The 101,394-nt window shown below is 47.3% G+C and overlaps 2 protein-coding genes across 5 annotated transcripts; both read right to left on the reverse strand.

The window, feature by feature from the left end:
• Window positions 1-269: 269 nt before the first annotated feature.
• On the reverse strand, window positions 270-78,801 carry SLC38A5 (solute carrier family 38 member 5). Of its 3 annotated transcripts, none has more exons than XM_035140341.2 (16): window positions 78,779-78,801; window positions 37,610-37,823; window positions 31,339-31,423; window positions 27,620-27,735; window positions 26,757-26,830; window positions 25,938-26,030; window positions 24,352-24,433; window positions 19,378-19,460; window positions 17,381-17,439; window positions 17,033-17,185; window positions 14,720-14,799; window positions 13,802-13,902; window positions 11,856-11,980; window positions 10,744-10,888; window positions 9,496-9,599; window positions 270-8,757 (listed from the first exon to the last, which is right to left on the reverse strand). In XM_035140341.2, the coding sequence occupies exons 2-16, from the start codon at window positions 37,699-37,701 to the stop codon at window positions 8,653-8,655; spliced, it is 1,497 nt and encodes a 498-aa protein (XP_034996232.1). In that variant the 5' UTR covers window positions 37,702-37,823; window positions 78,779-78,801; the 3' UTR covers window positions 270-8,652. The 3 variants fall into 3 exon arrangements, with proteins under 3 accessions (XP_034996232.1, XP_060124961.1, XP_034996231.1); XM_060268978.1 differs by lacking the exon at window positions 78,779-78,801 and adding an exon at window positions 55,803-56,012; XM_035140340.2 differs by lacking the exon at window positions 78,779-78,801 and adding an exon at window positions 55,544-55,697.
• A 3,955-nt stretch (window positions 78,802-82,756) lies between these two features.
• On the reverse strand, window positions 82,757-98,955 carry TBC1D25 (TBC1 domain family member 25). Of its 2 annotated transcripts, none has more exons than XM_035140337.2 (6): window positions 98,607-98,955; window positions 95,106-95,215; window positions 94,004-94,158; window positions 92,954-93,078; window positions 92,187-92,396; window positions 82,757-91,971 (listed from the first exon to the last, which is right to left on the reverse strand). In XM_035140337.2, exons 1-6 carry the CDS (start codon window positions 98,688-98,690, stop codon window positions 90,607-90,609), a joined length of 2,049 nt encoding a protein of 682 aa, XP_034996228.2. In that variant the 5' UTR covers window positions 98,691-98,955; the 3' UTR covers window positions 82,757-90,606. The 2 variants fall into 2 exon arrangements, with proteins under 2 accessions (XP_034996228.2, XP_034996229.2); XM_035140338.2 differs by having other exon boundaries at window positions 92,208-92,396; window positions 98,607-98,954.
• Between the last annotated feature and the right edge of the window lie 2,439 nt (window positions 98,956-101,394).

Below are 101,394 nucleotides of genomic sequence, written 5' to 3' on the forward strand. Positions count from 1 at the left end.
CACCACTGTAATACAATAATTCGTTAAGCGAGGCACCACTGTAATACAAATTCCGATATTAAAATATGAAAGATGGCAAAAAACAATGTACTCTTCCCCCCTGCCTCCTTTGTTGATTCACAATGGAAGTATGAGCGAATATGCTTGCGTGCAAGTATAAATTACATGTGCGCACATGTACAAAAGTTTGAAAAACTATTTTGGAAGGTATGTAAACTGTTTAAAAAACAACAACAAAAAACCACATACGTAAAAGCATTCAGACTGCCTCATTGGAAAGTCAGTCATTCTTTATTGCATTCCAAAATTATACAAATACTGTGTCCTTACATCCATTTCACATTTTGAATTTGTGTTCCCTCCTCCCTTGAATCCCAACCCCTCCCCTACCCCCCAAGCAGAAATAGAGCCCTTGAGTCTACGTTAAAAAGGTTCCAGAGATTTTCAGACATGGGGAGAAGGGAGAGAGGGAAGGACAGAAAGTTACAGGCCACCTGGACACGAGTGGGGAAGATGCGTTTGTAGCGAGATATACCTATGAAGCCGGGGAGAAAAATAAAGGTGGGGATCTGAACAGGTAGTGTGTGTGAGAGAGGGAGGCCTATCCCATCAATTGTAGGAATGGACCCTCCAGTCGGGTGATTGGCTCAGTAGAGGTGGGTGCTCTCAGCCAGGTGCCCTATCTAGCATTCTCCTTGCTTCTGGTCCCAGTCTAACTAGATCTGGAAGAAGGCAGCAGCTACTATCTAGGCCAGAGATTTTCAACCTTTTTGAGTCCATGGCTCCCTTGACCAACTCCATTCTTTCTGCGGCACCCCTGTGGGGCTCAGGAGCCCAGTTAGGTCACCCCTTCCCTGCAGAGCTGGCAGCCTCTCACCCTTTTTCGAATACCCTCCTTTGTGGAGGGTTCCCTCAGCCCCCTCTCCTCTCCCCGGGAGTCCTCTGGGCTGCCCCATCTGCCCAAAGAGAGGTGCCTCCTCACACTGCCCCACAGGGGCCTGGGAAGAGGTTGTCCCCAGCCTTAGAGGCTCAACAGAGACTAGCCAAAGGTGAACATGAGACCAGCACCTTACCTTGGGAAGCATCAATGGCAGCAGCAGCCTGCAAGGTGGAAAGGCTCCCCTCAGCACCAGGCATTCAGCTCCCATGCCGGCCTTTCGCACAGCAAGCACAAGGAAGGCCAGCGCAGCCACTGCCTGCCAGGCCTCCCATTTCTCTTGCCCATTCCCAACAGCAAGATCTGGTGGACTGAATGGCTGGGCTCCCTCGCCCGCTTGCTTGCATACTCCAAGGTTGCCTTAGCTCCTAGCAACCAGCACCCCCTGGCCAGCTCTAGAGGCACCATTCGCCTGGGGAGCTTGCAGCCAGAGCTGCTGCAACAAACAGCTGTGCAAGCCTTTGGGAGGCAGAGACATGAAAGGGCATCAGAAGAGGGAGGGAAGGAAAGAGCGACGGAGACTAGCGTTGCCCATGGCACCCCGACCACCATTCAAGGCACCCCAGAGTACCACGGCACACTGGTTGAAAACCACTGATCTAGACAACTGTAATATGCTTCTTATCTCCTCTGGTGTTTCAAAATGACCATCCGGTGGACTCAGCAATGGGATGGTGAGCACCTCAAGGGCAAAATATACAAGCACTCCTTGGGTGCAGAGAGACATGGGTTTCAGGAGGCCTCTAGGTCCACCACTGGGCACCTAGAAGTAGCAGTGGCATGGCTTTTGAAGCGATGCAGGATCTGTTCCGCAATATATGTCTGATGAAACCAGGTAGACTGTGTTGTGTGGACAAGTAGCTCCTCCTCGAGTGGTTTCAGGAGAGGACGCCACTTGTGTGGAAATCTTCGTTTCAAAGTGTGCATTTCCATAGCTCCCAAACGCTGTACAATTTCAGAATTCCAAAGCTCGGTATACATACTAGCAAACATGCATGTAGTAGATCAAATTTCTGTTAAACAGGTCCACATGTTGAGGTCATCTGATAGGAACATTACATACAACTTAGCCTGCCCGAAGGCATCCTTTTGATTGCACATTCATGATTATTTGTGGTCGTACAGAATCAATACTGTGTGTGCCTGAAAACGTTTTGGGGTGGTCACGCTGCTTCATTTCCAATCAGCGAGCATCCTGTAACTTCCTGCTGAAATCCCACAACTGTTTATACCACAACTGATGTGTTATAGGTTATTTGTAGCAAAAATGTGGTCGCACTGGGCAAGTGTCACGTAAGAAACAAAAGCAGGAAAAACCCACCATTAATCCATTACCGTGTCAAGAGCATGCAGCAGAACACACCTGCAATAAAACACCAATATGGAGGGGGGCTCTGGGTAGACAGAGGCAAGCTGTGCACAAAGGAAGCGACAACAGCACAAACCGGAAGGCAAACTCAGAAGAAAACCTCTCGACAGAACACCCATTTGCTAAAGACTGTCCCAAATAAAAGTATATTGTGGTGGAGGTAAAATGGAATATGACGGTAGGATGCCCACAGGAATGGACAATTCTTATTGCTGTATGAGAAGATCCGTGATAATTATACTTCTGCTTAGAAGCTCTGACCCCCAGGGACCCTTTGCAGGTGGATCACAGAGTTGTGGGCTGTTTCAGATCTGGAAAGCAGTTTATGTGCAATCTTATGCAACCATACTTAGTAGTATGCCCCTTAGAACTAAATGAAGCTTACTTCACATGCATAGGACTACACTGTTAACCTGGGAATGGCCAGTCCTTCACCATTAGGGTTCTTGTACAGTGGTACCTCTGGTTTAGAACTTAATTCGCTCCGGAGGTCCCTTCTTAACCTGAAACTGTTCTTAATCTGAGGTACCACTTTAGCTAATGGGGCCTCCTGCTGCCGCCGTGCGATTTCCGTTCTCATCCTGAGGTAAAGTTCTTAACCCGAGGTACTACTTCCAAGCTAGCGGAGTCCGTAACCTGAGGCGTTTGTAACCTGAAGCGTTTGTAACCTGAGGTACTACTGTACTTTTTAAAAAAGTTGTGTAGGTATTTTGGCAGATATAGCTGATAACATACTCAGATAACATCTGAGTATGCAATAAGCCTCTGATTTAAAACTCCTCCTTCCACAAGGCGTAGGAACCCTAATATTTCTAGCTTAACCATTTCCAATTTAATCTAAATTTTGTATTTGCAAGCTCTTTGTGGCAGGGACCTATTTTTATTATTATTCTTGCTTAAGTTACGCCAAGCACATTGATGGTGCCATGTGCGACTAGTAAGTAACAACTTGGGCATACACGCTATGCTCACAGGGATAGGACCATACCTGCCAAGTTCCTCTCTGAAAAATAAGGGACCGGACCGGAAGTAGCATACCGGAAGTAGCGCTGCCGCCATTTTGGAACTGGGCGGAGCATGCTCAGAAGTGACTTTCGATGCTGCTGTGCCCAGTTCCAAAATGGCCGTCGCACCAGAAGTCGTGCTGCAGCCATTTTGGAGCTGGGCAGAGCAGCATCAAAAGTCACTTCTGAGCATGCTCCGCCCAGTTCCAAAATGGCCACCGCGCCAGAATAAACCAGGAAAAAACAAAAAAATCCGTTTTTTTTCGGCTGGGGACAGCTGGAAAAATGGGGGTTTTCTGGGGAATACGGGAGACTTGGCAGCTATGGATAGGACAAAGACTGAAGTCCTAAAGAACAGGACTAGATACCAGGGGTTTAAGTTACAGGAGGGTAGATTTTGGATTAACATTAGGAAAAACCTTTTGGCAGCAAAATCACTTTGACAATGGAACCAATGGGGCAGGCTTCTCTGGCTGGAAGCCTTCAAGCAGAGACAGTCATCTGTTGAGAGTTGTTCTAGATCTCTGGATTTCCTACACTGAGCAGAGGATTGAATGAGAAAGCCTTCTGCAACTCTTGTGATTCTTAAAAAGCCCCCCCCTCCCCAAATTACCTAAACTATAGCAGCAGGAATTACACGTCATGGTATCTGCACAACTCCAATGAAATTGGAATAGTCAAGACTATTGAGAAATGATATATAATGAGATTAAAAAGATGTTCATGTTGATGGTTTCCCAAGAAACCCAAAGCTTTTCTTTTAGGAATTATAAATAACGATGTATCAAAAGAATTGGCTAACTTTATGTATATAACAACAGCAGCACGAATATTGTATGCCCAAAGACCAAAGATAGAAAGAAGGAAAGGTTCCAACAAAAGAAGATTGGCTTTTGAAAACACATGCAGAACTGGCAAGATTAACAGCAAAGATTAGAGACCAAAATGATGGAATATTCCTTGAGGACTGGAGACCTTTTATTGAGCATTTAAAGAACTATTATAGCGAGCATTAAAACGCGAGCAGGACTTGAAATATGAGCATCAGCGTAAATTATTGAGATAAATAGGTTAAAATGTATACACTGAATAGTATATGCGAAATAGGCAGCATCTAAAGGTAAATATTGAAACCATGGAAGAGGAGGACGGGAAATCAATGGATAACTAATGGTCTTTTTTTGTTTTTGTTTTTTCTTGGTTTTTGTGTGTGCAAAATCAATAAATAAGATTTACAAAAGAAAGAAAGAAAATGAGTCAAGACCATTAAACTAAGCCACCAAGGATCTCAGTTTCCCAATCTGTCCAAAGAAGAAAAGCTAGCAGGGAAAAGAAAATAGAAAATATTGAGCTCCCAAGATTGTCGTTAAGTTAATGGAGGCAGGTAAAAGAAGCAGATAAAGTTTAATGCATCTAAAACATTGGTTTTATATATATGTTATTAATGGCTTATTATTGATGATAGAGGAAACATGGTCAAGGGGAGATTTATCATCATGTACTATTTTCAAATCCTGCTTGGGAGCATGTGATGGTAGGCTTGGGGTGGGGATATCTGTCCCCAAGTCTTATCTGCTCCAGTCAGTAAGGGCAACTATCAGGAATGATGGGAGTTGCAGTCCAGCAATGTCTGGTTTGCCACCCCTGACGTATGGTGACCACCATCTCTGCAGTCCATAGAAGGTGATCTCCTACCTACCTTCAAGTATTTGGAAGGCATGAATTAGTTCCATCATCCATAGATCCAAACCAAATAGATTACAAAAACAAAAAGAGAATTTTTGACTAACCATAACTTCCTGACTGTAAAAGCCGTCCCCACGCTGCCTAGGAAGATAGTGGACACTCCTTTCTTAAGAGGTTTCAAAGGAGATGCAGGACGGTCACTTATCAGAGGTGCCACAGCATTGGATTTCCTGTATCACACTGAACTAGATTATCAGTAACTAGAGTACTGTGTCCAGTTCTGGACACCACAGTTCAAGAAGGATACTGACAATCTGAAACGTGTTGAGAAGAGGGCAACCAAAATGGTCAAAGGCCTGGAAACGATGCCTTATGAGGAACGGCTTAGGGAGCTGGGTATGTTTAGCCTGGAGAAGAGAAGGTTAAGGGGTGATATGATAGCCATTTTTCAAATATATAAAAGGATGTCATATAGAGGAGGGAGAAAGGTTGTTTTCTGCTGCTCCAGAGAAGCGAACACGGAGCAATGGATTCAAACTACAAGAAACAAGATTCCACCTAAACATTAGGAAGAACTTCCTGACAGTGAGAGCTGTTCGGCAGTGGAATTTGCTGCCAAGGAGTGTGGTGGAGTCTCCTTCTTTGGAGGTCTTTAAGCGGAGGCTTGGCAGCCATCTGTCAGGAATGCTTTGATGGTGTTTCCTGCTTGGCAGGGGGTTGGACTGGATGGCCCTTGTGGTCTCTTCCAACTCTGATTCTATGATCTTTTTAGATCCCTTTCAAGTCCATGATTCTAAGTGGTTACCAGTTGTGGCTGGTGACCAGCCTTCACAGATTGCCACCCACCAGCAATAGCAAGGCATGGCCACAACTAGTTCAACACTCGCACAACGCCACTCAAAGGAACATTAATATATGGAAAAGGAAGGAAGCGTTGTTGCCATGGTAACGGCAGCATCCTTGGGTACTGGCACGGAGGCCAGGATGATTTCTGATATCTGTGTTAAAAGGGGGTGGACAAATGAGGAGGAAAAGACAAAATAACTGGAGATGTAAGACGAGAGACAGGAGGACACTGAAATGGAGAAGGTTCCAGATCCAGAAAACTGCCCTGGAACAGTTCTTTGCCAGACGGGCAAAGGGAATTCGACAGAAGAGGATGGAACCCCAGTTTCCATTTCACTGCTTCATTTCACCTTGACGCTAAACGTCCAAAGTGTAATACAGTCCACTGCACTTTGGTGCTGGGGGGCAGAAAACCCAATGGGCGCGATCCCCTTTCGCTCTGGCACAGCGGCAGAAATGAAGGCTATAGTTGATAATTTGCTGCCTTTAAAACAGCCCTGCCTGAGAACGGCCATGCCACCCTGTAGGGACTGCTCTGACCCAACTGGCAAAATACATCGGGGCTCTAGCAGGCTGTAGTTCAGCTCTAGGCTGTTGTTTTTCAACAGGGTTCAAAGAGAAAATGAAGAAAGGATTGCAGGCTGGGGGAAGGGGTGCAGGAAAAGGAAGAAATGGCATTGAATGGGGAAGGATCATAAGGGACTTTCAGGCTGGTGGCTCCCAACACTGACCAAGCACTGCTCTTCTGCTTTAAGCTGCACAGCTGCAATAGGCTTCCTGTGCTTTGGAGGGGGGTGGAATTGCAATTTCTGCGCATGCACAGGCAACGATGTTCTTTTTACACCTAACACAACCATGCAGAAAAGGGAGCAACAATTCACCCGAGAATAGCATCTTATAGCAATTGCCTCCAATTGATTTTTGAATCATTTTTGTAAAAGTGCTTTGTAGAAATTCAGTGTCGTTGCAAGATCACTTCGGTGTTATAAAGTAAGAAAAAAAACTAAATTAAAAACACCAAAGAAATCGAATGGCACTGAATGCGAAAAGGAGAATGGCAGTGTGTGGAGTCTGGTTTTGTTTTTTAAAAAACCAACAACACTAAAGTACCTTTTTCATTTAAGTGCTTTTGCGTAACTATTTTAATTTTTTTAAAAACAACATAGGCAGAAGGAGCAAATTAGAAGATTGACAGCTGGCTAAAATGTTACCAACCAGAAAGGTCACAGTGACATCTTTATAGCAGATAGAAAATTGGGGTTAAGGTGATCTGCAAGTGTAAAGACTGCCCTTTGATCCTGTTAGTTAGTTAGTTAGTTTGTTTAAAAAAATCTGTAGTCTGAGAGAAGACAGAAGGAAGTTGCATAGGTAAAAATTGCAGGAGGAAGACAATTTGACGATGCCATCATGTATGAAAAGCTCGTAAACAAAGTGTAGCTGTTCCACACTAAATGCCTAATACGGAAGTACCCGTAGTGTAAACATTTCTCCTTGGTTTGCTTGAATGTCCTTCAGCTGGACCTATTTATGCTTGCTGTACATTAGTGTCAATTGTAATGCATTGTGCTGCGGAAAAAGCTGCCTCAGCCTACCTCAAGAGTAAGGCTGAAAAGGGCAAAAGAGAGAAGCCTCAGCCTAATGTTAGGAGAGTCAATAGTGAAGCTCAGGGAGTTTTCCAAAGAGAACCAACCTGGCAGCATTTCAGCATTAAGAAGAATGAATCTTTCCGGGGTGGCCTTAGGATCTGCAACAGGACAGCACAAGGACCTTCTCCTAAGCGACGAGATGAGGGGACTCCACCTCCACCTAGCCATTTCCCTCCTGCTACCTTCAACACCTTCTTTCAAAACCTCCTGCTGTTAACACCACATCCACCTAAGAGCTGGGAAGAGCCTGCCCACCCTCCCTCGCTTCAACACCCCAGACCTCGGCCCTATCAGGGGAAAAAACAGAAACCCTGACACGAACTATGACGACACCAGGGTGGTTATCTTTGTAATCTTTGGTCTGGTAGCCAGGTCCAAATTAAATATTAGCAAATAAATTAAGATTGTCCACTAGGGGCACAGTTGGCTTTTGGCACTCCGACTCGGGGCTACAACCCCCAGGCACAGCGGGCATAGTTGGTACCAAGCAGAGGAACAGAGAAGTGAGGGTGGAGGCTCTGCCTCTATGGCAGCGAAAAGAGCAGGAGCCTGTTTGCATGCTTGGCAACAAAACACAGGAGACAGCCGGGCGCCACTGCTGCAATGACAAAAGAGGGACACCCAGAGTTTCCTCCCGCAATGGCAACAATGACGAAATGCTGAGACAGACAGAGAGCATGCGAGAAGAGAGCGCTATTATCCTGGGCCCACCCCCGTCCCCCACAAAAAGTATAAACCCCAAACTCTGTGCAGTTTTGTTGTGACAAGCAATGGCTGGCCACAGCCTGACTGCCAAAGAAGGCCAGGAGCTCTGTGCTGCTACCATAGGAGCCAAAAGCATGTAACGGTCACGCGGGTTGTCATAGCACCAAAACCGACCGACGAGGAGAGCTCTGTGGCAACAGGTAGCCTCTTTCCAATCACCTGTTTCGTGGCCCCAGAGCCCAGAAGGGCCAAAGAGAAGCCCCCCCCCCCCCGGTGCCGTTCCAGGTTACTCTGTCGTGACGACGAAGGGTGCCTTCCGCCACTTCCCCACAGCAATGGACAGGAGGTGCCGTTCCAGGATGAGCGAGGATGAACAGGATGATGGCACGTCTCTTGTCAGTAAACGGTCCTCCATGGTAAGAACCACTGTGTCTTTGGGGGGGGGGGACACGGAGGGGGTTAGTGCCCCACTCCGCTGCTCTTCCCTGTCGTTACCCAGTCAAGAATGATGAAACTGAGGCTCATCACCATGAAAACGAAGCCGAGGGCAGCAAAGCAGGCGGCCTGTGAAGGACAAAGAGGAAGAAGGCATGATACCCGCCGTCCCAATTCCAAATACCGTGCAAGCTTCGGTGGGGAGAGAGGGAGGGGTTGCATGGTCTAAGTGGGGAGGGAAAGAGGGGGCTGCCCCCCTACTTGAAAACAGAGTATCCCACTTGCCATGCTAGTTCTTGGATTCAGCCCCATTCTACCTTTTATATGGGAAGCCCCCCCCCCCAATGCCTTACTACGGTGTGTCAGGAGTCTCAAGAGAGACCTGAAAACCAGCTGTGATTATGCTGACAATTGCTAAAATGATTTTTGATGGGCAGCTAGAAGGTGTGGCGGACCAACTGCATGTCTTCAACATACTAGGCTTGGAAGTTTCATGGGTGAACAGGTGTCTCTCACAGCCTAGAACCCCCAAGCCGTTCTCTTGCCACCTCAGCTCAATCTTAGCTTGAATCTATTCCCTCTCTTCCTATTCCCTTCCCTTGTATATCTTTGCAAACTCATCGACAGGGCTTCCCTCTCTCTCTCTCTTTTAATGGAGGTGAACTGTCTGAAAAGCAGGGTAAAAATAAATGCATTTTCAGCCAAGAAAAGCTTGGAACAGCTACACTTTCACCTGGCCTCCCATGGGCTCCTCTCATCCTTGACTGAGCTCCCGCCCCCATTTCCTTTGGCCTACCGCACTGAACCACTTTCCCTTCCCTCTAATGGGGCCTCTCACATTCCCACCCACCGGCCAGCATCTGGTACCTGTATTTTGGATCTGGATCTCAGGGGCTCTTTCTCGTTGGGGATAATGCGGATGTAGAAGATACTCGGAAGGATGAAGATGAGGCTGGGGGCCGACGTGGCTCCTGAAGGGGGAAAGAGTCAAAAAAGGGAACATATTCTTGGGTATGTGGCTATCCTAGGTTAACATCTAAAGCAGCATCACATCCTGACTCTGAGTCTGATGTTGGTGATCAAAGGATCCCTGAATCAGAGGCTGGCAGACAGAAGCCCCTTAAACCAGGTTCTGCAGCACCAAGGCTCTCAAAGGCACATTCCCCCCATGCCAAGGAACCAAAGGCTTCCCATGTCACCTTGCCAGTCAAACAGCTCAGGGAGCAGACCACAGCAAGGAGCAAAGAATGAGTTCCAGTCTCCAGGTCAGAGGGTTGATCTTTTAAGAGACTCTCCAAAACAGGACACTCTTCCCTCCCCGGCACAATCTCAAGAAAATCGCCCTCCCCACCCGCTCCAACAATCCACACACACAGCGGTTATCATTAGACACAATTAGGAATACACCAAGACAAAAACAAAAGCTAGAAGTCGAATGGAAATATGTGGAAGAGTATTTTAGAAGAGAAGGTATAGAAACAAAGTTAATGATTTGTTTGGATTAAGGGAATATATGGGAAGATGTATGTAGATATTAAGAGATTAAGAAGTAATTTAATTATTTAGTTTGGTAAATTAAATCATAAGAATCAAAGCAAGATACAATGATATAATAAGGGAAACGATACATTAGCAATTGGAAGTTGCTTTTAAGTTACGATGAGTAAATTGTTATGGTATATTTTACACTTATGTTTGGGGACTTATTTTGATATATTGGTATGTATATAGTTTAATTTGCCCAATAGTTAGAATTAATTCAGGTTATGCGTTATCTTGTGTTGGGTGGCTTAAATTTTGAATTTATGTTATTAATTTGAATTTATGCCAGTTACGTTATTTCTGTTATCTTTTTTGTATCCCCTTTTTCTTGTTATTGTTTGTATTTTTTTAATCAATAAAGATATTTTTATTATAAAAAAAATCATTAGACACAAATGTGAGGTTCCCCGTCCACAAACCCTGAAACTCACTGCCGCATGCTAAACCCTGCTCACCTCCAGGCACCCAATATCCAGTTTTTAAAAACTGCTTGTGAGGTTGCTGATCATGTGATGAATGTTAAGGTGAAGCCCAGCCCCTCTGCTACGCCTTCCTAGCACAGGTCATACATACCAATGACTCCGAAAATGTCCTTGATGTTTGGCACGAAGATGACAAGAAGGTTGACAATAACGAGGAGGCAGCAGGCAATGATGACATGGCGGACCCAGCTGAAATCCTTTTTGTGAAACAGCAACTGCTGGATGGCCCTGCGGATCTGTGGTGGGTGGTGGGAATGAGAGTGTGAGCTACACTGGGCAAAGAGGCACTAAGGGATACGCAAGAGATCTCTGCCACTCGCTGTTCAAATGCAAGTCTCCAAGGTGGGAGCTTTATCTCTCTGCCATGGCAAAAATAGCCTGTTACCGTGCCTTATCCCAGGATCAGTGTTAGGCTTTACAGAGCACTGGGTTGTCTTTGCTCAAAGGCGGGGGCTTTAATAGCTGCTCACATTTATTTTTATTTATTTGCATATAAATCTGTATACTGTCAGTGCCTAGATACACATCATGGTAGCAAACAACAATTCAACCGTTAAATTACATTGATAAAACAAATGCATCTATCGAGCAACAGATCGTATCAGCAGATTGACATAGCTGGATCACCTCTCAGGGAAAGCCTGGTTTCAGCCAGTGCCTAAATCAGATGTTTGAAATCTTTTGGTCCCCCGGATGTTGCTGAACGACAAGTCCCATCAGCGCTGACGTGGGTGGCGCTATGGCTTAAACCACAGAGCCTAGGGCTTGCCGATCAAAAAGTTGGCGGTTCGAATCCCCGCGATGGGGTGAGCTCCTGGACCCATAAGCTGTACGCCGGCTCCCTCAGCCAGTAAAGTGAGATGAGCGTCGCAACCCCAGAGTTGTCCGCAACTGGACCTAATGGTCAGGGGTCCCTTTACCTTTAAATCAGATGTTTGAAATCTTCTGGCCCCCTGTATGTTGCTGAACGACAAGTCCCCTCAGCGCTGACCAGCTGGAGTTGGTGGGACTTGTAGCTCAGCAACATCTGGAGGGCCAAAAGTTGCTTCATCCCTGACCACAGAATGCTAGTCCCGCTTCCGACACTGAGCAGGGATGGCGGCGAGAGAGGAAGGGAGCCAGATCAGAGAAACTAACTGCAGGTGCTTTGGGGAGGAAAGCCACTTGACGCTGCAACAGGGGATGAAAAAGGCAGTCTCTTACTGGGAACAGAACCACAGGCACCGTGAGGGTCACAGCCAGCAGCACAGCCAACCGCACAGAAAGGATGAGCTTGTCCATGGCGTCAACTTTGATATAAGTGTGCAGCATCTCTGCTTCAACACTCTCTGCCAGAAAGGAGAAGAGATATACTTATCAGTCCGAGAGGTGGAGGATGTGAAACGCTGGGGTCTGGGGCCAGAGGGGAGGGCTTTTGACTGGTACATCAGAAAGGTCCTTAAAAGGGTACTTTAGGGCGCCACGTCAGCATTAGTTCTCAAGCTGGCAAAAGATCTTGAGCTGGAGACAGGAGTGACATCGGGGTGTAGATTAGGGGCTTTGTGCCACCATCAATCTTTGGCCAGGAAAGGAAGAGATGTTAGCTCAGCGAGAGAGGGGGCATGTGCTTTTTATGCAGGAAGTCCCATGTTCAATCCACATCAACTTTATGTAGGGCTGGGAAAGACTTGTCTGAGACCCTGACAAACTGTTGCCTATAAGGGGAGACCAGAGATTTCCAACATGGTGCCCACGGTTGCCAATGTGACCACCAGCATCTCCTATGGAACCCACAACAGGTCTCCATAAATATCCCCTCAAAAATCCACTGTGAATGACAGTTCACTCTTCCTGCTCAGCCTCTCCAACACTGAAGCCTTTATGTCACACCCGTGGCAGCCATTTTGTGTCATGCACACCCCACAGCAGCCATTTTGTGATATATATACCGGTATATATACAGTGGAACCTCGGTTTATGAATTTTCAGTTTATGAACGCTGCAGACCCATCTGGAACGGATTAATTTATTTTCCATTACTTTCAATGGGAAAGTTCGCTTCAGTTTATGAACGCTTCAGTTTATGAACAGACTTCCAGAACCAATTACACCCATGCTTCAGTTTATGAACACTTCAGTTTAAGTACTCCGCGGACCCGTCTGGAATGGATTAATCCACATTCCATTACTTTCAATGGGAAAGTTTGCTTCAGTTTATGAACGCTTCAGTTTAAGTACTCCGCGGACTGTCTGGAACAGATTAATCCACTTTCCATTACTTTCAATGGGAAAGTTCGCTTCAGTTTATGAACAGACTTCCGGAATCAATTGTGTTCATAAACCGAGGTACCACTGTACTATGTTATCATGGTAGCCATTTTGTGACTGATTTTCATGACACTTTCTCAAAATTCTAAGTGTGTTCCCTAGCATAAAAAGGTTGGCCACCTCTGATGTAAACGATGCTGAACCAGACAGACCAATGGTCAGACTCAGTATGAGCCAGTCTGGCCAGGAAGCATCTTACCCCGGGGGGGGGGGGGGGGCAGAGCGCACCATGTGATACTCCTAGACCAATGTAAAGTTTTCATGTCAGGCTTGTTCTGAGTCAATAAAAGACTCTACTTTTTGTGCTACCCATCTCTCGCTTCCCATCTGCCTTGCCCCCAGCATGACAGGAGCTGAACCAAACAGGATATGCACACATTCCCTTAGGATTTATTTTTTTAAAAGACAGTTGCCTGCATGCTCAAAAAAAGAACGTGCACACTTTTTCTTTCAACTTGGTTGTGCAACTCATTTTTTTATTTTGTATCCAATATAACGTTCTTAAAGTGCATCCTATCATGACTGTACCGTTGAGTGGGGAAGTTATTCTGTGTACACTACACAGCAATAGAAAATTAAATACAGGCCCCACCCCCGTTCCGTACCCTTTCAGGTCCAAAAGGACCTGTGCACCAGCGATTGAGCATCAATTCAATGTGCCTAAAATGGTCACCACCTGCAACTAACAAAGTGTTGCTGTTTCATGACCCTTGAAAGTCTGATGCTACTGCATCATTCTACCTCATAGGAGGGACGGCTGTTTGCTTCTCTGTTCCTGTGCATGAAAGATAATTAAATGGTTTGTCCCCCATTATTACCTACTGAGGGAGGTTGTTCCTTACCGTAGAAAGTGAGGTAGCCAAAAATGGCGGTCAGCAGGTACATGACAAACATGGCGAGGATGGAGACATTTGCTACATTCTGCATCCGGCGCTTGGAGGCCCTAGGCAAAGCACAGAGAGTTCACATCTACGGTTTATAACCTATACTTAGCGCCAATCCCTTTTCAGAGTGGTGTCGGGAAACAGAACCTAGGATTTCTGGCTCCCAAGCCCTTGCCAGACAATGGAGACTTGAGGTCTATCCCATTCAAGGTGGAAACCCTCAGTCAGTGCTGGTCCCCAAGCACCAATCAAAATGCAGCACGCAAAGATAACAGGTTCCCCCTCCAAGGCCTGAGAGGGTATCCCAGAGGCCTCTGGGGCAACCTCTCATTTCCCAAAGAGAAGGGCACCTGCCACTCATGTGACCTGGAGATGATGACTGGCTGGATTCCAAGTGGGTGTGGTGATGTTTTATGATGGCTGGGTGGGAATCCAGCCCCCGGGGCAGCATCCCGGGTTCAATAAGGCTGTCCTTGCCCCCCTGTGATGTGCTCCTCCTATTCCAGCCCCCCGCTTTCCCCCTGTTAAGAGTTAGAAGGGCCCCCTGTAGTTTGGGGGAACTTATTGCAGGGGGAGGGTGCTGTTGGGCTCATGCCCTGCTTGTGGGCTTCTCCACAGTATTTGGCTGGCCACAGGATACTGGCCTATACTGGCATGATCCAGCAGCCAGATTCTTCTTACATTTAGAGAGTTTTTGTCCAATGTTTCTTTTTCTTTGAAAAAAAGAGAGGAATCTTTTGCACTTTCTCCTACCCTTCTTGGGGAGGGGTCAACCACAGCACTCCCCCCTCTCTTCTTCCTTACCCCCTTTTAAAGCGTTGGAAAAGAACAGGCTTCCCCTCTTTTAACCTTCAATCATGCCTGCAGTTTACGCACCTGCGCAGCTCAGTGTAAATGGGCAGAACCTCTGGATGGCAGACAAAGGCAAATGCCAGGATGGGGATGGCGTACGCCGTCTGTGAAAGGAGAGGGAGTAGAAATCGGTTATCTGCTCCACTTGCCGCCTCCGAAACCCAGGAATTCTTGCTTCAAGAGCAGTTTCAATGGACAGTGCTTGGTGCTACTGGAGCTGCAAAGACTCTTGCACTACACCCAACAACTAGCTGGCTCTCAAGCACTTTGTTAAGCTCTGTGCATTGGACTTTGGCTCACCCATTCACACTCACCCATTCACCTCCATACAATGCAGTGCAAACGGGGCTCCGTTTCTCACCTGCAGCTTGGAAATGGCAGCTGATTGATGGAACAGCAACACAAACCTCTACTATGCCTGCCCACCTGGCTGTCAGGTAAGCAACACAAAGCACCCTATCCTTGCTTTGCCAGTCTGATTGGCTTTTATATTGGTAAGGATGTGACTTGCAGAAGCCAATTGGACTGGAATCAGAGGCCTGAGATGAGCCGTATTTGGTCTGGGGGCTGGAGGTTCCTACCCCTGCTATTAAACAACACTAAAATGAATTGAATTATTTTTGGGGTCTATTACTTATATTATTATTATTATTATTAGTAGTAGTAGTAGTAGTAGTAGTGTTATTAATAATAAACATATTGGGGCAATGAAAACAGAAGCTACAAATTCAGAAGTAAGCTACTGGCAAAACTGAAAAGCGATGGCAAACATTGACAACAATGCCATGTTTAAATTTCCAAAACGGAAGGTGTATATTTACACATTTTTCTGTGCTCTTTCCCTTCCTGTGCCTTACCATTATAGTAAGGTTTTGACACTGGGGCATCATACTAGAGTTTGGCCATCCTTTGCTTCACAACTGGTATACCAGAATTCATGCCAATCACTGCAGATTGAATCTTTCTAAAAGTGAGAAGATAAATTACCATTCTAGCGCATCAAATGCTTCATCTGCATCCATGAACTTCACAGTAGCTTCTTCACTATTATAGCATTATGGGAATTAATTATTGCAAAGGCTGTTCTGATATTACCTGAGAAGTTCGTCCCTAAATATGAAACCTGCTCCTGAAGTTTATACTTACAGACTGTCTTTTTTTAAACTGCTCAGTCAATTATGCAGGGAAAATTCAGCAGGTCCCAGTTCAGTAGGTCCATACCAGGAATCATCAGCCTGTGACCTTAGGGCAGGCATCCCCAAACTTCGGCCCTCCAGATGTTTTGGACTACAATTCCCATCATCCCTGATCACTGGTCCTGTTAGCTAGGGATCATGGGAGTTGTAGGCCAAAACATCTGGAGGGCTGCAGTTTGGGGATGCCTGCCTTAGGGTCACATAACAAAGAGTGGTAAAAATGAGTGCAAGGGGAGTGGCAGAAAAGGAGGGGCTCCCCCCATTTCTTGCACCAATCCTGCCCACCACTAGTATGCCACCCCTGAGGAGAAGAGGCCCTTCATGGAAAAGGTTGCCCATTCCTGGTTTAAACTACCTTGATGTTTTATGAGTAAAAGTAATCCTAGCTTCATTCCAGAATTACAGTATCTGATGTATACATAAACATTTTGGAAAATGATTTGTCAGGGGTTGTCTTCATAATTTCTCAAACTTTTTGGAGTCCCCTGTCCATAGCAAGCCCAAGTGAGCCGCCAGTAGTTTTTACTCAAGTTTGCTTGGCATTCGTCTTCCTCACTTACTGGAAAATGAAATGTCTTCCTGGTATTTCTGAAGTAAAAGGTAAAAGGTAAAAGACCCCTGGACAGATTAAGTCCAGTCAATGGCGACTATGGGGTTGTGGCGCTCATCTTGCTTTCAGGCTGAGGGAGACGGCGTTTGCCCAAACCACTTCTGGCACAATGGTACACCGTAACAGAAACCAGAGTGCACAGAAACGCTGTTTACCTTCCTGGCACAGTGGTACCTATTTATCTGCTTGCACTGGCGTGCTTTCGAACTGCTAGGTTGGCAGGAGCTGGGACAGGGCAACAGGAGCCCACCCCGTCGCGGGGATTCGAACCGCCAACCTTCTGATCAGCAAGCCCAAGAGGCTCAGTGGTTTAGATCACAGCGCCACCCGGATCCCTACTTCAGACCCACATTTGAAGTATGCGCGCGCGCACACACACACACACACACACACACACGGGCTATGAGATCTCCCATAAAAATCTACAAGTTCACTTCTAAGCTCTTCATTTGATGCAGTTTCTCTATGCCTTGCAGCCACTTTTAAGCCACTACACGTCCCCCAGAAGTTTTCAGGATCCCTCCTACTAACCTGGGAGTTGACAGTGAAGACTTCAGCAGCACAGACATCATCATCGTCATCATCAGACCCCAAAGTGCCATTGTTCCCATTATAGTAGACGGGGGGCTTTTCAGAGTGCGTCCCATTGAGGGGGCAGGGAATCTCAAATTTCTTGTAGATCACCTTTATGGCGGGAATGAAAACTGATGTTGAATACCAAGCTTGGAAAAGGAGCAAGGAATGGAGGGAGAAGCTGCCCCAAAATTCATTTCTGCGTTAAGTACTAGTAGCCCTGGATACCCATTTCCTGTTAGACCTGGCAGCTTATAAAGAAAACACAATTCTCCAGGTGGGAGAAGAAAATTCCCGTCAACTCACCGAGATGAGGAAGAAACACATACAGGTGAGGGAGAGTCCACTGGTATAACCAAGATAACCTGTGAGGAGAAGGAGGGAAAGAGAGAGAGAAAGAAAGAGAGAGAGAGAGAGAGAGAGAGAGAGAGAGAGAGAGAGAGAGTTAGTTAGTTCACATCAAGCTTCCACATAGAGTAAATGATAAAAAGGATTAGAACAGGCCCCCTGTTCAGTTCTTTTCAACCTGCTTGTAAACAACATCATTTCGTGCTCACCATGTTATCTCTATGCCAGGGGTAGGCAACCTAAGGCCCGGGGGCCGGATCCGACCCAATCGCCTTCTCAATCCGGCCCACGGACGGTCCGGGAATCAGCATGTTTTTGCATGAGTAGAATGTGTCCTTTTATTTAAAATGCATCTCTGGGTTATTTGTGGGGCATAGGAAGTCGTTCATTCCCCCCCCCCCGAAAAAATATAGCCCGCCCCCCCCACAAGGTCTGAGGGATGGTGGACTGGCTCACGGCTGAAAAAGGTCGCTGACCCCTGCTCCATGCCAACAAAAACAGCACCTGTTGGACCTCTCCCTATCATTCTGCTAAAAGGCACAAGAGCCCTGATCACAAACATACATACATACATACATACATACATACATACATACATACATACAAGCAGGGTTAGGGCTGGGGGGAATACTTGAAATTAAAATTTCTGCAGTTTTGCTGTACTAGTAAGCATATTTAGGCTGCCATACAGAAGGGAAGTTGGGGGGATACGGTGAAGATATTTACTGGGTGCTTCCAGAACACCACTATTTTGTGATGGGGTTCAATGATGCACCAACAAATTCAAGTTGCACAACTGAAGATGAATAGGCATTGTTTAAAAGCAAACCTGCTTCCGCTAAAAGAATTGATACTTTTTTCGCAATAAGGAAAAGTGACAGAAAAATGCACTGGGTAGCGTGAGACAACGCTTGCCCGACACGCCCTCGTGTAACTTCCATGCAAACAAATCGGAACCAAGTGTTACATAAAAAGCTAGTGCTGTCTAACCTCTCTGCAAACTTTGTGCTAACACAGAATGAATGCTCCATAAATAGGTTGTCTGGAAGGGACTGCCGTGATTCACATGGGCAGAGGTCTGCTTGCAGTGGAGATACAGTGGCTTCCTTAAAAAATATTAATTACTTGACCAGGAAAGGGTGTGTGTGTGTGTTGTTTTACTTCCATCTGTGAAAGGACCCTCTTAATGGTGGCCACGGACCACCCTGTCTTCATTCCAGGAACATTCTGGGAGCACAGAAGAAAAGTGACAGCCTACTCTAGAAGCAAACTTTGACACCTATTTATTTACTTAAAATAATTTTCTGAAGACTGGCCCAATCCCCTGCAACAGGACATACAGATTCTTCTTCACCCGCAACATTTCCCATGGGCATGCAAGCATACAGGGAGCAGGAATTCCCCGGAGAAAGTAGAAGGTTTGGCGGGACAGTGTGAAAACAGGATGCTGCTCATATGACGCCAAAGCTGATTCCCTCCAGCAGAGGGCGGGAGAGACACAAACAGCACACAACATTGCCTTCAACTCTCAGGAAAGAAGGAAGGAAATGTTCATTGCAGTGACACAGGGCCGTCTTTAGCATATGCGCCGCCGGGGTGCAAAGATCCGCCCAGAGCCCCCAAATTAAACATTGTTTTGACTCACCCGCCGGAGCGCCGCTTGCAATCACGTGCACCGCCATTGCCGCCTATCGTCTGCCCAATCAGCGGAAGCAGCCACCTGTCACTCATGATTGACGCAGCGGCAGCCAATACATAGCGGACATTGCCACAGTCACCAATCGCCCGCCAGGTAGATAGTTAAGAGCTTAGGCGGCTTCAGCGGTGGGCGCCTGGTGCTCCCCAGAATTCGGCGCTCACCCCTTGCACCCCCTGGTAAAGACGGCCCTGCACACACACACACTGTGGCTGGGCCATTGCTTATCCACCATGGAGAGATGCTCTCCACCACTTACCCAAATGTTTCATCATAGCCAGGGGCAGGATGACACAAACGCTTACAATGATGATCAAGACATTCCCGTTCATGTACCACTCTCTGAAAACGAAACAATATCAAGGTCACAACAGGCAATGGATGCTACGTTTTCCCCCTTGGGTGAAGAGGCAAAAGAAAACAGGGCTCCTGCCCTTTAACAGTTGCATCCAAGAGGGAATTCGGGCAGCTTTCCTCGCCTTTGCGCAACAAGCTTGAATTCCCCCTTCTGCACAGCGGCTGCAAAGCAGCAGGCTCCGTGTTCTCCTTGGCATCTGCTCACTCAATCCTGTCCGAGCCTCCATTAAGTCTATATGGATATTAATGAGCAAGAACAACCAGCAGAATACTTCTGAAACAGGAAGCCATGTTACACGTGCTGTAACAAAAAGCAACAAATGCTCCTGCTACCCTCAAGGACTAGCAGCTTTTATAAAGTTTGGGGGAGCTGGTGTCCATGTCATCAGAAAGCTTGTCCACATGGCAAATGCCTTTTAAAGTGCCTCAAGGCTCTGGGTTATTTCTGCTGCAACAGACTCAGGTTTGCCATTCCCTGCTACTGCAATGTGCTCTGCGTGGGGCTTCCCTTGGGATGGATCTAGTAGCCGCAAATAATGCAGAATTTTGCAGCCGGGCGGCTGACAGGAGCCACTGGGCATGCACGCCTTACACCGGTACTGAGGATGTGCACTGGTTGTCAGTCAGCTACCAGGTCATGTTGAAGGTCTTGTTGACACACAAAGCTCTGAACAACTCAGGTCTAGGTTCCCTGAAAGATCACCTGTCTGGTAAGACTTTGTGGCATCATACCCTACAGAATATCATAGGGTGGTGGCCCAAAACAGCCTGCACTTTCTGCTTTTGCCCCTGTACTGTAGAATGTGCTTCCCTTTGGTGGCTTCATACATCTTGGGAAGAATTATCTTTTGCCCAGGCTTTCCCTGACCCGTAAGATCAGACCCTGTCCTCCATTCTCTGGATTTCTGCTTCATTGATTTTTGCATGTTTTATGTGTTTCTATATTGTGGTTATAATCGTTTTAAGTCGTATTTCTATTTTATTATTCTATTAGTCGTATTATTCTATTTTTCTACTTAACTAGGCAATTTATAAGGTATATTGGGTACCAAATGCTAGGAAAGGCCCTCTGCCAGAAGCCTGGGAGATCCAGCAGCTCTCAAGATGAGGTGGCACAGCGCTGGATGAACCAGACCGTATAAGGAAGCCTCAACAGAATATTGATAGCTTTAATTTTTAGTTTTCAAAAACGGACTTTCCTAACCCCAGTGACTCCAAGTGGAGGCATGAGAATAAAAACCACAAAACGTCTTCTAGACCAGGGGACTACCCTGAGACAGCATTTTGCGGGAAGTGAATTTAACTGTACACAGTGACAACCCCCACCCCCTTTTAGTCGCTCCACATAATCAGCCAAAAGATTGTTGTTGTTTAGTCGTGTCCAACTCTTCGTGACCCCATGGACCAGAGCACGCCTGGCACTCCTGTCTTCCACTGCCTCCCGCAGTTTGGTCAAACTCATGTTCGTAGCTTCGAGAACACTGTCCAACCATCTCATCCTCTGTTGTCCCCTTCTCCTAGTGCCCTCAATCTTTCCAAACATCAGGGTCTTTTCCAGGGAGTCTTCTCTTCTCATGAGGTGGCCAAAGTATTGGAGCCTCAGCTTCAGGATCTGTCCTTCCAGTGAGCACTCAGGGCTGATTTCCTTCAGAATGGAGAGGTTTGATCTTCTTGCAGCCCATGGGACTCTCAAGAGTCTCCTCCAGCACCATAATTCAAAAGCATCAATTCTTCGGCGATCAGCCTTCTTTATGGTCCAGCTCTCACTTCCAAACATCACTACTGGTGTAGCTTTTCTTTTCCTTATGAGTGAAATGGAAGGCAAGTTTTCTTCTACCATGCTCTTGATTAAAGTTCCGTGAAGCCCACCAAGGACCCTCCCAGCTTCCAGGGCTACCCCTTCAGCTGGAACAACCTACCTCACAGGGTTGTTGTTAGGATAAAATTGGAGGGGGGAGGGAGAAGAAAAAGGTGGTCTATAAATATAATAAGTGAATACAATTTATCCAACTCACAGGCACACTTTCTCCAACAGTAGCAGCCCTGGACCTCAAGGCTGACTGAGCAAGATTCTCCCTCACCCCAGAAACTTTGCATTTTGATTTACTGTTTTTAACAGCTGGGGGTGTGAGGTTCAAACAACATGTTACACAACACAGCTATGTGAAACATTAGCCCATAGGTTACTTTGCTATGAGGCAACCTTGGAGACGGGGGGGGGGGTGATTTTTGGTGCAGTAACGGCAGGGAATGGAGGGATGCTTAGCCTTCTTCTTTCTGGTCACTTTCCTCTGCAAAAACTCCTTCTTTTCCAGCCACTTTTTCTCCTTCCTTTTATCTAACTCTGGACTGGATAATGTTACAACACAGCTGTGTTTTGAAGTGGTAGTTTGGCCCCAGGTTCAGAGCGAACATCAAGTACAATTGTCAGGGGGCGGGTTGTAATTCACTTTGGGGGGGGGGGGAATGTGCCCTACACATTTCTGTTTGAGAGGGGTCGGGTCCTCCAATTCATGACACTGCTGAGGAATGGCTGGGGGCAGCCAGGCCCCAGAAACTCTCCTGCTCAAGGAAGGCATGTGAAGAGGGCAGCAAGCCCCACACTGGGAGCCATTTATAGAAGGGAAATGGAGCCAAAAATGGCCAGCTGCTTCCCTCCATAAAACGGCTCCAAAGGCCTCGCATCAGACCTAGCTTGAAGGGAAGGGCCAAGATGGCGGGGGGGGGGGGAGAGAGAGAGAGAAGGGGAAGAACCCTGATCCACTTTCATCGCAGGTCACAGTGGTCCTACGATGGCTCCAGAGGGAAGGTCAGTGTGGGTTCAGATCCTTAAAATAACCACGGATGTGATTGGGTGCTGCCCCCAAGTTGACTCTGATGTGAAACTACTGGGTGTTTTCACTGGCTCAAAAACAGATTTTAGTTTAAAAATCTGTTGGCCGTCGTTAAATGAAATAAAAACAACTGTTACGCCTAAACATAGACTAACCTTGTAAGAAGAAAAAATTATAAGCATAGATGTACAGAACAGTTTACTTGTTGGATATGTAAAAAATATGGAAAGACAGGAAATTTAATGAACATAATGTTAACTACTGTGTGGAAGGCGGTGGAGGTCTATGCAATGATTTGATCTTTATTTCGTGCTCGAAAGCAATGTGTTATACCTTTATATTTCTTATCAGCTTTCTTTTCAATACTTGACAAATGTATTCCAATGTGTTAAATTCTTTATTCTTTTTTTCTTTTTTCTTTTCATTTTAAATGTGTACATTTTAATAATTCTTTTCATTGTAATAAAACTCTTTAATAAAAAAACTGTTACAAAGTTGAAATCACACACAAAAAAAACTCCTGTGGAATAAGCTGAGGAATGCATCCAGGCAGGGCCAGGGAACCTGGGGTGAGCTTCCAGGACTCCAAATCCCATCATCCCCCACCAGCAGAGCCAGTGGGTCAGGGATGCTGGGAATTCTAGTCCAACTATATCTGTAGGGCTGCAGGTTCCCTATGTTCACACTAGGGGTTGAGGAAATAGGTGTTAATTGCTTTAGTAGTACTTAGGGGTCAAGTCTGGTTGTCCTCAACATGGTGCCTATAGGAGTAATGATGCCTAGGAAAAGAAGGAGGGAGGAAGAGAAGGAAGGAATTGAAGACCGTGTTTGTGTGTGTGCGTGCGCGTGTGTGTGTTTCCCTCTGGGAGCTTGAGCTATTGTTGTTGTTTATTCCCCTCTCTTTCTTGACAACAGCGGGGTGGGGGGGAGTGTCAGTGTTTGGTCCCCCTCCTTGCAAGGGTTCTTTTGTATATACCTGAAGAAGCGAGAAGCGAAGTTACAGGGAACCAAGCAGAGGGCCTTCTCGTTGGTGGCGCCCGCCCTGTGGAACACCCTCCCATCAGATGTCAAAGAAATAAACAGCTATCTGACTTTTAGAAGACATCTGAAGGGGAAGTTTTTAATGTTTAGGGAAGTTTTTAATGTTTGAAGTTTTATTCTGTTTTTAATGCTCTGTTGAAAGCTGCCCAGAGTGGTTGGGGAAACCCAGCCAGATGGGCAGGGTATAAATCAATCATCATCATCAGTGGTTGTTTTCCCCTCCACTCTGGAAGTTCGTGCAGGGGCAGACTCTGGCAACCTTTCACAAAATGGCGCCCTGAGCAAGGCCAAAATTTGGCACCCTCAAATGGATCTTCTCAATAGCACATCTCCCCAATTTGGTGTCCCCCAGCTTGGCACCCTGTGCGGGGCAACCACCCACACCACCCTAAACCCAGAGCTGGTTTGTGTTTGTTGTTGCCCTTCCTCAGCTCTGGGGTTCTGATGCTTCCTACCCAAATACCCAAGTTCTGTTCCTTGGTTTGCCATCCCATTTCCCCCTGCCAGCCATAGTTCTTTCTGGGGTCTGTTTGCTTGCTTTCCAACCTCCTTCTCTCTCGGTGACAGATGTTTGTGTCGTGTTCCCACCCCTCTCCACACACACACACACACACCGCCTTGGATAGATATGGACTCTGTGCATTTTCCCTTTTTCCTGCTCCCAGCCAGGCAGGAGGAGAGGGGACAGCAATCGTACCAAATTCCACAGGCCACCACAGGGATTTTGTGGCTGGCGTAGCCCGACGTGGCAACCATTTTGTTGCAGCGCTCACAATTCTTTTTGAAAATGCCAAAAGGGCTCAGAAAGGTTGCAGATGTTCTGGTTTAAGCAAGAGCAAGTGAGGCCCTACTAAGTCACCTTCTATTTATTTTTGGACTAAATGTGTACACTGAGTGCGGTTACCAGCCCTTCCTAATTTTTTAGAAGAGGAAAACAGAAACAACCGAGGGGGGAAGGTTAGTGCGGGGCTGAGAATTGAACTGGAGGTTGTTTTGCTTACCCGTTGTCCCCTGACAGCCCTAAGAAAGTTTGGATCACGAGTGGCAGCTCAGATTTAACGATAAACAAGTAACTGGACATTGCTGTGAAAAGAGAAAAAGCCATCAGGAGGATTCCCTTAATTTCCCTTCTTGACCTGGCAGGAGGAGAGCAATCAGCAGGGCCACAGGACAGAATTTTCCCACCATTTCCCAACTGAGCCAAATCGGGTAGCAGGCATGATGCGGAATTCATGAGAAAACCGTGAGAGTTTCAGCACCCTACACAATTCTTTGCCCACAACATTCTCTCCTGCTAGCAGTAATACAGGATAGATTTGGCACAGACAAATGGACTAAACAATCAGGGCAGTATCCAAGTAACATGCCCTGTAAGTGCAAGGATTTCCATTTGCACAAGAAGACTTTCTCCTCCTCTAATCACCCTGTGCAAGCCCCACACCCTCCCAAATCTTCTCTGAAGGGTTGGGGGAACCCCTGGAGCAGTTTGGTGCCTGGAGTGTGTGAGTGCCTGAAGGCGGTTGGAGGATGGATGGCGGCTAACAGATTGAGGTTGAATCCTGACAAGACAGAAGTACTGAAGGACCAGTACCTGAAGGACCAGGTGCGCAGCCTGGGAGTCATTTTGGACTTACAGCTGTCCATGGAGGCACAGGTCAATTCTGTGTCCAGGGCAGCTGTCTATCAGCTCCATCTGGTACGCAGGCTGAGACCCTACCTGCCTGCAAACTGTCTCGCCAGAGTGGTGCATGCTCTGGTTATCTCCCGCTTGGACTACTGCAATGCGCTCTACATGGGGCTACCTTTGAAGGTGACCCGGAAACTACAACTAATCCAGAATGCGGCAGCTAGACTGGTGACTGGGAGCGGCCGCCGAGACCACATAACACCGGTCTTGAAAGATCTACATTGGCTCCCAGTACGTTTCCGAGCACAGTTCAAAGTGTTGGTGCTGACCTTTAAAGCCCTAAATGGCCTCGGTCCAGTATACCTGAAGGAGCGTCTCCACCCCCATCGTTCTGCCCGGACACTGAGGTCCAGTACCGAGGGCCTTCTGACGGTTCCCTCGTTGCGAGAAGCCAAGTTGCAGGGAACTAGGCAGAGGGCCTTCTCGGTGGTGGCGCCTGCCCTGTGGAACGCCCTCCCATCAGATGTCAAGGCAATAAACAACTACTGATGAAAAACAGCTACCGGGTACCAGATTTTTAGAAGACATCTGAAGGCAGCCCTGTTTAGGGAGGCTTTTAATGTTTAATTATTTTATTTCATTTTTCTGTTGTAAGCCGCCCAGAGTGGCTGGGGAAACCCAGCCAGATGGGCAGGGTATAAATATATTATTATTATTATTATTATTATTATTATTATTTGGGGGGGTGCATGGAGGGGGGGAGCGGGAGGAAGTTCTACTGCACAAACGGAAATGCTTGAAAGGATGAGATGCTTCTTACCATTATGTTGGGAGACAATCAATAATACCTACAGGTTGTGGAGCCCCAGACTTGTGGAGGGGGTCGGGTGGGCTTTGTGTTACTGTGACCGATTGTTTCTTAGCCTCACAGAATATCTATGGGTCGGAACAAGCCCTTACCTCCTATGTTGTGTATCGAGATTATCACAGCTGCAACCACTTTGCCCCCGTGGCCAAAAGCCCGGAGCCCCAGCTGTTCGTAGGCTCTAATTCCTAGATGAAAGAGAGAGACAGATTCTTGTTGTTCTTGTTTTTACAAACAGCTAGGAATTCACCTTGTTACCCATGGCTCCCGGTTAGTGTCACCAGTTCCTCCCCCTCCCCTCTATTTACCAGTGAGACTTCTCCCACCATTAACATCGCCACTCCCCACTCCAGCTCTCACAAGACATTCCCTATCCTGCCTAGTCAGGAAAGTGTGCGATTCTACATAAAGATAGCGAATGGAGGCCCAAACATGCTCTTCAGGGATAGCTTGCCTGGTCACAGCTGACACAAAACACTACAGAGATCTAAATCAATTGCAAATGCCAATTCACCTCATCCCTCAATCATTCTAAAAACCAGGACTCTGGGCACTTTGGAAGTTGCAGGTGGCAGAAGTTGTGCAAGAGAGGCTGAGTAGAACTTTTAAAGCATGGGTTTATCTGCCATGGCTTGTCAGATTTGGCAAGTGTCGGCACTGTTCCAAAAGCCTTCAAAACCTCTTCAGCCAGAGGCAGCACTGAGGAAAAATAAAGATATGTGCGCTCACACATACAGCATGTCCGTGAAACCTTTCTCGAACCAATTACAATTCTCTTCTAAAGACACTGTCTGGCTCCAGGCAGAGGGATTAAGTTCCCCTCGACCAGAACACCTTTGATTTGTGCCTCCTGGGGCGAGTACAGATGGCATCCGAGGAGCAGCGAAGGGCTTCTGCCGCTGCCCACAACTTACCCACAACACCAGCGCATTTCAGCAGCAGGTGGATCGAGTAGGAGGACAGCAAAGCAATGCAGATCAGAAGCACCCTAGTGAAAAGATGGACAAAAGCGAGATCAGCCACACGCTCTTGTCCCAGGGGCAGGGCCTGCCAACTAACTCCCTCCCTCCCCCCCCCCACCGGCAGCCAGGCACCGAATCCCAGAGGCCACAGAGTCCTATCAAACTTCAGACCAGGGCAGTCCAACTTTTCATACCAAGCGGGCAGCAAGTGTACTTTGATGTGGGACCCATGGGCTGCACACTTCCTTGTTGGGCAGACGGGGAGCAAGGCCGACATTTGTCCTAGAGCCCTCCCACCTTTCCCCCAAAGCTGGCAAAGCGCTAAGTAGGCTTTAGGAAGGAGGCTCTAGGACCCTGGGAAAGCCTCATGCCTCCTTCCCAATGCCTCACTTACCCAGATGTGGGAAGCCAGGGCGAGGGCTGGGGAAGGGGGAGAATCAAATGTTGCCAAGGAAGGGCAGCCCAAAAAGGCATTGAGGGCCGGATGCAGCCCTCGGGCCACGTGCTGGACCTCTCTGTTCTAGGCAGCACATCTGCTTCGCATGCCGAAGGTCCCGGGCTCCATCGCTGGCATCTCAGGTCCCTGCAAATGCTACCGATCTAGATGGTCTGGCTCTGTGTTGGGCCGCTTCCTCTGCTCCCACGAGCCCCTGCTTGGGAGTTTGCTGCTCTGCTGTGCTCCCCAGAGGCAACTCTGTGCGTTCTGCCCTGCCAAAGGCCTGTGCCCTTGGGTGGGATGAGTGGGGCACATTCCCACCTTCTCCCCAGGGCTTTGAAGCCTCCCTGGCTGGTGTGTGCTAAGCAGGGGCACTCACACAAAAAGGACGATCCCCGTGTTCCTCATGGCGTAGGCCAGGCCCAGGATGCCGCTGCCCATGATGGCGTTGCTCAGGTTGAAGACCGACATGCCGAAGGACGTCTTCCCCTCAAACTGCAAGTCAGAGGGGAAGGAAAAGTCAAAAACCAGGTCAGAGAATAAATGGCGGGGCGCACGCAACGCATGCAAAGGGTTTCGCTTTTGTGGAGGGGGAGAGACCGTGTTGTGGGAAATGCATTGTTGACGACAAGAACAACAAAGCACAGCAGGGAAAGGGGGTCATACGACTTTCTGGACTACAGCTCCCATCATCCTTGACCGTTGGTTATGGTGGCTGGGGCTGATGGGAGTTGGGAGTCCAGCAATATCTGCAGGGGCACAGGTTCCTCACTCCTGACATAAAGGGACTGGCGCCAATGGCAGAATCCAGGAGCCAGGAAGAGAAAGGAACTTGGAGAACATGGTGTTCATGCTAGTAGTTGGGGGGGGGGCAGAGGGTCCTAGGTCTTGGCTGGCAGGAGGAATTTGGGAGGCAAGGCATAGTGCAAATGTTTAGACCAGCCTTCCTCAACCTGGTCCCTTCCCGCTGTTGAAGGACTACAGAGCCCATCATCCTTAACCACTGGCTAGAATAACGGGCTGATGGGGGTTGCTGACTGGGGAAGCGCCTCAGTCTGAACTGGGAGATGCTCCTCTGCTCAGGCCTCAGAGCATCTGGAGCAGATTGGGCTAGTGAAAGTCTCTTGAAAGGCAGAATAAGGAAGTGGGGTGGGGGTGGGGCTTTAAACTGGCAGGACAGTTTTGATGCGCAAGGTACGAGGAGGAGAGACAACAGTAGGACTGGCAGTCAGCTTCTAGGAGAAGAATGGCCAGAGTTCAGAACAGACAGGTCTCTAACTCTTTGACACGGAAGCTCAACTTTAGCATCCAACCGATATGGAACCAACCATTGTAGTCAGATTCAGTGGGACTGGCATTCTTCAGTGACAAATTATGGATGTGGGGTCTGGTTATCTGCTGGGTGGGTAGTCTGGCCCTCTAGCCTATTTTGGGTTTAATGTCTCTTCTCTTAAAGAATTAATAATTATAATTATACTCTAAAGAGACTTTTAAAAAGGGGACAAAATGGCAGACATCACTGGGGCCTGCCCACCCATGAGGCAAGGTGAGGTGACTGCCTCAGGCAGCAGGATCCATAGGAGCAGCATGTCTGACCTCCAAGAAAGACATTGCCTGTTGCTGCTGCCATGGTGAAATCAATGGCTGCGGTGCACACGTTGGAGAGCTGTATTAAGGATGTATTCTTAGTTTTAGATTTCGATTTATGTCGAAATTGTTTTCTATTCGGTTGTGTATTTTTTGATGTGGTTTATGTATTGTTTGTGACTTTTGTAATTGTACTATTGCTGTATTGTTTTGATATTCAACTGGAAGCCGCCCAGAGTGGCTGGGGAGACTCAGCCAGATGGGCGGGGTACAAATAAAAAATTATTATTATTATTATTATTATTATTATTATTATTATTATTATTATTATTATCCGCTACCTCCTTGGCAGCCCTCCCCCCAATGTGGACTCTTGGCAAATAGGAGGCACTGCTGGTCTCCTCCCATTCCTAGGGAGGAAAGTGGGGGGCTGCCCTCTGGGGTCTCCTGGGTTCTGTACCCACCCAATGTGATTCAGAGCAGGCCCCTTCCCACACACACCACCGCCACAACGGCCTTTGATTCCCACTTCAACAACCATCCAGGAAGGTTGGTTTGATTCCCCTTTTGTGTGTCCAGTGTAGATCTTCGCTCCCCCTTTGCTCCCTGGTTGGGGGTGTACCATTTTGTGGTTTGCCTCAGGTGTCAAACCGTCATGGGCCGGCCCTGTGCATTACAGCAGGGACAAGTGTGTGGCCATTTACATCACCGATGAAATTCAACAGGAGCCTCCCAACACTGCTGCCTGCCACCACCTACTATGCCAATAAGAGATGCTCTGTGCTGCTGGGAGGGGGGAGCGGGCACAGAGGCAAAATGGCATTTCCCCATGTGCAAAATAAAGCAGACTCCACATGGGGAAATGCTACAATCCTGCTTCAGATGCCCAAACTGCACGGTATTTGTCTGCTGCTTGAAAATGTATTTTGGGGGGTGAAAAAAAATTATGATATTGATATGTACAGGACTTGATGGACTGTTTGAGAGAAAGACTCTGTTCCGATATGTGAGACTGGATGACAGGCCAAGACCAAGCAGCCCCATGGAAGGAAGAAACCTCGGCCAAAGAAGATCAAGAAGAAGACTGGCAAAATAAATTACTGAACTATGCAGGACAAATTACTACAAAAAAGAGCAACTGTTCAATACATATTTTTAAAAGCTTTGTGTACAGATTTTTACATTAGTATAACTTTTAAAAGTCACTTGTAATAAGATGAAGGAGGTTTTAAAATTGGACTGTTAAGTATATATGGTTTTATGGATGTGCATAAACAAGTATATTATAATGGAACCAAGAGGGGGAGTGGAGGGTAGTTGAATAAAAAATTATGGTTTAATTTGGTTATGAATTTTTTCTTTTCTATTTTTTTGGAAAATCAATAAATTGTTATTTTTGAAGAGGTTCCTGTTGGTCGTGAGCCTGAAGCCTGGCATCCAATGGAATGGATATAAATATACATATGAGCTCACAGTAAGCATCATTAAATAGGAAATGGGCCACAGAGAACCAGCAGAAATTAAAAAGAAAAGAGGCAAGCAAGTGAATGAAGGGAGAAACTGTGGACAATGATAAAAATGGAATCTCAAAAGAGGAACTGGTTGCCTTGTTCGGGTGCAGCTCTTGCTACTGGAATGTGCCACTGGAGATTGACTGGAGGGGTGCAATCACAATGCTTGAATGCTTCCCTAACATAATAAAATCCTTCCACATATAACGCTAGCATGTTGGGGAGAACAGCTCTTGTGTCTAGCGTCATCTATCCCATGCTGGTTTTCTGTTAGCACGAACTGGTTTAAATGGGAGATCCTTCAATGCAGCCTCCCCACCTGCCGTCTGAACGGAATGGCACAATCCAGGAAAAGAGATGGCATGTGATACTCCTGGTGGCGTGCTTCAGCTCTAAAAAGGTAAAGGTAAAGGGACCCCTGACCATTAGGTCCAGTCGTGACCGACTCTGGGGTTGCGCGCTCATCTCGCATTATTGGCCGAGGGAGCCGGCGTATAGCTTCCAGGTCATGTGGCCAGCATGACAAAGCCGCTTCTGGCGAACCAGAGCAGCACACGGAAACGCCGTTTACCTTCCCGCTGTAGCTGTTCCTATTTATCTACTTGCATTTTGACGTGCTTTCGAACTGCTAGGTTGGCAGGAGCTGGGACCGAGCAATGGGAGCTCACCCCGTCACAGGGATTCGAACCGCCGACCTTCTGATCAGCAAGCCCTAGGCTCTGTGGTTTAACCACAGCGCCACCTGGGTCCCTCTAGAAGTGGCCAAAACTTCTGGCAGGGATGAGGAGGAAAGCAAAGGTTGCAATATCCATTGGCCATGCACAGATCCCCTTGCCAACCCCATAAATTCTGAGTATGGAGGACCATCCTATATATGGTTAGGGAGAGGGCATGTGGAACACTGGAGTTCAAAGAAAGCAGATATCCTAAGAATGGGTGTCAATAGTCTCAGTTTCTACCCAGGGTGAGATGAGAATATCTGGGCTCTACGGCCACCTACGTCAGTGAACTGGTTCAGTTTCTTGCTAGCAATGTGGGGCAGGAACTCTTCTTCCTCAGTCAAAGCACGCTCTTCTTCCTCATAGCTGGAAGGGAAAGAAACACAGAATCAGGGCAATGGACACAGCCCCAGAGTCAAAGCTATTCCCGTTTGGCATTTCAGCAAGAACCCCAGGCTCCAAGCCTGCGAAATGGCTCTGTCCAAAGCAAATCCTCTCACATTTTGTCTCCCCCCACCCCCACCCCCCGGGTGCTCTGTTCTGACAGCTCAGCAAGCCAGTCAATTCCCCCATCAAATATTGTCGCCATTTGATTGCCGGAAGTTTGGCTGCAGTGAAGGAGAACCTAACATCCCAGCGAGGAAGGGTCATAGCTCAGTGGTAGAGCAGCTGCTCCACAGGCAGAAGGGTCTGGATTCAATCCCAGGCATCGCCAGGTAGGGCTGAGAAAGAAACCCTTTGCCAGTCAGTGTAGAGTCTTCTCCAAACTAAGGTCTAGGGGCCAGATGCAGCCCGCTCGGCTCTTTTATGCGGCCCCCAGAGACCCCCGCCGCCCGCTGCCGCCGCCCACTCTTAATGGCGTGGCTGCCAGAGCGTTGGAAATAGCTTGTGCGCATGCGCAAGCGTAATTTCCAGTGCACTTCCGGGCCGGAGCAGGCCCATGCACACGCGCACAAGCTATTTCCTGTGTTTTGGCGACCCGGATGTGCGCCAGAAATCGTGTGTGCGCATGTGTATGGGTGCGTGCTCCCGCGCGCTCCGGCCTGCAGCGCGATCGGCACTGGCGGCACCGGCACTCGGCGACATAAGTTTGGGGACCCCTGGTGTAGACCATACTGGGTTATATGAGGCAATCTCATTCGCTGGATGAGTGGGCTTGCCCTGGTGAGTGGGCTTGCCCGTTCCTATGACCCTTGTGAGCGAAGCCATCAGGAGTCTTGTACTCCCAGCAGGGTCACCCAAGGCAAAAGGTCAAAGGGAAGGAGCTAGACAAAGAATGATCCTAGAAGTCCTCAACGGCAGAACAGGCAGGAAATAACAAATGGCATGTTACAATAGCTGTGAAGGCGGATGAAGGCTGCAGCAGAGAAGAATCTACTGGTCATCGTGATACTCATGCCATCGAAATAGAGCATGGGTAGGCAAACTAAGGCCCAATCACCTTCTAAATCCGGCCCGCGGATGGTCCGGGAATCAGCGTGTTTTTACATGAGTAGAATGTGTCCTTTTATTTAAAATGCATCTCTGGGTTATTTGTGGGGCCTGCCTGGTGTTTTTACATGAGCAGAATATGTGCTTTTATTTAAAATGCATCTCTGGGTTATTTGTGGGGCATAGGGATTTGTTCATCCCCCCCAAAAAAGAAAAATTTGATCCGGGGGACAGTGGACCGGCCCCCTGCTGAAAAAGTTTGCTGGCCTCTGAAATAGAGCCTTACTGTGAAGACTGTGTGTTAGTCAGCATACACTGATCTACACACATAAAACAAATTCACACACAGACGTCTTCCAAAAACCCATTTTAGGGAAGACAATCTTACTCAGCTACGAGTGATCGCCAAAGAAGAAGATATGAGGCAATGGTGTGGCTCAGAGTCAGGCCGCTTCCTGTGTTCCTATCCTGCTTGAAGAACCAACATGCTGCCTATGGAGCACACCTTGCCTTTAAAAACTGGCCTTTGTTTCTTAATAGTCTCCGTTTCTTTTCTTTAATTGTGTAACTGCAGACCAGCCCTGGTGCTCCAGGATAAAAGCTGAAGAGAAAAATTGCTGAGTGAATCATCCACGTTCACACAAACCTCACCTGGCGTAATTAAAATGTGTCCGTTTTTCTTTAATGTGATTAATTACTACAAAAGCTATTTTCATTCTTTCACAACAACAGTTAATTAACTGCACAGTGTGTCAACTCAGAAGCAAGAACCAACCATTTCGGTGGGGCTTACTCTCAGGTTAAGTAAAGGATGGCAGCTTAATTTATTATTGTCACCAGCCTAATTATCAAACCTGTTAATGATTAGGCTACCTTGCTTGTTATTGTTGCTCCAGCAGTGGAAAAGGCTTTAAAAATGTGTGACCATCATTTGACAGCCTTGACACACCTGCATAATTTTGACACATCAGTATGGAGGCTCTGAAAGAACTCACTAAGGACTAATGCATTATTTCCACAGCCCAAGTTTACCTGAAGGGCAAATAATAGCTGGGATCTGAAGTTGCTCTTCACATGGGTGTAGACAGGGGGGGCAGGAGGGGGCAGCTGCCCCCCCCCTAGAAGCAAAAAATTATTGTATTTTACAGACCATAACCAATACTTTGCCCCTCCAAAAACTGAAGTGGAAAGGGCTTTGCTTTAGCAAGAGCAGCTCTCCACTTGCTGGGGGCGGGAAGACAGCTGTAACAAAAACACATCAAATAAATAAAGCAAAGTGGCTACCAGTACTTAAGCAGTTAAGACAATGGAGCAGAATATCCCTTCAGGCAAGGTCCACCCTATTCACCCTATTGTTATTCAGTGGGAGTTGTTAATGGGCATTCAGGGATCGCGTTAACAGTTCTATTGGCGATTTAATGTGGGTGCAGAGGATTCAATTTGACTAAGGTGGCCCTGCAAGGCTAAAAGGAAGTGAATAAGAAGGGGGGGCTGTAGCTTTGATAGACACAGTGATGTTTATAAAAAGCATTGGTGTTCCAGTCTGCCCCTCCTCCTGCATCTGTATACTGTAAATCAGGGGTGGCCACCTCCCAAGAGACTCTGATCTACTCACAGAGTTAAAAACTGGGAGTGATCTACCCCCTTTTGGGGGGTTCAGGTCAAAGCTGTTGAGTTTTTTTTAAGGAAGGGAAGCCCTGTTTTGGGGGGTTTAGGTCAAACTTGTTGAGCTTCTTTTAGGAGGGAGGGAGGCCCATTTTTGTTTGAGGCTTCAGGTCATAGTTCAGCTTTTTTTAGGGAGGAGGAAAAATTTGGGTGAGCTTTTTTAGGGGTGCCAGTGATCTAGCAGTGATCTACCACAGACATCCAGTGATCTACTGGTAGATCACAATCTACCTGTTGGACGTGCCTGCTGTAAATCAAGCAGAGAGAAAGCTGCTTACAAGGCTCCTGTACAGGTGTACCGGTATCTTCCTCTTGCTGCAGAGTTCTAGCATCACAGCGTCACCCAGAGGCACCCACAAATGTGAGTTATCCCTCTCTCTATTTCTTCCTTCCTTTCCTCCCTCTTCCATCCTCAATAAAATACTGGGGGGGGGCAGATAAGCCCCACATAGAAAGCCCATCAACATGGGGGGGGATGACTCTTTAAAATACAGTATTTACCAGTAATTTCTTTTGGGGGGGGGGGAGGCACCTAGGCCTCTAGGAGTTGGCTGCTATGCCTAGGACAATTCAAGAAAGCAGAATCATGCATATGCTATGGTAATATATCAATAGAATCATGGAATTGTAGTCGGAAGGGACCACAAGGGTCATCTAGTCCAACCCCCTGCAATGCAGGAATTTTTCCCCAATGTGGGGCTTGAACCCACAACATGGTTGAAATATTATGCTGATATGCAGCAACGCCTCGGAGCCATCGAGACTGCAGCCCTGTCTTGCCTCGCCCTTGCCCGCCCTGCCACCCCCTCTCCCCTGCCCGACCCTCCCATCCTCTTGCTGCAGAGTTCCAGCTTCACAGCATCACCCAGAGGCACCCACAAATATGAGGTATCCCTCTCTCTATTATTCCTTCCTTCCCTCCCTCTTCCATCCTTAATAAAATACTGGGGGGGGGGCAGATAAGCCCCACATAGAAAGCCCATCAAAATGGGGGGGTGACTCTTTCAAATACGGTATTTACCAGTAATTGGGGGGGGGAGAGGCACCTAGGCCTCTAGGATTTGGCTGCTATGCCTAGGAGTAGGACAATTCAAGAAAGCAGAATGATGCATATGCTATGGTAATATATCAATGGAATCATAGAATTGTAGTCGGAAGGGACCACAAGGGTCATCTAGTCTAACCCCCTGCAATGCAGGAATTTTTTCCTAAGGTGGGGCTTGAACCCACAACATGGTTGAAATATTATGCTGATATGCAGCAACGCCTCGGAGCCGTCGTGACTGCGGCCGTGCCTTGCCTTGCCCTCGCCCACCCTGTCACCCCCTCTTGCCTGCCCGACCCTCCCGTCCTCTCCAGCCAAGCAGGGTAGCCGCCGCCGTTGCCAGCCCCAGAAGCACAAGGTGGCCGCTGCCGCCGCTGCCGCCACCACGATGTCGTCAGGCCAGCTGGCCCTGTAGCCCCGCCCACGTTCCCACTTTGTGGCCCCGCCCCTGAATGATCATGGCTTGCCCCCCCCCCCCCTAGTTTTGATCCTGGCTACGCCCTTGGCTCTTCATGAAAGAGGGGGAATTCTGTCACTTCCCTCCCCAATCTGCAGCACCCCCCCTCTTGGTGTTTTGTTGCTTACCGTAAATTAAAGGATAAGATGTATTTCCCCCTCACTCCATGCACAGAAATCAATGAGTTATATCTTACTTCAGAGGTGGTGATGGGACAGCATTTTCCACCACACCAGAGGGCTAACTGAGCTCAGGGGACATAGGGCAGGCCTTAAGGGACTCTCCAGAATCTGCCGCCTGAGGCAGACCCCTTTACTCGGTCTAGTGGTAGGGCTGGCCTTGCCCCCTGCCCCATCTCCCACAGGAAGGGCACTCCAACCCCCAGAATCACTTTTTTTCAGGAAGCAGGAGGAACGAAAGCACCATTCTGTGCAACACTGTTCCATCCACACAGGGCCAAGTCTTGGAAACTGCCACAATCCACACAAAATCAGGATATGATCCCAGTGCATCGATGGGACTTGAAACCTAAACAACCCGCTTCCCATTATCCAACTTAAGAGTGTAAGAACAGGTGAACGGTATGGGCAATCCAGTCCCCTACCAGTGCTCTCCAGGTATTTTGGACAGTTTTGGCTGGGGATGTTGAACTTGTAGTCCAAAACATCTTGAGGGCACCAGATTGGGGAAGGCTGTGGTGCTCTTTCTCCAACCAGCCAGATGCTTTTGGAAAGCTTAAGCAGGACAAGAAAGCAACATCTTGTCTTGAGACGTGTAACACCTCTCAGCACAGAAGCTCTCCCTACCCACCCCAATCCCCCCTCTTATTTACTCTGATGTATGTATTACAGTACACAGGGCTGCCTCCAGCTGTGCTGTCCTGCTCACCCAACAGATTCCTTCTTGTGCAACAGGTTTTCCCCCTCCACTCCTTGCCGCCGCAGCCAGAGTTCAAAATTTGCCAGGTGCATTTGGCACCTGACATCTCCACCATCTGGAGGTGCATACCTGGGCATCCTTGGGTCTGGACTGTTTTCACGCACAATACCCCACCCCGTAGAATTTCATCCGTTCTATTTTATCTGCACTGTCAGGGTTGTTACGACTACTCCAGAGTAACGACTTTCCACATGCTTGTCTTTTAAAAGTCTTTATTAGTGCACCTTATTTACAGTGTAACGAGTTGCTGGTTTCATGTCTCCTTACACCGAGTCAGAATCCGGCACTGCCCCTTTTCGTGACTTTGACCAACATAAAAGCCTCGGGACGGTGAATCTCCTCCCCTTTCTCCTCCTCCTCAATACCGGTGTCGGGGGGAAGGGTCTACGGCAGGCATCCCCAAACTGCGGCCCTCCAGAGGTTTTGGCCTACAACTCCCATGATCCCTAGCTAACAGGACCAGTGGTCAGGGATGATGGGAATTGTAGTCCAAAAAATCTGGAGGGCCGAAGTTTGGGGATGCCTGGTCTACGGTCTGCCTTCTGCCTGTCCCCCCTTCCCGCCTCTCTCTCTTCCTGCCTGTGGAGCAGGGGCTCTCCAATGCTGCCAGAGCCCTGGCACTCCTTCTCCTTCTCCTTCCTCACCCCTTCAGACCCCGCGCTTTCATGACTGCTTGGAGACGGGCTGCTTCTGATGAGAGGGGGGGGGGTTGTTCTCTGTAATCCCTCCCCCTTACATGCACAATCGGAACGAACTTCAGGAACCTAAAAGTTGTATTGGAAAATGTGACTTTCCAGCTGCCTGGCCCCAAAATGGCAAATAGACATTCCGTTTTGGCAACTGGAGACCTGGTTTAAGGAGCTGTTTGGCTCCTCGCTTATATATCTGAGTTTCTAACACTGCCTCCAGCCCTCCAGCACCCCCCCAAAAAAATCTGTTCTCCAAACGGTTGGAGGACCCTCTGGAGCCAATTTGAGGAGGCAAAGTGCATAACACACACCCCCTCAAGACTCACCCATCTTCCAGGACAGCAGCCTTGTCACTATCAGGCAAGGTCCCATTGAGCTTCTCGGTGCTTGCGTCCTCTCCCATATTCTGTAGCTCCATCTTGGTGATCCTCTGTCAGGTGTGTGTGTCTCTGTGTGGGAAACTATCTGGGGTAAATTGCCAAGTAGGGCGGCAGCGGCGGGAGCAGCAGCAGCAGCAGCGCACCTTGATCAGCAGCACACCTGGGGACATGGAGAAGAGAAGAATTCAGCAAGCAGTGCACTGTAAGGTTTACAAAGGGCCGCAGGGTTTGGAAGAGGGTGGCTCCTGGAATCGAGATACCTAAATTCTCTTATTCCCAGCTGCAAAGTAGGTGTGGAGGGAAGAGTTGTGAGGCGCTGCCAGGAAAGGCACTGCCACTGCCTTTTCATGGGGTTTGCTGAATGCCAAGGAACAGGCAGTGATTCCAACCCCTTGCCTAGAGGGGAGTCTGTCCCGACAGGAGGTGGGTGAGGAGGAAGGATGTAACCCAGTTCCCTCTCCCTCCCCTTCAGGCGCAAGCTGGCAGGCTGCCCTGTCTGGCATTTCCACACATCCTCTTGCCGCCCTGGGAAGGACAGCATGTGATAATACCCCAGGCATAAACCCCACAGAAGCACCCCTCTCCTAATATCACGCCGAGGGGAGGCAAATACTGCACTCAGAGGACACTGTGCAAAAATAAATCAAGTTCGCTTTTCGTACTCCATTCTGTTTCCAAAAAGCTATGGCTTTCCACTGGGGCTTTTTTTCAGCCGGAACTCACGGGAACTCTGTTCCGGCACCTCTCAGGTGGGCGCTATTGCTATTATAAGAGAACATGGAAGGCATTCAGGGTTAGTTCCAGCACTTCTTTTTCTAGAAAAAACAGCACAGGCTGTCACAAAAACTATTGTTGTCATTTACTCTTATTCAGGGGTCTGCAAAATTTCAGCAGGGGGCTGGTCCATTCTCTCTCAGACTTTGTGGGGGGGGGGCTATATTTTTTTGGGGTGGGGAGAATGAATGAATTCCTATGCCCCACAAATAACCCAGAGATGCATTTTAAATAAAAGCACACATTCTACTCATGTAAAAACACGCTGATTCCCAGACCGTCCGTGGGCCGGATTTAGAAGGCGATTGGGCCGCATCCAGCCCCCGGGCCTTAGTTTGGGGGACCCGCTCTTATAATTTCAATGCATCAGATATTAAATGCGTAACAACATTCTAGCTGCCTGTGAAATACATACATACAATAAATTTGTATTTCACTGGCTTTAAGAGGGTAGGTTTTGTAGCTGCTGATTTGTGCAAGGACCTGGATGACACAAGGGGCAAAAAGGGATGGGATAGAAAAGAAGGGCAGAGATTTTCCCTAATAGTGCAAAGCCAGATGTGTGCCTGTGTTGTGAACAAGCCAGGTGTCATGCCTGGGAAAAGCAAGTGGCCTTTTTATGGCACGGAAAGTGTTGAGTCCTAGGATTTGAGGGAGCTGCCGCCATCCTGCAGGCGCTCCCATCCCAAGTGCTGCTATTTTGGGGTGGGATTCAGTTCCACATTGGCAAATTCAGACTCCACGATTAAAATTTATTGGGAGGTCTTGTGCAACAAACCCACACGCCCCACAAAAAAGAGATGGGGCTTTTTGTGATAAGGAAAGTAAGGGGGAAACGCAGTGGAAAGTGTGCTCATTAAATAGCTAATGTCCTTTAATCTTCTTGCATTGTATATGGCTTCGGTCCTGTATACCTGAAGGAGCGTCTCCACCCCCACCATTCAGCCCGGACACTGAGATCCAGCACCGAGGGCTTTCTGGCAGTTCCCTCATTGCGAGAAGTGAGGTTACAGGGAACCAGACAGAGGGCCTTCTCGGTAGTGGCACCCGCCCTGTGGAACGCCCTCCCAGCAGATGTCAAGGCAATAAACAACTATTTTACATTTAGAAGACAACTGACGGCGGCCCTGTTTAGGGAAGTTTTTAAAGTTTGATGCTGTACTGTTTTTAATATTCGGTTGGAAGCTGCCCAGAGTGGCTGGGGAAACCCAGCCAGATGGGCGGGGTATAAATAAATTATTATTATTATTATTATTATTATTATTATTATTATTATTATTAGGGTGGTATGCTAATTTAATTAACAACAACAATCAGGATGAACGCTGAATATTAACAGGCCATTCGGAAGTGCCCTCATTCAGAAGTAGTGTAGGAAACAAAACAAAGACCCCACCCCACCCCTGTAAGACCCATTTAGTTGCAGTGAAGTAATACCTTTTCCCATTTAAGGAGCCCCCACCCATTAAGTCCATACTCTAAGTTACAATACTGCACCACCGAGTCTCATGTCCAGCTTGAGGGGGAAAGTTAACCCACAGCACAACATGGACCGTCATGCCTACTCAGAAGTCTTACTGAATCTGGTGTGGTTAGGACTGCAGCCACAGTCTGTTAGGGCAAAAAAAGAGGGAAAGGGAATTAGGAATTCTGTCCAGGGATAGAAGCATTAAGTTATCTGGGAGAAGGGAGCTGCCTCCCCCTTAAGCCTGGATCTCCTTGGTCTCTTCTGATTTATGGTGTTGCTTGCTTCTCTGATACGCTTTGGACGACTCAAGTGCAAAAAAGGCCTGGGCTTGGCAGCAACAGCGGCAAAGAGTGGCATTCTGTTTAACTCCTGGAATGAGATCTGCAGGCTCTGTCGAGGCTAGCAAACTTTCTAGACTCAGTATGACCTCATTCCTGGGGAGCTCAAGACATTTAACTCTGGTGGTGGGGATTGTGAACTGACATGGGGTAGGAGGGCAGGCTGCATATCTACATCAGTTTTTGCTGAAGGGCCCTGCCTGCCAGACTAGGGTTTTTGTTCGTTTGTTTGTTTCGATCTGCAACAGGCATTGATGCAGTAAGGTAAAGGTAAAGGGGCCCCTGACCATCAGGTCCAGTCGTGTCCGACTCTGGGGTTGCGGAGCTCATCTCGCTCTATAGGCCGAGAGAGCCGGCGTTTGTCTGCAGACAGCTTCCGGGTCATGTGGCCAGCATGACAAAGCTGCTTCTGGCGAACCAGAGCAGCGCACGGAAACGCCGTTTACCTTCCCGCTGTAGCAGTACCTATTCATCTACTTGCACTTTGATGTGCTTTCGAACTGCTAGGTGGGCAGGAGCTGGGACTGAGCAATGGGAGCTCACCCCGCTGCAGGGATTCGAACCGCCTACCTTCTGATCAGCAAGCCCTAGACTCTGTGGATTAACCCACAGCGCCACCTGGGTCCCAATATTGATGCAGTAATAGTGCATAAATGGTGAATTTATCCTGGGCTGTCCACACAGCCATTCTGCTTATTTCTTTCCCAACCTTCCTCCCCAAAGCAGCCTAGCAGTTCTGTGATGCTCAAAGCCATGATTCTTCAACATCAACTTTGTTGGACTGGTCATGTTGTGCGGATGCCTGACGATCGTCTTCCAAAGCAACTACTCTATTCCAAACTTAAAAATGGAAAGCGTAATGCTGGCGGTCAACAAAAGAGGTTTAAAGACTGTCTCAAGGCAAATCAAAAAAAAATGTAGTATAAACACTGACAACTGGGAAACACTGGCATGCGAGCGCTCCAATTGGAGAACAGCCTTTACCAAAGGTGTCATGGGCTTTGAAGACACTTGAACTCAGGACGCAAGGGAGAAACATGCTAGGAGGAAGGCACGCTTGGCAAATCCACACTGTGATCAACTCCCGCCCGGAAACCAATGTCCCCACTGTGGAAGGACGTGTGGATCCAGAATTGGCCTCCACAGTCACTTACAGACTCATTGTTAAAACTGTGTTTATGGAAGAAGAAGAAGAAGAAGAAGAAGAAGAAGAAGAAGAAGAAGAAGAAGAAGAAGAAGAAGAAGAAGAAGAAGAAGAAGAAAGCTTTCTCTACGTCACCATATTCATCGTTACCTGGAGGGGCACTGTTGCTCTATAGCACAACAAAAGTGAGATCGCACGCATGCGCGCACACAATCCAAAACATCTGTGGTGTGAAATGCTACAAGATTTCAGCAGGAAGCTATGGGACATGCAGAGATTGGGAATATACACCATTGTAAGCGCAGGTCATTGCGAATGCACAATACAAAAGAGCGTCTGGAAGGGCCCTGAGGCTGCCAACAGGGATGGGAGATGAATCAGTTGCATTCACATTTTAATGGAAGCAAGCCAAATTCACACATCCCAAACCAATATGGGAATTGATAAGCGGGTCTAAATTTGCACTTCTAATAATTTTGTGGTGCAGTTCCCTAACAAACAAACAAACAAAAACTGCACACAAGAATAAATGTATTAGGGAAAAGTGCATTCAAAAATGCATATGGTAGTGGAAATAACATACAAAAATGCATTATATTAGAGGATACATCTTTCAAATAAGTAAATGTACGGTGGGCAAAACTGCACACAAAACCTATTAAGGAATTAGAAAAGGACAGGTTCATCCATCCAGTATACCTGAAGGAGCGTTTCCACCCCCATCGTTCTGCCCGGACACTGAGGTCCAGCGCCGAGGGCCTTCTGGCCGTTCCCTCGCTGCGAGAAGCCAAGTTACAGGGAACCAGGCAGAGGGCCTTCTCGGTAGTGGCACCCACCCTGTGGAACGCCCTCCCACCAGATGTCAAAAAGAAAAATAACTACAGTACCAGACTTTTAGAGGACATCTGAAGGCAGCCCTGTTTAGGGAAGCTTTTAATCTTTAAGGAATTAGTGTATTTTAATATTTCTGTTGGAAGCCGCCCAGAGTGGCTGGGGAAACCCAGCCAGATGGGCAGGGTATGAATAAATTATTATTATTATTATTATTATTATTATTATTATTATTATTATTAGCTGCTGTGTCTTTAACAGCCTTTCCCAGGAAATAACAATCACCGCACACAATAACGGCTGCCATCCTAACCACTCTGCACCTGGGAGTAAGGCCCACTGGACTTGGCAGGACTTCCTTTTGAGTAGACACAGTGGAAAACGTTTTCCATTTGTTAATTCCTTTAGATCAGGCATCCTCAAACTTCGGCCCTCCAGATGTTTTGGACTACAATTCCCATCTGCCCTAACCACTGGTCCTGTTAGCTAGGGATCATGGGAGTTGTAGGCCAAAACATCTGGAGGGCTACAGTTTGGGGGTGCCTGCTTTAGATCAAGCTGCTATGAAAGGCACCAAAGCAGGTGGGGGGGTTGGTCTTTACCCTGGTCAGCTGGCAATGCCGTATCTGATTAGACAGGGATGAGGGAGCTCCAGCACCCTCATCTGTAATTGAGCCCACTGTCTCAGGCAGCGCAAAAGGGCAGGCGAGGTCAGGCTTGCTTCCCCACTCTTAGGCTTCCCCCCATTTCCCCCAAACCAACCACACCCTACAGAATATTGCATTAATGCTGACAAGTCACACCACTCCCTCATATTGGCAACGGTTCCCGATGCTGGTGGTATGGGGGCGAGACACAAGTTGGGTGCATGTTTCCCACTGGTGGGAATGTTGCCCTGGTGGGAATGTAGCCCCCCGGGCTGGAAAAAGCTCCTTGCCCCTGCGAGAAAATACAATCACATTTCTGCACAGCCTGAGTCTTCGGAACCAAGAAACGGAAGGGTTAAACATGTTGCCCGCACCTGGGAAAGTGCTCTGGAGGCTGGGTGGGGCAGAAGCAGCAATGGAGATGTCTGGCTGCTCCCTTGATCTCCAACCGCATCCTTAGCTCAATGCTATGTTCCCACAGAAACACCTGGCTTTTTACCCTGGCTCCAGTAAGCGAATGGGGCCCACTAGGCTAAGGGAAGGTGGCCGGGAGCCAAGTTAGGTGTTGAGCACCCACAGGCCTATAAATGCAGGGAAATTCGAAAGCCATAACTTCTGGAGTCCTGGGGGGGGAATGATTCAGTCCACATTTGAAGGTGAATCTTATCAAATCTGCACTTTTTGAAACCGTACGAGGACCAGAATGCAGCTACCCATGGAAATGACCTGAATTCTGCACTGCAGCTTTTTGGCCAAGTAATGCGCACAGAAATATATTGGGGTAGGTAAAGGTAAAGGGACCCCTGACCGTTAGGTCCAGTCGCAGACAACTCTGGGGTTGCGGCGCTCATCTCGCGTTATTGGCCGAGGGAGCCGGCGTACAGCTTCCAGGTCATGTAGCCAGCATGACTAAGCCGCTTCTGGCGAACCAGAGCAGCACACGGAAACGCCGTTTACCTTCCCACCGGAGTGGTACCTATTTATCTACTTGCACTTTGTGCTTTCAAACAGCGCCACCCGTGTATATTGGGGTAAAAGAGCTCATAAAAATAAATGTATTAGTGAAAACAATGCACAAAAGGCATTGTATTAGGAGAAATCATTTGGGAAAATATGCTTATTGGTCAAAGCTGCGCACAAACATGTTTACAGTAGTAAGAAAAATCTGCACTCAAATACTGAAGGATTTAGAAATGTGGAAAACTGGATTTATGGTTGGCAATACTGGATGAGAAACTGGGAGAACCCTAAGGCACAGATCCTTCGATTCTTAGTCCTGGGTTATTTCCCCTGCAAAACAAAGGGCATTTCATGTTGATGTTGATTTCATGCTCTAGTTATCTCCCGCTTGGACTACTGCAATGCGCTCTACGTGGGGCTACCTTTGAAGGTGACTCGGAAACTACAACTAATCCAGAATGCAGCAGCTAGACTGGTGACTGGGAGCGGCCACCGAGACAACATAACACCGGTCTTGAAAGATCTACATTGGCTCCCAGTACGTTTCCGAGCACAATTCAAAGTGTTGGTGCTAACCTTTAAAGCCCTAAATGGCCTCGGTCCAGTATACCTGAAGGAGCGTCTCCACCCCCATCGTTCTGCCCGGACACTGAGGTCCAGCACCGAGGGCCTTCTGGCGGTTCCCTCGTTGTGAGAAGCCAAGTTGCAGGGAACTAGGCAGAGGGCCTTCTCGGTGGTGGCACCTACCCTGTGGAACGCCCTCCCAACAGATGTCAAAAAGGAAAACAACTACCAGACTTTTAGAAGACATCTGAAGGCAGCCCTGTTCAGGGAGGCTTTTAATGTTTAATAGATTATTGTGTTTTATTCTTCTGTTGGAAGCCGCCCAGAGTGGTTGGGGAGACCCAGCTAGATGGGCGGGGTATATAAATAATAAATTATGTTGTTGTTGTTGTTGTTGTTGTTGTTGTTGTTGTTACCATTAGCATGCTCTTCCATTTTGGCTGCTCTTCCAGAAACACACCTGGATGGGTGTTATCCTCCCCAGGGTGTGTAGCCAGAAGCCACAGTCTGGGGGAAAGGTGAGCTGGCCTGCTGCTGTGGTCGGCCTGGGAGCTGAACCCAGCCCCCAGGAAGCCTGTTCCCAGGGCACTCCTCAAGTACAATGGCTGGAAAGAAACTTGAACTGCTAGCTCCCCTAACTTCCCCAGCAGTTATGCTTCTATACTGTACTGCAGCCCTGGCCAGGATCACACAGGCCTGGGAACTTCTGCAGTTGTCACGTTCCCGATGCCATAACCCCACGGCGTGGGATCCCCATGCAAAGCCCCGAAGGTCTGTGCTGGAACGCACGGCCACGTCACACTGCAGTGCCTGAATATTTGCTCTGTATGTTTGCACAACCTTGCTGCGCAGGTCTACCAACTTCACGCCTCTCTGGTCCAAGAAACCTGCACTGGGGATGGTGAACAGAGCCGGGGGGGGGGGAGAGAGTAGAGCACCCAGGGATGTCCAGACCACTTCCTGCACCAGTGCCACCAGTGCCCCCCGGAACTGGAAGTCACAAGGGCACGGCAAACAGGCTCGCAGTGATGTATGCTGTGGACATTGCGGTTTTACAAAGGCTTAGCACCTCACTAAACCCAAAAGTGCCCAACCTTTGTTCAGCTGGGTTCTTGGTGTCACAATTGCTTCTCTACCTGTCCCGGTCCTCTCCCTCTCCTCTTACCTTTGCAAAGAAAAACCCTGCAACTTTATTAATACAGTAAAGGGTAAAAGGTAAAGGGGCCCCTGACCATCAGGTCCAGTCGTGTCCGACTCTGGGGTTGCGGCGCTCATCTCGCTCTATAGGCCGAGGGAGCCGGCGTTTGTCCGCAGACAGCTTCCGGGTCATGTGGCCAGCATGACAAAGCTGCTTCTGGCAAACCAGAGCAGTGCACGGAAACACCGCTTACCTTCCCGCCAGAGCGGTCCCTATTTATCTACTTGCACTTTGACGTGCTTTCGAACTGCTAGGTGGGCAGGAGCTGGGACCGAGCAACGGGAGCTCACCCCATTGCAGGGATTCGAACCGCCGACCTTCTGATCAGCAAGCCCTAGACTCTGTGGTTTAACCCACAGCGCCACCTGGGTCCCTTATTAATACAGTACTCAGCACTAAAGTGTCTTGTCTTAGTTCAGTAGGGGGTCTCTGCTGTCACCATTTCTGGTGCGGCTTCATGTCACAGCGTGGAATAAAATGAAGAAATATAAAGTAGACTAGGGCCTGGGAGACGAGGGTTAAAATCACCACTCAGCCATGAAGCTCACCATGTGACTGTGGGCCTGTTACTATCCCTCAGCCTAGGGCAGGGGTAGGCAACCTAAGACCCTTGGGCCGGATGCGGCCCAATCACCTTCTCAATCCGGCCTGCAGACGGTCCGGAAATCAGCGTGTTTTTACATGAGAAGAATGTATGCTTTTATTTAAAATGCGTCTCTGGGTTATTTGTGGGGCATAGGAATTTGTTCATTAATTTTTTCAAAATATAGTCCGGCCCCCCACAAGGTCTGAGGGACGATGGACCGGCCCACGGCTGAAAAAGGTTGCTGACCCCTGGCCTAGGGACTCATGAATAACACCTTGAGTTCCTTGGAGGCAAAATGATGGGTGGAAGCAGAAAAAATAAATAATAGCAAAATAAAAAATCTCTCTCCAGTATGCCTGTGCCTGATTTTGAATTAGGGAAAGGGGGCAGGTTTGGAATCATGATTTTAAAAAACCTACCTAATAATAATTTTTAAAAAATAAATCCCCCCCAACTCAATAAATGATCAATTTGATAATTTGATAACTGGAATAGAGGGGATCTGCACCCCCTTCAGGGCACTAGGTTCCACCCCACCCCATCATGTATCTACTTTTAAAGAAATGGTTTTTGTCACCACTACCAAAATAGGTAGTGACGTGGGGAGTGAGAAAAAGTCTGCAAACTGCGGGGTTAGCCACCTCGAGGCAAGATGTAGTTTGTTGTTGCTGCTGATAGCATTGCAAGACACCACTGCACTCTTATAAACTATCTCCTATGTTTTGAATTGTCCCCTTCCCCACCAAAAAGCAAACATGAGGACTAGAAACTTGTGTTGTTATAAAGCGGAAGACAACACTGTCAAAATCCAGCTATGTTTCAAAAGCCCGATTTGAATTGACATGCTGCTGCATTCTTGTGAGTTTGCAAAGGCATTCGGCATCCAGGCATGATGTAGGTGAACTGTCAGGTGTGCTGAATGTGAGTCCACAGCAGGCATCCCCAAACTGCAGCCCTCCAGATGTTTTGGCCTACAACTCCCATGATCCCTAGCTAACAGGACCAGTGGTCGGGGAAGATGGGAATTGTAGTCCAAAACATCTGGAGGGCTGAAGTTTGGGGATGCCTGGTCCACAGCATCAAGAGGAGTAACAGAGCAGCTGTGTAGAAATGTACCCAGAGTCCCAGGAATAGAGGCAAAGGTATGAAGCAACCTCTGTGAACATGCAGGCACTTAAGCTTTTGGCAAAAAGATAGAAAAATAACACACTTCATTTTTAAGCATTTTACAGAACACTTAATTGATGCCAGGTTTATCTAAAGCAGGCATCCCCAAACTTCGGCCCTCCAGATGTTTTGGACTACAATTCCCATCTTCCCTGACCACTGGTCCTGTTAGCTAGGGATCATGGGAGTTGTAGGCCAAAACATCTGGAGGGCCGCAGTTTGGGGATGCCTGATCTAAAGCAAAACAAAACCAGAAAAGTCCTACTCTTTCCAATGCCAAAAATAGGATAATTTTGTATGCGTGCTGCACAAAAACTAATGCACAAAAACAAGCAAGGTGAGCCCTGTGTTTAAGCCACTCAACCTGACTCCCCCTTTCACTACGAGGAATGGTCCAGGCCTTTCAAAACAGGACAGCAAAGTATTTCCTAAGATCTTTCCATTTGGAGTTACTAACCGACATTTGCATTTTGCTAAAAACTACATAGGTGCTTTTGGGGTGACATTAAGGGAAGCGTTAAAATCACTTGCAGCTTAATGAGGAAAGGTTATTGACAGTCTTTGTCAGGAGGAAGGCACCGAGGGACCACCTTTAAAATGAAAAAGTATTGCTCAACTCACACCAGAACCAAAAGAAGCTAAAGAAAAAACAAAGAAAAAAGGAACACAGTTTAAGTTATGCAATCTTATGAACATTTGCTTCCTAGTAAGCCACATTGTGTTTGAGGGGGCTTACTTCCAGGAAAAGCGTGCAGAGATTTGCAGTCTTAAAGCTTTCATTTAGTAGGTTAATCTACCCAGGAATGTGTGCAGCCCAATTCCAAAACTGTGTCATATTGAAATCAATAACACAAACAGCATCTTAACTAGACAGCATCTTAAAAAGCAGAGACATCACCTTGCCTACAAAGGTCCGTATAGTTAAAGCTATGGTTTTCCCAGGAGTGATGTATGGAAGTGAGAGCTGGACCATAAAGAAGGCTGAAGAATGGATGCTTTTGAATTATGGTGCTGGAGGAGACTCTTGAGAGTCCCATGGACTGCAAGAAGATCAAACCTCTCCATTCTGAAGGAAATCAGCCCTGAGTGCTCACTGGAAGGACAGTTCCTGAAGCTGAGGCTCCAATACTTTGGCCACCTCATGAGAAGAGAAGAATCCTTGGGAAAGACCCTGATGTTGGGAAAGATGGTGGGCACAAGGAGAAGGGGCCGACAGAGGACAAGATGGTTGGACAGTGTTCTCGAAGCTACAAACATGAGTTTGACCAAACTGCGGGAGGCAGTGCAAGACAGGAGTGCCTGGCGTGCTCTGGTCCATGGGGTCACGAAGAGTCGGACACGACTAAACAACAACACAACACAAACCAAAAACCCAGACCAGAGAGGAAGGTGGGCATCAGCCTTAAGGGAACAGGAGCCAATTTACACCGTCACCCCAGGGGCCTGCTAGCATCCAAAGTCCTCTCTGGACGGACCCTCCCATGCTACGGGGTGGGTGGGTGGGTGCACCGGGGACATCAAGTCTGGGACAGGTACCCATGTGGCTGTGAAGGAATAACTGGGACCAGCCGCTCCTTTGCTGAAGCAAGGTCCCCTCCCACCCACCCCCCCATCCAATAGCATGAAGTGATTCTCATTTAAATTGCTGCTAAAAGGGAAGGAAGGAAGCTCTGTTTCAAGAGCAGTTTCAATTAAAGTTTTGGCAGGTGGGTGGGACAACCCACCTGCCAATCACCTGACATCATGACGGCATCAGTTACCGTAATTGATAGGAGGCTGTCCTGCCCTCCCTTATCAAAGTTGGCCCAGATAACGATCTGGCCCCTGGGACAAAAAGTTTCCTCACCCCGGGGAGTAACAAAAAACAAGACAGATTCCCAGAAACCTGAAGTCTGCCTGGCGGCTAATACAATGACCGCCACTGGAATTAAGTTGTTTTCTCTCCTCAGATATAGTTGTTTTACAGGTTTTGCATACTGTTATTTGTTTGTATTCGGCAGGGGCGTCCTACCCAGAGAGGCTAGTGGCGTGGGGTGCCAGGGCGCCATGTTCTGGAGGGCGCCAGGGAAGAGGCAGAGAGGCTGGACGAGGCACCTCCCGGCATCAGCGTGCTGCCCTCGCCATGCCGCGCCGAAGCAGTGCCGCGCCCGGAGCCTCCGTCCCCCCCGTGGCCACCGCAGCACAAAGCGTCCAGCCAAGCCAGGGAGGTGCCGCATCCAGCCTCCACCTCTCCCCCCCCCCCGGAAGAGCCGCCCTCTAGCCACTGCCCGCCTCCTCCACCAGCGCCATCCTTCCTAAAAAAAAACTCTGGGAAACGGGGGGGGGCACCAGAGGGAGCTTTGCACCACGACGCCGGATATGCTTAAGACGGACCTGGTATTCAGTGCTATTTTTTTTTTAAAAAAAATGTTCCAGTACTCACCATGAAGTTGATACAGTAAGTGCCACACTTTTTAACATTGGGGGGTGCACCAGTACTGTGAACCCTTGAGTAGCCCCAGGAAAAAAAAAGCACTGATAGTCTTGTATTGTTTTGAAACTGTTTTATTTGTTGGTCACCTCGGTAACTTAGACCAGCCTGCCCCCTACCTGCTGCCCTCGAAGGGCTGATGGGCACTGCGGTCAACTAGAGACAACTAATGAATATAATGAGCAAACAGGCAAGCAAAAAATATATATTTTCTATTGAAATGAGGCTACATTTTAATGTTGTATTTAATCTTGATTTTAATCAATTGTTTTATATCTGGTGTTAGCTGCCCTGAGCCCGGTCTTGGCTGGGGAGGGTGGGGTATAAATAAAATTTATTATTATTATTTAAAAATGCAAATTTGCACAACACCGTTCCGCATCTGAAACATGCATTTCCTTGGTGTGAAACTTAGGGTATGTTATTAGTATTATTATTGGTTAAACTTGTATACTGCCCTTAATCCAAAGATCACGAGGTGGTTCACAACATAAAAATACAAAAGTACATAATATTAACAAGAACAAGAGCAAAAACAAACCCCCAACACATCTGAAAGGCCATAGAATGTTTCATCAGCCAAAGGCCTGGCTGAAGAGGAACTTTTTTGCGGGGCTCCTATAGATATGTGAGGAAGGTGCCAGGCAAGCCTCCCTGGGGAAAGCATGCCACAAGTGGGGAGCCACCACAGAAAAGGCCCGTTCTCGTGTTGCTACTCTCCGGACCTCTCGTAAAGGAGGCATGTTTTGTGTATTAATGTGCATGATCCAATAGACACACACACACACACACACACACACACACACACACAGACATGACACATGCAGCCAAACTCTTCCCTCATCACCCCAGATCAACACATGGTAAAAACCCTTTCCACAATGGGGTGGGAGCGAGGGGTAATGGAGGAGGAGGAAGCCAAGAGCTGTCTGTGGCAACAGCAAAGTGAAGTTCAAGAGGGGAGGACATGTTTGAAAAGCACCACTGCCAAAGCAACCACAAGCCCCGAAACATGTGCAAATTTCACACCCACCCACACCTATATGCTATCTTATGCCTGCCTGCACTCGACAACAGGCAGCAGCTGTCTGGGGTCCAAGACCAGCATCTTTGCCAGCCCTGCTGCCAAGAGACCACTTCCCACATGCCTCGTTTCCCCAGCCAAGCCCTTCACAAAGGAAGCCGCAGCTATTCTGGGCACCATCCGGATGGGGGTGCTGGGAAACGCCGAAATTGCTTCCAGCTGCCTCCGCCCCCCTTCCTCCTTCCGTTTCCCCCCATGCAATTGTGGACACATGCGCTCGGCCAGAAGGACTCGCGCCACTCAGGGCCAAACCCGGGAGAAGACGACAGGCGCTCTCCTCCTCTGAAGCAGCAGGAAACAGGAGACATTGAGACCAGCTGTGTGGAAAAGCTCGCCTTCCCTTGGCACCTTCCCTAGTATTGACTGCAGCCCCAGTTCTCAGTCCCAGGAGAAAACACGCAAAGCCTTCGTGCCTAGAGATAAAAACGGGGTGATCTGTGTGGGCTCCAAGGCTGGGGAAAGACTGCAAATGGGAAAAGGGCATGGACACCTGGGCACTGATATATGATTTGGGGGTGGGGGAGATGGGACTGACTGCCAGGATTTGGGGGTGGGGGAGATGGGACTGACTGAGACACAGAGAGTTTTGTCCCTTTTCCAGGTGGTTCCAAAATGATACTGGCTGGCTCAGGAGGCAAGGAATGGTATCCATGGCCTCTAGGGGCCAACGGCTCTAATCCAAAGCCAGGCTGACAACGCTGCAAGGCCGTTTTCCACTGCCAGGACTGAGCCCAGGCTGCAACTTGCAGGAATAGGGAAAGAATGCTACTGTGAGGCACATCGCAGCTGTTCTACGCATTGCATGCTCTTCGTTTGATGACAGCACCAGCGCCGTGCATGCGAAAGATCCGACACCGCAGTTACAATGCCCACATCGCCTCACGCCCAACGCTTTTCTTCAGTGGAGTCTGTTCCGTCACAGCACTCAGATGCCAGCCAAGGGCTGGGTTCACACATGCACACTCAGGGCTGCACGATCTAGGGTTGTCTTGCACCGAGCGCATGAGCCATCACATTGGACACCACAGGCAGAGAACCCTTAGCTTCACCTCACATCATTTCAGACACAAGGATGTCTCTGGTGGGAGTCAGTTCACACATTCAGTAGCCAGTCACCAAGGGTGGAGATGTGTGCAGATCTATTACAAGTGCATGTGTGAACCAGCAGTTCCTCCAGGTAATACTTGAACTGCGGCGGTTCCCATTTCAGAATGAGGAAAGGGGTTGAGAAGCATCCAGGTTTAAAAATAAATATCATCCTGAATCAGAGACACAGGACGATCAGATGGAAGCAGAGCAGGAGAGAAAGAGAAGAAAGTCTGCAGCAGCCCAAAATACTTGGTACTTGCTGCAGAAAATACAAAAGGTAATTCAAAAACTGACATTTTGCTGCCTTTTCATCCTACCCAGAAGTCTGCCATTTTACCCTGCCTAAGAGACTGGAAATATGTCACCCTCCACCCATAATTATGCTCTGAAAAGCTGCAGAAACAACCCTTTTAATGATCATATGACAAAATGCTTGAAGGATGGATGTAAGGGTGACTCCCTACAGGGAGCCAGCCCCCATCATCCTAACGTCCACCTCGCCAAGCACAGGCAGCAGCAGTGGGTCTGAAGCAGCCAGGGGGGAGGGGAGAGACTCGGAGGGAGAGAGAAGCCAACTTGCCGAACGATGGGAAAGCGCCGGGGAGGAGAGTGGCTCAAGGATGCTGGAGAGCCCTTCCACTGCCTTGAGCAGGAGGAGGCTGAGAGAGCATCGCTCCTTCCGGCGCAAGAGTTAAGGAGAGCATCGAGACGCAGGTCAAGGGGGAGGCGTTTTGGGGTGCCCAGACTACTTTTCTGGCGTAGAAACAGACGTACGCCATTGCCGGATTCTGGTTCGGACTGAGAGGTCATGTTTTAAGCTATCTCTGCACTGTAAATACTTTGCACAAAATAAAAGTCTTTAAAGACAAACTGGACTCAAGCAGAGTTACTCTAGAGTAGCCACGGCGACTCTCTGACAATATTAAAGGTTAATTAATCCATGTCAAGTACATTAATCCTAATGTGTAAGAGGCCGAACACCTGCCCTTTCAATCTTCGCCCAATTTGGTAGTTTAGAGCTAGCCAAAAAAAAAGGAGGGGGTGGACTGGGTGGATCCAAGGAGTGATTTGATGTTTCATTGGAGTAATGGGAGGTACTTTCTTAAGCGGACCTCCCCCTGGACCCAGACGTGTTTCACGGCCATCACCCAGTGGCAAATATCCTCTTTTGGGGGCAAGGTATTCAAAGCAGCAGTTGCAGCCCAGCTTCAGGTATGCTCAGAACCATTTCAGGCTGGTTTCGCTGAAAATGCCTTGTTCATTCTGCTTGATGGCATTTGCAGAGAGAGATGGGTCTAGAACGTGGGTGCTGTGGGTGCTACACTGCAGTTCTACTCCTACCTTCAAAGCCATTTTCAGAAAACAATTATGGGGAAGGAGAGGAGGCAAGGTGTTGTGCACCTTGGGAACTGCCCTATGGCACCCCAAAGGGTTCCATCTTGTCGCCCATGCCTGAAGCCACTGGGGCCTGTCATCAGATTCAGGATGAGGTCCATCAGTAGGCCGTTGGCACCCAGCTCCATCCCTCTGTTGGAGGAGGTGACCAGATGGATTTGGGCCATGTGTTATGTGCTGCAAGTTCTTGCGTCCCCCCCCCCCCGGAAATAGGTGGTCCGTAGCTTGGAGGTACTCCTGGATCCAATGTTGTCCCTGGAGACATGGGTGTCCTCAGGAGTGCATATTGCCAGCTCCAGTTCATTCACCTGCTGCAGCCCCTTTTGGACAGAGATGACTTGGCCATGGTGCTCCATGCTTTGCTACCTTCCAGGCTGGATTACTGCAATGCGCTGTATGTGGGGCTGCCCTTGAAGATGCCTTGAAAGCATCAAGAATGCAGCAGCCAGATGAGTGGCCTGGGTCCGGTTTACTTGCATAACCCGTGTTGTGAAACAGCTGCACACAGCTTGCCAGCGCATTCCCAAGCCCAACTCCAAGTGTTTGACATTAGCGTCTTAAGCCCTCAGCAACACAGACCCCAAACCTCTTTTTTTTAGGTCCCAGCCTATTCTTCAGATGCAAATTGTTTCAAGTGTTTACTAATCTGTTGCAAATTGATTTTAATATCATATTATTACTGGTATATTGCTGCAACTCATTTCGAGACCTCATGGTGGAGGGCGGATAAGAAATCTGATCTGCAAATAAATAAGAGACCCACTGAACAGGTGAAAGGCTTCCCCAGATACTTTGGAATTGCTCTTCTCAGCTTCCACAACAAGATCCCACCCTCCATTGAGAGAGATTCCAAACAGCTCAGGGTCACTTCATGAGGACTAGCTACCCTTGCAGCACAATCCTAACAAAGCAGGACTACTCAGAAGCAAAAACAGCTCAAACTCCCTAAAAAGAGTGTTGGATTGCAGTTTACGATCACTGTACGGAAGTAATGATTACGGGGCATGATCCAGCAAAAAATTAGCCACTTTTACATTCCAATGGGACATTATTAATGTTGGTTGATTGTACCCCAATTTTTTACTCTTTCAGATCCATACATAAAGCGGGAATTCTAATCCATTTTGCAGGAGGATGTACAACCAGGAGTTTGCAACTGAGGACAATAGGTGCAATGCTGTGGTTTTAAAACCGCATTGACGTGCGGTTTTTTACGCTCAAGAGAAGAGACTAATAAACAGATATATGTGCTGCTGCCCAGGAACAGTCGTTCTTGCCCGCTGACCCACACACTACTCTTAGTCCCCTCGATGCCCCCTTTCCTCAAACTGAGCAGGATTTGAATCCAGGAGACATGGGTTTTTAACACACACAAATGGGTACTCCGCATTACTTTTTTTCTGCTGCTGCCGCCTCGTTTCTACATGAATTATGATCACCCCCCCCTTTTTTTTTAAACTCTGATGGGATCCGATCGCAGGCCCAGAGGCACCTCCCGAGGCCCCGTCCGCCTGCATCTCCTTTGGGAGCCCACGTGGCAACGGCAGCCCCTCTGGGCACCACACAAACGCCACGGAGCGCCCCCTTTCACACGGGTCTGGAGCGACACGCGAGCAGAGCCTGACAAGCTGATCTCCCCTCCTCCTTGCAAGCCGCCGCTTCCCTGCAGAGGCCTCCAAAAGGGGGGGGGTCCCCCTCTCGGTTTAACCCCTGCGCTGCCAGCCAAGCCCACCGACGAGGCCCCGGCCTGCCCACGATCCGCGCCGCCACCCACCACGATCCACCTCCTCCCAACCAACCCCTCTTCTGGACACATCTTGATCCTCGCCCGCCGACCCACCCAAAACTTGGGGAGTTTTGTTCCAAGGGCGATTTCCTTCCCTCCCGTTGCAACTCCTGCAATGCCCGACGGCTCGGGCTCTTAAGCCCACCAGGGCCTCTCCAAAGAGGCGCCACGGGATCAGGGGATCGGAGGGGGGAAACTGCGCGAGGGTCTCTCGGCCTGGCCCGCCTTCCTCGCAGCATGCTCGCGTCCCGCTCGGCGCGTCTGATGCAACAGTCTGCTGGAGTTGCAGAAGGGGGAGACGCGCGCCGGGCTCCTCGGCGGCCCTTTCCCGCTTGCCAGACCTAAGACTTCCCCGCCAACGCGCTGTTTCCGCACTCACCGCCGGTGGATCTCGGGCAAGAGCCCAAGTTGCGCGGGTTCCGCAGCCCGATCGGCGCAAAGTCGGCAGCAGAAGCGCGCAGTTCAGCAGCGGGGCTCTGTTCGCGGCGCGCTGCCCGCACAGGGAGGCGCACTCGCGCACGCCCTGGCGCGCGCCGCTCAGCCAATCACACCGCGCGCAAGTTCAGGCTCGCGGGGTGGGGGGCAAGTTTGTAAAAGTTTGCAAAGAAGACAGATCAACCCGCCAAGCCCGCGCGCACCGGATGGGAGCAGGTGGATCCCAGCCAGAACCAGGTTGCTGGGGTTTTTCCCTTCTTCTCCTTCTAGTCCACAGTGGCTTTGCGTTGCTCGCTCCCCAGCGACGCCAGCTCGGAAAATCCACGTGCGCGGTTCAGTCCGTTGTTTTCTTTTTTGCAAAGTGTAGTTCACACGTGGGCTCCTGCCTCTGCAGCTGGGCCAGGTTGGCGCCCGAATGGGGAAGCAGAAGGATGGTGCTTAAGAATGGTTCAGACGCGCGTGGCTGGAGTGGTGAACGACCTAGCTGCGAGGTTTGAGATGGGCAAGTCGCCACGTGACGTTGCACGGGTGGTGGGCATGCACGTGTGAACCAGCATGTGGTGTTTTCTCTTCCATTGTGTGCGAAGATCACGGGAGAAAGCTGCGTTCCGTGTGGTTTCAAATGGAAGGGAGTCCACGTGTTAAGATTCCTGCATTGCAGAGAGTTGGCCTAGATGCTCCTCAGAGATCCCTTCCAGCACTATAGTTCTGTGGTTTTATGATTCTGTTTGCTGCATATATGCAGCATGCGTTAGGAAGAGGTCGTTGGCAAAAGGTTTCACAGGCACATGGAGTAGCAGGCATGGTCAAATAATGTGTGCACACAACAGCATACTCACAAGTGATTAAAAATACAAAACAGGAAGTTGTTTCCCAAAGAACTGAAACCACAGAAGACAAGAAAAAGTACAAAGGTGCTGGTGGGATTGGTAAGTATTCAAATAAGATAGAAAAATATCTAAAATTTGTATAAGACAGTATACAAGGATCAGATAAAGATTGCAATGTAAGTAAGAATATTAAGGAATAAGAAATGACGTACACTGGTGGAGGGAAGTCACATAAGTACACGCTAGTATTGATTTTTGTATTATTTGTTTTTGTTTGTATTCAAGTTTTCTAAAATAAATATGTGTTTGTATATGCATATTAAATAATGAAAGTAAAAAAAACAGTATACAAGGACCTAATGCACAGGTTTGTTATGAATAGCGAGTGGGAACTGCAACAAAATGCTGCAGTTCAGAATTCAACGCAACCACTCCATTCTGTTCAGTCTTCCTAATTTTCCTCTTGCACAACACTCCGCCAGCACCCCATGGCCACTAAGCATGCTCAGTGTTCATGTGACTGTTTTGAGGGGCTTCTACCAGTTAGGGCCCACCTCACTGCATTTGCCTCCTTTTAATTTCTGCAAACCTTGAGTTTTCCCCAGCCTGCTGCTTCTTCTTTCTTCTGACACACAGGTGGTGGCATTTTGGCTACATAATCAACAGCATTTTCCACCTGAACATCAGATATAGAGGAAATGATTGTAGCACAATGTCACAAGATGTCCATATGGGGGGAAACCTTGTTACTTTGATCCCTACCAAATAACTGATCTGGAATTTAACTGCTGAATTCAGTGAAGCTGAATGATGGCTGGTGGGTAGCCCATCACTGAACCCATTTCCAGCTTCCCACAAAATCTCAGCCAAGTTATGAGTGAACCTCCACATTTTATGTTAGTCCACCATATATTGTTGTTTAGTCATTTAGTCGTGTCCGACTCTTCGTGACCCCATGGACCAGAGCACGCCAGGCACTTTTGTCTTCCACTGCCTCCCACCGTTTGGTCAGACTCATGTTGGTAGCATCAAGAGCACTGTCCAAACATCTCATCCTCTGTCGTCCCCTTCTCCTTGTGCCTTCAATCTTTCCCAGCATCAGGGTCTTTTCCAGGGAGTCTTCTCTTCTCATGAAGTGGCAAAAGTCTTGGAGCCTCAGCTTCAGGACCTGTCCTTCCAGTGAGCACTCAGGGCTGATTTCCTTCAGAATGGAGAGGTTTGGTTTTCTTGCAGACCATGGGACTCTCAAGAGTCTCCTCCAGCACCATAATTCAAAAGCATCAATTTTTCTGCGATCAGCCTTCTTTATGGTCGAGCTCTCACTTCCATACATCACTACATGATCACTGCAGATGGTGACAGCAGTCACGAAATTAAAAGACGCCTGCTTCTTGGGAGAAAAGCAATGACAAACCTAGACAGCATCTTAAAAAGCAGAGACATCACCTTGCCGACAAAGGTCCGTATAGTTAAAGCTATGGTTTTCCCCGTAGTGATGTATGGAAGTGAGAGCTGGACCGCCATATATTGCTTCATGATAAAAAAAAGCCCAAATTCATTAACAATTGTGCTAACAAGCCTCGTTTCTCAGAGCAGATAACGATATCTAGCTTATATTTCAAGGTAGCCAATATCTAACACTCAAGAACTATAAACAGCAGCCCAAAATATAAGGCTTCTGTGTGAAGTATTTGTTGTGGCAAAGTTTCTCACACAGCTGTGAATGCCAGTGGACAAAGTTATTCGAGATAGCGAGGTTTTTTTGTGCGTTACTGAAGGGACAGAACGGTTATCTTCAGATTGTGAAAAGTTTTTATACTACGGACTGTGGGTTCTTCTGAACTATTCGTGTCTTCTGATTTTATTTACAGTGGAACCTCGGTTTATGAACACCTCGGTTTACGAACGCCGCGGACCCATCTGGAACGGATTAATTCACTTTCCATTACTTTCAATGGGAAAGTTCGCTTCAGTTTATGAACGCTTCAGTTTATGAACAGACTTCCGGAACCAATTGTGTTCATAAACCGAGGTACCACTGTATTGAAATGGTTTTTCAATCCTGCTCCTCAGCAAAACAGCAACAGCAACAACTCACTACAGAGCAGCTTACAAATCACAAGAGAAAGAAAACAGACCCTGCCCTCAGACTTACGATCACAACGACATTACACAAAAGGAAAATGGATTGGCAAGGAGGAGGAAATAAGTAAACTCGGTTTCAAGCTTTTAGTTATGTGTTGTTCTAATGGCCAGCTGGGTGGAGATAAAGTTGCTGGTCTCCTTGTTGTGTCTTGTGAATTTACCCTTTTCTTCCCTCCTCCTCTGATGGAGCCTGATATAGTGGCTGTTGCCGGGTGACAGGTGATGGAGGGGGCATCCTATATATATTATTTGCATATCTCTGTCAATAAAACCTATAAATGGAACACAACAGGAATCTTATCTAGGAACATGCTTATGTTCCACCTCCCCCATACAACCCTGCCCAGCAACTGTACTCCTCAGAGGGGACACGGCTGAGCATACCATGTGCTCCAGAGGTACACTGTTTGTACCAGAAACTGGGCTTTTAGTGTTGCAGCTGCAGCCCTCTGAAATAGAGCATCAGAAGGCACCCAGTGTCATGATGCCTCCTGATTACATCTTTGTTTCATAAGGCTTCCTGTGTGGCATCGCCCAGTCATTTGTTAAATATTAATCATACATTTGTTGGAACAGTTTTAGTGCTTTTAGAGATTGTAGAAATGGTTTCGGTTTATTGTAGAATTTGCATTTTATTTTTATTGTGTTGTACAATCACTTGGGAGGCCCCAGGCTACAGAGCAGTTTATAAATTTGTAAAATAAATACAAGTAAAAATGGCTCTGTCTTGGGAGACGGCCAGCTTCCCCATATATTCTCTCACTGGGCCCTAATATAAGCAAACGTTCGAAATGACCCAGTCCAAAAATATTGCATCAGACTTGGATGAGTTCCCAAAGACATTCTTAATAGATAACTTTTCTGGAGCTAAATCTGGAAACAGGTCCTCTCTCTCTCCCTATAAACATTTCTGGAGAATCTCCACAGTTGTCCGGATTTGTGTGAGGCACAAATATAGAGAACAGCTGTATGATTGGAGGCATTCATATCGACTGCTGTGTTGCATTAATTGCTCCTTACATATGAGGCAGAGTGAGTCCATGTTGGTGGCTCCCAGCCTGCTAGAGCAAAAGACCTCTAAGCAGTGTACATGTCTAAAATATTCATTCAAAATACCAATTAAAAACAAATGTTAAAAACAAGTTACATAAAAATGTGTTTGGATGCACATACACACCAGTCATATTTATGTGATCTCTATCTAGCTAACTAAATTGGCAGTAGTGACACTTGGAAAAACAGGGCTGCTGTTTTTGCCCTATTGATTTCAGTGCCTACTAAACTCTTCTTTGTTCCACCAAGGCTATCCAGCCATGAAATTTTGTTAAGCGAGTTTGGCAGGCATAAGTGTTTTACCTACTAAAATCATGTGTCAAAATAAAACGCCTGGGTAGGCTTGTTGGAACAACAACAAAAAAAGTTTTAAAGGGGCACTGAAAATAATATGGCAAAAGCGCCTCCTCGATATCAATGGGCAGGGAGTTCCAATGTGTAAATGCTGCCAGTTTAGATGGAGCGAGAGAGAGAGAGAGAAAGAGAGTAAATGCACAGCGATTTACAGAGCATAAGGAAAGGATTGGGCCCTGTCCTGAGTTTACAATCTAAATTTAGACTGGAGTAGCAATGTGAGGCAAAGGGGGGGGTGTTGTGACGTGGAGTTTGTGATTTCAGCTCTCTTGACAAAACATGCTGGAGACAGTTCTCTAGTAACAGCTCTTTATTAAAGTGAACAAGACTGACTGTGAGGGCAGGAAGGCTACATTTATAGGGACAGGGGACTGGCTAGGAAGGGATACATTTTGGAGGGAACAATATCAGGCAATCACAGTGCTGCCTTTTGGAGGGAACCAATAAGACAGAGGATCCAAATACAGCAGCTTAAATGAACCAATAGTAGCTGTACCCTCTGGAACCAAAAGGCAGTTACTTTATCCTAATGCAAATACAGACAATAATAATACAGATATAAAATCCTTTGACTCAATACACAACACCCCTCCCCCCCCTAGTGAGCACAGCAGACGTAATCCCTCAGGTACTGTGGGGTCCTACAACTTCTACCTGATCTCCTGACAACAGGTGTTGCAGGTTCTGGATTGGGTGTTACCTGTGGTGGAGGGGCTGCTATAGGGGTTTCGTCAGGAACAGATGGAGTCCCAGACACCTCAGGGTCCCCTACCTGTACCTCGTCATCCTGAGGACTAGCAGACCCTGGTTCATTTGCTGAAGCCCCTGGTGACTGCACCTCTGGGCCATCTTCACTCTGGTCTTGCAGCTGTGCGTCATTAGCCAGGGATGAATTATCTGACTCCTCCCTGCTGAGCGCCCGGCGCCTCAGCTGATCTATATGTCTCCTCCAAACTTGCCCATTTTCCAAGGTCACATAATAGGACACAGGTCCACTAGCCCGGGTGATCACACCGGCCACCCACCGCGGACCTCGTGAATAGTTCCTCACCCAGACCAGATCTTCAGGGGCGAGATACCTTGTTGTGTCAGTCTCAGCCTGGGGGGTTGCTCTTGAATTACGGTTTGGCATTTTATCTGGGTGGACATAATCCAGCACCGTTACCAGTCTTCTACCTAAGAGCAGCTCGGCTGGCGACTTGCCCGTCGCAGTACACGGCGTCGCATGCTGCAAAAATAACATTCGTGCAATGCGAGCCGACCAGTTACCCTCCATTAAGCGCGCAATGGATTCTTTGGCTGTTCGTACCATGCGCTCAGCCTGCCCATTGGAGGATGGGTGAAAGGGCGCGGATGTGACCCCTCTTATGAAGTTATCAGCCAAGAATGCCCTGAATTCTTGGGATACAAAAGCTGCCCCATTATCTGATACAATGGTCTCAGGTAACCCGTGGGTAGCAAACAGCTGCCTCAACACCTTGATTACGGCAGCTGATGCCATGCTAGGGACCATCGCCACTTCTAACCATTTGGAATATGCATCAACGATAACCAAAAAGACCTTCCCTTGGAATGGCCCAGCAAAATCTATGTGCAGCCGGCTCCAGGGAGTCCTGGACTGCTCCCACCAGTGGACTGGTGCTCTGGCCACTTCTGGCCGCACCTCTTGGCATGCCTTGCATGTTCGTACCCATTGTTCTATGTTCTGGTCCATTCCAGGCCACCACACATAACATCGGGCTAGCGACTTCATCCTGACCATTCCTGGGTGTCCCATGTGAAGCGTCTCAAGAACCCTGTTTCTCAGTGGTGCTGGGATGATCACCCTATCTCCCCATAGGAGACAACCCTTATGCATGGACAATTCGTGCTGCCTTGTCGCATAAGGCCTGAATTTTTCTTCATGCGGACCACCTGGCCACCCCCTCCCCACCCAAGTGAGCACACGGGAGAGAACAGCATCTTTCCTCGTTTTCTCAGCTATATCAGTAGCTGTTACAGGAGCCCCCGGAAGTGTTTCTAGCATCATAATGTGCTCCGCCGGAGCAGGATCCTCATTGCTCCCGCCAGGAAGGGGCAATCGACTCAGCGCATCAGCGTGGCACAACTGTTTCCCCGGCACATGGGTCAAGGTGTACTGGAACCCATTCAGGAATATTGACCAACGCAACATTCTGGGGGAGAGAATTTGTGGCGTTTGTTTGTTTGGGTTGAACAACCCTAACAGTGGTTTGTGGTCCGTTTCAATGGAGAAATGGCGACCGTACAAATAATCATAGAACTTTTTGATTCCTGACACAATTGCTAGTGCCTCTTTATCAATTTGAGCATAGTTGCGCTCCGTGGGTGACAACGTACGGGAATAGAAAGAGATGGGCTTTTCCGACCCATCCGGTTCCCTATGACTCAGCACAGCCCCCAGGCCGTATTGAGAGGCATCACATGCCAGGACCAGCGGCTTCGACTCATCATAATGAGCAAGGATGCTCCTGCTACTCAGCATTTCTCGCAAGGAGTCAAAAGCCTTCTGCTGCTCCCGCCCCCATTGCCACACAGTCTTTTTCTGCAAAAGTCTATGTAATGGTTCAGCTACCGAAGCTTTCTGGGGTAAGAATGAATGATAAAAGTTAATAAGTCCCAGGAATGACTGCAACTCCGTCTTGTTCTGTGGTCGTGGTGCCTCGATGATGGCCTTAATCTTAGCATCTGTGGGGTGGATGCCTGATGCATCAATTTTAAACCCCAAGAAATCCACAGTTGGCACCCCAAAACTGCATTTTTCTTTTTTCAGTTGCAACCCCACCTCCTTGAACTTGAGCAACACTGCACGGACACGCGCAACCAGTTCCTGTGGGTCTTTTCCAGCAATCAAAACGTCATCAAAAAATGGCAAGACCCCCGGCAGACCCCTTAACAGGCGTTCCATGAGCCCTTGAAAAATCCCTGGGGCCACACAAACTCCGAACTGTAATCTGTTAACTCTGAACGCCCCTTTATGTGTGACAATAGTCTGTGCTTCCGCTGATTGTGGGGTTACTGGCAGCTGTTGGTAAGCTTGTGCCAGGTCAATTTTGGTGAACACCTTGCCCCCAGCCAGTTTAGCCAACAGATGTGATACGACTGGAATGGGGTATGAGTTTCCCCTGAGTGCCTTATTGATAGTACATTTGTAATCTGCACATATCCTGACTTCCCCATTTGCTTTAAGGGGCGTGACGATTGGAGTCTCCCACTTAGCAGAGTCCACGGGTGAGAGAACTCCCTGCTTGACCAATTTATCCAGCTCTGCCTCGATCTTGGGTTGCAGTGCAAATGGCACTCGCCTTGGTTTGAGTCGGATTGGAGCCACCCCGGGGTCCAACTCGAAGTCAACTGGGGGCCCTTTATAACAACCCAGTTTTCCATTAAAGAGACCAGCAAATTCCTTGCATAATGCCTCGCTCATCTCAGGGCAGGTTTGGATTGAATTAAGCCCTGAGATACTCAGTCCCAGGGCGGGGAACCAGTCAGTGCCCAGGAGACTGGGGCGACTGCCCTTCGCAATCACCAGTTTGAGTACAGCCTGTTTGTCCCGGAACTGTACTCTCACGGCACACATTCCCATAACATGGATGCGGCCTGCTGAGTACGACTGCAAGGTTGCCGGGAAGGGCTCCAGAGGGGGCAACTTACCCCTGGGGAAGAATGTCTTCGCAGTCTGGTCCGACACGATGGTGAATGCAGATCCGGAGTCCACCTCCATGTCGCACTGCTGACCCTCAATCTTCACCTTGACGTGTGCCTTGCCTTGTGCTGGAAACTGCACGGCCCTCCCGTTGATCTCCGTTACGTAGTGGCAGTCCTTTAGAAAACGAGGTGCTGTGGGCGGTCTGCGATGCTCCAGTCTAGGTGCTCCTGTCGCTCCCGACGCCGCCGATCTACAGACCCTGGCGATGTGACCCGTCTTTCCGCACGTCCGGCACATAGCATCCCTGAAACGACAACTCTTCCGCTCATGGTTTCCGCCACAACCTGGGCAACTGCCTCGGCGATCTTTGTGCACTGTGCAGGCCTGACGCACCAACTCAACCCCACGGACTGGGCTCTGGCTCGGAGTAGCCTCTAGCTCGTCCATGGCATGCGCAACTTCTATCTGTGGCTTAGTGGCCTTGCGACTGGCATCAAGCTCCTCTCTTTCATAATTCTCTGTGGCGGTGGCCTCCTTCAAGGCTGAAGCAAGGGTAACCTCTTCTTTAGCCACGATGCGTCTTCTGGCTTTCTTGCTGCTCAGACCACCAATAAACCGATCCAGGAGAGTCTCTTCCAGATTTTGGAAGCCGCAGTGCTGAGCGAGCTTCCGGAGTTCAGCCAGAAATGCGGATACAGACTCCCCAGCACGCTGCTGCCTCTTATGGAACTCCATCCGCCGGGCCATCTTGGTCTCAGTAGGCACCAAGTGGCTTGTTAGGCAGGCAAGAATATCTTTGAGAGATGTCTCACTCAGCTTCGCTGGAGCAAGTAATGCCTTGGCCAGCTTGAAGGTCTCGGGCCCACAGTAGCTCAGGAATGTGGCCCTTCTTTTGCTGGCATCGGTGATCCCTTGAGCCACTGCAAAGAACTCGAAGCGTTCGACGTAGTCTTCCCACGTGTGGGGCTCTGATGGCTGGAAGGGCTCCAATACCCTTGGACTCTCCATTGTCCTAGCGGGCAGGGTCGTCTTCTCAGCTGGCCAGTGAGTCTTGTTCTCAGCTGCAATCCGGACTCTGAGGCAGGGTTGTGTTTAACCGCTCCTCAGCATTCCGGATCCCACCTTCGTCGCCAGTTGTTGTGACGTGGAGTTTGTGATTTCAGCTCTCTTGACAAAACATGCTGGAGACAGTTCTCTAGTAACAGCTCTTTATTAAAGTGAACAAGACTGACTGTGAGGGCAGGAAGGCTACATTTATAGGGACAGGGGACTGGCTAGGAAGGGATACATTTTGGAGGGAACAATATCAGGCAATCACAGTGCTGCCTTTTGGAGGGAACCAATAAGACAGAGGATCCAAATACAGCAGCTTAAATGAACCAATAGTAGCTGTACCCTCTGGAACCAAAAGGCAGTTACTTTATCCTAATGCAAATACAGACAATAATAATACAGATATAAAATCCTTTGACTCAATACACAACAGGGGGGGAGACACAGTAGGAGGGAAAAGGATAATGAACATGAGCAAAGACAGTTACCAGTACAGTCATACCTCGGTTTAAGTACGCTTCGGTTTGAGTATTTTCAGTTTAAGTACTCTGCGGACCCATCTGGAACAGATTAATCCACTTTCCATTACTTTCAATGGGAAAGTTCACTTCAGGTAAAGTACGCTTCAGTTTAAGTACAGACTTCCGGAACCAATTGTGTTTGTAAACCGAGGTACCACTGTACATATGTGATTTTGTTTCAGCAAGACACTAAGGGGTTAAGCCAAATGGAGGAGGATATTTTTGAGCTGAGCTTTTGGCAGGGGAGGGAGGAGCAGGGAGAGAGAAAGAGAGGTAGCTCCTTATGGGTTTTCTGGGAGCGGTTTATTTACTTACTATATTTATATAAAGCTGTCCAATGGCATTGTTCTCTGGGAGGGTTATAGCATAAGGTGATGAATTGCAATTAAAAGCACAACATCCTGAAATAACAACCCGCGGCACCAAACAGATGAATAAAAACAGGTAAGAAAGATATAGCACATGAACAACAATTACTAAATGAAAAGTTATATATACATAATAGACTTGAAGTTTTATTTGTTGCTGTTCAGGTCCAAAAATCACCGACAAGGCTGTATCAGTTCAGAATTCAGGGTGTGTTTGTGCACACATGTGCACCTGTACACTGACAAAACGGCCCTGCCTGTTTGCTCCTGGCCATGTGCGAAGAGCTGCAGTATGCCCTCAGCCTCATACCTCATCATCTCCATAAGGAGGCAGTGTTGTGGAGTGGTTAGACCATGGGTAGTCAAACTAAGGCCCGGGGGCCGGATCCGGCCCCAATCACCTTCTAAATAATAATAATAATAATAATTTATTATTTATACCCCGCCCATCTGGCCGGGTTCCCCCAGCCACTCTGGGCGGCTTCCAACAAAACATTAAAATACAGAAATCCATCAAACATTAAAAGCTTCCCTAAACAGGGCTGCCTTAAGATGCCTTCTAAAGGTCTGGTAATTGTTATTCTCTTTGACCTCTGGTGGGAGGGCATTCCACAGGGTGGGTGCCACTACCGAAAAGGCCCTCTGCCTTGTTCCCTGTAATTTGGCTTCTCGTAGCGAGGGAACCGCCAGAAGGCCCTCGGTGCTGGACCTCAGTGTCCGGGCAGAATGATGGAGGTGGAGACGCTCCTTCAGGTATACTGGACCGAGGCCGTTTAGGGCTTTAAAGGTCAGCACCAACACTTTGAATTGTGCTCGGAAACGTACTGGGAGCCAATGAAGGTCTTTCAGGACCGGTGTTATGTGGTCTCGGCGGCCACTCCCAGTCACCAGTCTAGCTATCGCATTCTGGATTAATTGCAGTTTCCGGGTCACCTTCAAAGGTAGCCCCACGTAGAGCGCATTAAATCCGACCCGCGGACGGTCTAGGAATCTGTGTGTTTTTACATGAGTAGAATGTGTCCTTTTATTTAAAACTAGCTGGCCCTGCCACGCATTGCTGTGGTGTTGTGTGTGAAATTAGTAAGAAAAGAATAAGATAGTTGATATTTGAAAGTCTCTTCTGTCTTTATGTATTTTGTGGGCGTGTCATTGATGGTGGAGTGGCCATTGTTGGGGTTTGGGGTTCTTTGGACGTGTGAGGTGGTAGTGTGGAGTGGTGTCTATTGGACGTTGTTGTTGACGGTATTGGTGTGGGTCAAGTGTCTCTCAGGTAGTCGTCGGATGGCGTTGTGGGGCTCTTTGTGAGCTCAGCGTGGGGCAGTTTTTTTTCCGTTGTGGTGAGTGCCCAAATGCAAATGGCGGCCTACCGAGGTTTGTGCTTTAATAATAATAATTAATAATAATAATAATAATAATAATAATTTATACCCCGCCCATCTGGCTGGGTTTCCCCAGCCAGTCTGGGTGGCTTCCAACAGAAAAATGAAATAAAACAATTAAACATTAAAAGCCTCCCTAAACAGGGCTGCCTTCAGATGTCTTCTAAAAATCTGGTAGCTGTTTTTCTCTTTGACATCTGATGGGAGGGCGTTCCACAGGACAGGCGCCACCACCGAGAAGGCCCTCTGTTTTAACTTTGGTGGAGGCGTGGCCAGTTGTCCCCACCCCCGCATATGTTGATTCTGTCCCAGCCTCCCCGGATATGTGAGTTGTGAGTTCCAAAAGTTGGGGAAAACGGGTTTTATTTGGCCACAGGTACGACATCTGACCACGGAAAGGGTATGGTGTCAGTCTCATAGTGGCAAGTGAGGTTGTGGTCCAGCGGCTTTGGGGACCATGCAAGTGGAACGAACAGGGTCAGTCGACATTTTTATATATATAGATGCGTCTCGGGGTTATTTGTGGGGCATAGGAATTCGTTCTATTTTTTTTTCCTTTTCCAAAATATAGTCCAGCCCCCTGCAAGGTCTGAGGGACAGTGGACCGGGCCCTGCTGAACAAGTTTGCTGACCCCTGGGTTAGACAGTGTTGGAGTAGGACCTGGGAGTTCAAGTCCTCACTCGGGCATGAAGTTCATCGGTCTATCCTGAGCCAGTCTCTCAGCCCAGCCTACCTTGCAAGGATTGTGAGGATGAAATGGAGAGGGGGAGAAGCTAGCGTGCCGCCTTGAGCTCCTTGGGCAGAAGAGGGGACGACGACGACAACGAAAGCAACACACGGGGGAAACCCGTTCCATTGAGCCTCACAGAAGCAATGACTGGTTTTCTAAGTTCTTTTCTAAGTTCCTGAACGGTCTAGATTTGGAAAAGAGGCAGGGCCGGATTTAGGTTTGACGAGGCCCTAAGCTACTGAAGGTAATGGGGCCCTTTATATGTTCAGCTGTCCTTTGTCAACAACAAATTGTCCCTAATAGGTATCTATTTGCCATTTGCACATAATAAAATATGTATTTTATCAAAGTAATTGATATAGAAATGAATAAACCAGTGATATTTTAGGGAGCAGGCTAGCAGGCTGTTGTGTATGTAGGTTTTATTTTATTTGTTTTTTTATCTTATATTTTGGAAATGTACACCCAGGTTGTTTTTCCCTTTAATTTTTTTAGGGGGCCCCCAAGAGAGTGGGGCCCTAAGCTATAGCTTGTTTAGCTTATACTTAAATATGCCACTGAAAAGAGGCTAGCTTCGAGGGAACACTGTTACCTAAGTTCTCAGGAGGGTTGCTTGACAGGGGAACTTCAGTTCAGCTATTCTCTGTGCTGTTTACTATATGTGTGTGTGTGTGTGTAACCAGAACTTCCGGGTCTATATAAGGGCCTGTTTCCCAGCTCAGCCGCAGCCAAGTCTCCGAACAGCCCTTCTCTTCCATTTCCATATTCCTCCCAGCGCTTGCCTTTTAACAGGCTTGTGCGTGACAATGGCTATAATTATGCCCCCTTGCTAATTAGGTGTCATTATAAACTATTCCTCTAAAGCAGCTTGGGATTCCAAAGGCCTGGGGATTGTTAGCGTAAGGCGTGGAGTGAGCCAATGGTAACTGGGGATGCCAGGAGCTCCCAGGGAATCTGTGGGGCCAGCTCTGACCATTGGACACTGCTGCCTCTCTGGGCCACAAAGTTTAATGTAAGGCAGCTCTGGCATATTCCTTCAAGTGCTAGGAGCTCGGGGAAGGCATGGTAATGGCAGGCTTTTCCAGCTACCGTTCCAGCTAGTCATAGCCAAAACTGTGCAAAGAGTGCCCTTCCGAAGACAAAATCCTGTCACCAAGAAAATGTGAGCTCGGAAATCTATAGTAGATTTAGCAATATTTTGTCTTTCTGTTCGCTATGCGTTTCAACAGCTCTTAAGCGATTGTAACCAAACTTTGCACAATTAGATGCCATTTTGAATCAAGTTGGTGGATTGAACTTTTCAAAACTGCACTGCTTTTTTCCGGTTTCGTCAAATTCCTGAGCAACGGCAGTTACAAGGCTGCCAGCAGACTTATAAATTATGCCAAATTTGCTTTTTAAAAAAAAGTAATTTTAGCTATTTTGCTTAATATATTAGAGTTTAGAAACCAGATAGGCCCAAGGCTATGGCGAACACTGAAGCCTTGCCCCTGGTGGTTTGAAATCTAACTGCTCCGCTCTCCTGGTTTCTGAGATATTAGTAGGTACAGGATTACTCATGTGCTTCCAATATGTTTGCAACCATAGGCGTTAGAACTTGCTTTAAAGTGCTTAACTGTGACAGCATCGTGCCCTTTGGGCCTGCCCTGCTGTTAGCAGTGGCCTCAGGTGGCAGGTGGGAGGGCGGGGCAGCAGCAGAAGCAGCACCCTCCCCCCCAGCCCCTTCAGTCCCCCCCCCCCCGGTTATGTCACTCAGAGCTGCGTGCAAGGTTTCTGCCCTTGAGTGTGATGGAGGATGCTATCCTGTTGGTGGCATGGAAATCAGATTAAATTGCCAGTCTAGTTGGAATGGCAGGGCAGGCAAGGGGCATCTTGGCCTTTGCCTCAAGCAGCAAAAATTAGGCTTGCCATACGTTAGGAAAGGCCTGGTTTTCAGGCGTAAAAATGGCGTCAGGGGGATTTTGCCAAATTGGCAAAATGTCAGGGAAAGCCCAGGTGTATGGCAATGTGATGGGAAAAGCAGCAGAAACAGCTTAAAATCACTATTTTGTTTCCCCAAAAAGCTCAACAACTTTGCTGGCATCGGGAATTTTTGAAATATGGTAACCCTAAGCAAAATGTCTTTTACTTTTGACTCATGCAAATAATGGAAATTTCTGCTCAAAGCTGTTAGCAAGGAGTTGTCCCCGCACCTCCCATCTCATCTCTCAAGCCTCCATCATTACCTGGCAAGGGATGGCTACCTAGGGCAGGGTTTTCGCAGGACCAGTTGCTACAGGCTGCTGGCAGTGAAAAGAGAGCACCCTGGTCTTCTGCACAATGGAAAAGGTGGCACACAAAAGCCAAAGTCCCCCAAAGCCCAATGCAGCCATCACAATAATATCAGAACATGTTCCAGCTCAACTCCCACTCCAGCTTTGCAGAACCACTTTACAACCAACTGCGCCAGGGGAAAGGTCCTGGTGTTTATTTCATGTATGCATTTTTTTAAACATACAGTGGTACCTTGGTTTCTCAAACGCCTTGGTACTTGAACAAACACTGCAAACCCGGAAGTAAGTGTTTTCCGGTTTGCGAACTTTTTTTGGAAGCCAAACGTGCTCTGTTTTGAGTGTTATGCTTCTGTTTTGAGTGTTATGCTTCTGTTTTGAGTGTTACACTGAGGTCTGTCTGTTTTTGCTATTTATTTTGCATTTTTGTTTTTGCAGCTCTTTTTTTGTAACAGTGTGGAACCCAGTTCATCTACTGATTGATTGATTGATTGATTGATTGATTGTGGGACTGCAGTACATTGTTTATTGCTTTCATTTTATGGATCAATGGTCTCGTTAGTAAAATTAATGTTAAATAGCTGTTTTAGGGGTTGTTTTTAAAAGTCTGGAACAGATTAATCCATTTTGCATTACTTTCTATGGGAAAGCGTGCCTTGCTTTTGGAACGCTTTGGTTTTGGAACGGACTTCTGGAACAGATTAAGTTTGAGAACCAAGGTACCACTGTACTGTAGTTTAATGTTTCTTGTGAGCTGCCTTGCAAGGATCTGTATCCTGAAATCATTGTAATAAACAAGCAACAGCAATACCATGCAATTAATTCGGGGGAGGTCCTTTCCCAAGTTCTAGCTGTAGGAAAGTTGTGTCGTGCGCTGAGAAGGACAGGCCCTTCTCGATGCTGGTGGCCCATCTTTGGAATGCTTTCCCAATGATGGTAAGACTGTTGCTGCTATTGTACACTTTTTTGGAGGCAAGTTAAGACGGGTTTCTTTTTGCCCAGGCTCTTAAAATGTTGCATTGTTTCATCTGATTGAATCATTTTTGGTTTATTACTTTTCAGGTTTTTATTAGGTTGCTTTGATTTTTATACAAGGTGTGACCGGAAAGTAGGGTGAATAATGAAAAATGCCAGATTTGTGAAGACACATGGGAGGCGTTCGTCCGTATCTCAGCTAATATATGCGCACGTGTCTCGGCATTTGTTGACAGGTCTACGTTCATGCGGTAGCATTTAGTTAATAGTGCAGTAGTGGTGTATGGAAGTGAGAGCTAGACCATAAAGAAGGCTGATCGCCGAAGAATTGATGCTTTTGAATTATGGTGCTGGAGGAGACTCTTGAGAGTCCCATGGACTGCAAGAAGATCAAACCTATCCATTCTTAAGGAGATCAGCCCTGAGTGCTCACTCTCCTCCTCTGACGTGCTTCTGACAGAGCAGAAAGGAAGGATAGGTAGGTTGCAATATGTCATCTTTTTCCAGGACATGCCCCCTTTTTCATGGGTAGAGTCATCATAGCGATCCATAGTGTTAAAAGTTGGCAAATGTGTCCTCTTTTTTGCTCTTCAAAATATGGCACCCCTACATTTGGACAAGCAGAGACCTGCATCAGTTCCCAGCAGGTCTCTAGTTTTGCATTTCATTCTGTCCATTCCCTCTTTCTTCTCTCTCTCACACACACCCCCCCCCACTCAGTGGTTATAATCCTTTTGATATGATGCAATGCACTATATTCAGTCTGACACTGATATGTCGTTTTAGGTTATACAGCAAACTTGGTCCTATCTTGTTCTCTTCCATGCCAATATACGCACACAACAACATGTTATTTTTCTGTCTCTCCATGCTCAGGGGAGGCGTACGCTTTTGTCTTTACAGTAACTCTTTTGCTCATAAGCAGATCTCACTGAGTACTGTATTTGTCTTCTTTCCAAGTGTGCGAGAGACGAGGGTTGACAGCTGGCCAGCCCTTGGTCAGGTTTACCTGCTCCCATTTTGGCCACACCTCTTCCAAGCAAGAGCACAAAGCCCCATCTGTCCCTGGTGCAGCTGACATTTTCTTAAAAACCTTCTGAGTCGTTGGAATATTTATAAATATTCCATTGCACCTCAGCAGCCCAGTTAATGGCTAGGAAGGCCTCCTGCCAAATGACTAAATCTAGCAGAGCTCTCGCCGTCGATCACTGCAGACACAGAACAGCGTCCCATATAGCAAAAGGGGCTGCTATCCAAATGATTATCGGAGCCTCCCACTTTGGTGCTGACCTTTAAAGCCCTAAACGGCCTTGGTCCAGTATACCTGAAGGAGCGTCTCCACCCCCATTGTTCTGCCCGGACACTGAGGTCTAGCACCGAGGGCCTTCTGCCGATTCCCTCGCTACGAGAAGCCAAGTTACAGGGAACCAGGCAGAGGGCCTTCTCGGTAGTGGCACCTACCCTGTGGAATGCCCTCCCACCAGAGGTCAAAGAGAACAACAATTACCAGACCTTTGAAGGCATCTCAAGGCAAGCTTTTAATGTTTGATGGATTTCTGTATTTTAATATTTTGTTGGAAGCCGCCCAAAGTGGCTGGGGGAACCCAGCCAGATGGGCGGGGTATAAATAATAAATTATTATTATTATTATTATTATTATTATTATTATTATTATTATTTCCGCTTCCGCTTCACTCACGTACAGTATGGGAGAAAAGGAGGTGAATCTTACCCAGTGCTTGAATATATCTTTCTGCTCCACAACATTACCCAACCATATACCTAGCCTCAGGTGCATGGTGGGTGAGCATGGCAATGCTGTGGCAAGAGGGTAAGAAGATTGGTGGTCATGTGGGGTGGTAAAAGCTTTCTGGGAAATGAGATATAACGAGTTAAAGAAAACGCTCAAGAAAACTTTTGTTTAAAAACTAGAGGCTTTTTTTTGTTAGGTTTTATAGGTGAGCAACTACCAAAATCAAACAAAAGGCTGTTTATGTATGCAACGACGGCAGCAAGAATGCTTCTGGCCCAGATATGGAAAGGAGAAGTACCGAACAGAGGAGAATGGCAGACCAAGCTGATGGATTACGCAGAAATGGCAAGACTGATGGGAAAGATCAGAAACCAGAAAGACCAAAATTTTTTAAAAGACTGGAATAACTTTTTAATATATCTGAAAGACCGCTGTAGACAATTGAAATCATTGGCAGGAAAACAATTACTATTATTATATAATAGATGGATTACAGTAAAAGATGCAGGGGGGGAATTCAGAAATGGAACCCATGGAGGGAGGTCTGAAGGTTCAAAAGAACCTCTTTTTAATTTTTGGGGAATGGTTATGTTTATTGTGTACAACCTAATAAAACTAATAAAATTTATTTATTTTTATTTTAAAAAAAGAGGGTCAGAAGAATGCCGGGCACAGTCTGGGACGCTTCCGTCTCTCCTGTTCACACATTTCAAGGCCAAGGCCTCATTATAGTCACATTCTGGGGCTGAACCCTGGTAAACCCAAACTCCAATTAAGCCCTGCCTGTAAGGCAGTTAATATTTGGCAAGCCGAGGCTCCCTTCCCTTTGCAGCTGCTGCCCATGGGGCCTTTCCCAAGAAGCACAGCAAGGAGATAACAAAATCAGCCAACCACAGGCATGTCCCAACCCTGCGGGGAGCTGCACTCCCACTTCCTCTCTTGCTGCCTCTGCTGCACACAGAACCTCCTCATTCAAAATTCCAAGCTCCCTCCAAATTGTCAAGCCCGGGGCATCGGCTTCCTCATTGATTAGTTTGCAATGAACAGTGGGGCATCTGAAGGGGCCTCCACCACCTCTGCACTGGCAATGGCCTGGTGTGACCTTGCATAGACCCCAAAGAAACATTCCTGGAAACCCTTGCTCTGTCAGACACTCGGGGCAATTATCCCCACAAACAGATCCGAGTGCTCTCGCCCCGAAGCAGTATACTGTATACGGAATCAAGGACAATGTGAGCTTGGACTTACAGGGACTGAGCTCTGGAATACACTGAGAAAGGGGTTGTCTCTGAGCATGTAAAGAGTGCTTTTTATTATACTGAGTAACTACAGACCACTGTTGCATGTAGAATCAAAATCTCCCAGGCTTTGCACTTTTGCACTGCCTGATTAACCACTGAGAGTCGATGCAACAGAACTGGTTTCTGCGGTTCCAGAGGGGTGGGCTGAAATCAACCTGTTCAAGTTACAAGGAAGGGGATTTCAAGCAGACCTTACTAAGAACTTTCTGCCTGTCTGAGCTGTTCTGCGGCAGAGCAGACTAGGTGGGAAGGGCTCTGCTTCACCGAAGTTTTTTAAGCAGAGGCTGGATGTCCCATCAGGGATGCCATAGCAGCAAACTTACTGCATTAGCAGAAACGAGACCAGATGAGGTCCTTTCCAATGCGATGATTTAGTAATGAGCATTGTATGGAGAAAGGAGAGAGAAAGAAACGTTTTTCGCCCCTCTCTCGTAACACCAGAACTTGTGGACATCCAACAAAGGTTGTACAAAGATTCAGGACAGAGAAAAGAAATCACTGCATATCACACAGCACATAGCTGAACTAGGGAATTCATTTCCTGGGAGAACAGGATGCTGGAATAGATGACGCACTGGCTGATCTGACTGGTAGTTCACCCTCCTCTCCCTTCTCTCCCTTGGAGCGCATACAATCCAAATTTCTCAGAGCCCTCCTACACGTCCCCAGATGCGTTTCGAACGCATGGGTCAGACTTGAAACGGGAATGATGAGAGTGGAGGCTTTAATCAGCCTATCATCAATAAATGGCTGACATTAAATCTGCTCCCCCGAGGAATAGCTCCATTGATCCTCTGTGACCAGTTCCAGTTCGGCTGGCAGTTAGCAGTCCTGAACACTCTCCATAAAATGGGCTTTGCTCCCCAAGCCCTTCTAAGTACAGTCAAACCTCGGTTTACGCCTACCTTGGCGAGCGACCGCTTCAGCGAGCGACTGCCGCAGACCCGGAAGTGTTTACATCCGGGTTCCGCAGCATCAGATGTGCAGATGCTCTATTGGTGTTTCGCGCACGTGCAGAAGCGTGCCTTTGGCAAGCGACTGCTTCGGCGAGCGACTGCCTCCGCGGAACGGATTGCATTCGCAAACCGAGGTACCACTGTATGGGATTGGGCCAAGCAAAAGCCACGGTCAGACAAAGACTCATAGACATTGAGAGACAACAGGACTGCTCAAGATGCCCTGAATATAAAATCGGAGAAACTGAGAGATATATAGCTGCTCCAGCACCCTACCTCTCCTTTCTCTTATCAAAAACTGCAAGAAGGGCGTATACACTCACCAGAAGCGCGATCCTGCCCACGTCTGTCTTGGAAGGATCCTACAAAAAAATCCCATATGCTCAAAGACTCTGCTCCTGCCCATTAGGGGAAATAGGAAGCCCAGAGCACCTTTTCTTTAGATCCCCCTTCTATGAAGAGGCACGCAGGGAGATCTTGGACCCCATACTGGCGAGGTCAGTAGGCCTCCCGGAAAAGCAAATATATGACCTGTTACGTAAAGACCAGAAGATAATCAGGATGGTCGCCAGATGCTGTGTCCAGATATGCAGACACAGACTCTCTCCTGAGATGAACCAGCCTGTCTGAATGTCCCAAAACACGGTTCCCCGAGCGACTCAGGCTCAGTTTTCTGCGGCAGCTTTTTAAGCTTTAAGCACTCTTATCCCCATTGCTTTTATAAATAACAATTTTATTGTTGTTTAAAGCGTCACATGTATGATATGTTCTTTGGAATTGTTCTTCCAAAGGAATTTTTATAAGAGCTGGTTTTCGACTGTAATAATATAATACTGTAATAAATAATATACTGACTGGTTGTTCTTACCTTCCTATCAAGATTGTGCCTTTTTTACTTTGGTTTAATGGGGAATTCCAAGAAAAGATGCACAGGACCAAGTTTTCTGGGTCTCTAGCATTACAATATCTGTGTCATATATCTGCATCACCACTATGAACATTCCTAAAGTTGCAACCACCGATCCCTAGGAAAGAATTGCTCCAAACAACACATTTATACAATTCGTGCTTATGAAAGAGGCGCTTATACTGGAGATGAGGAGACCTGGCAACCACATGCCAAGAGTAGAAATATAATTGAGATGGGGGTTGGGGGAATTCACAGACATTCCTCAAATTGCCATATTGAGAATGTTCTCTCCCAGCATTCATTTCAGCACAAGTATAAGTGACATTCCCAGAGCATAGATGGTTGCACGTCATCCCAAATCTAGACCTTTTTGTTGTTGTTAAAGCAGAGTTTTAAAAACTACAAACTGTGTGAGCACATTCTGAAAGGCATGCCTTCCTCTGACAGCCATCAAAACAGAAATATATTCATGCATCTGAGAAAGTGGACTCTGGTCCGCAAAAGCTTATGCCATAATAACTTTTTTTTCTTTAAAGTGCTGCAAGAATCTATTTGTTTGGAATCCAAAAGAGGTTTGTGGGCAGTTACTTAAGCTGCCTTAGTTTGTAAAAATGTCCATATTTGCATCTAATCAAACAGTGCATCCAAAAATGCCTATATTGGGGGGAATTGCTTGCAAATTAGGCCATAATTGCATTAAAATATGTATTTTGTGAGAAATTTGCACAAAATTGCTGGCAAATTTTCATAACCAGCAGGGGGTTTTGTTGGAAGGAGTTCCCAGTCCAGCTCTTTGTTTTTGTACATTAACTCATTTTCTTGTTATTAAAGAATAAAAATCCTATTAGAAAACAACTACAGTATATTGTGGGTTTAAAAATATTAAACATTAAACATTAAAAAACAATTATTTAATTCTAAGTGTATGTTTTTTGCATATATCTCCAGTTGGTAGATGTCGGCTTCTAGTAAAAAACAAAGATTCCACAAGCCTAAAGTTTGCACATTCCTGTACTTGAATACAAGGAATAATCAGTAAGTTGTGTGGTGGCACCTTAAAAACTATTAAATTTATTATGGTAGTGGTTCTCAGGTGGTCATCTGCGGACCTCAGAGGGTCTGTGCATAGCTGTCAAGTTTTCCTTTTTCTCGCAAGGAAGCCTATTCAGCATAAGGGAATTTCCCTTAAAAAAAGGGAGAACTTGACAGCTATGGGTCTATATGGCACCATTCAGATAACAAAAAATACCATAGAGATTTCAAAATTTTCAAAAAGCAGGGTCCATGGCTTGGCTTTTCAAAAACAGGGGCTCTGCAGTCCTTAGCTAATTGGGAACCACTGTATTATGGCATAAGCATCTTGTCAGTCTCTCAGATGCCACAAGACTTATTCCCTGCAATAAGCTGAAAATGTCTACCCCTCTAGAAATTGGAAGGCAAGAACTTTGTCTGTGAAACAGGGGTCGTTTAGAACATACAGCCCCCTTAAGACCAACACAAGCCACTTAGGGACCCAGTGCTGATCTTCATTTGCCCAAATAGTGGGTCATGCTGTGAGACGCTGGCCCAATTGTTCTCCCTCCTTTTGCATTCCTCGCCATGAACACTGACAACTTTCCCACCAAGAGTCAGCAGCACCACTGCTATGCGCAGTTCCTCTGGCAGGAGGGGCAGTTCTGCTATTCCTCTGCAGGAAAGTCGCCCGCCAAACTTCACTGTGAATTGGAAAGTCCCAAGGGAAAGTATTTCGACAGCTTGCACACATCTGATAACAAGCATCTGTGCAAGCTTTTTGAAACCAGAAAAGGCAGGGGCAGCAGGAGGAAGATCTGAGCAGGGTGTAGGTTCAGATCTCAGCGGACAGAGAAAGAGAATCAAGGGGACAATTTCCCTCTAGATTCTCTCTTGGAACAGGTGTGCTATTAGGAGGCAGGGGAAGTTGAAAGGGGTCTATGCGAACTCTCCGTTTGCATCTCCAGCAAAGGATTTAAAACAGCAGCCAATTTCCAAAAGCGAAATGCTAAAATCTGCTCAGAAGCTGATCTCTGGGCCTGGGAGAACAGGGTTCAAATTCTCACTCAGCTGTGAAGTTAACTGGGTGACTGTGGTGCCCAGTTATGAACTCTCAGACCAACCTATCTTACAGGGTTGTTATGAGGATAAAACGAGAAGGGATAGAGCTCTTGGTTTGGAGCTCTCGGAAAAGAGGAGTGTCCTAGGCAGGTTTAGAGACATTGTGGGGAGTGCATGCCTTAGAAAATTCAAGGGAGGAGCCTAGAATATTACTGTATCCCAGTTCTTGGGAGGCAAATAGGATCTCGTCAGGGCTTGTTCTCTATAGTGAGAAGAGAAAGGGATTCAGGCAGAAAGTAAACTGGCCTCCCTAGATTCCTTCTCTCAGTCAGGCCTCTTGTTCCAGAACAAATAAGCCTCGGGAACAAACTGAGATTCCATGCTGTGTGAAATTCTATCGTAGAGATTCGCAACTGGGACGAATTCAGCTCTGTCTGAAGTACGAACTGGCTCCACAGTTGTGAATTCAGAGGTTTGCAGAGGGAGCTGTTGCTGTAACCTTGGCTTTCTCAGAGACCACTCAGGGGCAGCTAGGGGGCTGGCCCACCATTTCTGCCTCCTGAAGAAAATTCCCCCTGCCAAAAAAAGCTGCCAGTCATTTTCTATTCCATGTAGCTGGGCAAACACATTTAAGCAAAACTGGCCTCCTTCACCAACAAAAACGGCTCCATTTAAGCAAGGGTTCTAGTTTGCTCCAAAGCAGTGGAACTTTCCACTGCAGATGTGCACGGCAGGGTATAATGTGGACATTTAATCCCTTTTGCACTGATGGAGAGAGAAGTGGAAGCCCTAAAGGGGGAAAGTGTGTGTGATCCCGTTAATAGAGTCAATTCCACTCACCTTGCTGGGTCTAGAACCCAAGAGTCCTGGTTCCCAGGGATTCCCCAGAGTTGTGGTTTGACAGCAGAGCTGAGCACACCAGTAAATGGAAGCAATAGGCAGCCTTGTCTCATGCATGTCATGAGGTCTAACCCAGCTGGGAAAAGAAACATCACACCCATGCCATTAGAACTAATTCCCTGCCTACTGACAGTCATGTCGTTCCACTTAGAACTGCTGCCCAGACCCCTGGCATTAAGACAGTAAATATTATTTATCATCAGTGCCGGCTCCAGGATTGTGGTAGTCTTGAGCCTGGATGACATATAAGTATGCACCAAGATCTCTTTCTCTCCCTGCCTCTGAGCTTCTGTGCCAAGTGAGGAGGGCAGTGATCATGGTGCAGTGGGTCTCTTGCCAGTCTTGGCAAACACCCAGCCCTCCAGTTGTCAGGGACCCCCATCATCCCCCAGTAATGCAAGTGTGTCATAGAAGGAAAAGAGAAAGACGAGAAACATTTCTGAGGAACTCATAGATGATAAATAATGGAGGAAAACTTGACCTGTTGCATTTCTGCATGTTGTCCTCTCCAGGGATCTGAATGGGGCGCTTAGAATCATAGAATCATAGAGTTGGAAGAGACCACAAGGGCCATCCAGTCCAACCCCCTGTCAAGCAGGAAACACCATCAAAGCATTCTTGACATATGGCTGTCAAGCCTCTGCTTAAAGACCTCCAAAGAAGGAGACTCCACCACACTCCTTGGTAGCAAATTCCACTGCTGAACAGCTCTTACTACCAGGAAGTTCTTCCTAATGTTTAGGTGGAATCTTCTTTCTTGAAGTTTGAATCCATTGCTCCGTGTCTGCTTCTCTGGAGCAGCAGAAAACAATCTTTCTCCCTCCTCCATATGACATCCTTTCATATATTTGAACATGGCTATCATATCACCCCTTAACCTTCTCTTCTCCAGGCTAAACATACCCAGCTCCCTAAGCCGTTCCTCATAAGGCATCGTTTCCAGGCCTTTGACCATTTTGGTTGCCCTCTTCTGGACACGTTCCAGCTTGTCAGTATCCTTCTTGAACTGTGGTGCCCAGAACTGGACACAGTACTCCAGGTGAGGTCTGACCAGAGCAGAATACAGTGGTACTATTACTTTCCTAGATCTAGATGCTATACTCCTATTGATGCAGCCCAGAATTGCATTGGCTTTTTTAGCTGCTGCATCACACTGCTGACTCATGTCAAGTCTGTGGTCTACCAAGACTCCTAGGTCCTTTTCACATGTACTGCTCTCAAGCCAGGTGTCACCCATCCTGTATTTGTGCCTTTCATTTTTTTTGCCCAAGTGTACATTTATATTTGAACAGCCATGTTCAAATATATGAAAGGATGTCATATGGAGGAGGGAGAAAGATTGTTTTCTGCTGCTCCAGAGAAGCGGACACGGAGCAATGGATTCAAACTTACATTTCTCCTTGTTAAAATTCATCTTGTTTGCTTTGGCCCAGTTGTCTAATCTGTTAAGGCCTTCACTGTTTTGCCTGCATAGCTATAAACAAAGCAAATGTTGCAAATTGCCAATGCTTTCCAACTCAAAGGAATCCCAATAACTGCCCCCCATGGCGGCTTCTCAACACTTGGGCAAAAGGGGAGCATGTAGCAATACCAGATCTTTAGCAGCCTGAGGTGGACACAGGATCCTACCCCAGACTCGTGGGCTGAAATGGTAACCTATGATATCCACAAGAGCAGGGGTCGGCAAACTTTTTCAGCAGGGGGCCGGTCCACTGTCTCTCAGACCTTGTGGGGGGCCGGACTATATTTTGGAAAAAAATATGAACAAATTCCTATGCCCCACAAATAACCCAGAGATGCATTTTAAATTAAAGCACACATTCTACTCATGTAAAAACACCAGGCAGGCCCCACAAATAACCCAGAGATGCATTTTAAATAAAAGGACACATTCTACTCATGTAAAAACATGCTGATTCCCGGACTGTCCACGGGCCGGATTGAGAAGGCGATTAGGCCGCATCTGGCCCCCGGGCCTTAGTTTGGGGGACCCCTGCACAAGAGCCTTGCCTTCCTGGGTACAATTTTGTGACATTCTAGAGACCCATTTATTCTGGCGTGGGATTTTACGCAGGTTCCAGCATTTGGGGGAATCCCCTCACTTCACGCAGGTCGCTCAGAAATAGAAGAGGCCCAGGCTGCCTCCAAAGTTATGTGGTGGGTGCCTCATGCAAACTTAAATTGTGGCACTCTCAAGCTGGAGCTTTCTGGTGGCAGGGAGAGGGAGGAGGGGACAAACCCAATTATAAAATGAACCTACTTCAACTATCCATTTTGCATGGGACTCTCTCGTGGCAGGAGGGGGCTCATGGGGTGTGGGTAGACGAAGGGGGAGAATAGGTTTAAAATAATGTTTATAGATAATGATTCGACATGGTATTTCTCTTGTTTTTTTGTTCTGTTTTTCTTTTTTCTTTTTCTTTTCTTTTTTGGTGGAGGGGTGGGGTTCTTTTTTCTTTTTATATAAGATATGTATGTATATGTATAGTTGGGGGGGGGGTACCCTCCTCCATCCTTCCTAGCCATCCTGGAGCTTCCTGGTGGCAGGAGGGAGCTCCGGGGGGGACGGACAAACCCAATTATAAAATGGACCATCTTCAACTGTCCACTTTGCATGGGACTCTCTCGTGGCAGGAGGGGGCTTGTGGGAGGTGGGTAGAAGAAGGGGGAGAATATGTTATGTATGTCTTGTTTTATTGTGCAAAATTAATGCAAATTATTATAAAAAAATAAATACATTGTGGCACTCTCAGTTCAATTGCCCTTACAGCCATCGAGGCCTTGGCAAGTGCCCCCCCCCCCCATTTACTAGCCCTATCCACAGTGGCAACACAGGCCTGGCCCTACAATTAGGCCAAAATAAGGCAGTCACCTCAGGTGGCCGAAGAGAGGGACGTTTTCCCTAAGGCCTCCCCTCAGCTGCTTCCCAGCCTGCCATACCTTTCCTAAACTAGCCTGATCTCGGGTCCAATGGAGGGAAAGGTCCCATTGCCTGTGCTGACGTAATATTTTAACTGCCAGAATTGGAGACGGGGCTGTTTTTGGCGGCAAAAAGCCCCATCCAGCTCCGCCTTTTAGGTGTGGGTATGCATAGAGACAGGCAAGTTGACAGGGCGATACCTAAAAATAGAAGGAATGAAGCGTTTGGGGGGGGGGCATCCTGATAGCTGATATGTATGCAATGTATGTAATACGTAATTAATCCCACATGTACACCATGCATTTAAAGAACACCTCCTCAAAAAAAAAAAAGTAATGCTGGGATCGCTAGTTTGTTAAGGGTACTGAGAAGTGTAGCTCTGAGGTTGAACCTACAATTCCCAGGATCCTTGCAGGGTGGATGTGCTTGAAACGTATGCTGTATATATGGAATTATTTACATATTGCATACAGCACATGTATATCACCCTTGAATATTCTTTTAAATAAGATGTGCACATGGCCCTGAGGGGCAGATGGGGCTTGTCAACCTGGGAAGGGAGGCCATCTAGGGGAAAGAAAAATCTGATCCTAACTCTTGTGTATTAAAGTAATAGCACGGCCAAGTATGTATTGTAATATAGAGTTTATTGTATTGTATTACAGAGTTTATTTGAATGTACAAGTTCCAACGGGAACGTCTATCGTTTGCTGGTTCAGGGTGCAGGATTTGGATCCTCTGCCGGATTGGTTTCTGCGGGAGGGAATCCGTGCCATTGGTTCCCGCCAAAATGTATCTTTCCCCTGCTAGTCCTCTGTTATTATATAAGCCCCCGTTTTCCCCATTCCTGTGTTCTGGCTCTTACCCAGGGGGCAGCAAACTTTTTCAGCAGGGGGCCGGTCCACTGCCCCTCAGACCTTGTGGGGGGCCGGACTATATTTTGGGGGGGGAAATATATGAACGAATTCCTATGCCACACAAATAACCCAGAGATGCATTTTAAATAAAAGGACACATTCTACTCATGTAAAAACATGCTGATTCACGGACCGTCCGTGGGCCGGGTTTAGAAGGCGATTGGGCTGGATCCGGCCCCCGGGCCTTAGTTTGGGGACCCCTGCTCTTACCTGTTCTTTGAAGAGATGTTGTACCAGATCCTCGCCTCCATCTTATAATCTGCACCGGGCTGAAATCACTGAATACCCACCACACAATACTAACCCTCCGCTGCCTTACAGGATATCTTCAGGAGAAGAAAAAGCTAAGGAGTAAACCTACACAAACCCAGAGTGGAGTCCCTAAGGTGGTTGGATGGTGCCTTGTACGCCTCCTTCCTGCAACTCCTGCAGCCAAGCTGGTGCCAAACATATTGCTCTGCTTTCTTCTGGACCACATCAGCGAGGCTGAGAGAGGGGTCCTGCCGTCTGGGCACCCTAGGACCCCAGGCTTGTGACTTCGGGACTGCTCATGCAGTGGCTTGACTTCACCCCCAGAGGAGCACTCCATTGTCTCTCGAGACAGACGGATGCCAACAATATAGTCCTAATCATTTGCTGCAGCAGCAAATGTCAAATCCTGGACAATTCCTACTCCATTTAGTTGTTTGTGATTAGAGACCTACCACAAGTCCTTACGCAAACCCTGAGAAACTGTCACTGGGATTTGGCTGCACCAACTACTCTGTAAAGTGTTTTGTTGTGCGCAATGCTATGATGAATACAAAAAGATAAGACAACATAAAGAACTTGTCATCCAGTTTGATGAAGGAAATTTCAGTCCCGCAGCTTCTCATAACAACCGATCACTGAACGCTTTGTTTGCTTTCGTATCACCAACCTTAAGCTCTGATGTGGAAGAGGTTCATGCCCTTTACTATTTGCCAACTCTCATGTCGCTTCTTCCTATTATCAACAGCCAGTTACAGAGAGGGAAGTGCCAGGCCAGGGCTGAAATCTTCCTGGGAGGGACACCCTCTTTGGCTGCCAAAGGTCTGCCTGGAGCTTCAGTGCGTAGCCTAGTTACCTGTTTCTCACGAGTAGCAGGAAGGCAATTTTTCACAGACTCTGCTTCACATGGTGTTCTAGGACTGACCCTGTAGTTCATAAAAGGGGTGAACCCCAGTTCACAATACAGCTTGCTCTTTACATTTGAGGTTTTTTTATTTCTATACTGCCTTTCATCTGAGAATCACTGGGCAGTTTTCCAATATAAAAACACAAAAATACATAACACAGTAAGAAACAAAAACAATCACCCCACCCCACGTTTAAAAGCCACAGATTAATTAGCTGAAGGCCTGGTAAAAGAGAACTGTTTCTGCCTTGTGCCTAAAGATGTATAATGAAGGCACCAGCCAAACCTCCCTGGGGAAGGCATTCCACAAATGGGGAGCCACTGCAGAAAAGGCCTGTTCTCATGTTGCCACCCTCCAGACCTCTCATGGAATAGGCACACAAAGAAGGGTCTCAGATGGTGAACTGTTTATGTGGGGAGAGGTGGTCCTTGAGATATTGTGGTCCAGAACGGTTCAGGGCTTTATAAGTCAAAACCAGCACTTTGAATTGGGCCCAGAAACTACTTGGCAGTTGAGCCAGGATCGGTGTAATATGCTCAAACCATCTTACTCCAGTGAGCAACCTGGCTACCAAATTCTGCACATTTCGGAACCCGAACATTTGACACAACTTACACTTGGAGTGCAAGAAGCTCTTGCAACCAAATAGAAGCCACGCCTCAGTTGTTGAACGCTTTGGAAGTTGAACAGTCTTCTGGAATGGATTATATTCGACAACCAAGGTTTGACTGTAGTTACTTCCATGCTGACTGCAAGATGGAGCCAGTTGGGCAGAAGGTAGGCATTATGTAAAATTGCGAGGATAAGACAGGCTGCAAGTCCCAAAGTTGCTGCCATCATGGTGATATTGGCTCCTCTGACAGTGGTCCGAATAAAGTCTGGACACCCAATTTGCAGCTCCAGCATTTGTCCCAATTCCCTAACCTCTCTAGGTCAGACTACAACGTGTTATATGTGGGATTGCCTCTGAAGACAGTTCAGGAAGTTCAGCTGGTGCAGAATTTGGTAGATGGGCAGGAGCTGGGACCGAGCAATGGGAGCTTAACCCATCGCGGGGATTCGAACCAAGGAGTACTATTGTTTCCCTAAGCAAATTCAGTAATAAACTGTAGGTGTTCAGTTAACTATGATAGATTCTATGAAAGTTTAACAACACTGGCCTTTTGTTCCTTATGGTTGCAATCCAGTCCAGTATCAACCACAGTCAAATTATTTTCCGCAGCCCACAGAATCTAGCAAAGTATTTGCTATCTACAAAATATAGTTTCGCTGCTGGCAGCTCAACTCTCCAGGTACCAAGCTTTTATGGATATAAATCAAATATTGAATCCTTCCTGAATAGGGTTGCCATGTTTGTCACTGCCGAAAGATCTGTAGCTTCAGTGTTGCCTATGGAATTTCTGCTGTCTGAAGCAGGGGGCCGAATGGTGCCCTCTGACACACCATGGCCAATATTTTAAAGTCTGGTTGCACCATTCAGACACCAAGTCCTGCCTTCATCCATCAGACAGATTCTTTCCACTTCCTGTACCACCTCAGGCAGGTCACTTCACCCTGTTGGAAGGAAAAGCTGGCTCTGGTACTTTTAAACAACTGCACAACAGGAAGAAATCCAACAAGTAACCTAAAGTGCAATTATATAAATTACTTGGAAGAAGTTTATTCCATGTAAACAGATTCAGCTTTTCTTGGTACAGATTTTTATTTTTAAAAAAAGAATTTCCCCATTTTGACTTTTAACACAGGTCCACATTTTTTATCTGTGCTGTTTTAGTGTGTATCAACTTACAATATGTTGTCTACCAACTGTTCACTCCCTTGTCTCATCACATCTCTGCCTGTGAGCCTCTAGGGCTGGAAACCTGCTGTTTTCTGTCCAACACCATTATTTCTGTCTGGGCAGACCAGGCAGACCAAAGCAGCTCTGAATGAAATCAGCAAGCAGCACTGCTTTATTTAGATTTTCATTCCTTTATCACATCAGCTTTAAAATAAGGAGAGACAAAAGTGCCTGAGGCCTTGAAGGAAAAGGGCCATTTGAGTCGAATGATTACACTTTAAGAGGGGATCAAAAATGGAAAGAAGTTGCACGCATATATGAGACAAAAATGTTTTAAATAAGATGGACCCGTTCAAGCACATAGCACTATGAATGCCACATCTCATGAGGGGGGGGGATTGTGGGGTGGGGGAAGAGATTGAACTCCAAAGGCTACGGCCCAGCTTCTTGCCACCCAATCTACTTGCTGTTCCTTTTCAGTTCATTTGTAAATTGGGTTGGCTGGAGGTGACTCCCTGACCCCACTGGACCCCATTTGGAGTCAGCAAAGCTATGAAGAAGAATGAGGCAAACTTGTCCCAGAGGCATAAACGTAGGCTGGACTCTGAACGTAGGCTGGACATTGTTAAAGGCTTCAAGATCTACAAAAGAGGGGCTGGATTAACAAGCAGTTCATATGCTTCAATTCTCTCAGCAGGTGAACACAAATTTAAGCTTCCAAATCTTTGAAAATATACAGGATAAACTCAACACATTTTGGTGCCACTGGGAGAAAATAAAAATGGCACTCTACCTCCTAACTGTTGAAAGGGGAACACAATCCACTGAGATGTTTTCTCATGAAAGCCACACAGAAATCCAACTCAATACCTCAACTCTTGTAATCCCAAATCTTTTGCCTACGAACATTATCGGACACCCTTATATCTTGAATTTTCACTCAGATAATTTTGAACAAGGTGTTTCTTCGGCTTTAGCTCTTTGAATAACTTTGTTCAGGGCTGGTGGGAAGCCCTATATAAATTATCCCACAAAAAATAAAAACCAGGCCAAACATGTGCAGTGGGATTCTGGCACAAACGGTCCTGAAAGCCAGACAGCCCTCCTTCAACACCTTTTGTGTTTGTGTACACATCCCAGCCACCAAAAAGCTTGCAAAATAAATAAGCAGCACACAACTAATACAAAAGGCAGAGTAAAAGCACACAGTTATAAATATAACACAGAGCAACAAGTTTGGATAAGGTCCTGTTCCAATGGAATCTGACCATCAGCACCAAGTTAAGCAAGAAGTCTCCAGAGGTGGAATAACGGAAAATGGAGTTTACGTCACAGCGTGTGAAACTTCTGCTTGGCTTGCCAGGAAGTGGCAAGGTACAACGAAAGCAGAAATTAGGGATTAGAGATGGAGTTTAGTAATGTACCGCACCCCTGTGATAAGAAAGACTGCCCCCTAGTGGATTTGAGATACAGCCATACATGCTGCCTCCACATTATCATCACTACCCTTTATTAAATGAACATCCACCAGGAAGTTCTCCTGTGCAGACTTCATGGATGCTAACAGGAGCGGCACACAAAAAAAGAGATCCTGGTTATTTTAGTTAGGAAAGCTTCCCAGTGGGTCAGGTCTTTCTTCCATGGGGCAGCTGCCTCATGGCAAGATTCCTTTGCTTGAGGCACACAGAGGGAACAGGAGGGGGGGGTGCGTGGTGGTGGCAGAAGTAGGGGAGGAGGGAAGAGAAGAGCAAGGAGGAACAGGGGCTCAGACAAGTGTAGCAAGGGGTCATCTCCCAATTCCCAAAGCAAATAATGTCCAGGCACACCTTAAAGCTACAAGTAATACTAATTAAGCAACGCCTCTTTCCCCACCAATCCCCTTGTTAATAAACCAATCACGTTTCCAATGTCAGTTAAAGTCATTATATTATTCAGATAGTTGATTCAGTTCTTCATGGTGCAGTATTTGGGGGGGGGGTGAGGCAGGCAGGCAGAGGAAGACAATCATCCTAAAACCGCCAGACTTTGAGGACTACAATCCTGAAAGGTTTTCTGAGCCTGGCCAAAGGGTTGGGAGCTGGTGTGCATCCTGTCCTCAATGTAAAGGGGAACTATGTATCTTGATTATAATGTAGGGGCATCCTGGAAGTTAAATAACCAAGGAGACTTGGTTCAGACACAGTGACTCCAACAGCATCCTGTAGGAAGCAACCCACCATATTGTTTGTGTGTGTGTGTGTGTGTGTGTGTGTGTGTGTGTGTGTGTCTATGATCCACCTTTGGCAAGCCAAGCTAGAGACTCTGCATTCATCCAAAATCAACTTTTTAAAAAATAAATAAGGACAATATGTCATGGATGTAGCTCCAAAAGTGGTTATTCTACCTTTCCTTGACTTCTGTTCTCAAAAGGACTTATGCCTTCTGATTAATTGTTCTTCACCTCTACTGCCGCCTGCCATCAGTATTAATATGGAAGGAATTGGTGAAAGGGTGCAGACCTCCTCCAATGTAGCTTCATTGTTTTAAACTAAGCTACAGCTCCTTCTAGTGGACATTTCATTAAAAGAATGAGCTCGCGCCTTTAAAAAAATATAGACAGGACTTGCAGTTCTGCATCCCACCCCCCACATGAAGTACAGATGCCTCTGTGGCACCGAGTTATCTGAAGTCCCTTTTAATTAGCCATGCTTGATTTTCTCTTATTGACTCTGATGGTTCTCAGGTTGTTAAAATTCACCTAGCTCCAACCAATCAAGAAAGGAAGCTGCTTAAGACCTCGCTGCTGGTGGCAAGCCTCATTTGTGGCCCCTGCTGATTTCTGCTCTTGACCTGCAGAGATTTAAAAGCCCATGTCCGTACAAAGGCTGCTCTGGCTAGACAAGATGTCATGGCCTGATAAGCTTCACCTCATTCCCACCTTCCAGTATATCCTTTTTCTAAGCTTCTCCCCCAAAATTTCTAGTCTGGAGCAGGAATTTAATGTAGTGTTATGGCAATCATTCAGTTTGTTGGACAGAATGACCGCTCTCTTCTTACCCCCCCCCCGGCATGCTGTTCTGGGGATTCTCCTGACCCCTCAGAGCAAATTTCAGGATGTGTGGATGAGGTAATGGGAAGCTCTGTTGTGCTGGCAGATGTCCTTACACACGTTTCCACAGTAGAACTGGTTAGTTGAAACCCACCCTGGGGTTTTTAGCTACAGCTAGCTGTGAATTAAGGCAGGCAAATGAACACATGGAGGAATTGGGGGGGGCAGAACAGGGCACACTGTGGCACCCCCCAAAATTAAGAGGGGGGAGGGGGAGTCTCAAAATAATTTGCCACTGAATCTAGGAATTGCACATCTAAAATGGAAACTGAACCCTAACACTGGAGTTAAAACAAATGAATATTTCCAATGGCCTTTAGGGACCATTTTGCTCATTTGAAGCAGAGTGAGACCCCAACAATGCACCTTTTGGCTGGAAAAGAAGTGGTGCTACTGACTGAACAGTATTCAGCACAGTCTACTTTTGTCCCATCTATGGCATCTCCCACCCAGTCTGTTCCAAGGCAGAAAGGTAGCAGCACAGCCTATTCAGGTATCAACTCTCAATAATCAAACCGTTTTAATACAGGGTCACAAGTGATTTGGTTTCCAGTTTAACCTAGAAACAGCAAGAATGGAGATTCAATAATCAAAACACCTTTTCTCTATCAAGAGGCAAACACTATTACCATTTGCTACTATTTGACTTCAGATTAATGCATTAAGACTAGAAGCAGCTTGAGTTCTCTCTGTCTAATGATACAGAATCTGTTGCTACATGTTCCAGCGCAATCCTGCCCTGCAAGCTAAAGATGCATAGAGAAACCATTGTTAAGAATTTGGCAACCTGTGTTTAAATAAGAAAGCCAGTTAAAGAGACTGGAAACAAAACCCACCTGACCAGGCAATGACTGTTTTTACAGCAAGCAAATCTTGGATGATACATCAGCTGAGGAGATCGCTAGTTAAGAGAAAGTGTGCGAGCCAGACACAAGGTATTACTTACCCTAGAGCAAGATCTATAAGGGCACTGTGGCATCAAGACTTCATTCAACTCTCCCAATCCACTCTTTTACTAGACTGTTGACTCCCCGTGAGTAGTTAATTCACAAAAGACCACTGAGATGGTCCAATTTAAAAAAGGACAACCTGTTCAGATTAAAAATCGGCCAGTAAGGGCAATGGGGTGTTACAAGTCCACTTTTAAACACACCAAGCATATTTTTTCAAGGCTGCGAGTTCAGTTCTTAAAAAGCGCTTTCAAGCTAAAACAGAAAGGCGATACTAGAGGAATGAACAAAATAATAGAGAAAATAAAGTGCTTTTAAAAAACCCAAATGGGCAAAAACATTTGACTAACTCAGCATAAAAGGCAAGTTTTTGCAGAGAGGCGTATGTGCAGGGTTTTTTGCCAAGCAGAACCCGCCGCAGTATAAAGGAAATTAAGGTCACATCAAGATTTTAAAATGCCTTTGGCAAACCTGCCCAGAACAGGAGAGACCAGGTTACAGAAGGGTCAGAAATCAATCTTGATTGCTTAGTGACCAACATTCTAAGGAGGACATTAGTAAGTGGGTAGATAAGAGGGGGAAATGCATGTCAAGTATTGACTAGGAGGAGGGAAAGGGGCTAACAGAGTGTAAAACCTGGCTGCTCTAGGGTAGATCTTCCCAGGAAGATAATTAGCACTTGGAAGGGTAGGAGGCACAGGAGATAGATGGAACATCTCTGCCAAGGTATTTGCACAAAGAGATAGATAAAAACAGAGTACATTTGACACAGAAGGTGTATTGAGTGGGACAATCCAACTTAGCTGCTCCAGGCCACCTCCCATGAAGATTACTGTAGAGCTGAGCCCAAGATGGATTACTCATTGTTCACCCTTCCACATCGGTGCTTGCACCATAATGGCAGCAGGGAACCAGTCCCCACATGTCAGGAGAAGAAAAGAGGGGTGGGGTGGGGGTCACAACGCGGCAGGAGATTCAGCTGCTGCCTCATCACCCTCTTCAGAGTCCCAGACTTCAGACTGCAGGTAGTTGGCAAAGAGGGCCTTGGCGCGATGGAGGATCTTGTTCAGGTTGTGACGGCGGACCAAGCGGTCAAAATGCATGGCCAGCTCATTGTAGTCCATGTTGTTCTTGATGATATGGTCTCGGTGCTCCAGGAGGATGGCGAGGCACAGGAAGAGCACAAAGGGGTTGCCTCTGCCAAACTCCTGTGGGGGTGGCAGGCTGACTGCGGCAACAGGAGAAGGAGCAGCAGTTCCACGGAAGGGAGAGGAAGGGGTGTGAACCACCGAGTCCCCCTTCTCCTCATCCGACTGGCTTTCCTCATTGCCGTTGGTTGAGGAGGAGGCCGAGTCTCGAGAGGGTGGAGTCAGGGCCCGAAGGGATGGAGCAGAAAAAGACTTGGCCACGTTAGTTGTCTGGATCAATGGATCCTGCTCATTGCTACAGTCCTCGTCCTCTTCTACTGAGCGCTGAAATCTGGGCGATGGGTCATCCTCTGAGCTGTCCTCATTATGAGTGCTGTAATACTTGAACTCCCCAAAGCTAGACTGTTTCACTAGTGTCTTTTCATCAGAAACTGCCCCTTGGCAGGGTTGGTCCCCAGCTGCCTCAAAACTGCAAGCTGGACGCAACATGTGTCTCCTTCGAACAGGCTGGCTGCTGTCTCCAGGCCTGGCCGGCGGGCCCACCAACTCCACTTCCTTCTCAGGAGGGTCAGGAGGAAAGGAGCTCCAGGTGACCTCCAGCATGCGCAAGGCATCCTCAAAGGCAAACTCACGCTTGAGTTCCAGCAGCAGCCAGCGATAGCAGAAGAAGAGGTCATCAGCGCCCCGGGAGAGGAGGTAGGAATAGAACTCTGGGTCTGAATGGCGGAGGAGAAGCTTGAGGTGGGAGAACTTCACTGACATGACTTCACCATCCACCTGGAAATTGCCCTCCAGGCGTTTCATGATGCCACAGAAGCAAATGAAGGCATGAGCTTCGTTGTCCATGACAGCCAGAATGGGGGAGGCGATGTCACTCATGCCCTGGCAATAGGAAATTTGTGGGTGGGTGACGGCATAGGTGGTCAAGAGGTCGTGCAGGGCTGTCAAATGGGGGTTGTCATCTGAGCCTGCGTAGTAGGGATGGGTGCGATCTGTTCGCAGAACGTCCTTCAGCACGTTGCTGCGAATGAAGTCCAGGTCCTCGGGGCTGGTGCGAGCTTCCCATTCCCCCTTCAGCTGCTCGTACTCCCGAGTCTTCCGCTTCATGTAATCCATGCGCTCCTGACCCGTCAACCCATCAGGGTAGACATTTAGCAAGTATCGCCAAACCACCTGTGGGAAACAGGGATGACTTAACACCGGGACAGCTTTTCCCATCAATGGCAACAAGCTGAAGGATCAGTTACATGAAGACACCCACCCTCAGAGCAGCGGACATGCATGCATGCCAAGGTCAAGACAAATGGCCTCAGAGTGGGAGCAAAGGGAAAGAAGCCTTGCCCTGGCCCCCTTAAGCACATGCCTGTCTCTCGAGGCAGAAAACTGACCTCCAGAATCCCCATCCCCACCTTGCGTAGAGAGGGCTCAACTCCACCGTGGAAAATTCGGAGACGCAGCTCTGCAGGTCTTGTCAGCTGCCCTTCATGGTTCAGGTACGTGTGGAACTCGGAGTCGCTCAGCGGGGGCTTGAAAGGTTTGACATCCTCGCCATAGGACCAGCTGAGTGCTTGTTGGACCTTAGACAGTGTCCTGCCCACCTGCCAGTTGACAAAAGTAATGCTGAGGTCAGAAAGTAACCTGTACACAACCATGCTCAAAAGAAAGAACTTGTAAGTTCTACAGCATGAGTTCAGTAACTTAAAACACAAAGTTACAGGTAGGTAGCCGTGTTGGTCTAACGCAGTCAAAACAAAATAAAAAAATCCTTCCAGTAACACCTTAGAGACCAACTAAGTTTGTCATAGGTATGAGCTTTCATGTGCATGCACACTTCTTCAGATACTGAACACAAAGGTAAGAGAACGGGCAACCCGCCTCAGACATTGTATATATGTATGTAGTTATATCTTGGCTTTAGGGTCACCCCTGTAGTTTAGGAGAGGGAGTTAATCTTCCGAGCCAAAAAAGCTGCCATGGAGACAAACTGGATCTTTTGTGGTTCATGAATAGAGCTATGCTGGAAGGTAATAGAAGTTAGAACTGGTTTCTCTGCCTCTTTCCATCCAAGGAGTTAAGAAGTACCTCCTGGATATTTGTTTGTGGAACATCACATCATGAAAGTCTAAGTCAAAAGAATCATCCTCTTATAGCTTACCTGGGAGATGATGGACTGAGTGAAGGGCAGGGCTGCTGCTGCCAGAGACCGCTTCTCCACCAGCAGCAGGTCAGTACTGATCACATCCTTGGGGCTGATGATGTCCCAGTCTTCTAGCAGGGGGCCTAAGAGAATATATTGGCAATGACATGAGCCAACTCCTCAAGCCCAGTACCTGCCATTCCCTCACCACCACCCAGCATAATTTCACAGGATCAAATCTCACTGCATGTTGTGAAGTGCTACAGAAAGGACACAAACAAAATAATCATGCTGTGGATACCTCACTTTAAAAAGAAAAAAAAAAGAGCATAAAGCAAAGTAGAGTTCCATGATCTGTATACATGATGAAAACAAAGTATTAACATTTACACATTCTTGCTTATTTTACATAATTCTGCTTCTGCCGTGAAGGGTCAATTCTGCTTCTGCTGGATAATAAGCCAGCATAATCACATGCTTGAAAACAACATATGTATCAAAAAGACCTAGAAATTTGCTTTGAAGAGAAGGATGAGTTACAGGGGACTGGATTCTACAGTCAGTATCAAATTCTGCACTCGTGTGTTGCAAACAGAGAATCCATAAAGTCTGAAAAAAGGTTTGCATGCCACCCATAAATGGGAGTGATCAAACTGCACTCTATAAAAAGGCAACAGGGAGTTCTAAAGTAAACTGAGCAATATGCAATAGCCAGAGTTGGAAAGGTATTTGGGGGGGGGGGCATAGTCAATCCCCCCTCTTCAGCCCTAAGATTTTTTTCCCCTCAGAGTCTCCAGTAAATTGATGCTTCATTTTGTACCTAAATCAACATCAAGTGATTCAAATCATTACTTTCTTTACAGCAGCAATCAGGTAACATTTCTACAAGAGAAAACAACACTGGCAGAGAAGATAAAAGAACTGAATTCCTTGGACATGTCCATAGCATACGGAACCAAGTGAGGACTTGAGATGGGACCAAGGGGTGCAAGGACTGGAACCAAGACTCCCAGCTATCTTGTTCAGTGTGTGTGTGTGTGTGTGTGTGTGTGTGTGTGTGTTACTTACTATCCTCTGAGGGCTTGATGTCTATCTTGAGCTGCAAGTAAGGCTTGGAGGCTCCAGCGAAGGCCATGCCCAGATCCCAATCTGACATCAATGACAAATATGATTCTTGGCCTTGCTTATCTCGGCCCATATAGCTGATGGCAAAATTCTTCTTCCTAAGGTGAGTAAAGACAGACATTTTCATATTCTTTCCCTGCATTTAAAACAGGACACCTCTTTTGTTTAATGGAACCTACATGGCTGTTCTCCTGATGTTGTTTAGAAAACAACAATATGCAGTCACAGTTGCTGAATATGTTTAATTCACTGCAGGTAGACATGGTACATGCATGCAGTGGAGCAAATATATGTGCCTTCATCATTCACAACTGTACAAGAAGCATGCATGCTGCGTCCCACACCAAAACAAGATCTATTACATGTAAAGTGGCTCTCAGGACAAAGTTTCCTACTGTGTGTGTGGCAGACAGGCTGTCCAGCTTTTATATACATGTGATGAAATCAGGTCTGGCTTACCCAGGACATAACAGCTAAATCCCATCCAGACTTAGCACCTTGTTGTGCTAACATCTGGGGGTTTTCTGCAAGGGAAACTATCTCACTCTCTGCATGAGGTAACTGTTTAGTTCTCACAAGCAAAGAAGAAAGTAGTAAAATGATTTGTTGGATATTACCATGTGCTTCTTTAATTATTATTGTACTGTAACTCTAAGTCACTACTGAAAACGGAAGCTGTTAATAATAATGAAGGTAAAGATTGTTCATGTTTATTTGAAATGACAGAGGACTGGTGATCCAGAGTTTAACCACTCTCCGTCTCCTTACTTATGAGGACATCCCTTGGTATGAGAGGCTCCCCTTTGAACATGAAATCAGCTTTCAGAAGATTTCAGAACTGGGAAAGGAATGCAAGGCTTCCTGTTCTCATGTCACTTTTACTCATGTCCCTCCAAACCTCATTCCCCTCCTAGATATGAAAACAGAAGCTCCGTCTCTCAGCTCCACCTTCACTGACCCCGTTTTCATTTAGTGGGAAAGTAGCATGGGAGCTAAAAGTCGGGACTACCCAGTTCCATATTTTCTATCCTCTTCCCAGACTCACCCATTTAGGTCAAATGCCCTGATGAGGATGTGCTGCAATACATCCAGTGAGGTGATCTGTGGGTCCACAGCAAAGGTACGGAACTCAGGTTGCAAGAAGCCTTCACATTTCTGAAAGGATTACAAAAAGTAAGCAGGACCAAAGAACCAACCCTATAACTTGGAGACAGCAGAGAACCCAGTAATTGAGAGGTTGGGGAAAACAAGTTCAGAATGCCATCCAACTATAATCTCTCAATTTCCCTATTGACAAAAAATTAAAAGCTTGTCTCCGTATCTCCACACCACCAGCAACACACTCGTGCTTTTCTACCACAATGATACTAAGTTCTAAGGGATCGTTCTACCCTCAGTGAAAACAGCCCTTTGAATGCTATCTATATATACCAAACACATAAGCTTGATACTTTACAGACCAAAGAACAGATCCTTCCCCTAGGATAACCCTGACAAGAGAGGAACAACGAATGGTTCTATTGTTAGTGTATTAATACACAAAGGGGATAGTTCACTGACCATGAACTGATGCAATTCCATTTACATCAACGGAGTTACACCAAGCTAAGTGCTTGACAATCTCTCTCACAAAAGTAGGCCTTCTGAAGTAGATTGGTCAGTGCAACTTGCTTCTTATCAACCTAGACTTTATCAAGGGGCAAATTCAGCTCTTTTACATCAGATTTACCACTGGAAAGATTACTAGTGGGAAAGGTAGATCTCATACACAGATGTGTTTCTCAATATTTTGTAACCAGGGATACTGGGGGCCAAACACGTGACCTGAAACTTACAAAACATTTGAGCTATCACTCAGCTATTGTAGCTACAAGGTTGGCAATAATCTTTCAACATCACACAAAAGCAAAAGGGTCCAAAATGGTTTTTGGCTACTTCCAGATACCGTACAATGTCATCTCTTCACGCTAAACAGAAACGATGGAGTGAGCAGATCTTAACTCAGTCCGGAGTATGGTCCAGATTATATCATTTACAGAAGGTTTATAGCCACAGAGACATAGGGCTACCCCCAGTCTGTTGGGTGGGGTACAAATAATAAATTTATTATTATTATTATTAGCAAAACAGTGGCTTCCGATTAAAAAACTAACTGCACAACCCTAAGTATATTGTTTTGATAATCCCACTGAATCAATCAACATACTTCCAAGGTGAGTAAACAAGCTTTACCAGGAAACAAGCCAGTGAACTCAGTTGAACCTATTCCCAAGCATGCTTACATCAGTCTGCCAAAATAACACTTTTGACTAGTATAAAACCAAATACAGTGTAACCTCGGTTCTCAAACGAAATCCGTTCCAGAAACTTGTTCAGCTTCTGAAATGTTCATAAACCGAGGTGCAGCTTCCTATTGGTTGCAAGAGTTTCTTGCACTCAGCGGAAGCTGTGTCACACATTCGGGTTCTGAAAAACGTTCAAAAATGGAAACATTTATTTCCAGGGTTTTGGAGTTTGAGAATCGAAATGTATGATGACAGAGGCATTCAGGAACTGAGGTTCCACTGCACTAATTACAGTCCTGACAGAAAAATTTGAGGGGAGAAATATTTGCCCAAAATGTAATCCAAATATCTATTACTGTACTGTACTGTCAAAGCAACAGGTGCTAGAAACCTGACAAGAGAAGCAGGTGCAGCTACTGCAAAATGGACAGAGTACAGTGGACACTCAGGTTGTGAATATGATCCATGCAGGAGGCACGTTTGCAACCCACAGCGCTGCGTCTGCGCACGCGTGGGTCGCGATTTGGTGGTCCTGCGCATGCGCAGGTGCTGAAACCCGGAAGTAAACCGTTCCGGAACTTCCGGGTTTGGCGCGGTGCACAACCCAAAAACGTGCAACCTGAGGTATGACTGTATAAAATATGTGTGTTTTATAGATCAGCATGTTATAGATTAGTATAACCATTAGGGACAGAATCAAAGAATCATAGTCGGGAGGGACCCAAGAGTTCTCAAGTTGTCCTTATTTTGGAAAGTGTGTAACTGAAGGCTTTCTTGTTGTAAAGAATAAATCATCTCCAAACCTGTAAGAGGTTGTGTATAGTGAATCAACAATTGTGAACTCATTCTCTTTCTTCTTCTATGAAATGAAATAGTTCCTTTACATTGTTTTATACTCAGATTGTCTGAAGCCACTATTAAATTCAGTAAAGAGTAATAAAGTAATAAAGGGAGGCGGGTGGCGCTGTGGGTTAAACCACAGAGCCTAGGGCTTGCCGATCAGGAGGTCGGCGGTTCGAATCCCCGCAACTGGGTGAGCTCCCGTTGCTCGGTCCCAGCTCCTGCCAACCTAGCAGTTCGAAAGCACATCAAAGTGCAAGTAGATAAATAGGTACCACTCCAAGCGGGAAGGTAAACGGCGTTTCCGTGTGCTGCTCTGATTCGCCAGAAGCAGCTTAGTCATGCTGGCCACATGACCTGGAAGCTGTATGCCGGCTCCCTCGGCCAATAACGCAAGGTGAGAGCCGAAACCCCATAGTCGGTCATGACTGGACCTAATGGTCAGGGGTACCTTTACCTTTAATAAAGCACTAAAAAGTGTGAATTCCCATTCCACACTGAGATCGAGTTAATCTCTCTCTCCACATCTAAGTTCCTAAACTAGTAACTCTGTAAAAGCGCCAACACACTACTTGTTCTTTGTATCCACATCCTTGCACCAAGGAGGCCACTCACAATTTGACAGCAATGAGAGGTACATCAAGCTGAAAGAAAGCAGCTCTAACCCTTTGAGAACTAGAAGCATGGCTAGTATAAAAAAGTATCTGGTGTGATGTCTGCATTGAAGCAATGACTTGTGGAAGACAGTAAGTTCAAAGGCTGAGCAGGAATTCGCCCCTGCTCAGCTCTAGCCCAGGAGTGGGAAACGGGTGGCCCTTTAGCAATGCCATGGTCCAGCATGGCCAATGGCCATGGGTGATGGGGGTCGTAGTTCAGCAGCATACCTGAAAGACCACTATCTTCCCTACAGACCCTCCCAGGCGTTAAGATCGGCAGAGGGGAGTCTCTGGGTAGTTCCACTGCCCTCAGAGGTTCAGCAGGTAGGTGGCCCAGGAGTGTTTTCTCTTCCCTCCCCAGAGGTGCACCTGGCACCTTCATTTTGCAGTTTTCGTGAAATGCCGAAGGCACACACATATATTTAGGAACCACACTATGCTCTGTCTTACCCTCTGCTTTTGCCATTCCATCTTTAAATCTCCGCAACCCACCCTAGGACCAAGTGGCTGAAAGGGCAAGCGAGAAACCTAATTGTAAACCTAAACCCAGCAGTCAGAGGGCCGTAGTTTCCCACGCTGCTCTAACCGCTACATGGCACTGCCTGCCGTATGCCTCCTGAAACAAAGGGCGGCTCCTTTCAGGTCTCCGCCCCACAACCCGCTTCAATACGAAACGCGGTCGCGCCACACACCGCTCCCTCCGCCGGCCCCTGTGACATAAGTCGCAGCCCTTCCCCCTCCCCAGAGTCCCCTCAGGCCGCTCACCTTGACCCGCACGCGGACCACTTCGTGCTCTTCCTCCTCTGGCGCCCCGGCCCCGCCCCCTCCAGGCGCCCCCGCCGCCGCCATCCCGGCGGCCCCTCCACCTTCTTGTGTGTGTGGCGCGTCTTGTGTGTGAGGGCGGGGGGAGGAGGCGCCTCGCGCCGGGGCCGTTGTAGCCCCCTCCCCCTCCACGTCACACGCCCTGGGGGAGGAGGAGGGGGGACAGGGCCCCGCGCAGTCAGCCGCCTCGCTTTGCCGGGACTCCCGCGCGAGGCAGGCGGGAGGCAGGCGGACGGAGAGGTGCCGCTTCCATCACGTGACCTCCCCCCTCGCCGGCTACTTCCGCCCCCTCGCCGTTTCCCGCGCTGACGTCACCTCCCCGGCCTTAAAGGCGCAAGAGCGCAAAGCTGCGCTTCGCTCAAGTGTTTTATTTAAGCGCGTAACTGCGAGGAAGGAGGCGGCTGAACTTCTTCCCCTCTGCGGGTTTTTGCGCGCGTATCCCGCTCTTTCTGTGCTTTAACCGCCCGAGGAACTGAAATGCGCCAGGGGGGCGAGGGAAGGGTCAAGAGGAAGCGGCTCTCGCGGACGGAACGAAAGGGGGGGGGGAAATGAGAGGACCAACCAATCAGGAAAGGGGCCGTGACAAGCAACATCCGGGTCAAACAGAAACTAGTGAACAGCACTATCCTTGTGTGAATGGCAACAACATCCGGGTCACCCCGGAGTCCACGTGCGATTGGATGCGGGACCAGCTGCATCCGGGTCGAACAGGAACGCGTGTCCGAGCCATAGATACAAAGAAATAGGTGAGAGCTGCCTACGTAGGGCCCTTCCCTCTGGCTTCTGTGTGCGGAAGCATCTTGCTTCCACGGGGCTGGCCAAGCCGGGGGGGCGTGCCGTTTTTGTTCATTGAAGCCAATGGGAATGGGGGCTGTGCCAGTGACGTCACAATAGCGCCCTTTGGATAACGGACGGGCCTTTATTGCACCAGGATTGGTCTGTGATCATAGAAGAGATCCTGAGGGTCATTTAGTCCAACCCCCTGCAAGGAATCGCAGCTAAAGCATCCATGACAGGTGGCCATCCGATCTCTGCTTAAAAACCTCCAAGGAAGGAGAGTCTGCAACCTTCGGAGGATGTCACAACGCAATTTTTGATGTATTTATTTATGAAAATATGTATATACTACTGTATCATAAAGATACATCACAACGATTTACAACAACGTAAAAATAAACAATTAATGAATAAAAAATAGGATATATTAATAGCAAGCCAGTAGGGTTGTGTGGATTGTAATCTTAACTGCCACAGAGGCCTGGCAGAACAGAAAGGTTTTTTGCAGGCGTTTAAAAGGTGGCACAGAGAAATGTTTTTACCCCACCTTTGGTGGGGAACACAACGCAGCTTACAAATAAGAGCATTAATAGAGTTTTATTTCTCTATTCTAATCTAGTTACAGATAGGTAGCCGTGTTGGTCTGGTGTAGTCGAAACAAAATTAAAAAATTCCTTCCGGTAGCACCTATATGTGGGGATCTGGTGACTTCTGTATCAGTGTATCTGAAGAAGTGCGCATGCACACAAAAGCTCATACCAATGAGAAACTTAGTTGATCTCTAAGGTGCTACTGGAAGGAATTTTTTTATTTTGTTTCTGTTATAATCTGTTATGCAAGATAACATCATGACAGGCAGAGATTGTGATTGCATCTGCTTTCCACTGGGAGGCTTTCAGCAGCTGGGACTCAGAGATGGCTCTTATCATGAGTTAGTAGAGTAGCTGCAGGTCACATTCCAACACTCCTGAGCCCTACAAAGGGGGTAGGCAGAAAAAGGATAAATGCTCTTGGCAAGCATAGCCACTATGTCACTTGAAAACAAGTGAGACTTCACTCTGTATCAGGCATCCCCAAACTGCAGCCCTCCAGATGTTTTGGCCTACAACTCCCATGATCCCTAGCTAACAGGACCAGTGGTCAGGGATGATGGGAATTGTAGTCCAAAACATCTGGAGGGCCGAAGTTTGGGGATGCCTGCTCTATATCTTTAATACCCCTACCAGGGTTCACCAAGGTTCACCTACTGCACAAGTGTGCACGTGCTATTTACATCAGTCTTTCCCCACTTCATGCCTTCCACAACGCCAATCTTCTCTCACCACTGGCCAATGGCGCTGGCTTTTAAAGCAGGGTGTGTTAGCATACTGACTACAGCAGGTTTGCTTTTGGAAAACTCAAAGAACTGCTTTATTTCACAATAGATCTGGATGTACTTATTGTGGAAACGCTCCAACTCAAACCATTTTCATTAGCATTAACACTCTGGATAGAGAGTTAATAGGGGATGGAAGAACAGCACGTGCATACATGCACATACTAACTACTTATCAAAGGCATCCCAAAAGAGAAACAGAAAGAGTGTTTCACCAGAGACTCTTACAAAATATAGATGGAGCATAGGTGATAAAATGCAGCTCTAAGATACGCAGGTAACTGTCTCTCCGCCAAAACTATTTCACAAAGTTACTGTGAGGATAATATCAATTAAACCTGCACTCATAACTCTTCCTCGGCCTTTAAAGTAAGTGGAGAAAAGTTACAAGTTAACCCTCAGACTGATCAAAGCAAGAATTTAAGTAACACAACTAGAAAAAGAGCTTCATTACATTTTTCAGTTGGTTTAACCACCTAACCACTTAAGGCAGTGATCGCGAACCTTTTAAAGATAGAGTGCCCAAACTGCAACCCAAAACACATTTATCGTAAAGTGCCAACATGGCAATTTAACCTG

The sequence above is a fragment of the Zootoca vivipara genome, chromosome 16, assembly GCF_963506605.1.
Source record: "Zootoca vivipara chromosome 16, rZooViv1.1, whole genome shotgun sequence".
In the NCBI taxonomy this organism is placed as follows: domain Eukaryota; kingdom Metazoa; phylum Chordata; class Lepidosauria; order Squamata; family Lacertidae; genus Zootoca; species Zootoca vivipara.

Bases quoted from the DNA above. Each gene is read 5' to 3' on its own strand.
- SLC38A5 (XM_035140341.2), bottom strand. From the start codon at position 37,701: ATGGAGCTACAGAATATGGGAGAGGACGCAAGCACCGAGAAGCTCAAT. The intron at 11,981-13,801 runs GTAAGGAACAAC...CCTTTCTGGCAG, and splicing joins TGGCTACCTCACTTTCTACG to AGAGTGTTGAAGCAGAGATG. The intron at 8,758-9,495 runs GTACCAGATGCT...TGTCCTTCACAG, and splicing joins GATCCAGATCCAAAATACAG to GCCGCCTGCTTTGCTGCCCT.
- TBC1D25 (XM_035140337.2), bottom strand. From the start codon at position 98,690: ATGGCGGCGGCGGGGGCGCCTGGAGGGGGCGGGGCCGGGGCGCCAGAG. The intron at 92,397-92,953 runs GTAAGCTATAAG...GTCAACTGGCAG, and splicing joins CTCAGTCCATCATCTCCCAG to GTGGGCAGGACACTGTCTAA. The intron at 91,972-92,186 runs GTCAGTTTTCTG...TGTTTCCCACAG, and splicing joins TGGGGATGGGGATTCTGGAG to GTGGTTTGGCGATACTTGCT.